Consider the following 111571-nt stretch of genomic DNA (forward strand, 5'->3'; position numbering starts at 1 on the left):
GGTGCACCAGATGAGGGCGGGCCATTGGGGCTGATCGCTCCACTCTCCAGTGCGTGTACCGAATCGGCTGTCTCCACTCCGGCCTCCGGGGCGTGCCAGCAGTGCCCAGACAAGGGGTGCCCCGCGGCGCTCTGCGCCGTGTGCCGAGAAGAGGCTGATGTGTCGGAGTGCGCGCTGCTCCGCTGCCCGGCCCTCGCTGGCTCCCGCCAGCCTAGAACGCACCGCTCCGCCGATTTTTGTGGCCCTGGATGTTCCGCCTCCGGCCTTGCATCACGGCACGACGCTAAAAGCTTCACAGTCCACACAATTTGCACACCACAGGCCACAGCAAATCCTCACCATGCCTCCCACTGCCTTGAGTCACTCAAGTTGAGTGCCCTGTCACCTACACCTACAGGCTACAAGATTTTATATAGGTGTATTGTAATTGACATGTTTTGCTGTCTGACCTTATCTCAGTGCATTGGGAGGTAATTGTTAGTGCATAACAAAAGATATTTCAGAGGCTATGTTCACAATCCCTTGGAAGTCATAATTCCATCAGCCAGGACATGCAATGTCCCACATTTAACCCTCCCCAGCTCCCATTTCCACCAAAGGGGCTGTTGCTGCCCACCTGGGTGTAGTCACAATTGTTTTAGACAAATTGTCCATAGCACTGGAAATTGGCACACCTGAGCTTTTGTTCAAGTCAGATCTTGTGGGGATACAACCACATTGTCAAATTTCAGGTCAGCTCAGATCACTGGCTTATGGCATCACAGTCAACCTCTGCGATTGCACTCAGAACATGGCACAACTTTTTCTCTCGGTAAGAGGGAATCTTTTGTAGGAATATGAAACTTATAGAAATAAGTTCCTGAGCTCTCACAACCTGTTCAGCTCAGATTTTTTTTTTATTATTATAAGGGTCTCCTGAGGAGTGAGGTCATATCATTCACGACTTATGATGCCTCATACTTAACAGTTATAATTCGATCGAAATATGGAACTTATGGTAGGTGCTGATAATGATCCAAGACTACCTCAAGTAAGCGATCTTATAAATGATCTTCATGTGTATATGTTTTGATTCTAAATCAAAGTTTCTTTTCACAGCACATCCGAGAATCTAAAGCTGCTGTTTTCTGTTGCACTAAAATGGCATCAAAAAGCTCCAAGGTAAGCATGGGCTTTGTCATATTGATGGAATCATGTACTGTCATTTGCTTTTGTAAGGTACCTTTTGAAATGTGATTGTATTAACTTTTCAATGTTTTCCTACATGTCTGGATTCATTGTATTCAGATTTTTAGTTTCTCCCTTGTCGCCATCAGCTCTTGCTGCACCTGTGACAGCCAGCATACCCTGCTTCACTCGATAACTGTATGCTATATCTGTGTGTGCGCAGCCGGCCGGCGGCGCGGAGCAGACGGAACACCTCAGCAACTGTCTGAAGGTGTTCATCCAGCGCGACTACTCCGAGGGCACCGCCGTCCGCTTCCAGAGCACCATGCCTCCAGAGCTGGAAGGAAGGGTACGGATCCGGCGAGAGTGGCCATTCTGAGCGCCACCGCGACACTGTGGCATCTGTCTGAGTTTTGTTTCTGATTTATGTTGAACGCTGACCCCGAATACATGAGCAAGTGTATCACAAATGGATTTGGCTATTCGCTCGACATTTTAATCCGTTTGTAATACGCATTTATTCTGCTCATTAAGCCCCGGTAACTCTATCTTGACCATGCCTCAAGATTCGGATACTTTTATATACCATTTGCTCTTTTTTCCACTTTGGTGTGGTCTCCACAATCTAGGACAAGCAAAACCCGCATCATTGATTCCGTGTGTGTTACATTTTTCTTTGAAATTTCGTTGTCTCAACTCTGGACACTTTCTTACCGTCCGACGTCCTCCATTTCCCTCAGATCGAGCCGGCCATGTTTGACAACACACTGGCGACGATTAACGAGATATTCATGGAGGCTGAGGAGCTGAACTGCGCCACCTACTGCGAGGGCTGCCTGGCCTGCCTGACCGCCTACTGTATCTACACCTGCATGGACCCGCACTACGATAAGGTCGGTGGCGTGGGGTGTACGGTGTGGGCGTGCGTTGGGAGCTCAGGAATTACTTGGAGTTCGTGTCTTGATTTGCCGGCCATTGAAACATTTCTGGTAGGTGGCGCGGGGAGGACGTGCAGGAGTTTGTATAATGCAAAGTATGGTGTCAGTTAGGTTTCATCTGATCAGTATCAGGAAGCTGTGAATTTGTATTATGGATTGAGCGTATTACTGCCGAGCAGTCTGGGATTGACTCTGGTGTAGGTGTTACATGCTTTGTAGTAATTACCTCATTGAGCTGAATTTTGGTCCTTTCTCGTAGATAGTGTGTGGTGAACCGGTGAGTTTGCATGCTCTGTTATCGCTCAAACGATGGAAAGCTCATCACAAGAAGCACAAGGGACATTGTTGAACCTCAAACTCTTGCATTTTCTGGCAGGATTTTGCTCGATCTTTGCGTAGTTTGCTGAGAAAGTAGTAAAATATGTCATTCGGAAACAGTTGAATTAACCCGCGCGGGGCTGGGGGGGGGGGTAAATTTTACCCCCCTCGCGAATTTTTGCGATATCTCAAAAACGGCGGCGCGCAGCGCCGCCAGACTTTCAGTACCTTTTCTTACATCAATTTGACACGTTCCCTGAAAATTTGAGCGAAATCCGTCGGAAATTTTTTGAGAAATTGACGTTTTAGTGACGTCATGTTCGCCATTTTCGCCTCAAAAACGGCAAAAGTTCAAACGCCGCTAACATGTTCATTTTTAAAGGAATCAAGACGTAACAAAAAAGGTTATACGTAATTTTACTTTGTCTATCAAATGGCTATCTCGGTTTTTTGAAAATTTTGGATTTTGGCCTAATTTTTTTCAAAAAACTGACTTTTTTGGGAAAATCATTATAAAATCCAAAATTTTGAGTCTATCGAAAAAACCGGAATATATGTCAGAGAAGTGGTCTATGTGCACCTACATACCAAATTTTAGAAGAATCGGTTCAAAAATGTGGGAGTTATTCAAAATTTTATGACGTCACGACACACAAATTTTTTGAAAAATGACTTTTTTGGAAGTTCTAGACCTCGTACGGAAACAAAAATAGCACCATTCGATTCGCCGTGAAAAACTGCATCAGATAGACACCTTTTTAGGCCTTAACAACCAACTTCAAAAGTTGACCTCACTTGACCTGACCTTGACCTGACCTCGACCTGAAATTCATCCAGAGGTGGTCCATATCACTTATTGAGTGTGCCTATTGAATTCTATGAATAAAATGACCCATAAAACATGTGTCGCACATGCCCTTTTCTATATTTTGTTTTTTGGTGACCTAACCTGACCTGACCTGACCTTGACCTTGACCTCTGAATGATATTGTATGCAACGAATATTGTCTTGGTAGCCTAAGAACACGTTTTGGGCGATCAGTCTCAGTCCATGACTCCATTCTTCGGCAACTACGGTGCAAGGCCGATACTGTAGAAACTTGCAATTTGTACCCTTGACCTGACCTTGACCTCAAACTTTAAATTAAGTACATGTTTTTAGTAGTTCGTGATGAGAGCTTTCGATTGGCGTTTGAATTTTCCAAATCGGACCATTAGTTCGGGAGATAACAGGGGGGGGGGGGTAAAATTTACCCCCCCCCCCAGCCCCGCGCGTTCGGCTGGAGACCCCAGCCCCGCGCGGGTTAATATGATTGCCGTCACAATATGGCCTACGCGAATACTGTGTTTAAATATTTGCATCCCGCGTTCTACCCTTTTCAAAAGCCTAAACTACCCTCCATTTGTCTCCATCATGTCCTAATAGCTCCTTCCCTCTTCTCTCTCTTGCCATACCAAACTTTGACCGGTTTCCCTTTCTGCGTTCCTCTTCGGCAGTGCGTCAAAAAATGTTCACGCTACATCGTGGAGCAGAACGAGCGCTACTGGCTGCCGCGGGGCCTGCTGATCACCGACCCCATAGAGCGCGGCCTGCGGGTGATCGAGGTAAGCGTCCTCAATGAGCCAGCGCCCCAGCGGTGACGGGCCGGCGCCTTCCCTGTTGGTACCCCCTGGTGCCGCCTCTGCTGCCCCCTGTCTGCACCCCTGGCACCGCCTATGGCAGTCCGACCACCTGTACCGCCGCCCAAAGGTGACTTGGAAGTGCGCGCGGTGTCGTAATCTGCCTGGCTGGGCTGGAGGAGTTCGCAGAGCCGCCTAGTGACTTGGATTTGTGTTGGAGTTGAGTGGCAGGGACGAGCGGCGGAGTGAGTGTCTTGGAGTGGAGTGTGAAGGGATTTGGGAGGGTTCATGGCGGCTGGGTCTGATTCGGTGGCGTCCCCGATCGGGGGAGTTTTCGCTGGACTAGGGTGTCGACACCGAACAGGACACTAAAAAATCCTGACGACTGTGGAGACAGCTGTCCTGTGCAACGGATCAGAGTCGGGGAAAGGACTGCGTGAACAGAGCTTTATATACTGGACGGTCGCTGCTCGAGGACATTTTGGGCACCCGGACAGCAGATAGACTGAACTTGGACTTAACTCTCTCTTCCTGGGCGCCACTCTGAGATTAATGCAGGTGGTGATGTGGTCAGTGGTGGACGAAGGGACTTGGGAATGCATTGACTGCTGTTGGCCGGCGTCCTAGTGGATACTAAATGCCTGGCGTTGCATGTATCTCGATCAGCACACAATATGGTGGGAAGAGTTGTGCGCCTCGAACTTGTGTGATCTGGAGACTGGAGAAGCTGAGGTGAGAATCATTTGCTGTTGATTTGATGTTTTTCTCTCAGCTCCTTGATAATATACCGGAGTTCTTGGTTTTTAGGAACGCGTCCATCAGATCTGTTGGCGAGGCGACAATGATAATGTTTTGGCGGTTGGTGGAATTACAAGTGTGAAGGCCTACCACCAGGTGGCAGGCTGCTCGCTCCGTGGGGTTCTTTGCTGGTGTGTGGTGTCCGGAGTCCGACGAGTGGTGTTCTCAGTCACTAGATGGGGCGGACCGCTGATGTTTCTGACGTCAGTTTCGTGTGATGTGTCGTCAACTGCGCGCTGCAAAATGACTGTTTGACGCTGAATCGCTGCTACCAGTTAATTTGATGGAAATCCATTGTGAAGACTCGTAACTATGTGTCCTTGATTAATTGTGGCTAATACATGTACGTAAATGTCTGCAAACGTTGCCTGTGATAAAGTCCGTATGAACGGCAGTTTACAATTTAGATAAATTAGCCATTTACTTCAAGGCAGGTTTCGTGGTTAACGCAAGGTGGTGATCCTATTGTATGGCATACTTGCTCGTGTGGGGACCTCCTGGGGCCCATTGGTATGAATCGGCATCTCAATCATCACGTCAGTTGCAAATTTCGGATGCATGTGATACACGCCAGGCGCTCCTCGAAGAGACGGCAGGGAAATAATAGCATGCGGATTGCGGAATGTACAGCATCACGGCAGCATGTATCGGCAACACGTATATTGTGTCAGCATTTATCGGCCAGGGAGACCGATTTATAACAATTACAGCGTCGTTGGAAGCTTCTTCGTCCACTAATAATTTTCTGATGACCTTCCAGGTAGGGTCCATTCAATCCTAATTCCTGACTAACCCTGTGACAGAGTCCCGCCCGGAACTCATAACATTCACTCCTCTATGGGCCAATTACCGCATACCCGCCAGACTGAGACCGTAGTAGCCGGTCTAATCACCCCATGAACTGGCCCCGGTCGCCGCTGTAGCCCCGACCGCCGTCCATTCGAGGGTCATCCGCTCGGCTCCCGAGACCGGGGTGTCGACGCCGGGTAGCCGGTCACGGAAGGTCACTTTCGCGGGTCAGGTCAGGGCTGCACTGTGGAGCCGTAACAATTCCATCTGCACGCGGCGCAGACATTGGTCACGATCCTCCGTCCAGTGTTCGGTGCGTGGCTGGCGTGGGTCGGAGGCCGGTGCCGCGCTCTCGGAGAGTCGGTGAGCTTCCGAAGGTCCGCCGACCTCGCTCAGATGGTTTTCCGGTGGACGGTACGACGGTAGCGATGGCCCCCTGACCTCGCGCTGTGCCCGGTTCCCACGGTTAGACGGGAGCGGGTGAGGTGGACAGCCAGGAGCGAGTTAAGTGGACTTTGTCGGGAGCGGGAGAAGTGGATTGACGAGACTGTCGGCAATGGTGGGGGCTTGCGTGCTGCATGGATACTTGAACTATGAGCTTCATTCATTTGCGACCCATGTCGTAGCAGCATAGTGACTGTTAGATTACGTAAAAGTTATTATTGCGTGCTGAGTGTTCAGGTAAGTTATCTTATTCGGTACATGCTATGGCTTCGAAATCTCTTCTCCTTTGCCGGAACCGTATCAACAATCGTGCTTCGTCCCTTCATTGTCATATTGCTAATGGACTGGACCATTATCATTCGTCTCTTTTATCACGTAACATAAGAAAACAAAGCAAGGACGTGGATGGGTCTGCCGTTGTTCCGACTTTTTATCGTCCTCGTCAGATGACGAAACGCACCGAAAGCAGCTACGCCACAAACTCGCTCATATTAATGGGATTTCAGCACGATACCATTGCTAAATGCTAGGCATTTCCCCTGGAATAAATCTTGACCACTTAGCTAATTAGTTCTGATCCAGGTTAGCGCCTACCCCACAGGAGGCATGCTTCCCTGTCATCACTCTTACGCTATCGCCAGATCTCAGCAAAGTAAGACAGCGTGCCCGGTGAAATCGACGTTGGAGTAGACGCATAACTTGCACTGTCATGTAGCTTGCAGCCCAGGCAAAAAGTGGGATTTCTCTCTAACGGCCTAACAACTTGCGCACACTGCATGTTTTGTCGGGCGTATTTTAGTATCTTCTTCTCTGTGCCATGTAATTGGTCCACTGCAGGGCCCGGGAATCTGACAAACACGGCCATTTTCCCGGATGGTCATACCTCCCGCTGGGCCGCCCGGCTGCCTCTGATGATCTCGCTCCTGTCTGACAGCTCCACAGGCTGACCCCAGTGACCTCAACCCAAAATAACACCGCCCGGTGGAGTGGTGTTATTTTGACTCAGCCTTCTCGGCTGTAGGTTGTAATAGCGGCAGGTGGTTTCAAAAGCTTGGAGGTGGTTTGAAAGGTTCGCTATAGGAGGAGCCGTCCGATTCTCATCATCATTTCTAAGGCGTCAAATTTGCCTGTGATGTATGAGGATACACCTTTCACGGTTGCCGCTGGGTACAAATTGGCCCAGAACGTTAACAGAAGCGAAGCATCCTCCATCCATCGCAGATACATAATAGCGGGCGGCGTCGGGCCCTGCCCACTAAGGAAGAGAGAGTTCGATTAAACAAGCTGTTTGTATGACGCCAGCGATGGGCGATCCTCTCTCTCCGGCCGAGTCGATGTGCGTCGCCCGGAGTCATCACTCAACCTCAACGGGCGATGTCGGCGGAGATATCGACTCGACTCCGTCTCGATACAAGCTATCTCACGCCGTACACGCACACACGCAGACATAAACTCTCGTGCGCGCACTGATCGCACAAGAACAGAGCTCGGGAGCGGCGAAATCGGCAGACGGTGAAGCGCCAGATTGGCCCATATATGCCCCGAGGCAGTGCCCGTCGATGTTTGGAGAGCGAAACGTCTCTCCCGATCGGTCCCTTCTTGCCAGGGGGTCTCCCGAATCGTAAATCACGGCTCCGTAGTTCACCTGATAGTGACTGGTCAGACGGCTTTCGTTAAACAGCTTCACACGGCGCGTTAATGGGAAGCTGAGCGTGGCTGGGGAACCTTTGTGATTAATGGAGAGGAGTGTGTCAGCCGTGCTTCATCAGGGCTGTATTTATACGATGAGCCAATACGCCATGCGCGGCTCGTGTACCCGTCGGAGAAATTAATTTTAACGTCTGGAACAATTTGTCTTCGATTTTTCTCACCTATTAATTTCTCAAGAAGGAAAAGTCGCCTTCTTGTATTTCTGATTGGTTCGAATTAACTCTCAAATGACTTGATAATGCCATGTGCCTTGCTGATGAGACTAACGTTTCGTATTTTGTCATTCGACCATGGAGATGGAACGTGCTCTTTTGTTAGGTTGCAAGACATCTTTATGAACGTTCTAGTGACCATCCCGTTCTGAAGTGCAGTAAGCAGTGGGCGTGGTTCATACGTCAATGGAAAGCAATTCGGTAGTATGTACCTACAACTGGCGCTGGAAACTTGGGAGCGCTGGCTAGAGCTGGTGTTTCGTCATGTTTTAACGAGTGGCCAGTGAGAAATGGTGGAGGAGGTGCTTTTGTCAGCGCTGAGGGACTATATAGTCATTCAAAGTTTGTGTCAATTTTTAGTAACCACCCTATAGTGGCTGAAAAGATGCGCATAATGGTAGGTACCTTTTGGGCTGATACCCCATACCTATATATGCACTGTTTTGAATTGCGCTCGAAAAAAAAAATAGATCATAACTTTACAAAGCGAGCTACCGTAAAATTGAAACGGCCAATAAATTATTCATATATATCTAAGATAATTTACTATGAAGTTACCTAACTCACCACACAACTTACTTATTATCATATAATTTATCGCTGCAAAAATAGCGCCAATTTGCCTTGAAGATTAAGTTAATACGAATTAAGATAATACGGTTAAATAACGTAGTAAAAAATGCAGCATGAAATGTTGCCTTCATACTCTGCTTTCATTTCGATGAGGTTTCATTTGGATGGGATGAGGATGAGTTTCATTTCGATCCCTGAACGTGTGTTTAAAAACCGCCAAAAGCATGCTAAAGCTAAAATAAAATACCATGAATGTTAATTAAGTTTTAGCTTAATAAGTTGGTCTTCCGCTTATGTTTATGCACAGTTTTGCTCTTATGTCAAGGTTGCGCTCTCTAATCTGCCTTAATTATTACAAAATGCGTTCACTGCGGCATTCTTCCGGTATCATTATGCGTCCTCGATTCCGCTGAGAACCTCTGCCACTCTCCGGAAGCGATTCGGAGTGGACGCCGTTTTCTGCAGCCGTCTGAGACAATAATTGCGCAGGATGACCTCTCATCATCTGCTGCGTCTCATTATCGCCCGCTCCTGGAATTAGTGGCCGCGTGTCCGGAGCCGGCTAACTGCCGCGCTGACCCCGTCTCTGCCGGGACCGCCACCCGCTCGGTAGCTGTCGTGAGCTGCGGGGGCCGCGGATGACCTCTTCTTAGGCGAGAGGGGGCACCGGGATTCGGGAGAAATGCATAGGTGAAGACAGGAGGGCTGTCAGTAAAAATTCCATTCAATGAAGATGTGGTAAAACGTACTCAGTGTAATAGTCACTACTTACCATACGTCCTCATACTGACGACCTGGAAGACCGCAGTTAGCTTCTTTTCTGTTTGCAAAATAGCTGCTGCCTCCCGCCGATACATATCTTAGCCGTTGTCGGGGACTTACCGTGACGACATGGATGGATTTCGATCGTCCATCCCATCACCTTATGAGCGGTGAAGTTTGAGTCCATCCGCAGGTACCACAATATTTACCATTCACTGTAGCTGCACTGCATAATGCATAACCTTCATATTCTCGTCGTTTGCACGTTGCCTCGGGTACCAGCCAAACAACCACTACATCTAGCCATACCCATTTCTTTTCAATCGTGCTAGCACGACTGTCTGCTGACCTAACCCTGCCGCCACCTGTCACCTTCCCTTACAATCCTGTCGAATCCCCCATGTCATCCATCGTGGACTCCCAGACAGATCCGGGACAGATCAACAGGTCCCGTGTGCAGCTCCCCCCACCTCTGAGACGAAAACCGTGACTCGTGAGAGTGGAATTCGGCCCGGGCTCGCCGTGTCCCAGCCCGCCAGCCCACTGACAGTATACCAGATACACAATACACGGTCTCGGAGTTGCAGAAGGCAGTGTTGGCCGTGCAGAAAGCGGTCCGGAGTGGTCAGGAGAGGCACGAGGTCCCCTGGGAAACGATCACGGCACTCCCTGCTGAAGACGTAAAACCCAAATCCCAACTCGCAAGCCGTTATAAAAAGGCCTTAGCCGTGAACGAACACTAATTCTGGTCATGCGAAGACATGCCGATAATTCACCACAGCTATGAAACTGACATTTAATTTCTCATGATCTGTGCCTCGTACTCAGTAAATCACACTCAAAAGACACATATTGGTACACGTTATATTTGTCGTGCTACACGGATGTGCCTCTCTTCAGCGAAACTCTGAGCGACCTTCAGCTGATGCACGGCGACCTTTCCTTTGCACCTGGCACATGTGAACAACTCCCGAAAGCGCCTGCGATGAATCATCAGCTGGGCGAGGGCAGGTGCCGAGTAATTTGCCTGAACACTTGTGGACGACGCGTCACCGGGTCTCGATGGATAGCGGCAGCGTCAGTCTCAGGGACAGGCAAATGTGTGATGCAGGGCTTGGCCGTGTATGGGAGTTACAGATCATGCAAATTAGCTTATTGGTACAGACAATTAACTGCTCAACATCTGCACCAGATGTTTAAATCTTTCTGTGCTCATCTCGTTAGACGTTAATCCGCACGATATCCAAGAATGTTAGCAATTTTCGTAAGCATGTATCATTGTTTTACATAAATTCATAACCGATATCAATTAATAAGTCTACAGCTTTTCCAATGAAGAGTTAGTAACGCTGGGCTGTCAAACCAGGTTTTGTAACAGATGGACTATAGCGATACTGTCTTTTTTGCCAAGAGATGGCGTTAGCAGTGTACGCCTGAAGTTATGCTGTGCCGCATTGCCTATGGATGGACCACCGACGTTCAGCGCCTTGAGTTGAGTGTTTGGTCTTCAAGAGGTAACCATACTAATCCACTGTCAATGGAAGCATGGTTTCCTGACCCTCCCCGCACTGTTGGCAGTGAGCCAGGGGCGCGTTCCGGTGCCCTCTGACCTTGTCAGGGTCAGCGCTCGACCCGGCCCCTGTCCGGGATGTCAATCACGATCAATGACCACCAGCCGATGATTCAGTCGGCTCTTTCAACCCTGTCGTTCGGCCGGAACCGCGTCAATGCACTGCCAGACACAGACACATACTGATGACACTCTGTATTCGAGACCTGTCACAAACATACACACACCGCCGCAGACACGCACACAAACGTGCAGTTAAAGCCATTACTTAACGATTCGTTCTGTGCCTTTATGTGTAAAAGCACGACATCCGGTCTTATATGCGTCGACATCACTTTGTTCGTTTTAGGTTCGATGGTGAGAGTCAGTGGCGAAAGATCTTGTCAGCTATTCTTACGGCTATTTTTATAAGCTTATCTATAAATGTTTACTTCTTAAATGAAACTACTTTATGACGGCGGGTGTACACAGTCTGGTATTTGACATTAGTGCTGTAGTGTTGTGGTGTTTAATTAATATACATAAAATACTATGACGATGTGAACATGAGCACTCACTCAACACAACTAAAACACATGATTCAACAAATCACTCTTCAGTCACGCGTGCAAAAGGCGACATGTTTTCTCACTTGCCAATATAATTTGTATGCAGCGTGACCTAATGTTCTACCCTTCTCACTCACTTTCGTTCGAACAGAAGTCAGATCCAACGAAACGCGACACACAATAAAACAGTGCTGAAATTCCATACAGCGCAACGTTTACCCTAACGGCGCACGACATGAAAACCACGGCTCTCCTGCGGTAATCACGGCGCATGGCCGGCAATCACGGCGCTGACTGCACCGTGTCGCATGCTGCGTGTTTTTCGTGGCACGCCGAGCCGTCGTGACCCTGGCCTGTCTTGCAAACCACCCCTCGCACCGCCCCTTCCTCCTGTATCGCCCCCAAGACCGGGCCCCTTGGGATCTACCATCGGACCCAGACGTCCAACCCAACGTCTTCAGAGGTCAGCCAACAAACTCAGCTGCGCCTATGTGGAGGATTCTTCCCACGGAAAGGTCCAGCTCGCAGCACTAGCTGCTAGACTAGCGGCTCCGGTGTGAGGCATGTCACCGTTCCTCCATCTTGAGAGGATTCTTCAGATCGTAGACTATTCGCGTGAATGACAAACACACAAAAGGCGCGATCAGTCGCGACCAGTTAGTGCCAATGTCTCTCTTTTGTCGCGCCTGTGAATCGCGACGCACCACCGTCATAGATGACGCATGTCCCCGCTTCAGTCACCGGGGTGTAGTTGTTGAGGTCACCACCAGGCGGCGCTCACATCATGTCGACCCGTCGTCCGTTGGGCTCCAGACCTTGCTCCTGTCTCCAGCAGGCCAGGCGATGGCTGAACCAGCGCTGCAAAAGAAACGAAACAGGTTATATACAGGTAACACAAAACCCCTCCCTACCACCGAAAAAACAGCGACCACAGTGCTCCGACTGAATAAAAAAGGTCAAAGCGAAAAAGCTGTAACTGGAATATATCGTGAGACACGAAGAGTCATGGTGCCATGGCTCTTCGGTGCGTGCAAGTTGAAAAATTAGACACATCCCGGGTCATGAGGGGTCGAATGTATCACGCCTGGCGGCGCTCAAATGAGAATGGACCGCGCAGTCGCCATTGTTTCGCGAGTCGTGTCGTGCGGGGTCAGCGACCCTCACTATGCGCCGGTGCCGAAACGAGCGTCCGTGCCGCTGGCCCGTGCACCGACCCACGGTAGCACGTAACCGTGTGTCCGTGCGATCACAGCGTGGGACCGATGCACCCGTAAAGCTGCGTTTACAGTCGCGCAAAGTCAGTGAGGCGTGTGTAATTGGCCGCACATGTCATCACTCACGGGCGCTCTTTGGCGTGTAATACACCACAGAGTGCGCTTGGTAATGAACAGCCACGACGGGCGGCCGTCAACCGAGCTCGGGCTGCTGACTGACCGAGCGGCTGACCATGTCATTCTGCCGCCGGAGGGCGACGGAGGCTCCCACCAGAGCCACCCGAGCGACACAAATCGATCAACCATCATCAGTCACAACAGCTCGCGAAAGTGGTTGTCGGTGGTCCGCCAAAATCGGCGCCGGACTCAACCGGCGCGATAGTCGCGTATCGGTGTCGGACGCAGGCTCTAATCGGGAACTCCAGAGCGATACCCTATCGTCCAGGCTCATAGGCGGCGGAACGGGGAGGGCACGGGGGCACCGTGCCCCCCTTTGATTTTGGCATTTTAACATTAGCCCTATGGGCGTTGCATGGAAAGAATGGGACCAAAAGTCGGCAGTGCCCCCCCCCCCCTTAATTGGAGGTGTTCCGACGCTACTGTCCACTGTCCAGGCTTCGTCATTTGGGTATTCCGGGCTCCCACTTCCCAATCCAGGGGCGTGGGAGGGGGGAGGGCGACAGGTGACACATGTGACGCTGCCGTCGTCACCGTCACCGGCGCCGTTTCTCTTTGTGACGCCGCGCACTGGCGTGGGAGCCGCGTATGGCGCAGCGTTACGAAAAGGACGCAGCTGGCGCGTCATTACTGCCGTCGTTGCGGCGGGATTGTCGCCGGCGGACAATGGCGCTTCCTGCGGGCTTCGTGCCCCGGCTCAGAAGGGTGATGGAATGGGGACCGTCTCAATGGGACCGTGATGGGGGTGGGAGACCGTTTAAATGGCACTGGAGTTCCTCAGGTGGGTACTTTGGGGTCAGTGGACGCAGGATGGGCGTGAGAAAGACGTAATAGCCCATGCTACCACAACGGGGAACGACGGGTTACCTGCCTTGTGGCAATGAAGTCACCAAGCTGTTGGCCTGGTCCCGGGAAACGGTTTTATTCTTATAGCCGCGGCGAAAAACGCTGAACCAGCTTCGCAGTGCGCAGGCACTGTAACAGCATTCGGTAGCAAGGGCCCAGCTCAAGATATTATGCTAAATTCAAGTCCCGGGCATGGTTATTGGTTATTACCCCACCATCTCTGCCTGGATCCGTCACTACGCAACTCCTGCTCCCGGCTGCCTGTCTCTTCTCATTTCATTGTGATTCCTCATTGCGACAAACTACAATCCCTGAGCCGGAACCAGTGTCAAAGTAGGCCACATGCCGTCCCGTACCGTCTCCAAGATTGCGATTACGCTCCCGTTGTGCTTTGGTAACCGGGGGCCGGGCGGTGACGACGTTCCGATGGAATTACTCGTCGCGCCTCCCTCTCATTCGTCACGCATAATGACCCGATCAGCTGCTCGGTGACGTCATACATTCTGTGACGCCACCGATCTTGAGGCGTTACCGAATCCGGGCGAAAGGAACCAACCAACGCCTTACAACACGACACTTCCCGTCACAAATGTCGTTGCGCGTTTCGCCCATCTACTATTCTGTTAATTTTAACCAGTAAAACGCCTTTTGGGCGACCAACGGAGCGAGCGAGAGGATGGGCCTTGCACGTGCGAAATTGCGAGGGGGTACCTCCAACTAACTTGTGCACTGCACCCTACTAACCGGTCTTTAGCGATGTGCCAAATTTCAGCGCAATCGGCCTAGCCGTTCTCGAGATCTGGAAGCGGCACACTGCACGTGCGCACGTGCAAGCGGGGTCCAAACTGACATTTGCACGGCACCCTACTAACTGGTCCCCAACCGTGTACCAAATTTGAGCGCAATCGGCCCAGCCGTTCTCGAGATCTGGGAGCGCCCCCTGCACGTGCGCACGTGCTGTAGCACCCCAACCTTAACACATGCCTATGAATTATCTGATGGAGACCTAACTGTGTACCGAGTTTCAATTCAATCGGCCCAACCGTTGTGCCGTTATTGAGGTTGCAATTTTGGGGGTTCTTAAAAAATGTCCAACTTTACCACGCGCCACGTGCGGTGGTTGGCAAGAACGCGTGGTGGCCATCACACCACAGAACTTTTACGTCCAAGTGACATTCAGTAAAGAAGACCGCTTGTCAATCGGATGTCCCGTTCCTAAGATATTAGCTTTTGAAGAGCGTCCCCACGGCCGGCCGCTCATACTCAGGATTTTCCCTTAATTCAGTATGAGACTCCGCTCGCTTCGCTCGCTCCGTAAAAAGTAAAATGTGGTCTAATCACATCAAGAGCGTGCACCTCGAAAACGATCGATCGCGCTTCGCGGCCGCTCTGAGACCCCCTGATGACGTCACCACCCGGCAGGCGCCGCGATGCCGGGCATTGCACGCGGCGCGGAACATGGTTTACAACTGCGGTCCAACCGAGAGCAGCTCGCCGTATTTGGTCGTCAGCTAATCTGCCGGGTGTGATCAGACCGTTACAAGCCGGCGTCTGCCGGGCGCCGCCGGGCGGGGAGGGGGCGACAAGAGGGGGCGAGGAGGGGGCGCTCGGGGGTCAGCGAGGGCGACAGGCCGGCGGGTGTCATACAGGCGTATCGTGCGGCTTCGACGGGTCACTAGGGGCGTGTCCGCGGCGTGATGGGTGTTTCGGCACCGGGCTACAAAGCCGGCCACGTTTATGGATGAGATGAGTAGACTAGTTGGCGGTTGTCGGGCCGACATGACAGCCGACGTGGATTCTAACATGGTCGGATGTCGGTCTGACATGGTCATTGGGGCTGGGCTGCGGAACTCGAATGTCGGAACGATTTAAAGCCTCTCTCTGAAAGCTGATATGGAAATGAGTTGAACCATTTATCAGACGTATTCATCGTTTAGGCCGTGGGCTCCTCTAAATGCCAGCGACCTTCGTGGGTCCATCTGCCTATAAAAAGGACACAATTTCTCCTACTTATCATAGTTTGATTAAAAACTACTGTAAAAAGGAAGCGAAATCAAGAGCATTCCTTATCGGGTCTCCATTAGGCAGCTAAGAGCACTCCATATATGATAATGCGTAAGCAGTGGTCGCCAGCGTAAGAATCACAGCCAATGACCAAAGTCAGAGACTTAATTTCATGTGCGAAGGCACCTTTGCACATTTTTAGTGAGCGGTAACGTCTTACTCGCAGTGCCTCCTATGCACGGCTGTCATGATGTCATTCGTAGAAGCGCCACCCACCGCGTCCAGTGAACGCGACGGTACCAGGCCTCCCGATCACCAGAAGCAGATCGTTTGGGGCCGGCTGGTGGGGATGGTGCGACTGTGCAGTTCGCACTACCGCAGATAACCTGCTCGGTGCGGGCGGCGCGGGCACTGATCACTGTGGCGCTCATTATGGGCTCGGTAGGCAGTAGAGATCGACAGTATAGATCCGAAGAGAGGCATTACGCGGCAATAGTGATCGGCTGTGTAGATGGACGGCTGAAGACGGCTCTAAGTCGCCCGCCAGTAGCGAATAGAGTGCTAAAACAGTCCGGTACGTGAACGTTAGGTGTCGGGGTGAACTATGCTGTCTCCATTGGCGGCCGTGGTGCACACTCTCGATAGTTACTCCGTGCTGTGCAAATGAGCTGCATTGATTGCACAAGGCGCCTTCCGTAGTTATTTATAGGTTGCGACAGGAACGCGATCAGTCAGCTCGGAACGTAACAAAGTCAAGGACAAAAGCTGATGAAACTCCACATGCGCCTCCCATTGCCACGAACCCTATACCAAATGTTCCAGGGTTAATCTCAGGGGACATCTGGCCACCGCTCCAGTTCAGGAGATAGCCGAGAGTCTTGCCCCACTAGCCACCCCTAGCCTGCTGCAGATATCGCCTCGCCGCGGCTCTGCAGGCTGGATTTCCCGTCAGGGTGGCGCCGACCGTTCGGAATTTCACGAACACAGACCGGACCCGGACCGTTCCACCGACTCGTGACCGGACCGTGGACCAATTGGTCCTAATTGATCGGGTAACTGGTGAGGGGAGGCGTCGGGAAACGATTCAAGAGGCCATCGATGTTATCGAGGGTGTTGATCATATCGCTATTGTGTCGGGTGAGGGTTCATAGCGGGTGGCCGATGAGACGACGGGCACAGGTATATTGGCTGCTGGGTGTCAGAGTTCAGGGACGAAATTGATAGCGATTGAAATCACGGATTTGATAACGATGAGGATCACTATCTACTGATAAGATATAAAGCAGCATACAAAATGTGCAGCTAAACAGTCCATCGCGACTTCAGGAGTGCCAGTGAGAATGACTACAGCGCCGCTCATGAAATTGATAGGTATACGAGTTAAGGTGTGGCTATAGAACAGCGGAACTGGTCATGCAGCTTACATGACACGGGACCTAAATATCAGATAAAAAATGTGTGCAATATTAGATAATTGACAGCATCCCTATGACATTTTCAAACCAACTCACAAGGCAATGTTCGATGACACATGCTCCCACAAATCCACATTTAATGTTGCTAATCCTCATGGTCTTGGCCTTCCATCCGGACAGTTATATGACCTTGGCGCCAACTTCGTGCACCCTTACTTTGTGCGCCCCCACACTTTCACCAAGCAATTGTGAGACATCGCTCTGCGCTCATCACTTTTACGCGGACCATCGGGTAGAATCGTTTCATCGTCGACCAGCCACCGTCCCTCCCCATCCATTGCCGCCCCGCCCCCTCTCCGTCCTTACCCGGATCTGTGCCTCGTCCACGCCCTGTTCGACAGCCAGCAGCATCAGGTCACTGTCGTGCGGGTTACGGTTGGCACGGAAACTCTCCTCCAGGGCAGCCTGCTGGCTCTCGGAGAGCGGCGGCAGCTCGCGCGACGGCGACAGCTGCGGGGATACCGGAGACAGCTGGCCGGGAGAGAAGCGGGGCGGAGAGGGGCTGTTGCTGTACCGCTCCCAGCCGCCCGGCACCGACCTGAGGGCAGACACAGAGGAGACGTCAGAGAGTGGCTCGGGTATGGCAGGATTTTGTTATGAAGGCGAAATCAATCAATCAGGTCGAAATCATGTGACGGTTATAAGGACTAAAAGAGTACGAGGCTAGAATTGAGAAGGAAGGGAAAGATGCGTAAGACTCGCTTGGTAGAAGAAGAAGACCAAGTAGTAGAAATGGTTCGTACGGAATGCAATGCATATTGAGCTCCTGCGATTTGTGAAGCCAGAGGACTTGGGATCGAATCGATAAAACGAGGTCAGCTATAGGCTCAAGCTAGAGCAGGCACATGAACACGATGGTGCAAAGTCGTGGCAGGAACCACTGTGCACCCTGCACGATTCTTGGCGAAGGCTGTGCTTGCGCTTTAAGCTAAGCCTCTCACTTAGAGGGCAAAGAGAGCGATTTCATTGAAGTCGTGACCTGGGTCGATATATCCCGACTTTCGTGAGGCTGGAAAATACTTCCTAATCTCATACTTGTTTCCTTTAGCCTCTGAGCGTGACATAGCTTCGCGGCGAATCAGACATCATTCGGGAATATTTTGCCGCCGAGAGATTATCAACATTCCATTGCATCAAATCAGAGAAAAGGAGGATAGCTGTCACTCGAGATCAAGGTCAATAACGAAGCCATGAAAAAATACTTCGCACGAGAAGATCGTAATGCGTTACAATAATATCGTATCGGTATTTACTAGTTAGTGAAATATTAAATGCATTTGACTCAGGAGAATTGACAGTTGAAGACTTGCACAGGAGATAAATATAAGGCAAAACTATGCGCTGCAATGTCTGCTTTCATCGTCATCATTTAGGTACCATGTTCGTCATCGCTGGCCTAGATAAATGGAGTCCAGGAACATTCTTGGCAAGGTTGATGGACGGCAGATGCGACTCATGCCATAACTGTTTATGCCTTCACCATGACACGATAATGGCATGTTTTAGTGTCTATCAGCATCGTGTCTGTCTTAGGACGGGGAGCGGTCTGTCATGATTATTTACCCACGTGCTTCACGGCATACCGGCAAGCACGTAATCCTCTCTAGTAATCACTCATCGCATATATCCCACCGACGACTTGGGCAGAGATGTTGTCGTTATGTTTAATTTTATAGCTGAGGACAAGAGGTCACCTAATGAGGATCTCTTCGATCAAATTGTGTTAAATGTTCGTCTCTGTATTTCGCATTTCAGGAGAGGGACTATTCGTGCTATTGCTCCCTCATATATGGTACTTTTTCCTCACGGCCTTTGTTACATTGTAACAGCTGCATTCCATCGAAAAAAGGCGCTCCGAAGCGAAGTTTGAGCTGCATCATTTCCATTCACCGATTAGCATGACAAGAGCCATACATTCGCTGCCGTTCGACAGCAAACACAGCATCCTATGTCAGTACGTCACCCGATGGCAGCCTGTCACGAGCGAGGGTCACGCGACAAAAACGGTCCTCGCTTAATGCAGCCAAATGAAGCTATTGTTAGGGCCAAAGTGGCTAAACGGCGTCGTTTGAGCGCATGCCGAGGAGAAATTAGTCACTAAAGCCAGCGGATATGCTTTGTCGTTTCTCTGTATGAAATTACTCTGACTTGCACAACAACTTTCGGTGTGGCGAGAACCTGATTTCCCTAGCTTCATTTCGCCGTTTAGCTGAAATGCTTTACGGTACAGACATAGTTAAAACGACGCATTGTCTTATTTTACTGCATCAATGCGGTCTAGGGAAGGACGCATATTCATCACTCATAGCGTTAATTTCTGTACTTCAAGAGCAAACTTTCCATGTCGCACAAAGCGCGAAGCTGTCCCATGACTCACTGAGTTGAGCCGCCTAGTTATAGCGCCTTGTTTCCCGTAATCAGCTCAGCCCCGTCTTCCCACTGGGAAATTCTCCCAGAGGCCGCGCGGGGCGGCTGCTGTTGCTGGGCCATTCTCGGCTGAGCCGGCAGCAGTGGTACCCGAACCGTGACTAACTATCCGCAGTATCCGGCCGGAGCCCCGCGCCAGTTTCCGCCGCAGACGGCAGGTAGTGGCGCAGGCGGCGTTGTCGGCGCACACCGGCCCCGTCCAGCGCCACTTGCGATTCATTCGTCACCAAAAGTAAATGTGCCCGGTGCCGTCACGTGTGACGCTATCGACGGGTAAAGACTTCGGAGTCCAAGAGGATGCGCATGTCTTGCCCATGTAACAACAACGACAACTGTTCAGTGTCAGTCCATCACCGCCGAGCTGAGCCCGGTGTATTCCTAGCACTTCAGCAGATCCACGATGTTCTTCGCGCGGTTACAGCTCTCGCTAGCTATAGCTGGCACAGCGCTGGTTGTACGCAGCATGTAATCACGCACGCTCGGCTGCGATGCGGTGTGTTCACTAGACTGGACCCGTCTAATTGGCTCGGCGCCTCGGCGGATCAGCGGATGAAGTAGCGGCACGAGCGGAGCAGATGGCCTACGTGAGCCGATGATCCCCCACCACAGTCGTTCAGGTCGGCTCAGTGTGATTACAGGCGGCACAGGAGCTGTTTGCACTGCCAGAGGAAGGTTGGAGGCGGACCGCGAACGTGATTTCCTGTGACCGCAGAGTGACATTGAAATGGGAGCTCGCCATCTACAACCGCTATGGATACGCTCTGTGACTGGACATGAATTTCCCATCAAAATAACTACCATGAGTCATGACCTTCAGACACCATTATCAACACCGAGAACTAATGGTGCGTTACAGATTTCCTCAACACCTGCCCCCTGCAATGCAATTAGAGTCACTCCGTGAAGCATACAAATCTTTCACAGAGTGGTAGCTCGTCAAGACACACCCGATGGCCTCTCGTCTAGTTCAAAAGGCGCCGACCGTCACCAGTCGCTCGCTCGGCGGACCGAAGTCATTCTGCGGCGGCTGTGCGAGCAGTGCTGTGGTCGTATTCCTCGCATTCCGCCATGAGAACAAAGGGCCACCGCCGCAGGCCATGCGCCGCCACGTGACATGCGCCGGTGAATGGCACCGCGTCTGGTGCGGTACGGGGCGTCGGGTACGGAGGAAGATGAACCTCCGTCGGAGAATAATGTTGATGTCGGATATTGTCTGACTCGGAGGATTTGGGGTTAGTCCTTGTGATACCGTTACCCCTTCAAACCAGTCGGCTGGGATATAACTGGGATATCCAGGAAGATTGAACTGTCTGTCAAAGGATTTGACAAGACAGTCACCATCGCAGGACCTGACATTTGGCGACCCGAATGCAAGGCCAGTCTAAAACCAGGAATAGAACAGGAAAAGATCTCAGATAGCTCCGCGCTGCGTGCGGGTGAAAAGCTCACACCGGACTCTGCACAGTTCTATCGCTGATCTGTATTCCCAAAAACGCGTTCGTTGAACGGCCGTGCAAGTGTCGATGTGCGTGCACGTAACATTGAATTTCATGAGCTTGCATGTGATTCACAAGTGATACCGTTTCCAGTTCTGTTCTACATATCTGAGAAGTCGCCGCTACAGCTGTTCTTTCCCGTTGCTTGCACACGCGACTTAGCGATATGAAGTACCGGAATAGGATCCCCGTCTTCACCAGTTCTGCAGCTGTCTGACAGTCTCCAGTTCCAGCAGTCACATCGCCTGCAGGGGCGTCACACCGTGACGGTCGGACAGTGCGTGTCCAGCCGCCGCGTCACGATCTGAGTCATCGTGTCCGGCTCCGTGGGACCGGGCCGGGGAAGTGCCGGCGCGACTCACATCCTGTGCGCGACGGACGGGGTTTTATGGCCGAATCATGTCGGCAGCACCGAGCCGTGTCCCCTGTCGAACTCACGACGGCCCAAATGGATGTCTGCAGCGGCCCGCAGTGCCGTCCGACACAGGGGGATTAGCTTTGTTTGTCCTGGGTTCTTCTGCGCTAGCGGAGACGCTGATCCTTCTTTCGTTCGACCTTGTATAGGGATGATATCGGGAAATCGGAGGCACGTAAACGTCCCCATGGTTTCCGTGTGGTGTCATCATAACAAGCCGCACTGCCGCGGTCCGGACAGGGACCACGGACCGAGACCAGGGACCGTCCCAGCCCCAGACACCTGGACCAGGTGAACCGCGGTCTAATTGGTCCTCGGGATCGGTGTCGTCGTTTCCCGGTGTGCTGACCGCCACCACATCGACCTTCGCTGAGCAGGTGTAGACGATACGTGAGGCGGTGATCTTTGACAGATCTACGCCCGCATGTGTCGGACTTGGTGGGGAACTTCAGGGCACCTTCAGCATATTTCTGATGAGGAAGGAGGATCGTCTTCCATTCAGGTTATGCACCCTCCGAGAATGGCAGTGCCCAAGTTTTTATCTTCTAATGGCCCATAGATGGTCATCGGTTTTAGCTCCCAATCTATGAAGGAGATCTAAGATAGTTAAGCTGGTCGTGGCTTATAATATGATCCACCTTATCACCACTAAACAGATCGCATTACAAGGTCTCGCCGCCTGCTCTGCAATATATCTCACACGACATACAGGCGCGATATACCTTCTGCAGGCACCCTCTACCTCTGCAGCGTCCCCGATGGCAGTCGAGTTCCACCGGGGCGCCTCACGGTGACCTCCGCCGGGCTGCGTCACCCCGCTCGGCGGTCAGCTGTAGCCTGTAGGAACGTGCGGCTGCAGGCCGGCACGACTGTCCAGAGCGGCCTCGCGTGACCTCGCGCCATTGACACGGTCAGTCGCCGCAGCGGCCACCGAGGCCGGATCTGACGACACGCACGTGCGCCGATCGAAAAGTACCGGCGCCGCTACGGTTCCCTGTGGAACGCCGCCGCCTGGGGTCGCCCGAGGTCAGAGCTGCGACACGCAGCGTCATTGAACAGTTACGTCATAGGCCTGATACTAGCCCTGCGTGGCGATTAAAACTGCAGCTTGGATTGGTGGTTGGTCGAATCGGCACAGGTGTTCTAGCCAAGCTCCATGTGCATGTCAAAAAGCTGGGGTTATTTATCAGTAAGACGCCAGGCTGCCACCTAAATCGATGGAAATTCTCGGTAGCCAGTCCAATAAAATTGATAGGATCTAGTGCATGCAATGTTGTGCAGAGCATGAAGAACGAACATAAATTCAGCATCACTCCAGTGGCCATCTCGATGTGGCGTTTCGTCTGCCTCCGTCCGTCCCGTCCGTCTGCTGTCTGTCTCTTAGTTTGCTTTGGAGAGGGAGGGATGGAGGGGCGCATGCTAAGTGGATGACGTCAGGCGACAATAGAGCCACACTCGGTGGCCGGTGGAGGGTTACGTTACGAGTATGGTGGTTAAACGGACGAACGGACAGACCGGAGGCCCGTGGTCGACCGAGGAGAAGTGCGGTCAGTGACCGATGACAGTTCCCAGTCACTAAAACTATACTAAATAACTTTAACTTCATTCAATATTCAGACGATAGAAAATATGGAATAGGAATAGGCAGATGCCAAGCAGACTACACTGCGAAAAAGGCTTTAGTCGCCTGTTACCGAACTGGATTAGAGCTCAAATGGGTCAAACACGGTGTCCTATCTTTATTCTTTCCCTCACAAACTGGACTGGGAATATTTATCCACCCTGTGACCGACTTTGCAACCGTTTCTCATGGCGCAGGTGCGACAGGTGAGGTCAATGTGAGTGACATCGCTGTGCACCGTACAGTGCACCGCGTGCAAACCCGTTCACTGTGAACGCTGCGAGGTCCTTCTGCGCGCTGCAGGCGTTCTTTTATCAACGGCATGTGGTCAATGATCCGGCCACAAAGTGATGTACCATGGAGCGCCTGCACATAAATATTTGTACCGGCGAGTTTCGAACACACAGTCTCCCAGCGGCATGGAAACGCTTCCGAGAATCCTACAGAACAATGATAGGCTGTATGTTTTACTACCGATGTTTTCCTTGCAACGTTTCGCGCGTGAGGGTAGGATTAGAGCGCTATGCATTTGTCAGGCGTCGGACATCTCTCCCATGGTCTGACAGTCACGAGCGCTCTGATCTGGGGCTTACAGTCGAGCGACCACCTGTGATCGACCGCTGGTGTCTGTGGCACAGCGCGGCGTCACAGAGCAGGACGTCATCTCCTGGCAGGGATCTCCACCTAGGACGTCACCTATACCAGGGCCCCACCTCTACCGTGACCCTGCTATCTGCCAGAGCACGCCTGACCGGCCGGCCGGCCCTTGCGGCTCGCTCGACGGCTCCTCGGGACATTCTTGTCTCGGTCGAGCGACGTACACGTCGTCTTCACGGTCACAGCTGTCATCTATCGGCTGTCGGCTGTCATCGCTGTCACCGATGTCCTACTGTCCTCTGGCACGTCAGAACCGTGGCCGAGCCGCGGCGCCAACTCGGACGACGGCGCCGCTTCGGTCCATCAGACGCTGGCATGTGCGCCACTTTCGAGGTCGGCGCGCGGTGCGGATCGGGCACACGTGTGCGTGATGTGCGCTGTCCGGAGATCTGTCTTCTGAGCCCAGTGGTGAGATCAGCGATAAAGTACACTGTAGGAACTGAAAGTGTGACACTGGTTGACTGGTGCTCTTTGTTGCGGCAAATCCGGGACGAGGAGTCAATAGAATGTGGTCAAAACATAAATGTTATGAGATGGCATCCTAGATAGCAGTCGGAATAATTATAACTCTTGGCACAATCGAGATCCGATTCATCGTGTCGCCAGTCTTAATTTGGTAAACCACATTAACTGCAGCCTGCGGGGGCCCCAGCTCACCCCGCCACTGACCACCCCGGGCTGCCACTGCAGTAGCAATCTCCCCGTACCGCTCCCCTTTGCACGTGCTGTGTGGGTGGTCGACCGGCACCGCCCCTTACTGAACCCGTTCCCTCACCGATCACAGGAGCACTGTATCGTGACTACCCTGCAGGGCGTGCCCGGTAAACGCGAGCCGCGGCGAGCTCAATGCGGACAGAGGCGGGCAGATGTGCCGATCTGACGACCTTGTAAGGAACCGGCGCTCCACGCCGCCCGCGCTGTCACCACCGCTAGCGATATACTTCCACCTGCTTAGAGACGGGATGTTCGCCGGACCGGCCGAGTGCGTATAGATGGTGACCAGATATGACAGGACGAAAGAGCCCCGATGTGGGTGATATAGAGGCGTTATCTGTGGTGAGGAAGTGTAATACGAGTGCGTAATCCCGTAACAAACCGCAGAGTGAGGCCGTTTATAGAGTTGTTGAGTAACTGATCCTACACAGATCACATGTGTATTGTGGTTACTGAATAGTAAAGAGGCGCAATATTTGTTGCTAGAGAGGCGCATTGAAGTTATATGTTATGAATATGTACGTTGGTTGCAACCAACCATGGCTATCTAAAAATCGACAACCTTGTTAAATGAGTCAGCTAAATGTTTTACACAGGTCATAAATTTACCATGGCTAGCCTCATTATTCGTTTAGTAAATGCAAAAAAAAAAACAGATGTGGCTAGCTTGCGTGAGCCGTGGTCATCCGTGCTATTTATTGCGCTGAGGTGAACACAGTCTCTTCTTATTCCGCTAAGGTGGAAAATTTCGTGCGTGAGCAAACGTTTTCAGTAATCTTTTCAGACGCCTTAGTGTGTCCAACAATCTAACAAAGCGGGTAGGCGAGAGGAAGCGGGGGCGACCGCTGCACAAACGAAAGGTCGGAAGGATCACTGGACGGCTATACGGTTCAGCTTCTTCTAGGTGAGCAACAGCGACACAGGTGAGCTCCTCCATGTATTCCAGATACTGCAGCTCGCCTGACACAGTGGTCTATACATGCACGAAAAGCCGTATTCTGCAGACTACAAATAGCCCAGTTCCACCAGCCAGCCGCCGGGCGGAGGCTGCGACGACCGCCTTATCCGTTCATCGGCAGCCGTAGGCGGCGAAGAAAGGCCGTTGAGTGCGCCACAATCGCCCCAGCTGTGACGCGCCGGCAGATCTGGCGCAGCTGCCGGCTGTAAGCGTGCCGTACATTACCCGCGCCATGATCCGCCCAGCTGACGGTACACCGGAGGGCAGGTTTAATTGTCGGCCGGCTGGCCGGATGGACGGTCTGTAAAGACGTCGGTCCACCACGCAGCTCCTTTCTCGGTACGCCAGTGGACGATTTCGGAAACCGGGGCGGAGGGCCGCGCCGCCGCCGACGCATTGTTTTCGCCGCTGCAACGCTCACGCCAAGGGGTCCAAGATCTGTGGCCGGACCATGTCCTCCGCCCACCCGCTGCCAGTGCAGGCACGCCATTAAAAGGCGACAGATATGGACGATCCACAGCCCGCGGCACCTGCGGCAGCTGTGAAAGAACAAACAGCTACCGGCCGGTAAATATCACATTCCGAACAGCAGAATCCGACAGGAACACACAAAGGGTGAAAACGAGCCCTCGGCGGTGACAGAACAGACATCCCGGACGGGTGGACCGGCCCGCTGTCACCCAGATCGTGTATCATGTCGGCAGGTGGCCAGGCGGTCAGGAGGCTGACCTGCCAGTCAGTCAGACATGGACAAACGGAAATATCCCTTCTTTCAACAAGTATCTAAGCCCTCTTGACAGTGCAACAAGACGCCCCTCACGTCTCCCCGAAGTAGGTTGGACGCCGCAGGCAGAGCACACCGTTTCAGACAGCGGGGATGAGCCCTCTCGAATGAGTACCCCAAACGGGCGGTACGCGCTGCCGCTGACAGCCTGGGTGGGCGGCAGCGGCGGCTGCGAGAGGTCAAGAGGATCCTGTGCGGCTGCGGAGGCCACGGTAGGCTTCTCGCCGTCACGGCTGGTGTGCGTCCGCCCATCCTCCGACAGGACAGTGGGACAGGGCTGACGGCCGTCTGGGACGGGACGGGAGGGGAAGGGGAGGGGTGCGCACAGCCTGGTCATGTGTGACGCAGTGACACAGAGGAATGGCGGAGACGGGCGGATAGAACACTGAGAGATACAGGGCTGAGAGCGGCGAAGTATGTGGCACCTAACTGACCTTGGCACTGAGAGAGAAGGAGGCGCGGCGGTCCGCTGGAGTGGGATAAAACAATGCTAATTCAGTGTGTCCGGCCGTCAAAACACACACGTCCCGAGACACGCAGGCCCCACACGCGGACACACAGCAGGCGGCTGCTCGCACAAACTGACAGCTCCAGCCTCCTGCGCAGCTCAATGGAGAAGCAGGGGACGGAAACCAGCGTAGCACGCGTCCGACACGCATCAGACACGCCTTCTGACCAAACTCAAAGCGCACTTATACCATATCTTCCGGACTATCACTGATGATCTGTGTAGGCGTCGTGCACCCCCGATATGCTCGTAAAACATCTGCGCAACAGGAATAGAACACTGCCGCGACTATCTTCGGCGCAGCAGACGGAGAGTGGTATTTGGTGTAAAGATCGCAAAGATGTCATCCACAGCGATTCAGATAATCATAACGACGGGAAGAACGACCATAAAGATGCACGCAGGTGAAAGCGAGCAATATCTCGACACGACTCCGCCCTGCAGCTTCGAAACGCTTGTTAGCTGCAGTATGTGTGCCATCGGTTTCAACACAGACGCAGCCGGGCGTTGGCTTCCGGTATGCGGAACGGGTTGGTCCGGCAGATCTCCTGCCCGCCCACTTTCCATGGTGGGGAGCGTAGCTTTCCTGCAGCGGGAGACGGCACCCTCCGATGACCGGCCGGGCACCGCGAGCACCCGGTCACGGCAGATAATATAGGAACAGCCGGTCCCGCGGACAGACGGCTAGGCTGGGTGCAACACTGCCGGACGAAACGGAAGTTGCTCTGTTAGGACAAGTGGATTTTGATACAGCCATATCGAAGTCCTCAGCCTGCACCGATCAACAATCGTCGTTACGTATAAGTGCAGTGAAATACCACAGCGCTGTGTAGCTATTTATGTCCGTATCATAATGCACTGTTGAAACTATTGTGATGTAAGTATAGCTCTATTGTGAGCTAACATACAGTATTGTGCTATTGTGCAAACGTTGGTATGCCAGTGAAACGGTGAAAACAGCTTTTAGGCTGTGCCCTCCAACCTGTATCCTAGGAGAATCAAAGAATTGTGAAACGTGGACTGTGCGCTGTGCAGGGCACAAAAGGGTTTCTGTGTCATATGACATAGGGGCCGAATGCGAAGTGATGGATCCCATTCCGGGCAATTCAAACGTGGCATTCCCCCTGGCACATTTCTTACTGAAGTCATTGGTGCGGATGTTTTATGGTGACTCTAACCATTAACAAGAAATCCATTCTCTCTTGTGAAAAATAATTAACTTCCTAAACATATGACATGTGAGGGAATGTTTGAAAGCTGTTAAGTGTTGACATTTCCACCCTAAAAAGGCACTAAGTCAATATAAGACGTGGGCACACACTGCGGCTGCGGGCAGAGCGCTCGGCAGCAGGTGCCCTTGGCCAGAGTGGACGGACCACCCATCGCCGTAGCAGGGTCAAGTGACAGCTCCTGGCCAAATATTTGCCGAGCCGCAGAGGTGTTCAGGAACGTATTTACAATAGAGCGTCGGCTGTGTGCCCGACGAGACAGCCAACAATTCATCAGTCGCCAAAAACGGTCCCACCAACAAACACTGTCGTCGACTCGCCCCGGTTTATTCCATCAGCCTTCCGGTGCACGGGTTCTCTGAGAAACTTAAGTTCCGTTGTCACTGGCGACTCGCTACCTATACCAAGTGGGTAATGATGGCGGAGACAAGACGCACAAAGAATGCTCTGAATTTTGATTTCGGTGTTTGCTCTGGAGCGGAGTATCTCTGACAAATAGCTCATCAAGCTGAGAGATGCGTCTACGCCTACCTGTTGCGCTGCGGAGCAAACAATATTTGTATGAGCGATGACTACATCACAAGACGACAAAAATGCCGTCCTAAAATATTGCAGCAATCGTGGACTAAGGTAAGATACACTTGAGCAGTGAGCTGATATGTAATATCTTTTGAATAGGTCAATTTATCATCTGTTGAGAGAAATATTAAGGATCATTGCATTTACACATGTGATAGGTACAATACATTCACTTAATTATTTCAAATACAAACCTGCTTCATTTTGGCAAACTACTCGGTTGAAGCACCGATCGTATTTGATAAATGAAAAATTGTTTACATATTGAAATCACACCTAACTTGCATATTCAGGCATGAAATGACCAGAGGAAGTGCAATTATTGTCGTGAGACTTAAACGATGTTTATACAACCACCTAATATGCTCTCGATGCGTCTTGTCAGCACGGGGAGCCCCGGCTGTTCTTCATCACTGATGGCGTCTTGACGCCCTCCCCTGAGCCATGATGCGTCAGTCATCAGGATTAGTTAATCAGTGCAATATCTTGATCTGCCGTCTGCCCGCCCAGTATCTCGCAGGGAACCGTCTGTGTTACGTTTATGGTCCGTTAAATCAAATTCCTGTCCAATGCCCGTGCAATATCCGTTTATGACGATGTCACTTGACAGTATAAGAGCTGATAGAATACTGGCCGCTGCATACTGGCCGCTGCAACGGTGAACATGCCATTGCCTCTGTTTTAATTACGCGATAGAGATTGGAGCACAAATGTGACAAGCCGTCACGTGTTGAATCCACTTCACTACGTACTTAAGAGTACAACTTCAGCTGATAGTAAAAGCGTTGCAAAATGTCATATAGGGGTTTTGATACGATGAACTAGAAGAGACGTGTACCCGCTTCTCTCCAAGGACCGGTACATTGTTATAAACGGTGCGATGGCCACCTCGGCTCGACCGGTGCCTTTAATCCCCAGCGGACGGCAGTTCCCGAGAAGGGTGCGGGTCTCACATGCCTCGAACATGACGGCTCAATAAAACAAGCCTCTCGATTCTCAGCTGACTTATAAGGAATGCATACAAAGCGTCGCATGTAAACAGTCCATAAATACCTGTTCAACAGGTCGTACTCTGCAGCATTAGCTCACACCTTCTGATAGCCACTACCGTGAAGGACTAAAACATAACACATTGACACTTGGCATCTAACAAGCCGGCAACGCTCGCCTAAAGCGTTTCAGCTTGCCCGAGTAACAAGGAAGGAAAGTGACATGTCTGATCCATGGTCTTTGGTGCAGGGAAAACGCTGAGCTCGCACAAAGCCGCTTGCACTTCTTGTGCAGATTTGTGTCACACACCGCACACGTAAAAGGAAATTTCTCCGAGAAAATACGCTGTCATTGTGCGACAGACAGTAGTTAGTACGGGTTCATGCTGGGAGAAATTAAAGCGGGGAACGGGCCATATCACCTGAAGACAGCAGCTTATAGACCCGCTGGAGACACCGGCCGAGTGATGGGGAAAGGATTTAAAGATACTTACGGTAATTAACGTAATAAATCAAAGCGAAAACATAACTGCGCCTTGGTCAAAATAACAACGATAAGAAACTTGTTTGGCGAGTGGTGACTAATCGATAAACTAATTCCCTCGTCCAAGGCTTTTGTGGAATTGTTAAAACAAGGAAATGCGCACGTTAAAGGTAACTTTCCTCGTGTCGATTGACCTTGTGGCCAAACTTTACACTTCAAACCGGTCTGCTAGCTTGTCATATGCATATGAACGGCCTTGGCTTATCAGTAGTTCGAATATGCATTTCAGCATATGTCGATTAGAGTGTTGTTTGTGCTCGTGCTCCGAACTATTATGACATGAGCTTTGTTAAGACATAGACATATAGATATTCCCAATACTCTGTTAAACTTCTAACTAGCCTCGAACATGGAACAAAAGAAAAATCGACTTGAATCTTAACATTTTGATACGGTAGCATAGTGTATAAACTCGTAACATGCACATGCCATGTTTCAGGGTAATCACCAGGAAAACGTTTACCGATCGTATTATCATTATTATCATCATCATTATCATTATTATCATTAAAAGTAGGTAGGCATTTTTAATGCATAGAATTATAGTGTGAAATATAATGCGGTTTGATAAAAGTGAACAGAGGCCTCTTGCACCAAACTACCTAGCTAGGTAAAATCGAAAAACCGGTTTCAGAATAAGCTAATCTAACGGTGGTAAATTTGTTTGCAATAGCCCAATACATAATCCTACATGTGCTTGCTAAATTTTGCACGCAAATTGTTACATTTGAGACTTGGACTGGGTATACGATGCAAAATAATCCAAGCATTGGTGCAAGAGGATTTTGGTGCAAGAGGCCTCAGATCTATATTTACCGCACTATACCTATGGTCTGCTTTCAGTTAACGTATACATTTTTCAATTAGGTAAGGGCCAACCAACATCTAAAGGAATCTTAACATTATATTCTATCAGTAGGCTACCAAATGAAATTTTCAGCTTGCTTTAGTTAAAGGTGATTTAGCGATTGCATTATTTTTTCAGGGTGACTTATATATCGCGCAACGTCATCGACAACTTACAACCAACAATCAACATACAAGTCTGATTAGTTAGTCGATGGTAGTCATCTGACCGTCACTGACCCAGAAGCCCCTGCTGCGACCTACCTCCTCATGTGCTCCATGGTTCTGACGACGGAGAGTCGAGACAGTTGCTCCTTGCTGCAAACGAACCGAGCGCCAAGACCGCACTAACGTGCCGTCCGCTCCGTGCCCCGCACACCACTGCTCGGCGAGGCGAGCCACAGTGACGTCACCGCAGCCGGCCCGCGCTGATTGGCCCACCGCCTGCGGTGACGTCACTCACGGAGCTGTGTGAAGCAGGCACGAAGCAGGATAGCGATTAGCGAGCGCTGCCCTTCGATGACGAATAGCGGCGTGGCGCAAACGAGAGCGAAACTCAGTCAACTATGGCTCTACGATGAAACATGGAATTTCCACGGTAGGTACAAGTCGCACTTCAGGTTTGACCCAAGGAAACTGCTCATTTCGTGACGTGTGGTCATGTTCGCCATTCACGTTAACTTTGCCGTCGTGATTACGAGCGAGCGAGCGCAGCGAGCGAAGCGAGTCTTTTCAATATAACGGAAACAGTGGCGGCGGAAGCAGGGGGGCAAGGGGGGCAGCTGCACCCTAAAGCTATGGAATGGGGCGCCTCGAAAATCTGTAGAGGAGGCAGGAAGTTAAGAGGTGCGGCAGCCATAAAGCTGAGCAGTGCGACACCGCAACTGATAAAGGCACTTGTGACACGAAGAGGGTGGCAATGACGTGGGAAAAGTATCTTTTGATATGCTGAAGAGTGGAGGGCATCCTTATCTGAAACAAAGGCAGATGCTGCCGACCCTGTCGAATATAATCTTGCCAGGCGATAAAGGCTAGGAGGGCGCAGCCACTCGAGAAGCGCGCCATGCGGAAGAGGGGCGCCTGTGTGTGGGACGAAAAAGAAACATTTATGGAGACGTCTTTGAAGGCGATAGCCTCCGAACGGCAACACGAACATATGAGGGCTTATAGCGTTGCAGGCTCCATGCGACAAAAAGGGGCGCCTGATGGCCGATATGCGAGAGGAAATTAGTTTGTGTAACATTTATCGGGGGCGGTTTGCCGTTTACAACATATGAATGTTAAGGGAGGTCCGAGATTGGGGCCTGTAAAATTGCACTGTCCGTATGGGCGGTTACACCCCTAGTGCTAGGGCGTATTTTGCGTTTTTTTTTTTTTTACTGGGGAGATGATTATGACCAGGAATAGCACTCTGCAAACTTCTATGGGCGCCTGTATAGGGGCGAAACTGATTTTCCAGTGCAGGGACGGCCATCGGCATTGTGGGGGGCATTCATTCCACTGGGGCGTCTGCCAGTGTTGAAGGGCGGTATTCATTTCAATGGGGCGCCCGTTGAGGTGTTGATGGGCGACATGTATCACCTGGGGCGCCTATCGGAGATTGGGGCGGCATTAATTTCACTGAGGCGCCTATCGGCGTTGACGGGTGGTATTTATTCATCCGGGGCGCTTATCGGTGGTATAGGCCGGCATTCGCTTCACTGAGGTGCCTATCGGTGTTTTAAGGCGGTAGTAAATCCACTGGTGTCTGGGGCGCCTACCGGCGTCGAAAGGCGACATTCGATGTCCGTTCCGAAGGGCTGACGTGATACTGATGACACCACTGAATGCAATAGTGCAGTGCAGCCCAGGCGGAATGCTGCTTACCGGCCTGCAATTCTCTGTCACCGAGTTAGTGTTATGGATTCGGCGCCTTATTCACTAGTCCACACGAAGGTATTGGAACCGTGGAACTCTTTTCGATATGCCTTATTCGGAAAATCTTATGATATGGTGATAAGGGTGTTTCTAAACGAACATTATGAAGGTTACATTTACGCTATGGAATGTACCTAACTATTTCTCGTTACATAAAAACTGTAATTCTGAACGTGTTAACAGGTGCAGCCCACCGCTAAAGTAATGTAGGGTTTTACCAATCTCAACGGTTGGCTTTGACTAGCGATTGTTTAATGCGGAGTGATCGAAAAGAAGATGTCAATAGCTAAAGTTGCAGCTGCAAGGGTGACGATACATATTAGCTACATTCAAAGTTTCATTGTAGTCTGGCTAATCGTTCCTAAGCTTCAGAAGCAGAAAATACCCATGACTGAAACCCCACATTACTTCTGCTGTGAACTGTACAACACATTGTCAAACGTCTCTTCACTGTTTGTGTTACTACAACCGTGTATATGGTAAGGGGCGCCCAGCGGGAAGGGGCGCTTCAATATCGTTTGCACCCCTATCCTAGAATACCTTCCGCCGCCACTGAACGGAAAAATCTCAGTATGAGCGGCCCGGCCCGGCCCGGCCTGTAACGCTTTTGAGAGGCTTATATCTCAGCAACCGCTGGACCGATTGGCCTGCGGTCTTTTTTGCTGGGTAGCCCCATCCCTTCTACTCCGTAATTGACTACTTTTGATACATCTCAGTGACCGTCGTGGCACGTGCCACCGGCCACGTGAAAAGTCAAGGGTGTTCAAGCTGTGTTGCAAAAGTAGTGATTTTGAGAGGCTCATATCTCAGCAGGGGCATTCCACGTCAAATCGAACAAAAATCGGCTGTTTTGCACCTTACCATCAGCGATTTCATTATAAATTTGTGAGCGAGTTCCTGTGTGGCCCCGGACATTACATTGATGTTTTTTGCACATTCTGACCACAGGTCTTCTAAATATAGGGCATCAAATTTTTACAAAATGTTGCATCTTTATATTTTTGAACGACCATAACTTTGGTTGTACTTGTTTGATTTGAATGAAATAAACCTTACTGTTTAGGTTATTTCTTAAGCATTTAATTAGAATTGCACCTACTTAAATATATGACCTTGAAATTTGCTTAACTCTGTTCTTAAGCACAAATATTGAAATAGCAAAAAACACGTCACCTTCGATTTGGCTCATTTTCATATATTTTATTGCCTACCATATTCTTAACAACCTGTGAAAAAATTAGAGTGGGCCATTCATAAGTTTTGAAGAAAATTGCACATATGCAAACGTATGTTAGCACGCGCAGTGGAGGGGGAAGAGCGAATTTCGCCCACCCCTCCTGTTTTTCGCCAATATCTCATAAGATTAATGCGAAATTAATTATGGCTACCTGTCAAGAATTGAATTGGACATCTCATCGTGCAAGCAATAAGAAAATCGGTTCACAAATTTTCTAGTAATAGCGGTGTAAAGTGAACATCCTGTCGCCGCAGCGACGCGGCGACTCGGCAGCCGGCGCCGACCGCTACACGCCGCCTGAATTGTAGACTGTGCCGGAACGGAACGGAACGGTTCCGTCTTTACATCGCGCTCCCTACCGCTGATTACGTTCGATTCGCGTCAAATTTTGTGAGAATACTAAGAAATGTACAGGCAATCTTATGGTGAAAGAATTTGGAAAATCAGTTGTTAAACAATTGAAATATGAACGTGTAAACACAAAATTGTGATTGCTGCGTTTCCCGCATCAACTTATACGGCCTGGCCCGCATCGGCCGAGCCCGCCTCAGCCGGCGACATGTTACTCTTAGCAGGCCTCTAACTGCCATATTTATTATTGGATTAACTAGAAATTCCCCATACATACTAAAAAAAATGTATGTTCTTTCGTATAGTGAAGATCAAAAGACGTGAAGATATCGTTGCGTGATAATGTTTTCGTTGAATTTACTTCATGATGCATTTCCACACGGCTCAAAATTCACCGCAAAATACCGTTTGCCTGAGACACTTTTACTATGGAACGTGAATGCTTGACTACGATGACTATGCATTTCCATTCTCGCAGAGTTTGGGATATCACTAATCAGCAATCATTCATTTCAGAAAGTGTACACAAGCAAGCATGTCTTGACTCTGTCTTTCAAGGTCACGCGCGGTTGCGTGATGTTGATGCATGAAAACGGCGTTTGCCGCGAAAGTTATGAATGGCCCACTCCAATTTTTTCACAGATGGTTAGGAACATTGTGACGGACATAATATGTAAAAATTACCCAAATCGAAGGTGACGTGTTTTTTGCTATTTAAATTTTTCTGTTTTAATTCAAGGTCAAATGCATTTCAAGGTCACTTCAATTTAATTTTATAATTAAAAATCAAAGCCTCATCAATTGCCTATAAGACCCTGTTAATATCATTTTGATACCAGAAAAGGAACCAGAGTTATAGCCATTTAAAAAATTGATGTGTGGCATTTTTCGCTATATTCGATGACCTATATCTCAGCCATACGTTATCAAATTTCGAAAATATTATGCGTAGCTCAGTTTTGAACCATGCCCAGTCTGCCTACAAATTTTCAGAAAAATCGAAGGGGGTGACGGATTTCGGTGTTTGATTTGACGTGGAATGCCCCAGCAGCCGCTTGGGCGATTGACTTGCGGTAATTTTTGTTGGGTAGCAGCATCCCTTCTACCAACCAGTAAAACGCCTTTTGGGCGAAGAAAGAGCGAGCGAGATAGTGAGCCCTGCACGTGCGGAAGGGCGAGAGGGTACTTCCAACGGGATTTGTGCAAAGCACCCTTCTAACCGGTCGCTAGCGGTGTGCCAAATTTGAACGCAATCGGCCCAGCCGTTCCTGAGATCTGGAAGCGGCATTCTGCACGTGCGCACGTGCAAACGGGGTCCAAACTGACTTTTGCACGGCACCCTACTTACCGGTTCCCAAGTCCGTGTACCAAATTGGAGCGCAATCGGCCCAGCCGTTCTCGAGATCTGGAAGCGCCCCCTGCACGTGCGCACGTGCAGTAGCACCCTAACCGCAACACATGGGAATGCATTGCCTGGTGGGTGCCTACTTGTATGCCAAGTTTCAGCGAAATCGCCCCAGTAATTACCGAGTTATTGAAATGGGAACAAATTTGGCACCTCTTCTTTTTGTATTTTGCACGTGCAGTGGGGGTCACTCACATAGATCAAGAGTATCCGACCTTTGGTAGAAGGGATGCAGCTGCCAGCTACCCTACAAAAATTACCGCAAGACAATCGCCAAAACGGCTGCTGAGATATGAGCCTCTCAAAATCACTACTTCTGCAAAACAGCTTGAACACCCTTGACTTTTCACGTGGCACGTGCCACGACGGTCACTGAGATGTGTCAAAGTAGTCAATTACGGGATAGAAGGGATGGGGCTACCCAGCAAAAAAGACCGCAGGCAAATCGGTCCAGCGGTTGCTGAGATATAAGCCCTCTCAAAAGCGTTACAGGCTGGGCCGGGCCGGGCCGGGCCGGGCCGGGCCGGGCCGGGCCGGGCCGCTCAAACTGAGATTTTTCCGTTACCTATATTGAAAAGACTTCGCTTCGCTCGCTGCGCTCGCTCGCTCGTAAAATAGGATACTCTCGATGCATGTGGGTCACCCCCAGTGCACGTGCAAAATACAACAATAAGAGGTGTCAAATTTGTTCCCATTTTAACAACTCGGTAATTACTGGGGCGATTTCGCTGAAACTTGGCATACAGGTAGGCACCCACCAGGCCTTGCACCAGGCAATGCATTCCCATGTGTTGCGGTTAAGGTGCTACGGCACGTGCGCACGTGCTGGGGGCGCTTCCAGATCTCGAGAACGGCTGGTCCGATGCTCTCAAATTTGGTACACGGTTGGGGACCAGTTAGTAGGGTGCCGTGCAAAAGTCAGTTTGGACCCCGTTTGCACGTGCGCACGTGCAGAATGCCGCTTCCAGATCTCAGGAACGGCTGGGCCGATTGCATTCAAATTTGGTACACCGCTAGCGACCGGTTAGAAGGGTGCTTTGCGCGTGCCCGTTGGAAGTACCCTCTCGGCTCTCGCCCTTCCGCACGTGCAGGGCTCACTATCTCGCTCGCTCGTTCTTCGCCCAAAAGGCGTTTTACTGGTTGAATAACACCTGCAAACTTCCTTGCTCATGAAAGGGTATGAGGTATTTATCAATCAGTGAATACCTAATATAAATCCTCATGGATGCAATCAGCCTAAGTACTTAATCATTGATTTAACATATTTTGATTTTATTTGCGAACAGCATTTACAATGAACAGATACAGTATCCTGTTTGCAACCGAATCACAGCTGGCACCGTTACAATTGTTGAAGCAAAAAAGACAAGTGCTCACGTCAGAGCCCGAGGCCTCATGATTGTCGAAAGACGACGATTTGCTCCGAACGTACGCGGAACAGACCCCATTTTCCAAAGACTTTCTCCCTGAAAAGGTACACAACGCAACTAAGTTTTAGTGCCCATCTTGGTGTCTTTATTGGACCACACCACTTTCTGAGAGATCTGTCTTAGTCTGCGACCCAATTAGAGCTAGTTCGTTTCGCAGCCGTCTACTATAGAGCCCCTAAATGGACGGTGTTGGGAGTGGAAGCGGAGAGAGTAACAGCTGTGTGAGCAGATCTAATCAGTCTGCTACGAGAGGAGGTAGTGATGAGAGAGAGAGAGAGAGAGAGAGAGAGAGAGAGAGAGAGAGAGAGAGAGAGAGAGAGAGAGAGAGAGAGAGAGGGGGGGAAGGAGGCAGAAAGGCAAGTGTCGCTGCCCTTTCTGAGTGTCATATTTTCCGTCTTTTTATTTATCCCACAGCCTTATTTTTTAGGGCAGTAGGTATGCTTCGTCCGTCCGTCCGTCGAATCTTCTATTCCTGGAAGGATTATTCAATATTCATGCCAGCACGTACTGGAACAATTATCCGACGGTGCGAAGCGATCCCATAAACTCGGAGGACCCTCCGTCTGGCTCTCTGGCGTCACTTTCTCCTACCCGCGGCCGGGTTTTCATAGTAGGTATTGCTGCATTTGGTTAGTTTGACCATAAATCAGGCATCGCCGTAGGCACCGTTTAGCGCTATAACGTTAACGACGCGGAGGTATGGAGGATTCCGCTTCGAGTCAGAACCGACTCGTCACATGAGCAGAAGACGTGCGTAAAACGTGATGTGAAAAATGTGACGGGGGCCATCTGGGGAAGTAGCGTGTGATTTGTAACAGCTGGGAGAGATGACGGAATACGTGTGACGCATGAAAGGGAAATACAATGTAGACGATGAGATAAGACACTTGCGTATGAATGAATATGTTCTAAAGTCAGAAGAAAACATGTGGTTGAAATGTGTTATGAGCCGCAATCGTTTTAATCCGCAAACTTAAAAATATATCACTGAACTATTACACACAATAGTAAGAATGATAAAGCACGATAAAACATTCCTTATGCGTTCGATGAGATGTAGAATGTAGACGCTTCCTGTCACGGCGACGGATAAAAAAGCTTAACCCTCGCCCATGTAGGGGGGGGGGGGTTGGTGCAACCCCCCCTGAGGCTTTTCGGAAATAGTGCAAAAACGGCGGCGCGCAGCGCCGCCAAATTTTGGTTACCTTATGGGGCAAACCTTGCGCATCTTTTGATAAAAAAAAATTTGACCGGGTCATGTCAGGTCACGGAGTTATGACGTCACAAAGGGAACAGCCTCCGGCCGGATTTTCACAAACTGAGTGCCAACGCCCGAGGTTTCCTGCCGGTGGTACGGACATCGGTTGATGGATCGTGATGAAACTTCCCATGCATGTTGGGGCAAGTATTGGCTATCATATGGTATAAGAAACTTGACCGGGTCAGGTCAGGTCACGGAGCTATGACGTCACAAGAGGAACAGCGTCCGGTACTATTTTTGAAAAGCGCCCGAACCACTATTTTGCTAATTCTTGTCACCTCAATGGGAGTATGCAGCAATATTAGCTTCTATAGGGAGCAAATGGACCTCCCAAATCCAAAAATACAATCAGATTTCAAAAATTTAAATTTTTGATTTTTAGAATTTCTGCCGCCGACTGTGACCTTGCCGACTTCCGGCGCTCCCAACGCGCCATTTTTAGAGCTAGGGAAACGAAATACATACCAAACGATAGAGAATTGATCAAGGAACACGATAGTGAAGGTTTCAAGTCGATATCTCTCACCGTTTTGCCGCAATCGTCGCCGAAAGTTGAAAAAAGTCTATTTTTCCGAAAATTTGACCTTTGACCGGTCAAAAGTAGGTCAAATGTTGACCTAGGACCAAAAAATATACCACCAATCGCGAGATCTCGGCGAGAGCAATCCGTTGGTCTTTTCCGCTAAGCTCTACGACGCTCCGTTTTCAAACGCCAAGGGGGGGTCGCACCAACCCCCCCCCCCCTGCATGGGCGAAGGTGGCAGATCGCCGTTTACGGGCGAGGGTTAATAATTGGCGACAGGGCGGGCGCCGACCAGATATCAATTACTGACTCATCCTCACCAACGTTCCTCTGAAGTGGCCTCTCTCAGACGAGACACAAGGTCAAGTACGCGCACGACCATCTATGGCTATTCCCCAGTCGAGTCATCGGACGGTCCTCTTCGGTCTTTGTTTACGCAGTGTCGGGGGCACGCGGCTGTGCGGCATTCTCAGCTCTGAACACGTACTTATAAGGAAATATCAGATTACTAGCGTTATATCAGGCGTTCTTCCATACGGAAAGTAGGAAGTGCGTGGTTAAAAACGATTCCAATACCCATGAAGGGTGGCGAACGCTGTGTTAAGTGAGACCCGTTTTGCCCTGATACTCGATTGACATATTTCTAAATGCGATGAAAATGGGACCCTTTATGTGCTTTAATCCAGCCCATTAGTCCCAAACGGTCGAATGTCTTAGACTTAAATGGATGCGAGGCCATGCCCATTGCCCACCTAACCGGCGCGGATGAGAATGCCAGCCCGAAAAAAAAAACAGCCCAGCGTCAGCCGCTGAGCGAGGAGGAGAGGGATTCGCCGTTGATGTCGAAAGGATATGCTTCGTCCTGGTCGCAGCATTTAACACACAATATGGACAAAATTTCATGTATTCAATAACAGGAAAAATAAGTCATCCTTCGCACAAAGTTTTGTGCAACGACTCCAGAAGACGAATAGTATATGAACATTTCAAGCGATTAGTGTTACACCATGGGCGAATTACTACACTGAGGCGATCCATGACGGTCACAGCTGGCGACTCGTATCGACAGCTCCAACAAAGGAGGTCGCAGAGTCGACACATGACCGTGTCTTGGGACGCTGCCGTCCCGGCCGCAGCACGCACTGGTCTGTCCCGTCCCGTCCGTCCGCGGCGGCGGAGAGTCGGGAATGTCCCCGGCAGCCCCGGGCGCGGCCGCTGTATCACAGGACCGCCGCGCTGCCGGCACGGCGCTGCCGGACCGACCCACTCACACTGCCCAGCGCCGGCGTACTCCGTCCGTCTGTCACTATTCAGCCACTCACCCACCGCCCGATACGGCCGTTAGTTGCAGACTTAGCTCGAGGATTAGTCACATGCCACATTACTCCAGCTTTCTCAGCCAAAATCAAGTCCAGATTTTGTAACCAAAAAGTCGGGTTCTCGTTTATATCTGTCACTTCATTTCACACTACGGCCCTCATCGGTCATCCCAGTCTCGACGAGGCACTTCACACCGGCCGTGCCATCTAGCGGCCGACGTTGGAGGTTCTGTTTGCCCAGGTGGCGCCACCGAGTCTTGCAGCAGGGGCGGTCAGCGCGCGGCGCCGGCGCCCATCTTCTGTATGAGCTCGTCGCAGATGGCGGTAATTTCGCGATTCTCGCGCTCCAGCTTTGCCTCGCGATTCTCCGCCAGCTGCAGTTTGGCTTTGAGCGTCAGCAGCTCGGTCTGGTGTGCCTTCTCTGCCGCCTCGTAATCCGCCTCGAGCCTGTGGACCGGACAGAACACGATTAGGCTCGAGACGAGGTGAACAAGGCCAGGCTCAACTCAACGGTGTTCACACTATTCAGTCATGGCATTGTAATAACCACCAAACCACAACAAAATCCATTAGTAGTTATCTCACACACAAATATTCGACTACAAACCAAAATGATACTGAATCAGTGCTCCTCTCTTCAGTATTGAGGCTTACTGGAAGTCCAGCTCGTATTCGGGACACGGTCTACCCCGACCTGCCCTCTCCGCACGCTCCCTACCTGGCATGGGCATCCTCAGAGTGTTGCCGCAGCATGTCGAAGCGTTGCTTCTCCCGCTCGGCTCTCTCCTTCGCGTCCCGGAAGGCAGCCTGGTTCTGATCGGCGCACCGCCGGTGCTCCTGCAGCACGGCCTTGCTCTTTTCGTACTTCCTGTGGACGGGAGGGAGGAGGGGCGTCAGATAACGGCGTTGGCGAATGGTTGAGACACGGTCACAAATGGTAATGACAATCTGATTATATCAGGAGGGTGATTGTGTTTGGCCAATAGCCAGACGATATTGCTCCAGCATCTCTCCATGGCTGTTATGTGATCAGCCAGCCCGTCCCTTGAACACCAGCTCCCCTCCTATTCCAAGCTGCTTTCTTCATTCACCATTGCAGACAAAGGCAACCACATTCCACCAGTCAGGCACATCACCCATTCCTACGTAGTTCCCACCTCTCTTCCTCCCTCCCCCCCCCTCTCTCTCTCTCTCTCTCTCTCTCTCTCTCTCTCTCTCTCTCTCTCTCTCTCTCTCTCTCTCTCCCTCCCATCCTTCCTCTCACCTGTGCAGATCGGCGAACATGGCCTCTGCGTTTGCCACCTCCTGTCGCGCCTCATCCCGCTCCGCCACCAGCCGCGCGCGGTCAGTGTTCAGCTCGTGTCGCAGACGGCCGTTCTCGTTGGTCAGTGACGCCACCAGGTGGGCGACCCGCTCCAGAACCTGGGGAAGGAGGGGTAGGTGGTGACATCTAGCGACTGGCGTGGGGTTTACTGGTTCGTCCGAACGCCGCGCAATAAGCGGGCGCAATCGAGCGCCGTGAAGGAGGAACTGTATGATTGTGCATATATATCATGAAGAGAATGAGAAGAGTCTGTAAATTACGGAGCAGGAGGGGTACCCATCGTCGTACTAAAATATGCCTCATAAAGTATACACCAACACGTAAAGGGGTAGCAACAGTCCAAACCAGGCCAGACTTCTAATTCTAGAGATAATCAGTGACATAATGCAATACCCCGTCAGAACCGGAAGAACATGATACGCAACTATCCAGTTACAACACAAATAGAGAGCTAAAAATCTCATGAAAATACCTAATCCTCGTGGGCGCGTTCACCCAGCCACAGCCCCAACCCAGTGACCGCACTTCTGTCCGGTGTCCAGACCTTCCCCTATCTCGCACCTCCCAGACGGAAGCCTGATCATGACCCACCCGTCCTGTCCGGACCCCTCACCCTCCATCCACTGGGCCCATTAACCCTTCCCAGCCACCAGGCCGTCAGTCGGCACAAAGCGCCAGCTGACGTCCCGCCCACCGCCACACGGCTGCGCGCGCCATCCGCGCCGGTTCGCGCCATTTCTTGTGACCCCGCAGCCCGGTAACAGTGGCGGCGGGAAGGACTACAAAACACAGCGGCGGGCGGGGAGGCAGCGCCGGCGGTGCATCACCGGCAGGGAGCACAACACAACAGTGGTCGGTCGCGCCTCTGTGATGAACTGCGCCCGACACCTGTTAGGCACTGAGAGGGCGAAGCTTGTGGAAGAGACAGTGGCGTTTTCAGTGAACGCTATTCTCGTATTCATTTTCACACCTAATTTTATCGCTCTCTGTTGCTCCTTTCCCGTTTGCCTTCCGTGTTTAACGCGAGAATCGCGGAAGCTATCACGCAACAGAAAGCCGGGCCACAAGATTGTGGATGAGGTTGGTTCAGCTCGTCAGCTTTGGGTTAATCTGTTTATCTGAGTGTGGTCTGAGATTCAGAGCAGTGATGAAACATCCGCCCGACCCGTCATCTGCTTTCGTCCCCTAGCCCTTGCTTTCTCCGTCTCTGCTCTCACCGTCTCGCATCTCCCCCTCTTTCATTTAATTCCCTTGCCCCTCCCACCTTCCGACCCATATATCACATTCCCCCATCCGCTCTTCCACCTTCTCCCACATCTCTCACCTTTTCCGTTTTGTTGCTGGAGGCCTGCTGGATCAGCTTGGCATTGGCGTTCTTCATCGCCGTCATCTCCCGGTCACGTTTCAGCAACTGAAAGGAGCCCGAGACACCGTGTCACTCGGGTCAAACCCTGGGGTCAGGCCCCGGACGGCGCGGGGGTCATAGGGTCAGCACGACAGTTCACAGCTCACCCGAGCTGGGGTGGTAAAATACCAACAAAGAACGGCATATCCCTAAAAGGTTGAGATCTAAATGGAGTAGATACTATCACTAAATTCTAAAACATCCCGGAACCTTTATTCAAATCGGCCGGTCCTTGGCCGTTTTTACGCCGGCACCTTGCGCGGCCGGCTGTATGCGCCACTCTGTCGCCTTCCCTGATTCGCCGGCTTACCTGATCCTGGAAGTACAGCTCCTGTTTCTTCAGCAGCTCGGCCACGTTGCCGTCAGTGGGGGTGGGCGGCTGGGAAGTGCTGAGGTCCGCCGGCACGGCCGAGGCGGGGGCGGCGGCGGCGGCGGGGGCGGCCGGGGCGGCCACCGGCGGCGGCGTCGGCACCTGCTCGTCCTCCTTTTTCGGTGAGAAGGCGATCAGGTCCGACTTGACCGAGGTGAGCTGCCGCGGCACGCCCGAAGCCGACTCCTCCGCACTGAGAGAGGGAGACAGAGGAACAACAGAGTCAGATACAGAGGGACGGGAGTCAGACACGGCGACATAATACACACAGGAGACGGATATAACAGACGGTGGACTGCAGCTGATACCGGAGTCAGCTACAGCGACACCAAAACACAGGGGACGAATTTCAAAGGTGTCAGAAATAGACGGGCGAGAGTCAGACACCCAGCAGTCAGCAACACACAAACTAGGGAAAATGTTACACATACGGGAGGAAGGGGGGAGGAGGGAAGACAAGCCACAAAGCTCAAACCATCTTACAGAGCACGATTTGATAATATCCCATCAGACCCTACTGCTTCTCAACATCGCTGAATGGGCCGTCAACGACTAGCAGTCTTTCTGGTACAGCGCGGCACGCTCCCATTGCGGCAGAGCCATCAAACTCTATCCCACCGGATCTCAATCTACCAGGTCATGATTCGAGCCGGGCCACCCAGCCGGTTGAACGGTGTGTGGTCAGCAGCCAACACCGCCCAGGACCTCAGTGTTGACTGGAGCATAAGTCACAGTCACGCTCTACTGATGTCAGCTCACTCAGTCACATCTACCAGTCAGTCGCTCAGCCTATCCTCTTCAGTCTCCCCTGGCTGAGCAGTGTGAGGTCAGTCTGCGAGACGTCAGGTTAATAGAGAGGAACAGTCAGCGGAGCGTGCAGTGGACTCAAATCTGCAGGTATGCCATCATCAGAAGACGGCAGTTTCTGAGCTCCACTACTGTTCCAGGGCGGCGGAGTCTTATAGCGTAGAGCCTTAGAGCGCTACAGCGGACAGCGGGCAGAGACGCCCTGTACCATGGAGACCATCCCCGCTGCCGGTCCGCTCCCAGCTCCGAGTATGGTCCGACGGAAAGGAGCGGCCCCGGTTCCAGACAGGGCCCGGTCCGTCCGCGGCGCGCACGGCAGGAGTGAGTTCTCAACAGCGTCAAGGTCTCGAAGGAGCGACCAGGATGCAAGAAACCTCCAAATCCTACACACTGACCAATCTAGACACAAACAGAATCCCCTCCCCAGCCAGTCCATCACACTCTCACTCTCTTCACAGCCCAAACACCGCCGCACCCATCTCATCCACTCCGCCCTGCCGACTGACTGATGAGCAGCAACACCACTAATTCGGCGTGATTGGCTGCGTGGGCGCGGCGAGACGGCATCAAATCCGGCCGTCTGGGCGTTATACATCCCATCATTGCCCGGCCCACACCGTCTGTCCCGAGTCCAGACTCCAGCGTCGGAGGAGGCGGCGGCGCACAAGGTCGTGGACGGCGCCCGGTTCCGCGTCGGCCCATGTCCGCGTCGCCAGGTATGGAGAGGTAGACAGATCTAATCGGCACCATCTCTCGCGTTCGGAGGACGGCGGCGGCGGTGACGGCAGCCCGACAGCAGGGGTGGCCCGAGGAACGGGTGACGGCGGAGTCGGCACTGCATAAGTTCGAGGTCATGGGCCCAATACGGCAAACTCAGCAGACGTTCCAGAGCAGATAGTCCCTTCACGGTCCATATTCCACGTTCCGCGTTCCTATCAAAACCGTGTCGCCGTTCCGCCACCTCTAACCACATTGGTCGTATCTCAGCTGCTGTTTCACCTCGCCTCAGCCGTGTCTATCTCCTATAACGACCGGACCATTCCCTCTTATATCGGCGGCCGCCTGGTGTGACCCCAGCACCACGAAGTCCCGCCGTCATCTGCTCTGGCCGGATGATTTAGAACCTATCGCCGCCGGCTGCCACTACAGCCAGCCCGTCAGTCCGCTAGGCTATCGACCGGCCGAGCCATTCGGAGGACGGTGGCAGCCTGAAGCCTCCACCGGCACTGCCAAGCATACAATGATCCACTGATCACAGCTCACAGAACACAGGCAGATCTAACGCGGCTGCAGCGAGCGATGCGAATCCCATCGACGGGATCGGGTAACCCAGCGCAACCAAAGTGAAACAGTCACCACTGACGGAGTGTGTTTTTAAGACAGGGGTCGCCGCGGCACTCACCACCACCGGACGAAAACGAACTCATCATCGGCACACAGGGAGGAAAGCGTCATCCCATTGCCCGGCATCGACCACTCAGCACATCACAGCACAGCACAGCGCGGTATAGCGCGTCCCAGCACAGCGCCCGCCCCGCACTCCGCCGGCAGTGAGGGCGGGCCTGCTACTGCCCTAGAGATACCCTATAGCGCGTGTGCCACAGGGGAAGGGACAACAGGGACCAGCGCAGGGGACAGTCCCCTCCCCTCCCCAAACTGGAGTTAAGAAACCAGCGGCCTTCCAATAACATACAGACCACCGCACTACGGTCAGACAGTCTGGCACGCCAGTTCCCTGCCGCTGTCCGCGCCTGGCCCGGTCGATCCAACCGGGGTTATCGGGGAGCCAGCCAAACAAGCCGCACTGGGGAAAAGTGATGTGTCACGCCCGTCGGTAATGTATGGACGGATCAATGCAATATGAATGAGATCGAGCGTGGAAGCTTAGTCCGTGGTGAGGCAAACACTCAATATTCGTGTAGACTGTATGGAGAGCGTCAAGGCTAATCACATTGGATATGAGTTGTATGTGTTTGAAGGTTGATCAGAAATTCAGCGCTCAGCGCCGGATAGTCTCACTCAGCACAGGTGAAGGTGAGATTTCGTGGTGTTGGTGTCACCCCGCAAACAGCCAGCCTTCGGACGGACAGCCTGAATTCGGTACCAAGCCCCCCTACTGATGGCAGTGACTAGACCTGACGGTTGGCTATCCAGCAGTCACTTTATCCAGCAGTCACTGCCACTGTCCAATGCAGGGATGCAGTCGGGACAATGACTCAGCTGACCGGTTTTGCAGACGCCCCCGAGCTCGATCAAACCACACAACCACACCCTCCTTCTCCCAATGGCAGAGCGAAGACACAAGAATCACCAGACACAGTCGGACCACGAGGAGCGACGGGAAACACTCACCCGGCCATGCAGCCATGCAGCCGCCGAGGTCACCGGTCGGCAGGGAAGGGACGGGGAGCAGAGACCACTGTCGACCCAGAGACTACCCCCACCACCCACCGACCCGCCGGCTGGAGGCTCGGCGCCGGCGCCGGTCGATCCACCGACGTCATACCTCTCAGTCAGATGTGACGTCATACAGTCCGACCAGGTGTGACGTCATACAGTCCGACCAGGTGTGACGTAACTCCTCAGCGGCGGCGGAAGAGGCACGGTGCGACCGTGTGAGTAGCGAGAATGACGAGAGTTTAGAGACGATCCATCAATCACCAGTAGGGTGTTCCATATTACTATGGAAAAATTCGAAATCAAAACACATCGTCATTTCGATTTTGCCCTGTATTCTTATTTCAAATGAAAGCGATTGACACCTCGTTGAACAAAATCGGACGATATTTAGATGTCGCGCTCATGACCGCCATAGCACTCTATGTAGAGTGAGAAGGCCGAGCAGGCGGCCTTGGTCCGCTTGGGAACCTGGCTGCGGTGAAGCTGGACGACGCGAAGGAGGTACTGGCGCTGTTCCTCATCCGGCAAACTTCCAGCACCAGCAAACTGCTTGATGAGGGCGATCCCGCGCTCGGCGCTGTCATTCACCACCTTCAGGGCCCTGATGCGGTTCTTCAGTGCCTCGTCCTTGATCAGGTTCTGATGATGATCTTCCCGATCCGCCAGCAGCTCGAACAACCGTTTGCTGCGACTAGTGACGAAGTTGCTCAGGGCAGTGGTGTTATCCACACGCAATCCTTTCCCATCGAGCCGCTTCAGTGCCTTCTTGGACGCAGGCTTCACCAGGTTCTCCAGCATCCGCTTCTTCTCCTCATCCTCGACTCTGTCGTCGAAGAAAGCCAACGCGATGAGGTCTTCTAAAAGGTACCAGAGATGGCGGGTTAGGGCCTTGGTAGCCTGCGCTGACTTCCTCGTCGGGATAATCGTTGAGGGCCTGCAGGAGCTCCAGATCGTTCTTCGGGGCGTACTCCGGAATCAGCGCCTCGTGCCAGTGCTTGACGTACAAGAGGCTCACGAACAGTGCCACTTGACGGAGGCCTTGTTGAACGCGAGCTGGCAGCTCAAGTTGGTCGATGAAGAGCGTCATCTTGACGGCGTAGATGGCTTTGGCCATCCATCTAGCTTGATGATAGGCACCAGGAGCTCGAAACCGGACCTGTCCCTCACTTCCTCCGAGGAACATGAGGCACAGACGGAGAAGCTCCTCGTAGTCCTCGCGTGGGTTGCTTCCGTCATGGAGAACCTTTCGCAGGAACGCAATCATCTGCACGCGGAGCAGCTCAAGCCAATACTTTGAGATACTACGAGTGTTAGCTTCATTCCTCATGAAACTAGCATACAGAAAAGTTTCAAAAGAGCGCGACATCTAAATATTGTTCAATCGAGCTGGGTTTTTGTACACATCATGGATATATGGCAAGGTTATGGGGCGACATCGAAATGTCGGCCAATGCTGAAGTTGGGGAAAATGGAACACCCTAATCACCAGTCACCACGTCAGGGGAGACAACGCATAAAACGACGGAGACACGCTATTTCGGCTACCGGGCCCAAATGCAAACCTTGTGGCGGCTCGTAAGCAGCAAAAACCAAGAACCAAGAACCTATCTCGGCTGAGGAGTGCTTGCTCGTTCCCAGTCTCCCCTATACCTATAGGTAGGTGGCAAAGGAGGAGGCACCTGGTTTTTCCAGAAGCAGCCAAAGGGCGGTCAACCAGACATAAAGTTCTGCACTGCAGCCCCGCGCCCGTGGCAGGGTGACTGCCCGCGTGTCACGCTCGCCGTTATGTCACGGGTCGACACATCACGTCACGCTATGGTATATACTGACGCCACGTCACGGCACAGACTGACGTCACGTCACCACAATCCGTGCGGCAGCTGACGTCTGCCCGTCGACCGCGGTACCATGACCGGCCGTCTGCCGATCCACCGGCTCTAACTCGCCACTGAGCCTCCACAACACCGCGGCACGAAAACAGGTGGTCGTAGACCGGCGCCACTCCCCAATCGAGTCGCCTTGGACGCTGGACTGTGCAGTGCACTAACGCCCACTGCGCTACTGCAATAGCAAGCTGCACGTGCACCAGCGACGGCACCAACACCAGCCGGTCACACCTACCTCCGAGGGGACGTACCGTGCTTTTTCGTCAACAGGTGTGGCGCAAAGACGTTCACCTCGTCCCAAGCCCTCGCTCTCCACCGTTCCACCGTTCACTGTGGACCGTTCCACGCCGTCCACACTACACTGCGCTGCGGTCTCGGGTAGCCACCAGACTGGCCACCAGGCAGCCAGCCGGGCTGGACGGGCGGACCGGCCGGCCGGCGGCGGTCGCCAGGGGAGCGGCCGTCTCCCATCCAGCGAGCTGTGTGGGCAGCGGCCGTCATAGCCGCTCCCACGCCAGCCGACCGACAGACCCGACCGGTGCCGCTTCACGGACTAACACAGCGCAGTACGGACGTGCAAACCACGCCCTCGGCTCGGCCTCGCCCCCACAGACCGTCACGTGACGCCTGTGACGGCGCGGGGCGCTCGTTACCGTCACGGAAGGTGGTTGGCAGAGAGCTGAGCCCCGCAGCTGCCGCTGTTCAGCTATCTTCAACCCACACCACACACCAAGCTGAGCTGAACCGCCTCCGTTTCTCTCCATATGGAGCGGCGGCTGGGGTGCCGTTGGCCCCCACTCAGAGACCCTGGCGGCTTCGGAGTCAGTCCGGACGGGCCGGACTCATTCTCAGAGTCGCGCTACATAAACGGGCTCTGGAGACAGCCATGAGCAGCCGTGGAAGTCTGCAGTGTGCGGCCAGGGCGCCCTCGACCAGCAGCTGTGGTCAGCACAGGTCCGCCGGCCGGCACGCCACCAACCATACAAGGAGTGATCGTGACGGCACCGTGCCCCTCCCCACCGACACAGCGAGGGTCGGAGCTCCTCAGTACCACACGAGCTACCGCCGACGGATGCCTGTTCCAGCCACCGAGCACACACTAGCACTGACTCACGCACAAAGCCACCCTGACTGAATCGAGCTCACTCCACAGCACACACGACGCACTGATGGCATCACTCCCTCCTCCCAACCTCCACTATTTCACCAATCACCTGTCTTCACTACTCCTCTGCTTCTCCGCCGTCCTGGAGCGAGAGAGGAGGTTCTGAACCAGCTGGAGCCCGCGCATGGCGTCCCCCCGGCCGGCCGGCTCCGTGTGAACTGCACTGGCACGAACAGACAGCTCTGCTGGTGGTGGAAGTACCGGTAGCGGTGGAAGCGATATGGACTGGTGAGCACCACCGCCGGTGGAGGGGGCGGGTCCGGCCACACGCGCCGCCGACAGGTGCGACATGGAGAGCGCGGGCTCAGAGGGAGAGAGGGAGGGAGAAGGAGAGGGAGAGGGAGAGGGAGAGGGAGAGGGAGAGGGAGAGGGAGAGGGAGAGGGAGAGGGAGAGAGAGAGAGAGAGAGAGAGAGAGAGAGAGAGAGAGAGAGAGAGAGAGAGAGAGAGAGAGAGAGAGAGAGAGAGAGAGAGAGAGAGAGAGAGAGAGAGAGCAAGTAAAAAAGACTACAACCGGCTAATACGGATTGGGAAAAGCCATCTGCTTTGATACCACAAAGTTCCAGAATAAATACTGTCTCCGACTAAGACCAATGGGCTTCCGAAGCCCTCGTGTTTGTGATGGGATTCTGTCAGTCACTTCCTGCATCAGTTGGCGAGTGTAGGCGGCATTGGTGCGAAACAAAGCGAAAGAAAAACACGGCACCGAGACGGTTTCCTGCAGCCCACGCGCCGTACGTGACTTGGAAACGATTCCAATGTCGACCCGACCTAATGATAACACTCTGTGCCAATCGAGACACTTATCATTCAGTCTAACTATTGATCAGAGGAATCCATCGCGGGGCCAAGTGTCAGACGTGGAAATGGCCGCCTTATCGAGAGGTCAGAGGGCTATGATGAGGTCGAAGACCGAAAGACAGAGTGGCAGAGTGGGAGAGAGTGACAGGGGAGAGCGGCCGGCAGCGGGCCATCAAAACAATCAGGCCGCGTACCGTCGTACATACATCACTGGAATAGCAGGCGGTCAGCGCGTGCCGTCTCTGTGGCTCAGAGGTCATCGGGCCCGAGCGGCCCCGGCCGGACTCTGCCCTTCTCTAGTCGCCATGGGGCGGTGTCTGTCCAGTGTCCACCATAGGGTGGCCACTGCTCTCCTATTGAACAGTACCGGAGTCTGTAGGTACTCCCCATCTCATCATCTACCCACTACAGGCCGTTCCCTCCTCTCTATCTCTACCCACTCCCTCTTTCATCAGCCAGCCGTCCGAGCGGAGGCCAGGTATAGAACACGACCGCCCGCACCTGTCCCGGCCAACTGATCAGAGGCGGAGAGCAGTCATCAGGCGGCTCCAGTGTCTGTGCCGACCCGCTGGCCACACGGCTGACCCGACACAGGGCACCGGCAGCGAGCCGCAGTGTGAGTTCCGGGGCCAGGTGCGGGCGCAGATCACACGGACGAACGCGGTATTACACCGCGCAGAACATGCGTGGATGGAACAGGATAAGTAGGGCCTGCCCCGATAGCAAAAGTCGTGCCGAAAGACTGTTGGCTCCTGAAGCCGCTTAGCGCTGAATCAGAGCTTAGCTTATCACCGCTATACTTCTAGCGTCACCGCAGCGAACTGACAGAGAAAAAGTCACACTAGCGGCTTAAACAGCGTATTTACACGGAACTAACTCGCGTAAAAAGGAAGAGTATAACTCCTAAGTCAACATGGCAAGCATGGCGCTGTGCGAGTTAAAACAGCAACGCTCAGTCGCCCACGCAACACATGAATCAGAGCCGCCTGTTTCACCGGTATGACGAGCCACAAGCCCGGCGCGCGCCGAGTGTTCCTCCACATACAACGAACGGGTTACCACCCAAACCACCTCCGCCCGAGTGGCCAGACACTCGAGCGGACTCGACACAACCGTGCACAAAAACTTCACAGCGCCTCCCCGGCTACCTGTCTCAGACGCGTTAGATTCGCAAACAAAGGGACGACAAATGGCTGGCGTCACCCCGCCCCGGCAGCCGACCGCTAACGAGCCGGCCGGTAATGTATGCCGCCGGACCGCCACAAGGAGGTGCGAATTATGGTAATAATTCTCAAACACCATTACAGGAGCCTCGGTAATAGAGCCGGCGGCGACAGGGGGTCGCGGAGTCTGCTGCTAGAGGCTGCGTCCCTGGCCGGTCCGTGCCTGTCGGAGCCAGGTAGTGTCTGAGCCTGTCTGAGCCAGGTGATCACCAGAGAGGGAGAGAGGGAGTCATGACGCGGCACCAGCTACCTGGAACCCGAGCGTCATGGATGACGCAGCCGCCGTCATCCACCCGCCGGCACCGGGGCGTCATCGCGTCATTCAGCGACTCGCTCCGAGAGGCCCGGTGACCTGGGACGGCCGAGACAGCGCAATGCGGCCAGTCTGAGCAGTCCCACGCGTGCCTCCGCGCACCGCTCCGGTGGGCCAGGCCGGGAGCGGGGACCGCCCCTTGTTTGGCAGACGAGTCGCCGTTATTACGCAACGCGCCACCGTCTCAAGATGGCGGCGGTCTCCTCTGGTGCACCTGTGCGCCGCGCGGCCCGCAGCCGGGTCGGTAACGAGTCCCCACCGTTCTCCCAGTCACCGCCGCTGGCCGGCAGCCCGTGTCATCAGGCGGCGGGCGCCGGCCGTCCGCCACAGGTGTGCTCTGTGCACCCGCCGACGTACCTCCGGCAGCCAGTCATTCCCCTCCCCGGCCCACTCCGGCCACCGGCCGCACATGCAAATGAGGGGACGGCCGCAGCGGCGGCGGACGGTAACAGAGAGAGAAGCGGCGCGGTAGACTGAGGAGAATGGCACAGAAGTACTGTCGAGCACGTCTAGTGCATTCACCAAGGCCGGCGCAGCGTGAGTACACACAGCCGGCCGGCAAACTCTGGATTCAAGCAGCACAATCAGCAATATTCGTCTGACCAGCCCCGTCTGAATCAGTTCACCGACCTCGGTCCAATCTCTCCCTCCCCCGCTCACCTGAGTAGCTCCCGTTCCAGGTCAAACGAGCCCAGCGAGCCGCAGCTGGACGCTGACCAGCTCCTCCCGCGGCCGGCCGGAGTCAGAGACGCCAACCACGCCTCTCCGGCGCTCACCGCCTCCGTCTCCATCGACGGCCGGCCGGGAGACGGTGACGACGGCGGCGACGATGATGACTCATCCTCGCGGCTCTCCGACGACTCGGTGGCGCAGATCTGGTTGCGGTTCTCGTCGACTCGTTCTTTGACCGGTGAGCCCGGCTCGCCGGGTCGTGATTTGCGGCGGCGCGGCGGTCGGGCCGGCGGCAGCTGTGGTGACCCATCTGCCGGGGACTGACCGCTCTCCTGTGGTTCATCCTGGCTCGGTGGTGGTGGTGACTCCACGGCGGCCGTCTGTGGCTCCCAGCTGCGGTCATCGCCGCCTGGGTGGACCGCGCCGGCCGGCGAGCTGAGCACGTCATCCACAGAGCGCCAGCGAGCCATCGGGTCCGGCGACTGTGAGACGCGGCGCGGTTTCAGTCGCAGCGTCGCGATGCGGCCTTTGACCGGGCTGCGTGACCGCGAGCGGCCCACAGAGCTGTCGCGGCCCGACAGAGATGATGTCCGCCGCACGGCCGAGCGGGGTCGTGGTCCGCGCGGCGTGGCCGGTGACCGGTCAGTCGGGGGCCGACCACTGCTGTCAGCGGGGGTGGTAGGTTTTGTGAGTACAGCGAGCTTAGAGCGACCCGTCGGCCGACTTCGACTGGCCTCCGCTTCGGGTTCCACCTCCGACGGTCTATCAGGCCGCGGCGAGCGCGGGGTGAGAGGTGAGCGCAGCGGGCCGACCTCGGCACCTCTCGAATCAGCATCGGCAGCCACCGGCAGGGCCAGGGAGCCTGGCCGCAGCCCGGCCAGTTTCTGCCGCAGCGCGGTGGCTCGGTTCTCCTCTGCAGTATTGTCCAGAATAGAACTCTCAGGTTCCGTATCAGGCTTTGGCTTTTTCATGGCGGCGATTTTCTTTCGCAGTAACATGGCACGGTTCTCCCCTGAGTCTTCGTTTGGCACATCAGTATCACGCGGCTGCGTCTCCACCTCGGGCGTGAGGGCCGCTACCTTCTGTCGCAGCTGACTAGCTCTGTTCTCATTGTCCATCTCATCCCCCGACTTCTCCAGCTCCCTCTCCGGCTGAGCTCCTACTCGCAGAGCCGCCAGCTTCTTACGAAGCAGAGTCGAGCGGTCTCCAGACGAAAACACGTCACCGTCATCAGTCTTACTCTCAGCTTTATAATCCGAAACCGAGAAACCGTTAACTAACGGCTCATTCGTATGAGTAGAAGCCTTCTGGACGTTGACAATCGTCAGTGAGTGTGCAGGACTGTCATGCCGCTGTTTGGGCGGCGGTGTGGCGGGTGGCGGGCCGGCCGGGCTGGTAGCCTCCTCAGCGGGCTCTGTCCACCCAGAGCCGCGGGAGGCTCCTCTCCTCCGGTCTCCACCGCCTCCGCTGCCAATAGATGCCGTCTCCGAAGCATCATCGGCGTCCAGTCGTCCCTGGGCCAGCCAGTGACGCGTGGAGCTCTTCCTGTCAGTGCTACTGCTGCTAACTGAAGAGGTCTCGGCTGCGTCATCGGCGGCAGCCTCTGCCGAGCGGGAGCCCAGTGTCAGCCAGCTGCGGGAGGTGCCGCGCCAGCCGCCGCCGGCTGTCGAATCTTCGTCCGGCGCGTCTAGGATCCCTCCCTCGCTGCCGGCGCGGCCTCTGAAGCCGCTGCGACGCGGCGTCGGCACGAAGCCAGCCACCAGGGGGCTGGCCGGCGGCCGCTCGGCTCTCTGCTCGCCATCGGGCACCCCGGAGCTGCTGGAGCGGCCGGCAGCCGAGGAGGCGTCAGAGGTATCGCTGTCCTGGCGCACGCGGCGCCACGGCCGGCCGCCGGGCGAGTCCGGTACCTCCGGACGGTCCTCTGAGCCACGCTCCCACCGGTCCTCAGACTCAGCCCGCCCGGCCCGGCCCGCGCGCGGCTCAGCGGCGAACAGGGAGCGAGCCGTCAGCAGCGGAGTACCACCAGCCGCCTGACGGGAGCGCCGGCGCGCCGCCCGCTCCAGAATCTCGTCCAGGTCACGGCGGCCCACGCGCGGCGAGCGGGCACCGGTCGGCGAGAACAGATCCCGAGACAGGTCTGGACTGGAGGAGACGAACGACTCGCTTTGGCGTGCCAACCGGCCGGAGATGACAGCCGGCAGCTGGAAGCCCGACGCCTTGCCGACGGTGCCTGAGGGGGTCTCGGTACGCGGCATACGGCGCCGGTTCAGCGAGCCGCCCCAGTCGGAACCGATACCCAGAGCAGCACGTTGTGACGGCCGGTATCCGTCATCTCCATCGCCCCCGTCAGCTGCCGGCGCTGCCGACTTATCCGTGCTCTCCCGGTCGGTAGACCAAAGAGACGGCCGATCTCGGGCACCGAGCGACGGCGTCCGACTCAGTCGCCGTTTACCAGACTCATCCTCGCGATTCTCCGGCTCCTCTCTCTGCCTGTCGGAGGTGGAGCGCCAGTCTGGAGTCTCCACAGTAGATCGACGGCCCGGGGTGGCAGTAGAGCGCCTGTCTAAGAGGTCAGCATCTGAGAGTTTGTTTGAAGTCTCGAGAGTGACGGTTATCGCGCTGCTGCGCCGACTCGATTTGGAGGTTCTTCGGGGCGATTCGGTCCGCCCAGGAGTCGCAACATCTGACAACTCGATGCCATCACTGAACGGCAGAAGGGGTACCACGCTCTGCCTTTCTTCTCCCGCCGTCGAGCTTTTTCTCTCTGGCGTCTCGACACTGTCGCTGAACGGTAGCAGTGGCACCAAGCTCGTTCGCTCCTCCCCTGCCGCCGAGCTCTTACGTCTTTTCTCAGACTTGAGCTTATTCTTGGAGGCTGAGTCGCGGCTCGGCGGCGGCGGTGGCGAGTCATGACTCGGCCGGCCGTCGTCCAGTGAGTCTCTGGAGTCGCTGCGCCGGAGCCGGGCGCGTCGGCCGCGGCTGGGCAGAGTGCGGGTGCCGGAGCCCGTCCGTCCGACATCCTCTCCGGCCGCCTCCCAGCGCGCCCTCGTCTGCAGGAACGTGTCTCGATTGCCGCGCGCCAGCATGGCGACGCCGGCCGGCTCGGCGATTACACAGTCCGCGCCGGTCACCGTCCGCACCTGTCCTGTCTCCCACGCACCTCAAACTGTCCCGACTCGCACTGCCTCCACTCGATAACACCTCGCTCTGTCAGCTCACAGCTCTTTTTCACACCGCTTAAACACACGCTACCCGTTCTCCACTGCACCGACAAACACCGAGCGTCTATTCACCTGCCGCCGCTCAGGCCCGGCGTGTGGGCGGAGCGCGGCGCTCGGCCGGCCGGTAGGGACGGCGTCCGCGGCTCGTCTGCGCAGCCAGGGTCGCCGGCTGGCCGGCGCGGCGCGGCGGCTCCCCGGCGCGCGGCGCGGTCGGAGCGGGCGGCGGCCGACCCGACCCGACCGGCGGCGAGGTCGGGTGGAGCCGTCTGCCGTCCTTCCCGCAGGACGACCGGACGTGCCGGCTCGCCACCGGCCCGACACCTATCTCGGCGGGATCTGACGGCGCCGCGACCGCCGCCGGTGCGCGCGCGCGCCCCATATACGGGCGGGTCTCCGCGCGACGGGGACACGTGCAGGGTCACATGAGCCACGCCGCACTGCGAGCTCGGTCAAAGGGCCATGGCAGTGCCACGACTCCGCCCAGCCCGGGGCACACGAAGTGCGTGACATTGTCCTAAACAGCCCAACCCTTTCAGACCGAACCATTGTGATATCAACCTCCCATCTATCGCACCTTCGGGATCCACCCCGTACCATTCCATCCTATCAGCCGATCTATCCGATTAGCGGACCTACCAAATCCTTTCCCACTCCGCCCCGTCACCGTTCGGCCCAGCTCTTCCCAAATGCGTGCCTTGGGCTCTGCCGTAATGGACGCTAGCCACCCGCGCCCGGCGGCCGCGTGAGATGACACAGCAGGTGCCGGGGGCGTCTCGCAGCCTCCCGTTTCACCGGCAGATGTCTTACGGTCTCTCATCTCACCAGCAGTTGTCTTACCGCTTTTCATCTCACCAGCAACCATTTCAGTCTCTCATCTCACCGGTAGCCGCAAGCCTGCCTGTCATCTCTGCTGTCTCACAGCCTCTCATCTCACCCAGTTAGCTTCCTCCACCCCCTCTCTCTCTCTCTCTCCCCCCCCTCTCTCTCTCTCTCTCTCTCTCATCTCGCTCCCTCTCGCCTCCCACTAACGAGACTGGGCCGACCGGAGAACAGGAAGCGACCGCAGGTGTGTGTCATATCCGACCTGTCTGGCTTGGCAGCGGCAGGACAAACATAGCACCTCCGCGCTACAGCAGCGCGTGAGCCGTCCCGGCAGGCGTGGGTCGCTCCACACCGGTTCCACCAGCCCCGCCGAGCAGCCACCGCCGGTACTCCGAACCGGCGATCGGAGTTATCGCTCGTTATTGTTCGCCGCTGCAGCGTGCAGCTGACCATCTGTTTATCAAACCGGGCCTCCATACGCCGATGGAAGATCCGTGTCGCAGCGGTGGAGGTAACGGTCCGCTGCCGCCGTCACAGCTGCGATTGGGTCTCCTCCGAGCCGGAAAAACACGCTACCGGCCGTCAACAGGCCGTGGTAGTGCCGCCTTGACTCTTTGAGGCCCAGCACGGCTCACACGGGCAGCCCTGAGATGGCTGTGTGGCTGCGGGGTCAGCGAGCAGGTCAACCACATCGCCACGCCCTCCCCACCCCAATCCTTCACCGGGGCCGCCGAGTCGTGACCCCGGGGCCGACCCCGCGCGGGGCCCGGACTGAATTTATCGCCACCGCGCGCCGCTCAACCCGCCGCGCGTGGGCGCCGCCGCCCAGCCGCCGTTTAAACGCTCGTCGTCACGCCATTGAGCCGAATTGTAAGTGTCGCCACTCAATTACTGCAGGCCGGTGTTTCCCAGGACGGTAATCTGGCAGGTCTACAGAGCCTCACCATTCGACCGCAGACGAACCGCTCTGAGGTCGATCGGTACGAATACACCGAGATGGGATTGACAATGGCGTGCCGCTGATCGGACCCGGACAGGAAGGAAGAAAAGGGCAAGGTCGGCGCATGAGAGAAACGGCTTCAATGTCGACGTCCCGCGGTCGGAGAGAAGGGGCGTGGCGGGTCACACATGCATACACACACCTGGGTGGCGCCCCTTTCTTCCGCCGCGCCCATGTCACCTGGCGTGTTCACAGCTGAGCAAAAACCCTTCGACAAACCGTGTAGCTCCGTGGGTGTCAGAGCCAGCCTCAGCCGGCCTCGGGATCTGTCAGTCGGCGTCGCGAGGACAGGTGATGCAACAACACCGGCCGAATCCATCCCGTGTACCGCCGACGGCTGCCTGTCAGTCCCAGGGAGACATCAGCCATGCGTCAAACCCTGGCGGCGCTCCATCACCATAATACGTCAGCCAGTGCAGAGGCCGGCTGCCGCGCGCGCCTCTCATTCATCTAATCCGAGACTGGCGCCGGCACTTTTCAAGGTTTGCCGACACCATATACGGCCGCGACACACATTCTGCCAGTCGGGCCCGCGCGGCGCCCCGGCCTGCTCATGACGGACAGCGCGGCCTCTGTGCGCTTAGCGCACTCACGTGCTCCCTCCATCACGTGCGCCCGATGCACCCGTACCGCCTGGTGAAACTGGACGGCCGGGGCCTCCGTGCAGCGATTTACAGCGATCTCAGTGCAGCCAGTCCGGCTCGTCCCGTCCGTCCGCTTCAGACCGCGCCCAGACAACAGCCAGGCGTGGTAACGGCACTGGAGCGGTCCGTTTGCACTAATTGGGGTGTATCGCCCGGCCGACCGGTCGGCATCTGCCGCTACCCGTCAGTCGCGGCCTTCGGTGTCGAGTCGGACACGGTGCCGAACCAGGATTGGATCTACCGTCTGTTTGGCGATACTGAGCCACGCAGGGATGATGGAAGGACAGTATTTGAGGCTAGGTGTGTGCCCAGGGGCAGTCGCAGCTCGCTCTGAACGGCCGCCGCCGGCCAGCGCATCGCCCTCCTCCCAGGTGTCTCCGAGCTCTGTGGGCGCGCCCGGCGTCCCCCGCAGAGTCCGTGTGCGTGCCGCCCCGTTTTCCGACCGTCCATCTCTTCCAGCCGGCGGGAGGCGGGCCAATCTAGCGGCCCTCGTGACACGAGCGTCTCCCGCCCACCACGGATAGACGCCACCTGTCGCCCACCGCAGCCGGCCCGGGGAGTTTTATCCCAACAAACACACCTGACGCTCCTCGGCGGCTTAGAGCTCACCGCTCAGCCGCAGCCGCGCGAGCCGCTGCGCCGGCCGGCTCCTGCACGCCGCGCGGCTTCCAGAACCGGTCGGCCACTTTCGATGCACTTTCCATGTTAATGGCAGCGGCTCTGGCTGCTCGCTGACGTGCCGTCTATGATTTATTCGCCGTGCGCCGCCGGGGCCCAGCCGAGGGCAGGCCGGCGGCGCGCGCTGCTTTGCATCCCGTCTGGGAAGCCCTGCTGCCCGCCCAGTGGTGGTGAGGTGATGTGATCGACGGGGAGGGGAGGGAGCCGTCCCTGATGTCGTGCTGAGCTGTCAGCGGCCACAGAGTACAGTCTGCTGACCGGCCGGGGGCTGATCTGTAGCTCGTGCGGCGCTCCGACTGCCCAGGGTGGGAGCATTGGGCACATAGAGCCGCCGAGGCCGGCGGGCAGAGGGCTCCGGTCGGCCCCACCACCTGCAAACACGCTGCCTCTGCACCGGCCATTCTTCCGCTTCTCACAATGCCCATTGACGCCGACCGCCACAGTCGTTCGGAAGTCATTGCGTCAGCACAACACGTGGGTCAGCTGAGCGGCGATCCCACGAGGCTCACCAGACTTTGACACAGATCTCAGGCGTCCCTGGAAGCAGTAATGCTCTCAGAGGACCCACTATCATCAAGCAGCGGTAGACTTAAACGTCCACTGCGGCAGAACCGCCAGGCAAATCACATGGGCTGAGCCGGCTCTGGCTGCACTGGAAGCTGGTTGACCTCACGCGGGGCTCGTTTCGCCGCTTAATTACCACTCTCAGCAGTTGGAGCCGTGTCCTTTCGCTCGTTAACCCCGCAGAACGACAGAGCCAACCACAGCTGGCAGGGCTGATCTCCATAGCTCTGATTGCAATCTGCCGGCCTTCTGACAGCCCGGAGCCGCCTCCCCAGTAAGCCGCCGGTGGGGACCAGTCGGTGACGAACTCGCAGTCTGTCCTTGACGCTATGTCCGCCCGGAGCTCTGGTCTGACCCAGTGTCAATCCCGCCGCCCACTGCGGGCCCGGGCGGCACCTGGCCAGCTGCCATCCGGGGCAGGTCGGCGACCGCCCGAGGCTCGATCGGTCCGCCCCCGATCAGCGGCCGATCGGGGCACCTGCAGTTGCAGTCACCGTGCCGAGCGGAGCGGCGCGCCCGAGGGTCACCAATACCGGCCTTCTGCCGCCGCCCTCAGTGTGCACGTGACCCGGGTACAGACAGCCACATCAAATTGGAGAGTGTGGCGAATTACAGCTGGGTCGGAAAGCAGCGCGGGTTTCGGTCTACCCCCGGCACCGCTCCACGAACCACGGCGCCCGTTCCCAGCAGACGTCGCGCCCGGCACAGAGTGCAATCGTTTAATCAATGCCCGGCTATGCTCTATTCACGACCGGGGACGCCCAAAGACAAAGACCGGGTGACGAAGGTGGCGTTCACCCGGCTGAATCACCGGGCCACATTGGGTGAGTTCGGAGGGTGGAGCCGTTACGGTCCAACGGCCCCGTCTGTCCACCGGTGGGGTTGCCGGGTGTCGACTGGTCATTCGGCTCGTCAGGTCGGCCCCACCCTGCCACGTGTCACCGGGTCCAGGTGTTAGTGAACGGGTGCGACGGGGGCTACCGGGGATCGACAGGCCCGGACAGGGAGGGTAAGATAAAACGGGAGGGCACGGCAAGAGAAGGTAAGGATAAGACAAGACAGAACAGAACAGAGCAGGATAGTCAGTCAGTGTTCTAAAATTGGATTTTGGTTGGGTGTGACGATGATGACCAAAAAATCTAGGATGAGAAAAAAACAAGTGAAAACCTATATCACTTTCGCAATAAAGGCGTAACGCTACGCTGGCTGATAATAAAAGCACATACCATTCCTAACCACCAAAACTAACCGAAAAAGACGATGCAAATAGGTAAGGATGATATACGGCAGAATTATAACTTAAGCATCTGATCGCCAAGTGTTTCTAAATCCGTCCCATTTTATCCCAACCTTTGTGTTTGATTGAGACTAATGAAGTTAAGAATCACCCTTGTCTCTTATACAGCTAAGAATGAATACCTACTTCAACCAGTGAGATTTCATTTTCCTCACAAGTCAAAATGCATTGTCACAATTGAATGACTGTCCAGTGGCCATCCTTCTCCTAGCCTTAAATCAATGCCTTCCTTTCCGTTTCAGATGCAGACAGCAGATATTACCGTCAGCATCTGCTAAGTTCCTACTCATGCTTACTGGCACGGATCCAGGACGGTCCTTCTGCCTGTATATTTCTCTTAAAGAAGATCATCCGCGGACCTCCATCCTCGCGACGCCAGTCGCCATCATGCGAGCGAACTAGGTCTTTAAGAAGCAGAAGATGCAATGATTCTGTTGAAATCTGTTGTCATATCTTAAGGAGGGTGGGGGAGGGGCGGGTGAGGGAGCTCTCCCTATATGCAGGCTTTGGTACTAGTGCCATGTGGAGAAGTTTTCTTTCTTTTTTAAGCAAAGGAAGTGGGAAGGAACCTGTCGTTGTCGTTGCAAAGGGTATCATTCTGTCGTCCTGTATTATTGATTTAGTGCAGTTGACTCAGACTGTGTAATGCGTGAGGCGTGGTCATCACTGTGACACTGTCAGACATAAAATCTTAGGTAATCATGATACCCTGATGGGCAGTTTGTTGACGTAACTGATCACTATGAAACCAGAAACCGTATAACTCATGTGTTCTGGCCTCTGGGACGTTTTGCGCCTACAATATGGCAGCACCGCTTCCAAGATTACTGTATATTTGAGATAATATGCGGCAATATAAGTATGTAGTTTTCGTTCGCATCTGATCTGGTAATATTCGTACAGTGTACACAGTATAGCTTTGAGCTTTCCATTTTCAACAGATATGACAATGGCCGGATGATACTGGAAATGGTGCCTTTGCTCTGGGCACACGGAACGGGACGCAGTATTGAGTATGCAATTGCAGTCGCACTATGCAGCATGACATACGCCGGAAATCTCCCGGCCCGAACGCCGGAACGGCCAGCGATAGTCGGTACTCATTACGCATAGTGGAAATGAACACGGTGTCAGCGCAACTCTTCGAAAGGAACGGTGCACTACATGAGACTACACAAAGGGTCACTGATTAGGGCACCCCAAACGGAACGATGTGCACTGCGCAGCATAATACGCAATATCGCAATAAAAAGCGTGCAACTAACCAGTAACCAGGGCATCCATATCGGAACGGAACGGGATGCAAAAAAAAAATGATAAGATGCCACCGACCTCATGGCCGGCCACCGAAACGGAGCGGTAGCTTCGTATCATGTCACGTGATAAGTGCTGAGTGAGAGAGCGTCACTGATCAGTGATCAGTGATCAGAGCACCCGCAACAGAACGGAGGGCATCAGTGATCACTGATCAGAGCAACTGCAACGGAACGGAGGGCATCGCTGATCAGGACAACCCAAGCGGAAGGGAAAGAGAGAGCACAACTGACCAGAACACCCGAAACGGAACGGGAGTGAACGGAACGCATTAGCGGCTCGCCGAATCGCGATTCCGGCCAAACATGGCCTCAAGAAATAGGTCACAGGTCAAAGGTCATTTGGGTCAGGAATAAGAGATTTTCAGAGTAGGTGTCAAATTAATTGACTCGAGGGTCCTGAAAGTTTCGTCGCGATCGGCCGCTTTTTACGCGAGTTATTCTCGAAAAAAACGAGAGGGTGGTTCGTTCGACCCCCCCCCCCTATACGGGCGAGGGATAATTTATTAAAAAGCTAGGGCCTTCTTAATCCCATCTACCAGCTTCAGAACATGTATTGGGCAGATCTGGGAATACCGTATCTTAAATTTATCCCTAGAGGTGTGCCAAGGTATCCTTTCATTCATCTTGGCTTTCCCTCGGCCGACCGCTTCGTGTTTAAAAACCTTTAGAAACTAATTGAAATGAATAATTGGCGGTAAAATTATTGCAAAGGCATGAGAAATTAACGTAAAACACATCATTACCGGTCTTATAACCTCATTTCGCGTATGAAACCTGCCAGAGTCCACAGAGATTCATATTCATCCCTAGGGTGTGCCAGGGTGGCGTGTCAGTCATCTTGAACCCCTGCCCGACCCGACGCCTCGAGTTTTAAAGGCATCTAAAAACTAATAACGTAAATAATTTGTGGTGAAATTGATATAATATGATCAGAAAAGAACGCAGAATAAATTAGTATCGGTCTCAAAACATTATTTTGCCTATGAAACCAGCCAGAGCCCGCGGAGTTTTAAATTCATCCCTAGGGTGTGCCCAGGGTGGCTTTTCTCATCTTGGACCTCTACCAGGCGCGACGCCTCGAGCTTTAAAGTCCTCTAGAAGCCATTGACGGACATAATTTGTGGCGAAATTAATGCGATATGATCAGAAATAAACGCAGAATAAATAGGCATCGGTCTCAAAACATTATTTTACCTATGAAACCAGCCAGAGCCCGCGGAGTTTTAAATTCATCCCTAGGGTGTGCGCAGGGTGGCTTTTCTCATCTTGGACCTCTGCCAGGCCCGACGCATCGAGCTTTAAAGTCCTCTAGAAGCCATTGACGGACATAATTTGTGGTGAAATTGATACAATAGGATCAGAAATGAATGTAGAATAAGTTGGTACCTGTCTCATACCCCTATTTTGTATATGAAAGAAGTTAGAGCCCACCAAGTTTTAAATTCATCCCTAGGGTGTGCCAGGGTGTGCCCAGCTGACTGCGGGTCCAAAGATGAAAATTTTGTAGGCGTATCCTGCGCAACTTAGTCAAAAGCGAATTGCATAGGTAGTGTTTAATTTGCGCAAGCAGCGGCTCATCCGTTTTGCGTTGGCAGCAAACCACTAATCATAGTTGTTATGAATATCCAAAAGCATTTATTCAGAACACAAACCTGGTTTTTACAAACAGTTGAGGTGATCAAGGTCATTCAACGCATATTTGTTATTAACAGCTGGAAGTGTGCAAGGTTATTTTCTTTCGTTGTCAGTCAGGGTGAGTTGTTGGGTTTGTGCCTTGATTTCGCATCTTTTTTTCATGGAAATTATGTATTATGTAGCAAACCTATAAGTTCTAACTGTCTATATGGCGCTGCTAGGTATATCTGATAATCTGGCTGTTAATTGTTGAGCATGAGTTGAGCATTTTTCAAAGATGAAAGAATTCCAACTTACCTGGTTTTGGGGATGAAAATATTTTGCCCATTAGGTGTGATTTTCCACCCAAAATTCCGAAAAATGGAACACTGTAGTCAGTACAGAGAAGAAAAATGCAGGGACAGTCCAAGACAGGTCGAAGACTAGCCAGGACAGATTAGGGCTTGGCCACGACAGGGCAGACAGGGCAGACAGGGCGGACAGCTTGAACACGGCGGACAGCGCCAACACGATGTAATTAGTCCACTGACCGACACACCCAGTGCACAGGGCGGGCCCGTCCCACACACCCCCAGAGGTAGGTCCCAGATGTCGGCCGGCCCGCCCCGACCCGTCTGCCGACCTTGCTGAACCTGAAAACCGACCCACTGCCACAGAATCACCGCGCCCCGGCGAGCGAGAGCAAGGTTAATCCCACGCAGTCTGCCGCGAGCGGACGGCTGCAGCGGCGGCTTAGAGCAATGGCCCGATAGGAAGTGAGCTGACAGCCCGCGCACGCCTATCGAAAACCGCACACGGCCAGCGAGCGCCTCAACAAAGACATCGAGCGTCGCGCCGAACCAGTATCATATCCAATACGCCCACGTGGCTTTTTCAACTCGTTCAGGGGTTATTGCAGCTTAATCGGTACGCTTTATCTTCCCCGAAGATCTGCCTGTAAACCAGTTTTGCCATTCAGCGTCCTGAAAGCGCCCGCCTTAGACAGGGCACCGGCATCGCATGCGCGCCCGGCCCGCCTGTGTTCCAGCAGAGGCGCCGGCCAATGGGGGGCCGCCGCACAGTCGGCTCCCCTAAAATGGAGACGCATTGCATGACGGAATGTTCCCCACGGCTCCCGGTCCATTGCCAGGGGTCCCAGTCGCCAGGGCAGTGAAATCTTGGCAACTGACGTCATGCCTAGAGGCGGGCGTGAGCATCGACATATGTATAGCGCCATGACTATGCATTGCACGGCTTCGGCATACCATTAATTCCCAAGGCAGCCACCAATGACTGAACATTAACTAGGTTGATTTGAGTTCAGCCTTCGACAGCCCTGCCGACGTCAGCAGCCAACCGGAGGCCGTGTATGATATAATCAGCCCAGTTTTCTATCTCCTCATCTAAACACCCACACTTCAACTAGACTCCAGCTCTGAATTATCGGCTCGATCTCACACGTGTATAAAACAAGTAGACCGACTTAGCACCGGAAGAAAGGAGTGCACAATGGAGGGTGTAACAGCTGACCGGACAACCATTCAAAAAGCGGTCACGACGACAATTCTTAACGTAGACTGCACTGTCAATATCCTCCGCGTACAGGTAGTCGTAATATACACCACATAAAGCTCTGAATGGTGTCGCGTGTTTGACGTCATATTTCAATGAGACGTCATAAATGCTGTCACCGTCCGTTGGAACCAGCAGTGAGGAGGAAAACTGACCACACGACCTCACCGGTCAGTGACATGGTCCTTTCTAAAAACGGTTCGTCATAGAAGCTTTGTCAGTCAGACGTTAGGACAGTCACGCACAGGAACTCGAAAAGTGTTTGTTGTCTAAAACTCCCACGATGTGTGTAGACATTAACAATGGGCGTGCAAACAGTCAAAGAACACTCTCGTAACAGCTATCGTAAGCCACAAATACTCACGCAATCTAGCACAAAACCAGCATTAAAACCGACGTCCCGGACAGCTTCCCTACACATCAGCAGCATCCATCTTCCATTCCGTCTCATCTGTTACCTCACAACTTTGTCATAAAGACCGCCACCAGCCACTGAAACCCCCCACAGTATCTGAGACCCACCCGGGTACTCACCGTTCAGTGAGCCGCTGGATCTCGGGCAGAACGCTCGGCCGGCCGAGCAGGGGGTCAAACTTGACGTAGAGCGAGTTCCGCGCGATGTTGGGAGCCAGCCGTCCGTCGCCGTGCTCTGCCAGACGGTCCAGCGCCGACGGGTCTTGGAAAACTGTCGGACAGAGTTGGACATTACGGGGCGATCAAACTAACGTCAGAAGGCGATTAAAGGTGGTGTCGCGCAGCCGATGCATGTGCATTTGTGCAGGCAGCAGTATGTGCATTGCGCAAGGCAACAGTAGACCCGTGTTGAGGGACAGAGCCTTACGCAATACGAATATCAAATAACTAGCCTAGAATATCACAAAAGAAATAGGCGTACGCAGGCTCCACTTGCAAAGCGCTCTAAATATTGATGCGTGCGGACCAGGTAAATGCAACAGTGCAAGACATGTTAACTGCAATCTACTAAGGTACTCCTTGCTATCCGAAACTCGAGATCCGGTTCCTACCGGCATGTCTACATGTTTTGCATTCTGACTGCCAGTCTGCATAAAATACGTCGGTGTTTCACTTAGAATGCACAGCGCCATGATGCAAAACGCGATAGTGCACAGAGCTACCAAGACGCCATTCCATAAATGTGACCTTGAGATCACCATTGTTCTGCAAGATACGAGATCGTGCGGGCATGTTGGGCATCATAACGCTCTCGGCGCAGCGTGTTGTTACAAATTCACTCTGAGGACATCGAGTGAGGATCTGACCGTGCCCGGGACACATAGAGGCTGTGGGGCCCGCAGGCCGCGGTCTATTCCGACCCGACAGCTGACGTCGTACCGGGCCGGACCGGGCCGGGCGGGGCGAAGGTCAGAGTAACGTCAACGAGCGAGAGCCGAGGACAGGGCGTATGGACGGGTCCCGACTGGATAAGACGGGTCTGGGCGGCGCGCGGGGATCTCTGCTCTTCAGTCACGCACGAAACACGGAATCAGGGACGCATGGGATACAGAGACGTGCCCCAATCCCCGCGGGGATACCAGGGGTGAACTGACCACGACACGGGGTCAGGGTGGCACGTCCCCCTGGGGCAGCTGCCCGCCACTCCATCCATCTCCAATCTCCAGCCAGACTGAACCATTACCGACTGGTGGCGCGGGTCTAATGGCCCATCACACACACAGCTGCTTCTATTTCATACCCGGGAGGCCAGCGCGAGCCCGGCCGGCGGTGTCCTGCCACTAAATTGGGAAACAAGCCGGTGGAATGCAGGTTTGAATTCAGCTTAACGGCTACCACAATAATATATTCAACAGAGCCACAACCGTCACCTGGACGAAAAACGCCGACCCACACATCTTCCAGGTTGAGTTGCGAGTAGACTGCGAGGCAGTTCGTTAAAACGCCCGCCAAAATACACCACTCAATCAGCCCGAGAGGACAGTGGTGATTTCGTAACTGGCCTCGACATAAAATCGGTACGTGACGAGAATGGCACCCGGCGCGCGCGCGCCTGCCGGCCGTACTCACAGTTGGTGGCCTCCACAAACTGGTCGTTGGTAGCCGACGCCATCTCTTGGTCGTTGATGGTACTACCAGTTACTTCGCCAAAGTCCAGAGGCGCTGCGGTGGACGACAGCGACACGTTAGATAAATCGGCATGTTGTTATGAAAGAATACAGAGCAGAGAACATGGAGAACATGGTGCAGCAAGAGGGAGAATACGCGAAGTTAACTGAAGGGAGGGGGCTACGAATATCCGTAGTTATTACATGAAATTGCGATCAGGATATTATATTGAACACACATCAGTTCGATACCTGACCAAACCAGATTCTCTACATCCTCAGACAGCCCTACCAGTCCAGTACCCAATGGCGCCGGCGGACCAGTCTCGTCTAGCCTCCCTCCCCACTAACCCTACCACTACACTCCACCTCCCACGCAGTCTGCCACTGACCTGTATCAAGCAGCGCTGTCCGACTGGCCTCAGAGCGGACTGAAGTAGACGCGTCCCCGCCGCCCAGTGGATCTGGTCGCTCCGTCTTCACATCCACTGGCTCCTCCGGCTCCGCGGCAGGCTCCTCTGCGGGCTCCTCCGGCTGAGGCTCCTCTGCGGGCTCCGGCTGCGGCTCAGGCTCCGGTTCGGGCGGCCGAGCGGCCTTGGCGGCCGGTTTGGCCGGCGACTGTTTGGCCGCCGAGCGGGCAGGCAGCGGCGGGGAGTTGGCCACCTTTCTGGCGGCAGTCGGCGAGCCGGTTGGAGAGTTAGCCACCGCGGACTTTGTGGCGAACGGGTTGAAGTTGGGGTCGTCGCAATTATCCAGAAAGTCGAGGTTATAGCCCTTGGAGGGCGGCGCCAGCGGCGGACTGTCCGCTCGGCCGTTCTCCTCCGCCGGAGCCGGAGTCGGCTCAGGGGGAGGCTCCACCTTTTTCTTCAGAGGTCTCCTCACCGGCCGCACCGGCTTCTTCGCCACGGGTTTCTTGGCGGGCGGCTTGGCCGGCTCCTCAGTCTGTTCTGGTGCGTTGGCCGGCTCTCCTGAGCCCCCGTCTGAGCTGCCCACACCATTGGTCTCTGCAGGAGCCGGGTCAGCCGGCGCCGCCTCGCGCTGCTTCTTGGTCTTGGCAGCCTTCAGCGGCGGCAGGCTCGCCTTGGGTGACGGCGGAGGGCTGAGCTTGATGCCCGAGCCGGTGGTGAACGGGTTGAAGTTGGGGTCGTCGAGGAAGTCCAGGTTGTAGCCGACCTTGGGCGGGATCGGCTCGTCCTCATCACCGGTCTGAGTCATGGCGCCGGCCGGCCGGATCGGCGGCGAGCCCGAGCGGATAGGCGGCGAGGCCGAGCGGATAGGCGGCGAGCCCGAACGGATAGGCGGCGAGCCCGAGCGGATCGGCGGCGAGGCCGAGCGGATAGGCGGCGAGCCCGAGCGGATCGGCGGAGAGGCCGAGCGGATAGGTGGAGAGGCCGAGCGGATAGGTGGAGAGGCGCTACTTATTGGCGGAGAAGCGGCTCTGATAGGCGGGGAAGCACTTTTTATGGGTGGCGATTTGCTCCTTGTTGGTGGAGTAGTAGCTCTAATGAGCGGAGAAGCGCTTCTGATTGGTGGAGAAGCACTTCTGATCGGAGGAGAAGCAGCCCTGATTGGCGGAGAAGCAGCCCTGATAGGTGGCGAATCGGCACTGACCTCAGCCGAGGCAGCCTCTGCGTCGCACTCGGGCTGTGCCGGCGGCTGTTCGGCGTCAGTATGAGCAGGCTCCTCCTGTGGAGTGGGAGCAGGTTCCTCCTGAACAGCGGCCGACTCAACAGCCGGGGTCGGTTCCTCCTCAGCGGCTGGCACTGGCTCCTCTGGAGCGGGGAGCGTCTCCTGGGCCACAGAGGGCTCCTCCTGAGCCGGAATACACTCTTCCGTGCTCGGAGTGTGCTCTTCCGTGCTCGGAGTGTGCTCTTCTGTGCTCGGAGTGCACTCTTCTGTCACAACAGTCGGCTCCGGAAGAGCTGGAGGTTCCGTTTCACTCTCTCCCTTCTCTCCCGCCGCTCCCTCAGCCGCAGCGTCCTCTGTCTCTACCGGCGCGGCGCGCTCCCCTGTCTCACCTGACCGGGGCGCCGCAGAGGACAACTGCAGCGCGTCAGTCTCGGCAATCAGCTCCTGCAGCGGTGACGGCGGCGGCAGGTCGTCTAACGTCCACTGCTGCTGCGGCTTCTGCTCGGAGGAAGACTGGGGACGCGGCGGCGCGCCCGGTTTGAGCGGAGTCTGCAGACTCAGGCCGAGCAGTTCGTCAGCCAGCAGAGACGTCTCCGAGCGCAGCGTCGACGGAGCCGCCGGTGCGTCCTCCTGCTCCGAGGCCGACTCGTACTCTGCGGTAAAGCAAGGAGATAGCATTGTCAGTGGGCAGAGTTGTCCTCTGATACAGAATAGGAAAGAACAGGGGGAGCTGTCAGTGAGGGACATTCGTACTATGAGACAGAACAGGACCTGTCAGGACAGACGAGCTGTCAGCGAGGAGCACTCGTACTTCGGGCAGCACAGAGGGAGCTGTCAGTGAGGAACACTAACTATGGGACAGGACAGAGGAAGCTGTCAGCGAGGAAGAATCGCACTCTGGGACATAGCAAAGGAAGAAACGTAATAGCTAGTCAGTAAGGAAGAAACGTAATAGTTATGAGACAGGACGCATATTGCCAGTGAGGTCCACTTCTGTTATAGGGTAAGGGTTAGGATAGTGTGGACTTTCATTCAAACAAAACATGTGGGACTAATAATCGGTATTAGCACCGCACGACACACACTCGGGAGCAGTATTGCGGAACAAACCAGTCTCAACAGACAAAACGTTAGTGAGGGTCGACAGTGCAGACAAGAGACCACCGCCCAGAAGTGGATGTTGGATGCACCGTGCCGGCGAGATTCGCGACACGCACCAACGCACAATTGCAGGTTAGGTTCCCCCGAGACAGTCCCATCAGTCTGTGGGGACTTAGGTGCCATTATTTCAGAGGTTAGAGAAGGTCAGGTTCCCGCGAGACCGTCCCAACAGTCCGCGGGAACCAGAGTAGGCTAGTGTGACACCAGTAAGTATCATAGAGCATCACCCCAAACGAGCTCGATTAGTAAAACAACCCCGTGGCGGCTCCTGTCACAAACCGGCCGTCACGTGTTATCCAAAATGTTATCCACTTCAAACTCACCAACAAACACAGACAGACAAACAAATGGCACACCGTCTCACCCGCCCTCGGGCGCCCGGCGGGCACTGCCGCCATAGCAGTGGGCCCGGCCGCTGCCAGTGCTGCCGCCACCCCCGCCGGCATGGCGGGCACTACCGAAAGATGCCCACTCAGTCACCGAGACACCATCACCATGTCTACCTACACTGAACACATTCTGATGGAATTCTCAAATGACGAGGAAGATAGAAGGGATGTCCAGTTTGGGGACACGAGACTTGATGATCTCAATGGACACTTAAGCTCCGTAGTTATAAGCGGACGAGGGTCGCAGTCAGGTGATAAAAGGCAATCAGCTGAACATCAAAGCGAGGAAATGATAATTGGCCACACAGATAGCACAAAGACGAGTGAAAGCGGGAACAGTGTAGTGCGTCAGACAGAGAAAACGTACTCTGAAGCAGAATGAATGAAAAGCTCACACGCACCACTCAGCCGTCAACGACGGTAACAAAGTCAGTGACAGAGCGCGATGAAAAGCAAGAGCAACTCCGTCATGGTACTAAGCGTAAGCAGTAAGAATTCGCCAGTCGGTATCAGGGCATGAAAAGTGACACAAGTTGACAAAACAAGCACTAAGGGCCAATAACGAAGTGCTAGCCGTTTCTTTCTGTCGTGGTTAATGCAAAGCCCATTTAAACAAAGCAGCCCGACTGAGCATTGTGCACTGACTCAGCGTGAATTCCCCGGCCCATCGTTTACCACAGCTCACACTAGCTGTTCGTGACAAACAGCTCAATAACTCCACCCTTTAGTCAGATCATGGTCAGACGCAACCGCTCAGTATACACAGAAATGGACCTTGACTAAAGCCAAACTCAGGCGTCACCCATGGTAAATCTCTGTACCGTTTACACAAGAGGACTGAGTCTACACTCTACCGAGTGTGAAGTTGTTTACAGATCCACACTACAGATGATGTTGTGAGTCACTGTTTAGGACTTGATGCAAGTCATGGGACCCAAGTTAACGACTGTGAACACGATCCGTCCCATTCCCAGACATAAGCTCCTCAGTGGGTTAGGCGTGTATATGTATAATGGCATCTCGAGTGAACACCCCGTGAACATAAGAGAGACATAAGAGTGGACATCCCGTGGTTTAGTATTGCGCCAGTGACCATGCCCTGCCCCAGACCCGCGTCACGGGTAAACACTGGGCAGTGGACAGGCCGTGTTTGCGTATTGGCATACGGGCACGCAGTCTCAAAGCGTCTCGTCCTAAGACTAGAGACAGACAACATATCGAAAATGATCGACAAGGTCCTCGTCAGTCAGTCGGCAGTGGTAATGACCGTGCATGTAATGTTCCTGCACTGTTTTCCTACTTCACCTCACCACACCAACACAACAACACCTGCATCCCCACACCCTCATCCACACCTTCACCCTCAACCTCACCAAAAACCGAGTCAGAGTCAGAGTCAGAGTCAGAGTCAAGGTCCCAGACTCACCCGAGGAGTCGCCGGAGTCGGTGTCGTCTCGCGGTGATGCGGCCGCCACACGCACCACGTCCGGTAGTGTACCGGGCAGTACGGGAGCCGGTGGGTTGGACGAGACGGTGGCGAACGACACGGAAGACGAGCTCTCGGTGGGCGTGCTGAAAACGGGGTGGAGGTCAGAATTGTCCGAGAGAAATGGGTATAAGGGTGGTGTAACACGCCCAGCAGATGTTTGGGGCAGCGGTGACTCGTCTGATCTGACGATCTGGGTGGAGGGTAGTGTGGTAGAGGCGACAATGGGACTAGGGGCCCAGATAAACATACAATCCGACCAGACACCAAAGCACGCGACCCATGGCACAGACCGGCAAGCGTTGTAAACTGGTTAACAAAGATTGGTGTACTGACTAGATTACCGATTCATACATACATCAGAAACGACGCGGCATGGTTGGAAGAGCAACACAGCAAAGTCGGTAACTCTACCACGGAGCAAATGTCAACCGCTCTGCCGCGCAGCCGTCACACACACAGAACGTCACGCAAAGTGACGACTGAGTCACATTCGCCGACCGTATACGAGCCGTAATGTTACAACAAACGCCATGCATGTCAACCGTCACTCAGAGTCATTCCAACGCACAACCCGCGTAGATTTGTTTCTACACATGGCGAGTTTCTATCTCCCCGGCGTTAGTTCTCTGTTCTCTCACCTGGCGGCGCTGTCGACGATCTGCTCGATGATGTCCCTGGCCAGCTGTTTGTTGAGGTTGTGGTCGTGCTTGGTGATCACCTCGGTGCGTTCTCTCCAGTTCTCGTCCTCATCAAGAGCGCGCACCGCGTCGAAGCGAGACGGCGTGCCCGGCTGAAAACGGAGAGAAGCGGGGGGTCAGTCGATGAGCGGCGGGGAGGGCAGGGGGCAGACGCAATGGGAACAAATGGCAGGTCGTCACGAAGAGAAATGTTCTGATGTGAAAATTGCAGCGATTTGTTATGATTGTTGAGAGGTAAGGTGGCGCCTATGTTTTAGGACCTTGGTGGCGCCATGAAAGTTGGAGCTAATGGCGGGCTATCTGCAGAGAATCAACAGCCCAAGTGCATGAACGAGGTCAGCACAACTGTAAATCCATCAACAACGAACTGTGATAATCGCCGAGCTCACAAAACACCCAGCAGCTGGCGCAACACAACACGACTTTCTCCTCCCGGCTGAACGACCATCTCTGCCCTGCCGGCGCGAAGATCAGAGCACTGATCCTTCTGTTCAACCCACCCACGCGTTTGTCGCAGCGTGTGCCTTCACAGGCGGTCCCACACCGGGACACTCACATACAAACACCACAGACAAACACGCACAGTCATCTGATACCATCCGACCCGGCGCCGCGCGGGGAAGGGCCGGTATCGGGTGCACTGATCGGACCACCCAGTGGGATGGGTACTCAGGGAAGGGTAGGGTCGGGGCGGAGGTCGTCACGGTCACGAGTCACGGGTGAAACCCGCAGTAACGAGCGGCGCGGCGTGCTGTATCGCATGAGGATGAGGTGGAGAGGAGAGATGATAGAACACGAACTACGGGGGATGGTGAGCCGTGAGGCTGATAACGGTGAACTGGTCATTATTGGGGTGGAGTTAGGTGAAGCTTGGTTCTCTGCTTTTGTGGAGTAGGCTTTAGAATCCAGCAAATTTTCAACATCTTATAACTCAGATTTTATCGATTTACATATAGCATACTTTTCTGAGCAAGGGACAGCACTACCTAAAGCATGAACACTTCACCAATATGACTAATTTACAGGGGGCACTGACCCAGCCGTCACCAGCCTAACTGGACAGATTGTGCAGAGTTGAACCATGTTCAGCGTCCAGCCACCGTCTCCCTGCAAAGGGTACCCGACCCTCACCGGCCTGACCAGAGCGCGATCACCGTCTCGATAGCCCAACTGGGCAACGGTAGCGGCCGGGCCAGCGGAATCACGCCAGTTCTGCAGGGACGAGTCGGAGCCAGAGCAAGGGTCAGCGACCGAAGCGCCGCCATTCAAACTCGGCCAGTCAATGTCATCTCTCCCGGACGTTCAGATCTCGACGCATGTGTTTCGAGGCTTGGAGTTTAGGGTTGGAGGTTGGAGCTCCTGGCGAGTTGGGACCGAGGGCGGGCTATATCAAGCCCAGCGGAGGACGGGGATGTCCTTTTGGTGAGCGGTCACAGGTGTCGGTCCGTGACAGGCACCGACGGGCAATCGCTAAGCTCCTGTCAGCCGGTCGGGCCATTGGCACTGGCGGCGGTGACCGCCACGGTAGGACGGCGGTCTCGGGGACAGGTGAAAAGAAGAGCTTTATGACAGCCGCACCATGGTCATGGACTCGGGAAAGTGACATACTGCGGCCAAACCCGCTCTTGACACATATTTCACAAGGTAATATGACAAACGCCCCCACAACCTAAAGTCAGGCACCGCAAACTATGCCGAAATTCACACACCAGTCATCCTTAACGTCATCACACCATGTAACACCACTTTACTGAGGGGATTTCTGTTCCTAGATGCACCCAATGGGCACGCTAAGTACTGATAACAGTTTGCATATGATAATAGTATCCACGATGCCAGTTTCGCTATGATGTCGACTGAAGAGGATCGTCTATCGTCGCTTCAGACGTTCTACCATAACCCTTGGCTCATGAGAGGATGAATCAAAGAAATGGTTCAGTTTCAAACCGATCTTAACATAATCAAAATTATACCTTTAAACAGAAACATGAGACCGGTGCAAAAACAAAGTCCTAGAACCTGCAATGCATTGAAATACGAAACCCTCCTCTCCGTGAACCAAATTCTAGCAACGAACTCCGACCAGTGAAGACCAGCCCACGTCCCTTGGGACCGAGCCCCGTTCCGTACCACCGCCGGCAGTCTCCCTGACCGGCTGTCTAGGCTAGCAGAACAGTTTTCAACTCCAAAGCATCAACTTGATCTGATTCAGCCAGCATGTCCAACGAGTGGTGAAAACAGTGCGCCAAAATCCCTACAAGTGCGGAAATTTGCGAAGCCCATTATGTGAGAAGATATGGGACACCATAGGCAGGAATAGATGACGAGCCTGATATGGGTGTGGCTCGCAGGCGAGTCAAATTAGAGGTGAACATGGGCATCAGCTGAGCATAGCCAACCGCGTCACCAGCTGACAGCAACCGCAGCGAGAGACCACCACTTACCACAAAATGACAACCGACCACAAACCACAAGCACTGTCACACTGTCAGTCACAGTTCGCTGTCACAACCTGTGACACAGCCACTGCACGCCTTCGCGCCAGCCCTCGCGTAGAGTCACGACCCGAGACTAGCTGCGTTTCGACGGACACCGCCCAGCTATCAGTCCCCCGCCACTATCGTGATGACGTGGCTACCGCAAAGTCCGACCACCGCTAAAACCCTCCGAGCCCATGGGGGATCGGCCTTGTCCTGCCTACGGCACCAGAAAGCTACGATCGCTGAGCATATCAACATCAGATACCTGTCATGGTATCATATATCAAGGAGAACTCTGTAAACATCATAGCATTCGATAAAAGCGACGGATACCGATACAAACACCACAGCAGTCAGGGCGGCACCCGGGGTCCGATGTGACAGTAATGCCGGCTCGCCACTGTTTGTAGGAAGGTCAGGGTCGCCGACGCGTGGTGGCTCCACGCGTGCTCTGTCTGGCAAGCTGCCAGCTGTGTCCTCTGTTTCCTCGCCGTGCTGAGGGGAGGAGTTTATCAAGCCCAACTGTGGCTCGACGCGAAGTCTACTTGGTTATGCTTTCGTCCAGTTGAGCCGCTGTAGCCATATGTAAGTTACATAAGATCTCCATACTATCAGATATCTACGGCTGAGGAAAGCCAGCCAAGAGGCGGAAGAGGTAGAGGCCGAGCAGTTCATCGAACTTCCACAGGCTACTGCTGCTCTCAGAAAGAGCCCGACAGAGCAGCGGGCAGACCGGCCGGGCCGCACGGCAGGGGAGAAAGCACTGCCGAACATCCCAGCACAGAGCCACAGCAAAAACAGAGCGGGTAGAGGAGGGCCGGCCGGGGCGGCGAGAGCAGGGCGGCCGGCAGGGAGGGGCGCTGAGGCCGGGGCGGAGCAGCGCGGGTCACCGGCCGACCAGCCGGTCAGCGTCGCTCGGCCCGGCCCGGCCGGGTGAGGTGAGGTGAGGTGAGGGGAGGCGCCATCGAGACGGGCCGGTCGGCGCGGCAGTGAGGCAAGATGCAGGTCAGACGCTACACCAGGGAAAGATAAAAACCGGCCGATCGGGAGAGCTGGCAGGCGTGTCACCTACACCTGTGACGATGAACCGCCCAGTCGCGCCGCCTCAATACAGAAGCAGCGTTACAACGCGTCACAGCCACGCAGATTTACCACAATGGTGTCTCATCACGTCACAATAGCGTCACAGCATCCCGGCACGCAGCCGTGTCACAGTGCGATGACACGACACAAAACATGCCCCGGGGCGGCGCGGGATGTCATTGCCACCGGCACATAGCACAGACAGGCAGACGCCCATCGCTCGCTGACGACAGCCGGTGGTCGGTCCCTGGGGAGATAGCGGAACGACGGCACCGCGCCAGGCGCCGGGGAGAGGAGACACTACACGGACCGTCAGCTGCCGGACACGCGGCGACAACACGGTCACACATCGGCGGACAACGCAGGTCCGGACAGCACGTGTCCGAGCACGCCGCAGACACATGTGCAGAGACGAGGGCAGGATGGGAGGACGAGATTCATGAGCTCACGGGTCTCATTCAGATTCACTCATAAGCGAACTCATAAGGTCGAAACGCATCCGCTATCAAAACGTCCACGAACACAGTATAAATCCCAGGCGCTGTTGTGAACTGTCGCAGCAGTCGCCAATACCACCTTTCACGCCACTCCCGGGACTCACCGATTCCGGCATCCTCCGATCTATCACTTCACTCCCAGACACACTCTGATATCCACCGCTATCCACTGACATCCAGCACTATCCAGTGACATCCACCTCACACCCTCCACATCCCGTCTGTCCCAGGCAGACCCAACTCACCGAGTGGCGGGCGGGCCGGCGCCGGCGTCGACCCATCGTGCGGCACAAAGCACCGGCCCGCGGACCGGTCTGCCCCCGCCGCCGGCCGCCGTCGGGCCAAAATAAACCAGGGAACGGCGACAGCCGCCTTCCGCAGGACACAACACAAGGGAGAGGGTTTACGTAAGGAGAGGGAAACACACTGAGGTAGGAAAAGGCTGGGTATGAAGGGAGTGCGGAAAGAAGCGCTAGGTTGGGGGTCAAAGAAAGGGTTCCGTTTTAATGTAGTCAGGCGGATGTTATAAATTCCTCAGACAGGAAAATGGAACAGAAGGGAACTCGTACAGTCTCTGTATGAAACGAACGGGACACGACCGGACAGTGGACAGTCTCGATAATGCCCAACAGCTGGTGGTCGGACAGCACCGGAAGGCCGCACGGGGAGGATGTCCACAGGAGGGGACGGCACTGATCACTCGGACACCACACCGTCGACTACCGGCCTAGCCTGCGGCGGCGGCCGAGCAGACTGACACGCAGACACCGGGCGTCCTGCCAGAGAGCGCCGGCCGGGTTCGGTCCGCTTCGGTCTGTCACGCTGTGGCGGATACGAATGGACCTGTCACACTGTTGGGGACCGGGGAGGAACTTTGACAGATCGGGAGGACCTGTGGCAGTGTGGCGTGCCAGAGAGGATCTTCTCCAGATATACAGTCATGTGACAGCTCGAGTCGTATCTCTCTGATCGTCAGTGCATGGCGGATCATACACCTCAGTCCACTTGCTGGGAGAACAGGACAGGTCAGGTCAACCACTGACCTGACCCATTCACCCTTGAAGAAAAGTTGGCCGTCAGAACACGACCACACAGAAGCCCTTCAATGCCACACACGCATGAGGCTGCCGGCCAGGGACCTCTGCCAACCCTGCGTCTTCACGCAGCGGACCGCCCTTGTACGGCTTCTTGTTTCTCCGATACCCTACCGCCGACTTTCAGGTCAAAACGCTGTAAAAAGCGAGGCTTGACGCTAAGAAACCTGTGCCAGCAGCACTGTCAGTTCTGACGGCCGTCGACAAACGCAGTCAGATCAGCGAATGGTTCTGCCGACATCATTCAGACGTCAGTTACGGTCTGTGATAGAAACCAGGTGATGGAAAGTTTCAAACGATGGATTTTTTACACCAGAAGACCATTCGGTGAGAGCAGCGGTGAGAGCAGCAACTGTCGGTGCCGAAGTACCACTTCAGACAATGTTCGTCATTCGTCACACCTGGGACATCCATCTGCGATGAAGGGCAGTGTATCTGACGATCAGTGTATCTGAAGGATCAGCGATCATCTGAGAGCCACAGATGGCCCACATCACGTCTGATGAACAGCAGAGCTCTTCTAAAGGCGGCTCAGACGGCTGGATAGGGAACAGACACTTATCAAGGTCAATGATCTTTAGAAAGAAAGGCAGCAGAAAATACTCAATAAAAACGATTCAAGAGGAATGAATGACTGAGGGAAACTACCAGACGTACATAAACAAATGTGATGATAAGTAAGCCGATAAGGAAATCTATCTACTTTCAGTGTCGTGTTTTCACTGCAGGATGATTTCAAAGTCACGGTAAAAGAGCATGGGCTGAGCGATCGGGCAGCGAAAACCAGGTAAAAACTGCGGTCTCGTGATGACGATAACGACAAAACTAGTCCCGATGTTTATCATTTTCCTGTGAAGGACCTTGCAACATTAATAATAACTAGCTAGGCAACAAGGAACAAATGTTCTTCCTTTTAGTCTTCGGCCTTAGAAGCGTCCAAGTAAACAGCAGATACCACAATCCGCATCTATGCATCAGACATTACGAACTTTGAACCATTCTTGAGACAGCGCACGCCACAATATTTTTCGCAAAACCAATATTTTGTTTGACCATTCCCTGATCACTGACAGCCAGCCAAGCGACCCTGACGGTAGAGCAGCTCCCACCCCTCCCCTCTCTGCAGAGGAGCCAGTCACTTGGTTGGCCGCGGTCCGAGCTGTTGGCCCCACTGCCAGCCGCGGGGGCCGGTGCCCGAGCGACCCTGACGTCCACCAGTTGGCACCGCTCTGGAAGAAGTCGGGACAACGCCAGCGGCGACCTTTGACAGTGGCCACCAAAAACACCGTCCTGCAGGGGAGGGGATGGAGGGCCAGCGAGATAGACCTAGCCTGGGAAAAAGACCCGCCTATGACCGTGACGCCACTGGGGTCAGTCACAGACCAACAAACCGTAAAAACGGCCTCTGGTGGTCAGTGACTGGTGGACCATGAAACCATTCATGGAACGAGCGACAGACTGGGAGGAGTAGCAGGCCCAGTAGCGACCTGGCGCGAGCCCCGCCCTGAGCAAAACCCGTGCCGTGCCCGGCCGGTCCGCCCTCTCCGGAGCACCAGCCGTCACGCGACACGGCAATCACCGATGGCATCAGAATGACAGCCGGTGCGGGGAGATGGTAAATGGACGACAGACGGGCGTGTCACCGGCGATTGGCGATGAAGGTCAAACCAGGCGTGGCACTCATGTCGTTTGGTAATGATGATGCTTTGGGTGTCAGGGGGCCCAGAATGCAGAGGCCGTTGTCACTCATCTGATGCTATTTACAGAAATTTCACAATCACATGGGTGAGATTGCGCAGTATTAGCAAACTCCACGCAAGGCTGCTTCACCGTCCACACATGCAGTGCGATACATTCACCCGCAGCGAAGTGGAGCAATGGCGCCGATCACAGCCCGCGCTGATCACCGTGTCGACACACAGCTGTTCTGCCGTCATAACACGGCAAAATATCGGCCGTATGTCACCTCACACGTCAGGTCACACATTTAATAATTCTTCCCGGCCCTAGGCACACACTTGTGTCCCCTGCCAGTCTGCAGGTCACGTGATTCACCCTGACGTGGAGCCCTGCACCCCTTCAAGCTGTGTCGGCTACCCTGCAAAGTACAGCTCCGTGCCCGGTGGCCTGCCGCAGAGGTGATTGTGTTCGCTCACCGAAGGCCTCTCTGCGAGCCGGACGGCGGCTGGTGCCTGGCCAACAGCGCAGGGGACCGGGGTCAGCGGGCCAGGTGCCGACCGTGAGGTCACGGTAGCCAGGCGCGGGTCGGGCCGTAGCACAGGGGTGAGATTGAGCGGTGCATGGTGCAAAGACGGAACAGAGGAGGAGAGAATGGCCTTCACAAACAACCGCACAGACACAGAGTAGACGGATGAGACCAAAGTGGAAGTTTTAGCTGTACCATTTTGTCTCAATCATTCCCGACGGAAACGAGGAAAGGAGCATCCAAGCGGTCCCATTCGGTGATCGTTTGAGCCTAATGCTTGACGTCGTTCATCGTTTACAGGCCTCGTCATCTTGACGCAACATAGAGCCGTGAGACTTATTGCTAAATGCCACGTGAAACCATTGACAAAAGAAGCAAAAAGCGTTCTTCTGATTCCAGGTAGAAAACAATGCAAGACATTAGCATACCTCGGAGATGACTAACTCCGAGGTGACCTTACAGTAACATAAACAACGATGTTGGGGGGAGGGCGTACATTTTTGAGCCGTCTGATACAAAATGTGACAGAATGTGTAAAAACGAAGTGTAAGAACGAAATCTGCTGAAACAAGTGGCAAGGGCGAAACGTTAACTACCATGTAGATTGAAAGCTGATGCAATAGCCATAATACAAGCCAAGCAGCGACTGCCCCATCCGATGGACGTGAGCCATGGTACACAGATACATCGGTCCGTATCTGTCCCGCAGCCGCTCCTACCTTCGCCGGCGGTGTTTCCGTCACAGCCGTCTGTTGAGACACCTGAGTGGCGGCGGCCGCTACCGCTGCAGCCTGCTGGTGGCCGGCGGCCGCGCTCTGCTCAGCTCCCATGGCGACTGGCTCCGTTCACCTCCGCTCCCTGGCCGCACTGGAGCGGCGGCTCCGGCTCCGAGCGGCTCCGGCGGAGCTGTCCGAGCGCCGGCCCACCACTGTCACGCTCCGTCCGACACCTGCGCCCACGCCGCGCCGGCTGGCGATCACCTCCTCTCCGAGCGGGCGGCGGCCGTCGGCCGACTGCTCTGGGCTCTCAGCTCCGGCGGCACGCACTCGCTAATGGCGGCCGGGTATGCGCGGCGGCCGCCGACCGCGGAAGCCCCGCGGCTGGGGCGGCGGCGGCGCTCGGTCGCCGACTGGCCCGGTCGGTCCGCTCCGCCGGTGGAGAGCGCTGTCGCTGTCGGTCGGTCACACGCCTCTCAGGGTCACCGGTTGTCTCCAGCCGCGCCGTGACCGTCTCGGAGCAGATCCGATCTCGGTGCACTCCGGGAACCGCCGGCCGCCGCTCTGACCGCCTGCAACCCGGCCCGCTCGGCGGTCGGACGGGCGTCAGCCGCGCAGGCGCCGGGCAGGTGCCACAGCTGCCGCCGCCGCTGTCGGCAGCGGAGCGTGGTGCGCGATATTTCGGCTCGGCCGCCGCCAATGACGGAGATTTGGCAGCGGAGCCGCCAACAAACACGCTCGGCCTCCTGTGGAGCAGCGCGACGCGCACGTGCCGGGCGAGCAATGCGCGCACGTGAGCCCACCGGAACCCGCGAGCTTAGCACGGACGGAGCACGGCAAGGAACACGGCACAGAGCACGAGCAATACACGGCACGAAGCACGGCGCGTAGCACCGTCCGAGCGGCACAGCGGGTCTGAGACAGCCAGTGTGGCGGCGGAGCTCAGTACCGCCGGTCCGGTCGGGTGCTCGACTTTCCTGGGTCACCTCTGTCGCCGGCGTCAGAGAATCGTGACGGTCACGGCGCGGCGTGTCACGACAGACTGGGAAGTGACGCGGGGACCGACACGGGGCACCGTCACACACCGTGATAACGCGTGGGTGGTAGTTTGTCACGTCCGGTGGGTGCGATTGCCGAAGATAGGCCGGCTCGTACACGACGGGGCAGATGAAATAGGGTACCTACAATTGCAGTTCATGCCACCAATTGTCTCAAAAACTCCACCGTATTGCTATCACATACAGCAGCAGTCTAAGTTGCAGTGGTGGAATCATCACTGGCCTGGAGCAATGCTGCAGCACTGCCTTCTGACTGCAGCGCCGCACTAAGACCCTATCGGCTGAACTGGTGGCCTCCCGCCGCCTCTGCCGACCCGGAGATCGGCTGCGGGCTGTAGCCTGTAACATCTGGGCCACAGCGGCGGCGGAGGTAGCAGCGCAGCGGTTGCCCCAGCCGGCGGCGGAGAACGCGAGACTCAGCCGCCGCACGTGCCGGGCAGAGGTCGGTGACTAGGCTCTGATCTTTCCGGGGGGATGTTAACCTGGGGAAAAGGGGATCAGGAACCTAAAAAGTCGACCTGTAAAGAGAGAACAGTGTTTCGTCCAAAGCTATTGCAGTCCATGGATGAAGGGCGAGTCAAGTCAAGACTCCATACAAAGCTATCTGGGCCTATATCCTATGCTATGGCTATTGGCTATGGCTATGGCTGACTATGGCCTCATCCCAGATAGTGAGAAGCCGTAGTTGCAAATTTTAATCTGTGAGCGAGCTGCAATGACACGAACAGGCGATTATCACTGTTGTCGCTCCCCAGCCACCACCGAGCGACGGTTCTGTCGGCGGTCGGTCCGCCACCGCTGGACTTACTTCCCGACTATGAACTCGGTACCTGGCCGGCAGGTGGCATTGCCGTCACCCCGGAGCAGAACACACGACCGCAGTCTGAATATTAAACAGCTTTCCTCAACCAATTCTCACATCCCACCGAAATAAAATGTGGTATCTGATCTCCGTGGAAAGAATCGCGGCGATTTATAACAGCCACACAGTGAATCGTTCTTGTTCCTTCCGGCTGCAAGTTTCGCTCCCAAATAAGAACACCAAGACACATCGCCCAGCAGGGTTCATAGCGAACACTCGTATCACACCTCTGACCAAGCGTCCCTCGTCGCATCCCCACCCGGGTGTGCAGCCCGGCTGCACGGCTGACCACACCCCTCCGCGTACTGTTGTCGGTCTGTGACACTCGTCCGGTCGGCCGGGGGAGGGCAGCGTGCGGTATGGGTCAGTAGTGACCGTCAACACGGCGATGGAACGGGCAGCGTATACAGGACTTCATGACTTTCGGGCTGGTAAGAGAGAGAGCAAAACAGAATAGAGCAGAGCAGAGCAAAAAGAGCAGAGCAAGCAGAGAAGAGTTGCAGAGCATTATAGAACAGTGCAGGGCAGAGCAAAACAGATGAGCAGAGCAGAGCAGAGCAGAGCAGAGCAGAGCAGAGCAGGAGCAGGAGCAGGAGCAGGAGCAGGAGCAGCAGGAGCAGCAGGAGCAGCAGGAGCAGCAGGAGCAGCAGGAGCAGCAGGAGCAGCAGGAGCAGCAGGAGCAGCAGGGCAGCAGGAGCAGCAGGAGCAGCAGGAGCAGCAGAGAGAGCAGCAGGAGCAGCAGGAGCAGCAGGAGCAGAGCAGAGCAGAGCAGAGAGAGAGAGAGAGAGAGAGAGAGAGAGAGAGAGAGAGAGAGAGCAGAGAGCAGAGAGAGAGAGAGAGAGCGAGAGGAGAGAGAGAGAGAGAGAGAGAGAGAGGAGAGAGAGAGAGAGAGAGAGAGAGAGAGAGAGAGAGAGAGAGAGAGAGAGAGAGAGAGAGAGAGAGAGGAGAGAGAGAGAGAGAGAGAGAGAGAGAGAGAGAGAGATCCAGCACGGATGCCATCCATTTCATTTGCATCTGGCCCTGCAAGGCCTTTGATTTCTGTACACCACGGCTCAGCATAAACCGTTGGAGCTTTGCAGCAGAAGACAAAGCAATGCATGAGTCACGTCTCCTTTTCATGACTCACGACGACACTTGGAGCGGAATTATTGCGGAAGTGAGGTAATGCTAGATGAACATTGATAAACATTGTAAACGGTCTTGTAATACCAAAAACCAGTTACCACTCCTGACTTTCTGGTAAATTTTGGCGCACCGTTTAGAACTCCTGGTAGCCTTCAAGGCGGTAAAATGAAGTAGCTACAGACTAAGCTGGATTACGTAATTTTCATTTTCAGCCATGAAATTGTATAAACAGCGAGCAAAACATGTCCTAATCAACACAACTCACAGGTTACCATCACGATTTAATTCCTTCCCGGCTAACGGCTCTGCCGCTACAAACGCCGAAAACCATGTGTCGCCACGACAGCAGCAGCACAAGCGATGACGAATGCCACCTGTTGCGGCTACACATCTGTATCCTGTGTGTAGATAACTGTAATTGTATCCGTCCCGAGCCCGCACGACAGCCCCAGCCGGCACCGTCCAGCGCCGCGAACTGGGCCGGTTTGAGCGCCACCGGTTTGGTGACCTCTGACTGCCGATGGGATTCAGTCGGTCGGCGCGGTGACCCGGTCGACCGACGGCGGCGCGGCGCGGGGCACCTCTGACCTGTGACCTCTGACCCGGCCAGGTCGACGCACCGCCAGCAATCAAGCGCCGTCATGGTTCACACAGACCAACAATGGGCGGCGGCGAGAAGGCGAGCCCACCACGGGTTCAACGCCGTCTCTGGGCCCGGGCATGGCACATGCCTACACAGATCGGGCTGGGTTGGGACGACAGCAATCACTGGTAGTAGTCAGCGGACAAAACATCGACACTATACACCGGCTGGTTCGTCTGACACCGCCCTCCGCGGCAGCCGGCCGGCCGCGGCCCAGTATGGGACGCGTGTCAGTGTGGGCGGCGGCGGCCGGTTCCGCGACCGCCGGCCGGTCGGTTTCTGACCACTCGGGCGTCGATCTGCCGTGCAGCGGGCAGCAGCCGCCACCCATCGGCAGTCTGACGGCCGCCGGTCCGTCCCTCACGCTGCGGAGAGAGGCGACGGAGACGGCCGATTTCTCTCTGCCAGCGGTGCCGGCCGCGGCGGAGAGCTCGGCGGGCGGCGGCACGCAATGCGCTTCCGCTCCAGATCGGGACAGCTCGCTGCGCAGTAGCCCAGCGCCGTCCAGCGCATGGTCGGTGCGAGCCGAACACAAACAGTACGGCCTAGTGCAGAGATCAGCCCGCATCGACGTCCCAGTGCAGACAATCACTAACCGTTTCTCATCACAGAGTAGCGCCCGACCGGCACGGCGGGGCTGCGGGCCAGGGTAGGGGCGGACGACCCTGGTCACCATCCGCCCGCCTGTTACCAATAGATAGCGGCCGGTCGCGGCTCGTATCGTCCCTCCAGGAACATCCGGCTGCCTGCCACAGCCCGGTGGCTAGTCAGCACTCCGCGGAGCTGACTCACAAAACACACAGACGGGCTCACAGAGAAACGCCGGGGTTCGGCAGAGACAGAGACAGCGGCCAACAGAGACACAGAGACAGAGAGGAGAATCACAGCCACAGCCAGATGCAAGTTCAGACTGGGGCGAATACCACATCCTTCCAAGGTCCAGTGTTCATGTAGAGCAATGCCCTTGCACATTGACCTACTAATATCGTTAACATTGAAAATAGTGTTTATCAAACCAACATGAAACGTATTAGTATACGGACATAAATTAAGGCGTGAGATGGCGTATGCTCCAGCCTGATAAATGATAATGATGTTCGGCCTCAATCTCATCCCTCATCCCAACTACGGGCAGGAGCCAACGGCAGGACTCACCTCGGGTCAATCCAAATCTGCGTTATCCGCGCTCCAGCGTCACACGGCGTTATCCACTCGGCAACACCACGCCTCTCGTCCTCTCTCCACGCACACCGCACAACTCCTCTACTCTGCCCGCGCGGCTCACCCCTCGCGTACCACGGTCAGCCGGCCACTGGTGCCGGGCCGCGCGGCGGCAGCCGGCCGCCCCCGCCCGCCGGCCGGAGCCGCCTTTTTACCGCGGCAGACCCACGCCGTACTGCTCACACCACGCGACAGGGTACCGACTGCCGCACGCAGTCACTTCGTCCAAAGTTGACAGTCCACTGCGAATCTCTCTCAGCTGATCACGCACACAGCCGTCACACTCTCGCTGCCCGCACCGGCACAGCCACCACACACCAGTCTCCACGCGGCACGATGTCAACAGATTCAGCTGTCGCCGGCCGCCGCGGAGCGCTCAGCTGCCGCGCCGGTGCGCTCGGCTGGCGCGGGCCAACGGCCGCCGCTGGGCCGCCGCGCGGCGGTTCGGGCGGTCGTTTGTCAGCTGAGCGCACCACCACACTGCGGCGGCAGCACCGGCGGCCGCCAACTCGCGGCACAAAGGGCGGCGGCGGCGGCGGCCGACCGGATAACGGCGCGGGGCGGCCGGGTCAGCGGCTCAGCGCAGGGTCAGCGGCTCAGCGCAGGGTCAGCGGAGAACCCGGTCGGTCAGCGCCTCAGCGCAGGGTCAGCCAGAAGAGTCGGTCAGCGGATGAGCGTGAGACCAGCGGAAGGTCCGGCCGGTCAGCAGCTCCGCGGATGCCCAGTGGTCAGAGGTCATAGAGCCTGGTGGGTCAGCGGCTCACCGCAGAGCCCGGCTGGATAGAGAGAAGAGACTGTGGAGGGGCAGAAGTCGCCACAGCCGACCAAGCGACTCTCAGCGGACGACAGGGCTCCTGCGCACTCTGGCTGCGCTGCCTACATCCACCCCGCTCAGATCACATCTGCGGCGGCTGGGCAGAGCTCCAAGACTCGCCACATGGTCCGGTGACCGGTCAGAGGAGGCGCCTAATCCCGTATGCACGCCACCCGGCCGTCCGTCGCCTCGCTGTATTACGGTGCAGGGCACCGCTAGCCGTACCGGCGGACAGCAGAGAGCGCTGCTGTACCGGGAATAGCACATCTAAACCGATACGAGCGTCTGACACGGAGAGCCGTGTTCTCGATATTGCAGAGGAGACCGGCTGTCAAATACCGTCAAGATAGTTGAGAGACGGATGACTTGTCATACAAATTATGTGTAAAATAGCAGCCAACAGAGACAAAGCCATCACTTCCTTGACAACACGGAAGGAAAATAACAAGATGTTGTAAAGAGTTTGGTGCAACCTATCCTTATCATGCAAAGAACAATAAAGTACTCCCTAATCATCCCCAAAATTATGCAAGTGAGGCCACCCGAAACAGGAACAAGCGTCACAATGACGAGACATATGACGCCATTTAGCCACCGGCCGCGGTCGGGAAAGTGGACATAAACACCAACACCTGGCATTTTCCCACCTTGATAACCATATGTCGACGGTGAGAAAACGTGTGTCATATTATCACTTTTGGTGTTAACAGGAATCATGTGTCGCAAATCTGAGCCGGCCGTTTCAATTTAACATTAACATGGCGACAAATTTCAGAAATAATCGATGAAAAAGGATGGACAAACATTAACGAGTCTGTCAAAAAAAAAAAAAAAAACGACTGGTTGGAATTAAGATCCTGAACGCGGGATGCCAAACAGCATGGCGAGAAGTGGTATGATTTAATACGAGCCATTGGAAGGAGAATGGCGTGACACGGCAAGATGAATGAGAGTCCAAACGTTGCCTTCCAAAACGAGGCGCTCATCACAGCGAAAAAGTTGACTAACACTGAGAAGCACGATGGAATGTAAGCCTTACACCTTCAATGCATTTCACCTATGGCTTCAGTGTTGAATGTCAGGATGCACCGTGATACATACATTGTCACAATTGATTGTACTTACATATTTGGAAGGTGCCCATTTTCTTGGACAAGCTCAGCACAGTGTGCGAAATCACAAGTCACACCACCGAGCACAATCAAACCAGTTTAACTCGACCGTTCACAATTCATCATTACATAAATATCGCATCAAACCGGGCAAGTCGTCCGCTATCTCACTGAAGCACGGCCTCCTCCACAATATCCTTCCCTCCCCCTTTCACTACCGTCCGCCCTCTCCCAGGCACCCACCTTGGCCGCCGGCGCCGGCTGGGGATCGCCCTTCATCTCTGGCGCGTCTGGCCGAGGCTGGACCGGCCTGTTGAGCTCCTTGAGCGCCGGCCGCGCGGTGGCCAGCTCAAAACGCTCGGCGGGCTTCAGCTCTGCCGCGCGCCGGTCAGAAGACAGCGGACGGTTCTCATCCCACATCTGCCGGCAGCGGGTCAGCCGTCAGGTCAGGTGAGGTCAGGTCAGATGAGGTAAGACTTAGAGGCAACAGGAAACAAGAAAAACGATTAAATGAAAGTAGTAAAAAATAAAACCAGTTCTGCTAAACATATCACGACATCAGGTCAGGCCAGGTCGGGTCAGCACAAGCCAGAAAATAAATGTCACATTGCATAATTGGGTCCAATGTCAGACTTATGATTATTTTAGGGTTTAGCTGAGTAAGGTAAGGTCAGCTGTCAGCACCGTCCCTAACCAGCGTATCTCCCGTCCGCTCGACCCGTCTGGCCCACCACGGCAGACCGACTGCCATCGCCTGCCCCTGGCTGGTGTATCGAGCGCCGCGGAGCCGGGGCCTCACGAAGGTCAGTCACGGTCACGGACTGCACCGACTCCTCTCCGACGGAGGCTGGACCAGATCCAGGCGGGAGAGAGGGAGGGAAGCCAGGCAAAGAAATGTGGGAATGCTAGCATAAAAACCCATCAGAAAGCGATGTCGTCGAGGCAGGAGGTGGAGGAGCAATATGTTTCGCTGAATCATCAAGTAAAATTTGGTTACGTGCAGCGCTTTTACTGAAAAACTCCTTAAATTTACCCATTACACCAAAAAAGCTTTTACACAGTCACTCATTCCTGCACAGTGCAAAGTGCACATCATAGCTCCCAATACGCACACGCTCACCACTAACCGGCGCACACGCATCATACACGCACCCGGTACCGTCGCCCAGCTGATCCGATGTTGATGTAAACAGTGCGTGGCTCATTGATCAGCTGATCACTCGCGCACGCACCGAACGCACTGCCGCTATCACGAGTAGCCTGATACACTTGGCTAGTATAGCATGTTCCTCTCACTAGCCTCGACTACACTATCACACACCATAGCGTAACGAACCACGACTGGTCAGGAGGGAGGTCCGGGCCATCGCCCCGGGCGCAGACAGACAGACCCGGTCACCTCCTCAGCCGCCGAGTCAGGATCAATACGGGTGGCGGCGGCAGCGGCGGCGGTCACGGCGCACCACCTCCCTCTCCCCGACACAGGTGGCTGGTCTCACGGGCCAGACGACGGGGTAGGGGTGGAAGCAACGACGAAAGGGGGTCGGGGGGGGGGGGGGGGTACGGGAGCCATGGGATCCGGGGTCATGAGAGAAAGGAACCAGAGCAATGGTAGTCAGGAGCCATGGGAGTCGGAGTCGGAGCTCGGGGGACGAGACCCATGTGAGCCCGGAGCGAGCCATGGTATCCAGGAGCCATGGGAGTCGGAGTCGGAGCTCGGGGGACGGGAGTCGCGTGAGCCAGGAGCTATTGTACCATCAAGGAGCCATGGGAGCCAGGGGGCACGGGAATAGGGAGCCAGGAGCCACGGGACGACAAAATGGAATGAATGAGTGACGCCCAAGGACAGGTAAAATTCAAAACCGATTTCCTCAGTGCAACAAATAACGATTACGATGAAAAAATTAATGGGTACTAAGGTAATGCAAAAATTTGGATATTGATGAACAATGATAACAAAGTCACACACAAAAACGTGCTTGGTGCTGTGGTCGATGACTGATAGGTTCGGTATACGAGTACGTATCCATCCATCCGTATCAGACTGGTGTTTGATTCAACCGTGATTGAATCGATTGGATTGAATCAAACAAAATTTGTTGGATCAAAAAGATTTGATTCACCATCAGGATTGTTCGATTCACAAGCCATGATTGAATCAAACGAATTGGGAATCAGGGTTGATTGAATCAAACAAACTAACGATTCATGAACTTAAAAAAGTTGAACTGAACATAGTTCATTATCAACAAATGTTAACACTTCCACCATGTGATGATCATTGCATGACAACAAAAAGAACACAACAAATACAATAATATCCCTGATATTTTTGAATGAGTGGGTTTCCTTACGTTTTTATTTCCTTTGCAATTTGATTATAAGCATGTTTGATTTAGCCGATGAAACCGGCACTAAGTTTATAGATAATGGTGATATTAGACTGCACTGGAAAACGACAGGAATCTAGGATATATTACGATATCTAGTACAATTGCGATAGCCAATACACTTTGCACCCTGGCCGACGACAACGGCAATCAAAGGTCGGGAGCTCCAGACGACTGAGCTTTGTGGGATATGTTACTCAAGGCCCAGTGATCAAGCGGGTCTCGCCCTGCCCCGACCTTGTCACAGGCTGTACCGGTCCTCCTTCAATAATGGACCCTAGAAAGATGGGTGGGTTCAGCAACGAGAACGTACCGACCAAGACTCATTCGTCTGCTTCTACTGGTGAATGCTCAGCAAAGCAGTAAGCACAATAGGTAATGTTAAGGCCTTGGCACTTGGCAGAGACATTATGTTGTGAAATTTGAGCTGTCCGTTATGTCGAGGGCATGTTGATCTGGATTTATGCTGACTGCACTACAGACTTCAACACAGCCAGAGATGTGGGTACATGTTTTGCCATACTCTAACTGAAAATGATGCACAGCCCAGAGACTTCTTTGTCTAACTCTGGACAAGAGGGCAAAGAGCATAAGGACCAAAAGACTGAACCAGTGGTAGTTGAACACAGAGCAGACACAATCGAGCATTAGAAAATACCATTTCTGCATACAAGTAATAGTAATAGATGATAAATATCCTCCTGTTCAAAGTCATCCTTGCTCCTTAACCTAGCCTGTTTTATTGTTCATTTGTTTCATGTTTTGGCCTCTGGCCTCCCAAAGCCCCGCCAACAGTAAGGTAAGGTAAGGTAAGGTTTATGAGGGCTTACTGGCTCATTGACTGCAGTGGTTATTCTGTGGCCAATAGCCAGTTAACACACTTGGATGCTGCCACTGTGGTAGCACCCAATGTTGCATTCTCAATTGGACATGTTACTGGATGATAATGAGAATACTAGACCCAGTGACTTAAAAATCCTAAACATACTCTAGGACAAGCCTGGACCCTGTTCAAGTGTCCATGGCCGCTGCAGTTCCCGCAGTAAAAAGGCAGGGCCGGGGGCTTCAAATGAAGATTTAATTTATGAAGAAGAAACAATGAAGAATTAACTTAGCTGGCAGCCCATCACAGTAGGCGGAACTATGGTCATGAGTACCCAAATATAGGAACGTTCCCATTTTTGGGAACGGAGTTCCCAAATATGGAACGGGCGTTCCCATTTATGAGAACGGAAGGCAATTTTTCGGCCGTTCTCCCACTAAAACTCAAAAGTGCATCAAGTCTCAAAAAAGTGCACGCTGATTTAAGTATCTACTAAATCTCCGTAAAGTTATCTTTAATCTGACCGTGGAACAAGGAAATTGACCGTGGAATGATATTTTTAATGATTTTTTGAAAATGACAGAATGGTGGAAATATGGGTTATACGACATTTAGCATGCAATTTTAAGGAAAATGAAGCATTTTTTAGTTTGAGGTAAAGTATAATAATTTTCGCCTGGTTATGAACTTTCATACTATCGACACCAGATGCTGACAAATGCAAGCGAAGACGCGGACGGTCCCGAGGTAATATTGTTGACTTTTGTGTCGGGGCGGACGACCGCGTGGAACGTGAGTGAATTTACCGAGCTACTGTTGTAAACTCAGTTTAAGCGGTTGAAAATTATCCAGCTGTATTTTATCATCCCGGAAAGACATATTTTATTTGGATGCTAGCTGTTTAGAGTTGTTTTATAAGGAGCGTCATGAGCGTGGTTTTTGTCTTCCGTGTTTCTAAGCGTGATCGTTTTGGGGGAATTTCTCTTATATAGCTCGCTCTGTGTGGTTTATTTATAATTTTTATGCTGATTTCGATAATTCCTCGTGCCCATCCTACCAGGCCTTTTGCCACTTACACTCATCAAGAAAGGAAAAAACTAGATTTTCATTGGGACTAGGTGTTTTGAGGGTGTAACATATTCAGCGTTCCCATTTTTGGATACTTCCTTGTACTCGTCAACTATCGGTGATAAACAGACAGGTGCTTGACACGTCTCCACCCTCAGCGCGGACGGTGGATATAGGTATGGAAGACCTTGTTGAACATCGCTGAGCGTTGTGAATTACGTAATCCAGCAGAGGGGGGCGTGCCCGCTGCGAGATCGACGGGAATAAAAGCGCAGAAGACCGGGCGAAACATGCGACGGTCTTGCCGGAAAGGTCATCTGATGATTGTTGCGTTAATAATAATTTGCGGCGTTGGACGTGATGCTTGTTAATGAAAAGAGCCCCTGAAAGGCGTCGGTGAAATCGTTCCCAATTTTGGGTACGCCGTTCCCATAATAAGGAACGCTTGCAGCGCCAGTGTACGAGAGCGTTCCCAAATTTGGGCTCGCGGCCCGGATGATGGACTGCTTTACAAATAGGGGAACGATTCGAAACTACGATGGGCCTTACAATATCAAACTCTTTCCCAACAATATTGAGACAAATATCAGGCGGTTCACGATCGTTTTATATTTTTTGGACGTCATTTAACGGTTCTTTTTCTTGTTTTAAATAATGCCTACATGGCGTTCCCATATTTGGGTTTATCGTTCCCAAACATGGGAACGAAAATGCGTTCCCGAAAATGGGTACGCTTGACCATAGTTCCGCCTACTGATCAGGCCACAAACAGACAGCAGTTCTTGCCATCTGTGTGTCGCCTGATTGACCTCCAGCTAAGCCTCGCTTTTTTATATCAGGAGCTGCTGCGCCCGCACACACTTGAAAAGGGCCCTGTTTTGGCATAAATTGAAATGTCCAAATATCCAGTTCATTTTCAAGCGACACCTGAGTCGAGCCTGTTATTATGTAGTAGTCATTGTCAATGTCAAAGACTGCTCACAGTCCGCAGTCTACTTTTCACCCGAAATGTCTTCTAAACATATATATATATATATATATATATATATATATATATATATATATATATATATACATATAAAAGCACGTTAATTCTTAAAATTGAACTTGAAATGGAAAAATCGAGCGCAGCGGAGCAGAGCAGACTGCCTGAAGTGAAGCTTACTGGATCCGACAGAAGTTGAGGTTGAGTTAAGGCAGCACGTAACGACTAAGACGAGTAATCATTAAAGTGAAACTCACCTCGCACCGTCAGCTTGAATTACACGATTGATATTATCGCGGAAATTACAAATGCACCTATACTTTACATCCGATTTTCTTTTTTTTTTTTTTTTTTTTTTTTTTTTTTTAGTGGCCCTAACTTACGTTACTGGCCTCGCGAGGAGGGCGGCGACCTAACTACGCCGCGCAAAAGAAACCGGCCGTCCTAACTAAGACCGGTGGCCACTTTTACTGCAAGACAACATGGGAAAACCCATATCCATGTACTATGCCATGAATATGGGGAAAAACCCATGAATTTACGTTAAGATACATAAATGACAGTGAGACTTACCGTTAAATTGATGTTTGTGAGGGGAGGGAAGGAGGAAGTTTGTGAATGGTAATTGGTAGGGTTACGATGTTACGATAAAAGTTGGATGATAGGAAAGGTTTGAAGAGTGGAGGATATGTCGCTGCCGCTGTTGAGGGCCGATTGTTGTACCCGGGCCTGTGGTCGCCCAAACCCGGCCGCTGCCGCTGTTCAGCGGCCGGGTCCGTGACTGAAGAATCCTTGGCCGCTGCTCGTCGTTGTGCAGTGGGTGAAGGGACAACCCCAGAGTATGTGGACAGTTCCTTGCGATGATAGCGAGAAGGATGAAAAAAAAAACGCTTTTCGCATTCGTTCGGCGACTATATATTCTTTGTAATGCGGTATGCCTAAGGCCAAGTAATGGTGCTTACTTTACAGTTTGTCGGAATAAGGTGAGTTTAAGACAAAATCAAGTACTAGATCAGTTAGTGCTGGATCATCTCCGAGAAGAGTCGGAAGATCGTTTCTGAGGCGATATTTTGTAAGGTAGTTGTTGATATGTTTTCGTTCGTTGCGGAGGACTGTGCATCCGATTAGAATGTGTTCAACCGTAATGCGTGTGTTGCATGTTTGGCACATTGGTGGGTCCGTCCTTTCGAAAAGATGACAGTGGGTGAAACGAGTATGTCCGCATCGTAGCCTTGCCAGTGTAACCTCGCGAATCCTATTTGGCTGGTTGCAAGTTGTCCAGGATGTAAGATTTTGCTTGATCGCATATAAATGAGGAGAGTGGGTTTGATTCCATTTGTTTTGTAGGTAAGTATTAAATTTTGTTCGGAGTTTGTGGCAGACGTCCCCGATCGAGAGAGGCACCCCACTAGGGTCTGCTCTCATTGCTCCTTCCTTAGCGAGGGTGTCTGCCAGCTCATTCCCTGCGATGCCACAATGACTTGGCACCCAAAGAAAAGTTATATGCTGACTTTCGTCTAGTTCTAGTAGCATTTTGTGGATTCAAATTCTTCGGAGCGCCGCCGCCGCCAGATAATAACAATCCCGCGCAGCATTTGAAACATTCAAGGTACGAAATATCTTTTTGATCACAATCTACTTTAAAGCCACAATTTTCTGGGAATTATACCTGAAAATTTTTCAATTAAATAATTTGTCAATAAACCAAAGGAAGCATGCGAAATACATTTATTTTCTGTTTTACGTAAAACGTTTACAAAAGTACTGGGAAAAGAAACTAGTTTTCCTAGTTTTATTATTTTCTACTTCTAGATTTGTGTAAATTTGCTTTTATTTAGTGCCTCTGTGCATCTTATATGAAGTATTCACAATCACTTTTAGAAAGTTATTATTTACAATAACAAATTTGATAACTATTAGGGAGAAAATAAATCATTTTGGAAAAAAGTTTCCCCGTTTAGTTGTGTTTCTAGAATGATTAATGCGCAACAATTTGGTATAATATGAAGCGGCAGCCATTAATTTCGGCTGGGTGCTGAGTGAAGACATTCGGGGAAAATTGTATTTTTTTGGCGTGGCATCGCCACGCAAGCCTTGGTTACTACATCCCAAAGTAAATTACTCTTGGGTGGATAACTCCCCCAAGAGTTGTACTTGTATTCGCCCGTCAAGCACTGATATTAGTCAGTCATCGTTCGAAGAGCATTGCTCATCCTTTTTTATACCGATCGTCGCAAATATGGCTTGCTAAAATGAAGCTAACTCAGAGAGGAAACGACGCGCCTGCATGCGTGTGCAACGCTTCATTCTATCTTCTGTTCATTGATGCCAATAGAAGACTCAAACATGGAGAAAAAGAATGTCAGCAAAGCATCTGTGCTGACAAAATGTAATCCTGATCCGAAATCTAAGCAGAGTCTGGGTAAGGATTTTTGGGAGTTTGAGCCCTCCACAGCTAAACCGATTCCTCAATGTGCATGCATGATTCCAGATAAATGTGAAATGTGAGGTGTCACTTTACAGCTTAGGTTTTAGCAGAGCAAGCAATTATTTGGAGTTTGAGTTTGGGTATATACCACTTTTCACAAAACTGCCCTTAGAAGCTGAGGCATTATATGCCAAGCATCAACCTTATCAGTTTGAGATAAGATATGACTAAAAACTGCATAATATTCTTTGGTTAGTCTTCTGTAAGTTGTTTGCTACCTTTATTTTCTAAAAAAGAAGTAGCTCAATAGAATTCACCAGGAAAATTGACTCTGAACACCCAATGTTTAGACTTTCCCAATAATTTGAGGCTATTTGACCTAGTCTTAGTCATGACCTTAGCCCTGCCTAAGTCTAATATATTTTTGGTCTGAATCACCAATGTGTAGCTCACCATTGATTTCTGATGTTGAATTGATCATCGCAAAGTTTGTTATTCCTTCTATCCTATTCAGCAGGCAGGCAGTGTGTGATGATGTTGGTTGGTCTGGGATGACCTTGACATTTACCTGCACGGACCTTGACCTTGAGATTCCAGATCTATCATATTTTGTGTTGCTGGTCTATAAATATGTTTGGGCTGAACTTTGGCAAATAGTTTTTTGCAAAGGCTTATAATGCTCAAACTTGTAATTTTGATCTTTGACCTGATTGCTGACATGAACTTTATCTCTGGCATAATTGGCATTTTGGTGGTGAAGAATTAACTTAAAAGAACTTTGCATCTTCTGTTTTTAACATTTTTCTATACCGGCCTATCTGTCTGCTGGAAAGCTTTATTCTAACCTGGTATTCTCACCTGGTAGGGTTCTCAGAGGAGGAGAGTATTTAGGGATTCCTGAAATCAACTTCAAATTTCCTATTTTAGTACTACACTTGATCATTTAGGAGAACGGTTTCAAGGTATGAGTTCTGTCCTCCCTAATTAACTTTAGATTCTTAAACCACATAGCTGATTACCTATTTGTATTGGTAGTGCAATCAGTATTCAGTAGGTACATGTTTGCTAATTTTGTCACCCCAGGCCAGATGACCCCTGGGGTGACAAACCTGAACATCCACATGATGATCACCTGTCCCGCTGTGCCGGCAGAATACAATGGCAATGGTCGAGGCGGCGGCTGTCGAGGCGGTCGGCGTCCGGCGGGTTTCGGAGGAGGAGCGGCGGGCGGCGCGGCGGTCGGACGGAGGCCGCAGCCGCAGCGCTCCCGACAGGTGGCCGACAAGCGGCCGCGGGAGCGCGCCCAGCCCGCTGCGGGCGCTGAATACGGTCATCGAGAACAGGTGCGGCACGCTCTTATTATTATTCCAGTAATGCGATATAGTGCTCCTGTTTACCCCCTATATGGTCTAGTGGATAAGGCGTCCATCTAATAAATCGGTCGCAGTGAGTTGCGGCCGGAGCGCTCCACGCCGTTGGTCCGCGCTTCCTTAACGATTCAGCCAGCTGGTAACTGGCGAGAGAATGTCACGCTAGGCCCGGGAGGACCGTGTCGTCATCTACCTGCGATACGTTTCACTTTCAAATAAATTATTCCGGTGAACCAATCTCGGGCAAGGTCGGGTGTGGGACGTGGGTCCGTGGTGTCATTCGCATTAAGTACCGCGTAGCATGGCACCAGGTCCTGAAGTCAACCATTCATTCAGACAAAATATCTATAAAAATCAGTAAATGGTTGATTTTGGCTTAGTCGTCCAAGTCTCTCCCCTCCCACTCCCTGCTACCTAGTTAGCTACCGATGTTTACGTCTAACGCTTGGTTTCGTCTGTGTGTTCAGGTAGCTGACGCCCGGGAGTCCAATTCTGCGATCAACCGAGGCAGCAAGAAAGGCTTCCAGGACGTCAGCTACTTGGTCAACTTCCGTTGTGAGTCTGCGCGCGACGCGCACGCGGAGCGGTACTCCGGCTCCCAGTGGCACCAGCAGCGCTACGGGGGCTACCAGCACCACGAGCCGCGCCCGCAATGGGCCGCCAGCCGCGTGTTCCGACCCAAACACGTCAAGGAACAGTACCTGCAGGCCAGGTGAGACGGGAGAGGAAGAGCTCGGGAGAGGAGAGACTGGAGGCGTAGTGTGGTGTTGTCGCTGTTGTTGGAAGGTGTTTAGTAGATATGCTGATTTATTATCGTTTTTCAGTGTTTTTTTTTCAGAATGGTTATTATAGTAGAATGTTCCTGGTTATGAAAGAATGAAAATCCGAATAGAATGATGATTCGGTCATAAGACTTTCCAAGGCTACTGAAAGATAGGACAGCGCGGCTCTTCTCTGATCGAACATCCACGATTCACATCGCAGTAAATAATATCACCACAAACATTTCTCGGCTAGACTTGACCTTGTACTAGTCTTACGTAAAAAAAAACGCTCGCGCAGCACCGACTATCGATCGATAACGTGATAGTGTCAATTGCCGCTTTCGAACAATGAACTGAACAGTGAGGTCGTCAGCAGTTTCTTCTAAAAGCGCACACACATTCCTTCATGTTGAAAGGGCTCATCGCATTAACCCGCGCACCGACGGGGGTCTGCGCCAACTTCGCACCGACGGGGGGGGGGCGGATGACCGCCCCCCCCCCTGAGATCTCGAGAACGAAGCAAGATAGCGACAAGCGGTAAACGGCATCGGATACGCACGGCCAAGATCTACAATTTTTACTAAGGTCATTTTCAGGTCAGGTCAAAGATGACGTCACAGGGGTCGAAAAAGTCAAAATGGCGGCGCTAGATATGGAGAGAGTTTTTCTCGAATAACTTTCGAATTAGTCAAGATAGGAACAAACTAAGGGCATCATCGTATCGTGATCCTCTCGTCAATCCGCATCGAATGATATATATGTTGACCTCGAAAGGTCAAGGTCAAAGGTTGACCTCAGGTCACGTGACCTCGAGGTCATCGTGTATGTCATTCGATGCGTCTTGACGAGCTGAACACAATGAGACCATCCACGCGTCTGTATCTTGTTCCTGTACGGAGTTATTGGCCAAAAACCTTTGGTGACCTTTGATGACGTCACATGACCTCACAGCTGCCCAACAGCAAAACAGACCTCAAGGTAGTGAAGGTTGATCGTTTATGAAGTCATGTATGGTATATGGGGCCATTCCGACCCGTTTTAGTGGTAAAAACAGGGAGTTGATTAATGATTTTTCCCCCATTGACTTAAAGGGACTGTCCCACCTTCAAAAAATTGCTTTGATATACTGTTCTTGTGTTGCAAGACATAGATTAGGGGCCCCTGTACACGAAATTGGCAAACATTCGGCCCATAGTTGGCTAATTGTTTAAAAATTCCAATTTAAAGCTTTTGGATCGATTACGTCATATGATTGTTTTTTTATCGGGCAAAGTTTTTGGTAAGTGGGGGCCGTTCAAGGTCAGTGGGGGCTCGGCTGCGGCTATGGAACGTGATTGGCCGGACGACGTAGAATCTTCGTCGTCTGAGAGACATCGAACGCGGGGTTAGATTTTAGTAACATGCAAAGTAACACAAACATGTTCAATGTTCATGGAAAGGATTGAAATGAAAATTGGAAAATTGAAGCTTGAACTTTGTCAAGAAGAAGGTCGCAAACTGCAAAGAATATCAACAAGGCCTTACTTATCATTTTTAAAAGATTATAGAATGCTCCCTAATAAGCAAAAGCAAGATATTGATTGCCCACAATGTCTTGGGCACATGGATGATGGAAGTGAGCTCAACTTCAATAATCAGACCTAAGAATCACAATGGATATAGCCATGAGCCAGACTGCAAAGTATGGCAATTTTGTCCAGATGTTGTCAGTGCAGACTCCTTCGTCTGGTGCGGATTTAAGTGTGGTGCGGTGTGGATTTGGTTTGGTGTGGTGCAGATTTAGTGTAGCGGGGTGCGAAGTGTTCTCTCAGCCCCCTTTGGTGTGAATTTTCTGGCTCAGTTTGCAGGGTTTGTGTAAATTTTGAACTTAGGCCAGTGCTCCTTGGCGACCTGCGAGCCATACTCTGCAGTACTGGCCTGGGCCCATGAGCAAAGTAATATAATATAGTCTGTTCAAGATTCAATATAATAAGTCTGCAAAACACATTCCAGCAATTGTAATTGAAGCAGAATGAATTGTAGTGACCTGCATTTGTATTTTTGTTGTGTCTGTGAAAAATAATAAATATACCTACTTATTGGAAAAATCGTGGCCTTTCAGCACATTTGGCAGAGTTGTGTGACTCTGATGTAGTGGCTCATGTGGAACGCAACGAGCTGCGGAACAAGCTTGAATAGCATTTTGCCTCAGGGCTATCTGCCAGAAACATTTCATCTGCATGAATTTATCTACAGGCAAGTCTGACAAATTTGTGGATTAACTGGGGACCTTGTAAGCCTGCATATTAAATTCTAGCCTACCAGCTCAGCCCTATCCTCAGTTTCAGCATTCAGCATGATAACAGTTCTGATCAAGTTCTGATTGTCACCACTGAGACACCAATGGAGTCCTCTGAAATTTTGCCTTTTAATTAAATTATTTGTAAGAGTTTCAAGCTATATTTAGACCAAACATTTCACTCTCAAAGATCTGCGACCTACCCCACTCGTCCAGTAGGATGCCTGGCGCGCAAACAGTCCAGCAGTGAGCTGCCAGCCGGCACGCAGGGCAGCAGCAGGCAGCAGCAGCAACGGCAACTGGTGAACACGTCTTGGACTGCAGCCACGACATAATCTAGGCTAGCGTCTATTCAATTTGTCCATGTACAAGTCCCACAGCTCCTGCCCGAGGTGCCAGAGGTTGCGCAAGTCAGGGAACTGACCACCTCCAGCCCAGGCGTGGTTCACTGACTCAAGATATTTCAACTGACCAGTCAGAGTTCATGTTTTGCAACTTTTATCCAAGTTATTTGTAATTGTAATATTCTAAACTGAATTTTAGGCATGACTTCATTTTTCAAGAGCTACAAAGAACACACCTTCCCTTTGCAGCACGTCTATTGTCCTAACATTAGTCACATAGTTGCAAGAAGCGACTTGAATGCGGAACCTGCCTGTTTTGAAGCCCTGTTGTCTGTTGGGTGACACTGCACAGAGGTAAGGATGGGGTGTGATTTTGCTGCTGTTTGTCAGGTTCAATATGTGTGTCAATGATCACAAAGTACTCTAAAGGTTTAAAAAATGCACAGCATGGCCTAACAAAGCACATTACCTAGGTTTTGACAAGCAGCACAGCGACTGTGGTACAAAGGATTCACGACCGCGATTCACTCGGATGGATGCCTCCGAAAGCTATGGCCGATGTTAAAACCATGGTAACTGCGCAGAAAATAATAAGCAACGGCGAGCCCGAAGCACTAGCTGCCATCTTCATGAATAACAGTGACGCGCGAGAGAGGTCCACTCGACAGGACCACCTTTTCCACCTTCCACGCTCGCGGCTCGAGACTGGCAAGCGACGATTCGGCTACCGGGCCGCGGCGCTACTAAACAGTCTGCCTCCCGGTGTCATCGAACAGCGCCCCGCCCCATTCGCCCGTGCGGCCAAGGCTGCAGTCTGTCCGGCGATGGCGACCGCCCGACGATGACCCGTGTCAGAGGAAGGAGGTGCGACATCCGTGTGCGGTGTGCTGTCTTGAATCGTCCGTTTGTATATAGAGAGAGCGAATGTCCAGCGATTGAATCTGTATGCCTGTGTTTCTTGTCCCCGCATGTTTTTGTTTGTGCCCGACTCAGACTCTGGACTGTAATCGCCACGCCCCGCGTGGATTGTCCATGAAGGTAATACAATACAATACAATACAAGGCCCAGTCCTGGTCCCATGCTCATGTTAGTAGCTGGATCTGCTCCCAGGAAACAAAGGTAAAACACTATTGACAGCTTTAAGATGAAATCTGCAGGAAAACTAAGCCATCTATAAAATCTAACATAAGCTTAAAAGCGCAACAGAGCATTTCTGATTCAACGTGCAGCACTTCCGCTTTCATCCGCCATCAGCAACTCAGTTCAAAGAATGATGCATTACATCACTAAAATTTATTTCAAAATACCTCTGCATGGTGTTTACACAAACAACAGTTCTTTACTAGACATGGTCGACCTCAGGCCACCCACACTTCAGCAAACAGGGTATTATCAATGTTTAACGGCTCAAGGTTAGTCGTCTTGGATGTTCAGAAATAAAAAGGTGAACATTCATTGTCTCTTCCTTATTTGTCACCATCAATAGATTGTGGACTCCTCAGAGCATGTCTTGATTATGGAGTTGAAACAGCAGTGAGCAAATCATTTATGATTTTGATACTATGATTAATTTCAGTGAGTTGCACACTTGAACTTGACACCTGCCATTGATAAGTTCATGGCTCTTGCATTCTTCAGTCACATGTAGGACGGCCTCTTAAATATTTAAATACAAAAATAAAAATACTGCTAGAATTAGAAGACTATTAGAATTATTTTGGCATATCAATTTAATTCTCCACCTCGTGGCGCCGCGGGCGCTGTTCCAAGAGGCGTTGTTATTTTTCAAGGTTTCAATAAAAAACAAGTCGACAGATACAGAAACTTCGGAGGGGTGTTCACGGGCACCGCACACTGCTGCGTGCGGTGTGTGCGGTACGTCCAGCAGGCGTGGGGGTAGGGGATGGGTAGGCGGCTCTGACGTCACGGCTGCGTGCGGTGGACGGTCCGCTGTGGCCAGTCCCGACCGGCCACAGCGGTCGCTGTGTGCGGTGACGCAAGGCTGACGTAGGGACGCAGTGGGCGGAGCTTGGAGGCTGTGTGCGGTCCGACCGCACACAGGGTCCGTGAACAGCCCTCTGAAAAGGCGGAAACGTCACAGGTTTTAAGTGCCAATACCAATACATTGTGGCACTTATTTGCACAGATGTCAAAATCAAACACGAATTTATTTGCGATGAAGTAATTGCTGGAGAAACGGTTTTCACGACTCTGATTTTCAAAGAACGCCCATCAAGATGGCTATCTCAACTCAATTCTAATGTTAAGGTGGGACAGTCCCTTTAATGGGGAGGTCGCGAAATTGACCTGACCTTAGGTCACCGATATCAAAATTCCGAGATATACAAATTGTAGCTACTAATGACCTAATAATATCCTGCGACTTTCAAATGCCTCCGACATCTACTGTAGCTCTGGCACGGTGACAAAGTTGCAAAAAAGTGACTTGAGGTTGGGTCATTCAAAGTGACCTGGTGACCTGACCTTAAAAGGTAGGAGGTTCAAACTTGCACATCATGTGTAAAATTGATGAGGTTATAGTCATACCAAATTTCGCGGCGCTACGCGCCGCGGTTTTCCCGCTATTCGCGAAAAACCTCAGGGGAGGGGGCGGATATCCGCCCCCCCCGTCGGTGCGCGGGTTAAGAAATTAGTTTGTACTTGGCATCGACACGCAACAACGTGGTTGATATTTCTTAGTAACTGGTGTGGCCGATATACCGATATCCCTCCAACTACCATCAGAGAATTAGTCTAACCACGCTGTCCGTCTCAAGGTGGCGGCCATTAGTAGGCCCTGCCCGGTCTCAGCTGCGCCATTGTCTGGCTCGTATTTACGTCTGGTCACGTCGGTGTCTTACCAACGCTAGTTGTCAGTCGGTGGTATCTTCCTTGCCCTAGTGTTTGACCGGTCTATGTCGTCCTCGGTCCAGGTGTCAGCTGGTGGTGCGCGACGACGGCGACTACGCGGCCTGTTTGGGTGACGCTGACCGGCTGGTCGACTGGACAATCGTCGAGCAGGTCTGGCTGCAGGAGGACGAGCCGACCACGTGTCCGATCTGTCTGTACCCGCCGGTGGCGGCGCGCGTCACCCGCTGCGGCCACACCTACTGCTGTGCCTGCCTCCTGCACTACCTGGCGCTCAGCGACCAGGCCGCCCGCAAGTGTCCCATCTGCGAGGAGACGGTGCACCCGGACCAGGTGCGCCGGTGCCGGCTGGTGCCGCGCCCGCCGGCCCGGCTCGGAGACACGGTGGCGTTCCGGCTGATGCGTCGCCAGCCCGGCTCGCTGCTCGGCCAGCCGGTACAGGACGGAGAGCCCTGGGAGGAGCTGGTCACGCTCGGAGACGACGAGGAGCGACAGAGACTGGCCAGAATCATACTGGCCACGCCCAAACAGGTACCAAACACCGAGAAATACTTCTGGCCTTGAATGTCGTCAGGCAAACGTTGTTTAGAGAAAACTGTGCCATTGTTTTGACGTATTCTCGAATTTTCTTAACTTTGCGCTTTTCAAATTTCAACTTGATATTTTAGTCGGCTTAATGTTTTCAATGCACCTGGTTACCGTTAGAGTCCAATGCTCGCCAGAGCTAATATTCTGTGCCTTTTTCCCGTCAGGTGGCGTCTGAGATCCTGGCGCCGGAGCGGGCGGCGCTGGAGCTGCAGCTGGCGGAGCTGGCCGACGAGCCGGAGGCGTGCTTCGTGCAGCAGGCTCTCACTCAGCTGGAGGAGCAGGAGGCGGCCGTGGCTGAGCGCGCGCTGGCCGCGCTGGCCAAGCCGCAGCGGCCCGACCCGGCCACGGCGGCCGAGCAGGCCACGCCGCTGCCGACGGCCGCCGCCGACAGCGCCATCGTCTACCGCTCGGCCTTCGACGAGCAGACGGTGGAGCAGGCGGCCGAGGAGGCGGCGGCCGAGCTGGCCACCGGCGCCCGGCAGCGCTCCCTCAGCGAGACCTCCTGCACCGAGATCACCGCCGCCGACCTGGAGGTGCCGGCGGCCGCGCCCGGGCCGGCGGCCGCGCCGCGACGCGACGACCACGAGCAGCCGCTCTACTACTACCAGGCGGAGGGCGGCGAGCACGTGTACCTGCACGCGCTCAACTGCCGCATGCTGCTGCAGGAGCACGGCGCCTGGGAGCGCTGCCCGCGCCGCCTGGCCGCCCAGCTGATCGACGTGGACGCGGTGACGATGACAGCGCCGCTGCGCCAGCGCCTCCGCTCCCTGCGCCACCTGCCGCTGGCCACTCCCCTGCAGGTGGTCGAGGTGCGACTCCGACCGCCGGACGTCTCCACAGAAACGGTGGCGCTCTTCAAAGGTGGGTGAAGGTGTTGGCGTGATGGCAGATGTAGATGATAGTGAAGTGCGTGCCCTGTCTGCAGCGGCAGACAGCCGTTCTATGTTTGGCTTCATCCGTCAAGAACGGTCAGTATCAAGGAGGTAGAACGTTAGTTGTGACTTAGTTCGCTAGTTTTGTATCAGAGCCTCTCAAATCGCTGATTATCCAGAAGGTCGGGTGAGCCTGTTCACATGAACATCAAGCACGTTTGAGCGCGCTGATTCCAAAGCGTTGAGTCCATGCAGCCAGCACTTTCGCTGCATGATAATTATCCTTTGGAACAGCACATTGGTCTGAGCCAGGTGTCAGGTGGCATTGGGTAACCTACAATGCCACTAATTTGGCTCATCCACAATTCATAGGTTTGTATCCACTGATTTGATCCCTCGTCACGAGAAAGTACGGGCTGGCTCAGCTGAATTGAGGCCACGTCACACGCTATGCGCCATCTTTCAGTTTTCTTTCATCTAGTTCGAAGCAAATATCAATAACCCGACGACCAATACTAACCATTGACCATAAATTCGCCCCACAGATCAGATCAAAAAGCGTGAGCAGCGTCGGAAGGACAAGCAGCGCCGTGAGCGGCAGCACGAGCGGCGCCTCCGCCAGCAGGGGAGTCGCCGCGCGCCTCCCATCGAGGCTGTGTACGACGCGGCGTTCCCGTCTACCGCTGCCGAGCTGCCGCCGCGGCCGCCCACCCCGCCGCTGCTCCAGTCGGCCGTCACCCCGCTACAGTCGCCGACCGAGGCCGCCCAGCTGGGCTCGTCTCCGTCCTTCGCGCAGCTGCTGCGGGCGGCCGGTGCCGGCGGCGGGCCGGCGGTGGCCTGGCCGAGCGCGGTCCGCCCGCCGCCGGCCCCCGCTCCGGCTCCGGCCGCGGCCCGGGAGGATGAGCCGAATGCTGTGCCGAGCTACAGCGACAGCTGGTCGGCTGACCTGGCCGCCGCCCTGGAGCGGGCCACGCAGGACCGCGCCGCCGCCAACGGTTAGTGGGGTGGACAAGTGGTTACACGGGCTTTTTGCAGGTGCTTTCGACCGACTACGCTTAGTTACAAAAAAAAAAAATGTTTCCATTCGACACTGGCCGCATATGAATACGACATGCCTTTTACTCTTTCTAGCCGGTCTTTCTGCACCCGTTTTGTTTGTTTTGACCCTGACCTCATGATCTTCGCCTCTGACAGTTCTGTCCTTTCCAGCCGGCTCCGACGCCGCCGGCGCCGAGGGCCGCTCGACCAAGGGCAAGAAGGGTAAGAAGGGCCGAGGCACGGTGCTGCTCTCTGGAGGCCTAACCTTCTGAAGGAGCTCGGATGCCTCCCTGGGTCTCACCACCGACCGGGCGAAGAGATATACCCAGCCGCTGACCGTCTAACGGCCCAGTCTCTGTTCTGTTAAACTCACCCAGCCGGTTGCAGGAGCCACTCGCTGCCCGTTATCCCGGCTAGTTTGGTTGCTGCGACTGGCTGTGGCCGCTGTCTGGTTTAGTCACGCTGTCTGGCAGTGCCCGGCCCGCCCGATGTCTGGTTTGGTTTGCTAACAGTGACAGGCCGGTGTCTGGTTTGGTTTCGCCGGCCCGCCCCAGCTGACGCCGAGCAGGTGCCGTGTGTGAGGGGCGCGGCCGGCGGCTGGTCAATAATACACGGTACCCAGCAGTCTTACCGGACTGTGTATGTGGAAATGGTGTGGTGAATACTAGTTTGAACGGAGTCTGGAATGATTTACAGAGTGTAGGTGCGCCTGGGTCTGGGAATAACAGGAAAAGTACCAAGCAGTTGCAGAAGAATGTAAGGGGCTTACGTTCCAGATCCAGAGTCTTCGTTGTGAGGTGCGTAAAAATTAGCGTTTTTGATGTCTGATGCTTTGCTACCGTTATTAAAGATGTGCTAACAATATGTGCGCATGGATTTGGACAAGATAAGTTGCCTGCATCACCTGCATTTCATCACTCATCCTCATTATGGGGCTGGCAGGCTTCCGCCTTGGCCAAAATAAATTCAAACGATGACCTTTTATGAAGGAATGCCATATACGTGTGGAATGGGTTGCATCATGCATGAATATGAATTATGAACTGGAGATGGGGAAAATCATATAGTAATATAATTGCGTGTGCATCCAAGATCGAGGGTCCCAGGAACGTGTGCATCCGTGCTTTTGGCTGACTGATAATTTATGCGTACACCGTGCACTTATTTTTGCTTCGTAAAGGAATATAGTAGCATATGGCAGCTCAAAAGGGGTGTGTATGCGCCGCAGCTGATACGAAAGCGCTATCACCTTGTTGGTTTTGTTTTGCATCTCAATCTGTGGTTGTGGTGGAGTGGTGGATGCTGAATCACAAGGCAGTCCCTTCTATTGTTTTTCCGGTTTGTGTGCACTTCTTTCATTTTATTTTGCTTGATTTACACAATAACTTATCTGCACATTGTCAGAATCTTAGATCCAGTGCGCTGTGCAGTTACACTTCATGCTGCTGCTGGCTTTTAAAGCTCAAGCGCTTTCAATTTGGCTTCTTTTGCATAAATTGAAATGTATTAAAATTGTGGTTTTCTTTTTCCATACCTAGGGCGTTAGTAGAACAAAAATGTGTGGGATTTATTACTCCAAACACTTGCATTTTTGCATCGATAAAATTGTATGTAAAGAAGCTTATTTTGACTTCCCAAAGAAGGGATGACAGTGAAAACGGCGCCTGGGGCGATTTGCTCAAGGCTCTTGAAATTCACCCTCATAAACCATGTGACATCCAGCATGTAGAAGGCATTGAGAGGGGGAGTAGTTCTTAATAGACACGTGGCTCAATATGCCCTCGCTCAATATGGCTCGTTTTCATTGGCGTCCCAAAGAAGCAGCTGTCTTTCACAATCCTCAATCACATGGCATTGACAAAGTTGAAGTTGTACATACTCGGCCAGACTGCTGTTGGTTATCCAGTTTTTTTTTTACTTATTTACTTATCTGTCCAGACTCCAGTGCTGCATGATAGTGGTCAGCGAATATCAGTAAATACCCACCATGCCTGCCTATAGTGTAAACTGGAATTTAAATTTGAAGTTATAGGGTACTGGTACCCATACATTGCTAATAAAAAGGGAAGTCTCCTTTGTGTTTTTCAGTTCATTTGTCAAATATCTGAATGGTTCTTGAAGCTTCCTTTGATCTTGGAAATGAATTGTGTTGTTATGCTCAACTGAATGTTAGGACTTTCTTCTTGAAGAAGTGAGCTAAATTTTGGCAATAGCATGGCTGAGTCAAATATATCCTGTTTTTGTTTTATTTTTATGGCTATTCCAAAATAAAATGGCCACAAAAATATGCTCTCTGCTAAGTGCTAGCTGATGCTGGATATGTTACATGTTCACCCATCTTACTCTCACAGGTCTCATCCACATTGCACATCATTTAAAATCTGAAGTCATCAGCTGCAGTCTGTTGTTGCTGTGATCTCTGCTGAGGTCACCTCTCTGAGCCGGCGCACCATGGAGCAGGCTGACGGCGCCCCCGCCCCCGCGGCCGCTCCGGCGGCGCCCGTCTGGCCGTGTGCGCCGCGCCGGGGTCCTCCGAGGCCGCAGGGCGCACCGGCCGCCGGTGCCGGCCGCGGCTCCGGCGCCGGCTACGTGATGCCGGCCAGCGATGTGCGGCTGGACGACCCCGGCTCTGCTCCCGACTTCAGCGAACAGTGGTCGGCCGACCTGGCCGCCGCCATGCAGAAGGCGAACGAGAACCGCGCCGCCGCCGCGGCAGCAGGTCAGTGTAACCGGGGAACACAGTGGCTGCTGGAAATGCAGATAATAAGGAGCAGTAGTCTCTTCATTCGTGGTAGAAAACTGACGTTTTCGCTCATTTTCGGCTGACGTTCGCTCATTTTCCGATGATTTCACCGTCCTGCGCTTAATTAACCATTGATATGTTTATTGTTAACGTTCGTTAATATCTTCATTTTCAAGTTTCTATTATTTTGATTTGACCATCTGATCGTTTTGACCATAGCACATATCCCGTTTTCCCTTCAGGCGGCGGATCTGAAACCAAACCAAAGGGCAAGAAGGGCCGAAAGGGCAAGTCTATTCTTATCTCTGGCGGCCTGAGCTTCTGAAGCAGAGGTCGCCACCTGTACGGCTGTGGCCGGCTGACTGGTGACGCCAGCTCGCGGCCAGTTCCCGCCGCCCCCGCCGCTAATGTTGCTGCTGTGATACGCCAAAGCTGAACTTGGCCTCGCTGTACGATCTGATGTACGGCGCTAGAATTCTCAGTACAACGTGATGCTTGGTATGACTATATTGATGATCTTTTTTGCACAATATACGACCATCAAACTTGATACGATTTACTTGAGGAAGGAGCGGTCTACACTTCCCAGTTGCCAGTAGCGGGGTTTGAAACTGTAGGTGAAACCTACCCATCTATGCGCCAACAGGAAGTTATAATGGGATTGTTGATGTTATTGGATAGTGGATACTGATAGCGAAAGAAGTCAGAAGAAGGAGCAAGGAGCAAAGAACGGAGAAGAGCCCCTCGACTTCATCAAGGGGGGCTAGGTCTAAATTTTTACTCCAGAAGATCACATTGATGGGGGAAGAGGCGCTAAAAGTTTCGCAACCCTATCTCTGAGCATGCTGGAGCTATTGCAAAATGTGTCGCACGACTTACCAGTGCTGCCAGGTGACACTAATGCTGTACGCCTGAAGGTACGCTGTGCCGCCCGGCTCGCACTTTTTTCCGCTACTTTTCCCACTAGATCACACCGGTCATAGATATAAAAAAGACACCGGTGCACTAGTGCAGTACCCCTGGAGGTATCCTGTGCCGCACGACTCCCGATTCTCTCGCTAGATGACACTAGTGCAGTACGCCTGAAGCTATGCTGTGCCGCACGACTCCGGCTTCTCTCGCTAGATGACACTAGTGTAGTACGCCTGAAGCTATGCTGTGCCGCACGACTCGCTTTCCAGCCGCTAGATGACACTAGTGCAGCACGCCGGAAGGTATGCTGTGCCGCACGGCTCTAAATCCAGCCGCCAGATGACACTAGTGCAATACGCCTGAAACCATGCTGTACCGCACGGCTCGCACTTCGGCCGCTTGAGTTTTGTAACTTCCCTTATCTAATTATCTATCTCTCCTTTTCAGATGCATAACTGTATGCCTCCTAAGTGGGTGCATCTATTTAAAATTGAGGTTTACGTTAATGTGAAGCGCAAAGAAATCAACTCAAGGCACACTTGCAAGTAAAATTCAAAGAGCTGCCACATCACTGTCAATGAATTTAATTGCTTTCAACTCACATTCTCTCGACTTCGGGAAGAGCCTCGCTTTTTGGTTCTTTTTACTGTATTTGAACGACATGTTATTTCTGTGATGTTTTCGGAAGTTCAAATTGCTTAAAAGTAGTTATAAAAGCAACGTCTTTCACTGATGAAGCCAAACAGAGATAACCCGCGCTCATAAACAATAGCACTCATATTCATATTTTTGACTGGTTTTGGACACTTGTTTATGATCGGAAACGGCAGTCGTTCTTTGATTAAAAAGGGAAATGAAAATATCAACCATAAGCTTCGGAATTTTCTAGGGGTTTGCCGTACTCGACTGACGGCTGAATATATTAACATTTAACAATCAACGGGGAGACAGCCAAAAATTCTCGCACTTTGTGGTTGAAGAGAACTGTTATCATTCCCCACGAGCCGCTGGGGGGGGGGGGCATAAAGTTGCCCCCCCCCCTTTACGTTTTGTGGAATATCTCCGAAACCTGATGAGCTACGAACGTGAAACTTGGCATAGCTTCAAATGAATACCTAGGCAATGTTTGAAGAAAGTTTGGTGGTTGTAGCTTGTAAGGTGACGTCACAGTGACATCATAAAGTTTTGTCGTTTTCCGATATGGACCGTTTCTGATGACGCTGAGCATGAAACTCAACTGTAAATGAACTAGACAGCACCTGCTGTCATCCTAAAACGTCTAAGTACACTTCCATCTAGTTCCTAACCAATAATCGGCCCTTTATATTCGGTCCCATATACCTGATGTATCGTGAGGAAACTGAGAGTCGCAAATCTATAATTTGACTTATGACGTCACTGTGACGTCATTTCAAATGGGATCGACACCAAATTTGGACACAAACTCGGCTAGGTATTCAGGAAGATGTGTGCAAAGTTTCGCTTCTCTATCTCTTCGCGTTGCGACGATATCGCCGCGGAAGTAAAGGGGGGGGGCAACTATATGCCCCCCCCCCCCAGCGGCCGGCGGGTGGCGCGGAGGCCCAGCGGCCGCCGGGTTAAAACAATGTCATTAAAACGACTACTCTAATTTCCTCAGAAAATATTTATCCAGATTCGTGGTCATATATCCCCTCCTGGTAAATTTATTTCCCTGTTGTTCCCCCTAGTCCACGCGCCGCTATTTGCCTAATCAGCCTCTGTCCGTGGCGGCTGTTTTGGAGCACGGTCCGTGGCACATCTCTGTGGCGCGCACGGTCCTGCTTCCTGCCTGGCGGGGCTCGATTCTCCCTCCGTGCGTGTGCGTGCACGGTCGGCAGCGTTTGACACACACACGCGTCCACACGGCCATTTTCTCACGCACGCGAGCACGCACACCACTGTGCTGTTGAGCGCAGTGTCGTTCTGCAGTGTGCTATAGGGTACCATTTGTCTCTCCCCGGGTGCTGTGGGATGATCGGGACATTTTCCGAGCTCACACATGGGATGATGATTAAAACACGCTCCATTGCAGCATTTTTCTAGCCTGGACTTGTAACTTGGAACCGGGACAAATGAATAGTTAATTCTGCTGAAATAACTACTTTATATAGCTATGGGCGGTATGCCATTGCATTTTATTTGCCTTGCCTAATCGCATGCTTGAGCTACAGCCTATTTTATCTTCTTTTTTTTACTTTTGTGACTAGCTGTGAATGGAAAGTCCGCTATTGAAAATTCCGACTTATGCTTTTT

At 53.4% G+C, this 111571-nt stretch overlaps 5 protein-coding genes across 16 annotated transcripts in view; 3 read left to right on the forward strand and 2 right to left on the reverse strand.

The window, feature by feature from the left end:
* Window positions 1-5203, forward strand: part of LOC122366606 (golgin subfamily A member 7-like) — a 6308-nt gene extending 1105 nt beyond the window's left edge. For 2 of the 3 annotated variants that reach the window (XM_043339042.1, XM_043339043.1), the window contains exons 2-5: window positions 1099-1161; window positions 1391-1516; window positions 1908-2060; window positions 3921-5203. In XM_043339042.1, the coding sequence (XP_043194977.1) occupies window positions 1141-1161; window positions 1391-1516; window positions 1908-2060; window positions 3921-4064 (444 nt within the window). In that variant the 5' untranslated portion in view covers window positions 1099-1140 and the 3' untranslated portion in view covers window positions 4065-5203. Of the gene's footprint in view, window positions 1-709; window positions 812-1098; window positions 1162-1390; window positions 1517-1907; window positions 2061-3920 lie in introns of those variants that run through there. The other variant, XM_043339041.1, reaches the window with a different exon arrangement.
* A 5878-nt stretch (window positions 5204-11081) lies between these two features.
* On the reverse strand, window positions 11082-31319 carry LOC122366607 (homeodomain-only protein-like). The gene is made up of 3 exons (XM_043339044.1): window positions 31197-31319; window positions 17472-17703; window positions 11082-12307 (listed from the first exon to the last, which is right to left on the reverse strand). Exons 1-3 carry the CDS (start codon window positions 31211-31213, stop codon window positions 12227-12229), a joined length of 330 nt encoding a protein of 109 aa, XP_043194979.1. The 5' UTR covers window positions 31214-31319; the 3' UTR covers window positions 11082-12226.
* Window positions 31320-39944: 8625 nt separating this feature from the next.
* Window positions 39945-94668, reverse strand: LOC122366608 (nascent polypeptide-associated complex subunit alpha, muscle-specific form-like). Of its 6 annotated transcripts, XM_043339048.1 has the most exons (13): window positions 94636-94668; window positions 93349-93427; window positions 88069-88245; window positions 72855-73006; window positions 72154-72299; window positions 67941-69830; window positions 67511-67603; window positions 66002-66152; window positions 43415-43667; window positions 43024-43110; window positions 41640-41797; window positions 41094-41243; window positions 39945-40822 (listed from the first exon to the last, which is right to left on the reverse strand). In XM_043339048.1, the coding sequence occupies exons 3-13, from the start codon at window positions 88243-88245 to the stop codon at window positions 40648-40650; spliced, it is 3432 nt and encodes a 1143-aa protein (XP_043194983.1). In that variant the 5' UTR covers window positions 93349-93427; window positions 94636-94668; the 3' UTR covers window positions 39945-40647. The 6 variants fall into 6 exon arrangements, with proteins under 6 accessions (XP_043194983.1, XP_043194984.1, XP_043194982.1 ...); XM_043339049.1 differs by lacking the exons at window positions 93349-93427; window positions 94636-94668 and adding an exon at window positions 93272-93336; XM_043339047.1 differs by lacking the exons at window positions 93349-93427; window positions 94636-94668 and adding an exon at window positions 88520-88577.
* Window positions 94669-95091: 423 nt separating this feature from the next.
* Window positions 95092-106276, forward strand: LOC122366609 (RING finger protein 10-like). Of its 2 annotated transcripts, none has more exons than XM_043339054.1 (7): window positions 95092-95513; window positions 96672-96862; window positions 97357-97601; window positions 103210-103675; window positions 103897-104593; window positions 105150-105599; window positions 105814-106276. In XM_043339054.1, the coding sequence occupies exons 1-7, from the start codon at window positions 95417-95419 to the stop codon at window positions 105912-105914; spliced, it is 2247 nt and encodes a 748-aa protein (XP_043194989.1). In that variant the 5' UTR covers window positions 95092-95416; the 3' UTR covers window positions 105915-106276. The 2 variants fall into 2 exon arrangements, with proteins under 2 accessions (XP_043194989.1, XP_043194988.1); XM_043339053.1 differs by having other exon boundaries at window positions 95113-95513; window positions 96669-96862.
* Window positions 106277-106887: 611 nt separating this feature from the next.
* LOC122366610 (uncharacterized protein D806_0078-like) lies at window positions 106888-108935 on the forward strand. 4 transcript variants are annotated; one of them, XM_043339055.1, is made up of 3 exons: window positions 106888-106980; window positions 107994-108361; window positions 108628-108935. In XM_043339055.1, exons 2-3 carry the CDS (start codon window positions 108094-108096, stop codon window positions 108708-108710), a joined length of 351 nt encoding a protein of 116 aa, XP_043194990.1. In that variant the 5' UTR covers window positions 106888-106980; window positions 107994-108093; the 3' UTR covers window positions 108711-108935. The 4 variants fall into 4 exon arrangements, with proteins under 4 accessions (XP_043194990.1, XP_043194993.1, XP_043194994.1 ...); XM_043339058.1 differs by lacking the exon at window positions 106888-106980 and adding an exon at window positions 106996-107183; XM_043339059.1 differs by lacking the exon at window positions 106888-106980 and adding an exon at window positions 107042-107249.
* The last annotated feature ends 2636 nt before the right edge of the window (window positions 108936-111571 follow it).

Source organism: Amphibalanus amphitrite, unplaced genomic scaffold (assembly GCF_019059575.1).
Source record: "Amphibalanus amphitrite isolate SeventyFive unplaced genomic scaffold, NRLGWU_Aamphi_draft 000819F_arrow, whole genome shotgun sequence".
Taxonomy (NCBI): Eukaryota; Metazoa; Arthropoda; class Thecostraca; order Balanomorpha; family Balanidae; genus Amphibalanus; species Amphibalanus amphitrite.

Excerpts from the sequence above, each read along its gene's own strand:
- LOC122366607 (XM_043339044.1), bottom strand. Across the intron at positions 12,308-17,471 it reads TGGACGAGGCACAGATCCGG|CGCTGGTTCAGCCATCGCCT; the intron begins GTAAGGACGGAG and ends TTTCTTTTGCAG.
- LOC122366608 (XM_043339046.1), bottom strand. The coding sequence starts at position 55,825 with ATGCTGGCGCGCGGCAATCGAGACACGTTCCTGCAGACGAGGGCGCGC. Across the intron at positions 41,798-43,023 it reads CCAGCAACAAAACGGAAAAG|GTTCTGGAGCGGGTCGCCCA; the intron begins GTGAGAGATGTG and ends CTCCTTCCCCAG. Across the intron at positions 40,823-41,093 it reads TCTGAGGATGCCCATGCCAG|GCTCGAGGCGGATTACGAGG; the intron begins GTAGGGAGCGTG and ends TCCGGTCCACAG.
- LOC122366609 (XM_043339053.1), top strand. The coding sequence starts at position 95,417 with ATGCCAATAGAAGACTCAAACATGGAGAAAAAGAATGTCAGCAAAGCA. Across the intron at positions 95,514-96,668 it reads GAAATCTAAGCAGAGTCTGG|CAGAATACAATGGCAATGGT; the intron begins GTAAGGATTTTT and ends CCGCTGTGCCGG. Across the intron at positions 96,863-97,356 it reads AATACGGTCATCGAGAACAG|GTAGCTGACGCCCGGGAGTC; the intron begins GTGCGGCACGCT and ends CTGTGTGTTCAG.
- LOC122366610 (XM_043339055.1), top strand. The coding sequence starts at position 108,094 with ATGGAGCAGGCTGACGGCGCCCCCGCCCCCGCGGCCGCTCCGGCGGCG. Across the intron at positions 108,362-108,627 it reads CGCCGCCGCCGCGGCAGCAG|GCGGCGGATCTGAAACCAAA; the intron begins GTCAGTGTAACC and ends TTTTCCCTTCAG.